The sequence below is a fragment of the Gopherus evgoodei genome, unplaced genomic scaffold (assembly GCF_007399415.2).
Source record: "Gopherus evgoodei ecotype Sinaloan lineage unplaced genomic scaffold, rGopEvg1_v1.p scaffold_37_arrow_ctg1, whole genome shotgun sequence".
Lineage (NCBI taxonomy): Eukaryota > Metazoa > Chordata > Testudines > Testudinidae > Gopherus > Gopherus evgoodei.
The window spans coordinates 1595971-1736404 of NW_022060049.1; the positions used below are offsets into that span (position 1 = coordinate 1595971).

At 53.6% G+C, this 140434-nt stretch overlaps 3 protein-coding genes across 6 annotated transcripts; all 3 read left to right on the forward strand.

Annotated features, from left to right (window-relative positions):
• The first annotated feature begins 15193 nt into the window (after nucleotides 1-15193).
• On the forward strand, nucleotides 15194-19111 carry LOC115642103 (resistin-like). The gene is made up of 4 exons (XM_030545526.1): nucleotides 15194-15257; nucleotides 15646-15783; nucleotides 17631-17708; nucleotides 18850-19111. The coding sequence occupies exons 1-4, from the start codon at nucleotides 15209-15211 to the stop codon at nucleotides 18981-18983; spliced, it is 399 nt and encodes a 132-aa protein (XP_030401386.1). The 5' UTR covers nucleotides 15194-15208; the 3' UTR covers nucleotides 18984-19111.
• A 15179-nt stretch (nucleotides 19112-34290) lies between these two features.
• STXBP2 (syntaxin binding protein 2) lies at nucleotides 34291-78908 on the forward strand. 2 transcript variants are annotated; one of them, XM_030545389.1, is made up of 19 exons: nucleotides 34291-34392; nucleotides 57825-57874; nucleotides 58890-58971; nucleotides 60207-60283; nucleotides 61677-61755; nucleotides 62485-62588; nucleotides 63978-64126; nucleotides 64365-64449; nucleotides 69702-69832; nucleotides 69979-70086; nucleotides 70978-71035; nucleotides 71576-71641; nucleotides 72370-72450; nucleotides 72785-72923; nucleotides 74204-74310; nucleotides 74812-74901; nucleotides 77311-77396; nucleotides 78058-78215; nucleotides 78739-78826. In XM_030545389.1, exons 1-19 carry the CDS (start codon nucleotides 34356-34358, stop codon nucleotides 78816-78818), a joined length of 1767 nt encoding a protein of 588 aa, XP_030401249.1. In that variant the 5' UTR covers nucleotides 34291-34355; the 3' UTR covers nucleotides 78819-78826. The 2 variants fall into 2 exon arrangements, with proteins under 2 accessions (XP_030401249.1, XP_030401247.1); XM_030545387.1 differs by lacking the exon at nucleotides 34291-34392 and adding an exon at nucleotides 56930-57044 and having other exon boundaries at nucleotides 78739-78908.
• A 36103-nt stretch (nucleotides 78909-115011) lies between these two features.
• On the forward strand, nucleotides 115012-138072 carry LOC115642081 (cytochrome P450 4F22-like). 3 transcript variants are annotated; one of them, XM_030545471.1, is made up of 13 exons: nucleotides 115012-115027; nucleotides 118090-118312; nucleotides 119490-119634; nucleotides 126225-126278; nucleotides 128494-128621; nucleotides 129030-129151; nucleotides 131898-132165; nucleotides 132673-132739; nucleotides 133613-133742; nucleotides 134192-134325; nucleotides 134436-134500; nucleotides 135194-135276; nucleotides 135621-138072. In XM_030545471.1, the coding sequence occupies exons 2-13, from the start codon at nucleotides 118091-118093 to the stop codon at nucleotides 135823-135825; spliced, it is 1623 nt and encodes a 540-aa protein (XP_030401331.1). In that variant the 5' UTR covers nucleotides 115012-115027; nucleotide 118090; the 3' UTR covers nucleotides 135826-138072. The 3 variants fall into 3 exon arrangements, with proteins under 3 accessions (XP_030401331.1, XP_030401329.1, XP_030401330.1); XM_030545469.1 differs by lacking the exon at nucleotides 115012-115027 and adding an exon at nucleotides 115664-115739; XM_030545470.1 differs by lacking the exon at nucleotides 115012-115027 and adding an exon at nucleotides 116363-116661.
• The last annotated feature ends 2362 nt before the right edge of the window (nucleotides 138073-140434 follow it).

The window sequence follows — 140434 nt, forward strand, 5'->3', positions numbered from 1 at the left end:
TTGCTGAGGAACACGACAGGATGGAAGTTGTGATCTGTTGCTTCCTGCATGAGCACTGCTCCTATACCACGCTCAGATGCATCTGTGGTTACTAGGAATGGCTTGTTAAAATCCGGGGCCCTGAGTACAGGGTCAGACATGAGTGTTGCCTTAAGTTGGGTAAAGGCCTTTTGACACTCATCAGTCCACTTAACTGCATTTGGCTGGGTCTTTTTGGTCAGGTCGGTCAATGGGGCAGCGATTTGGCTGTAGTGTGGTACAAATCGCCTGTAGTATCCGGCCAAGCCTAAGAAGGATTGGACCTGTTTCTTTGACCTTGGGACAGGCCACTTTTGGATAGCATCCACCTTGGCCTGTAGGGGGTTTATGGTTCCTCGACCCACCTGGTGCCCCAGGTAAGTCACTCTGTTTTGGCCTATTTGACACTTTTTGGCCTTAACAGTTAATCCTGCCTGCCTGATGCGCTCAAAGACCTTTTCCAGGTGTAGTAGGTGTTCGGGCCAGGAGTCTGAAAAAATGGCCACATCATCGAGGTAGGCAACTGCAAATTCTCCCAGTCCAGCTAGTTGACCGTCTACCAGCCTCTGGAAGGTGGCGGGTGCATTTCGAAGGCCGAAAGGAAGGACATTGAATTCATACACCCCCGCATGGGTGACGAATGCTGACATCTCCTTGGCAGGTTCATCTAGCGGTACTTGCCAGTACCCCTTGGTTAAGTCTATTGTAGAGATGAACTGGGCACGTCCCAACTTCTCCAATAGCTCATCAGTGCGTGGCATTGGATAGTTGTCCGGACGAGTTACCGCATTTAGCTTACGGTAGTCCACGCAAAAGCGTATTTCCCCATCTGGTTTGGGTACCAGAACCACTGGAGATGCCCATGCACTGGTAGATGGGCGGATTATACCCATCTGTAGCATGTTCTGGATCTCCCGTTCTATAGCAGCTTGGGCATGAGGAGACACCCGGTAGGGTGGGGTTCTGATTGGGTGAGCATTACCTGTATCAATGGAGTGGTATGCCCGTTCAGTCCGTCCTGGGGTGGCTGAGAACAATGGGGCGAAGCTAGTGCACAGGTCCTTGATTTGTTGCCGCTGCAGACGTTCCAGGGTGGTTGAGAGGTTCACCTCTTCCACGCCACCGTCTTTTTTCCCGTCGTAGTAGACACCGTCAGGCCACTCAGCATCATCTCCCTGGACTGTAAACTGACAAACCTGTAAGTCTCTGGAATAGAAAGGCTTGAGAGAATTAACATGGTACACTTTAGGCTTTAGTGAGGAATTGGGAAATGCTATGAGGTAGTTCACAGCTCCCAGGCGCTCTTCGACCGTGAATGGCCCTTCCCATGATGCTTCCATCTTATGGGCCTATTGCGCCTTTAAGACCATAACCTGGTCTCCTACCTTGAAGGAACGTTCTCTGGCATGTCTGTCATACCAGGCCTTTTGCTCTTCTTGAGCATCCTTTAGGTTCTCTCTAGCAAGGGCTAAAGAGCGTTGGAGGGTGCTTTGTAGATTGCTTACAAAGTCCAGAATGTTAGTTCCTGGAGAAGGCGTAAACCCCTCCCATTGCTGCTTCACCAACTGTAATGGCCCCTTAACCTCGTGACCATACACAAGTTCAAATGGTGAAAACCCTAAACTGGGATGTGGTACAGCCCTGTAGGCAAACAGCAACTGCTGCAACACTAGATCCCAATTACTGGAGAATTCGTTGATGAATTTTCGTATCATGGCCCCCAAAGTTCCATTGAACCTTTCCACCAGGCCATTGGTTTGATGGTGGTACGGGGTGGCAACCAAGTGGTTCACCCCATGAGTTTCCCACAGTTTTTCCATGGTCCCTGCCAGGAAATTAGACCCTGAATCTGTAAGGATGTCGGAGGGCCAACCTACCCTGGCAAAGATGTCTGTTAGGGCCAGGCACACAGTGTTAGCCCTGGTGTTGCCTAGAGCTACTGCTTCTGGCCATCGGGTAGCAAAGTCCACTAAAGTCAGTACGTACTGCTTTCCTCTGGGCGTCTTTTTCGGGAAAGGGCCCAGAATATCCACAGCTACTCGCTGAAATGGGACCTCAGTTATGGGGAGTGGCTGGAGAGGGGCCTTGACCTGGTCTTGAGGCTTTCCCACTCTTTGGCATACCTCACAAGACCGGACATACTTGGCAACATCCTTGCCCATCCCCTCCCAGTGGAAGGACTTCCCCAACCGGTCCTTGGTTCTGTTCACCCCAGCATGGCCACTTGGATGATCATGGGCTAAGCTTAAGAGCTTCCCCAGGTACTTAGTTGGAACCACCAACTGTTTTTGCGGCTGCCATTCTTCCCGGTGTCCACCAGAAAGAATTTCCTTGTATAAAAGTCCTTGGTCTATAACAAACCGGGATCGATTAGAAGAGCTGAGAGGCGGTGGGGCGCTCCGTGCTGCCGCCCAAGCTTTCTGAAGGCTGTCATCTGCTTCCTGCTCAGTCTGGAACTGTTCCCTTGAGGCTGGGGTCACCAGTTCTTTCTCAGACTGTGGACTTGGGCTTGGTCCCTCTGGAAGCGATGTAGGTGATGGGGTTGTTTCCGTTGCTGGTGAACCACTCTCCGCTGGTGCACCTGAGGGTATTTCAGGCTCTGGCTGAGCCTTTTGGGTATGGCTGTTTGTTGTTTCTGCCAGTTTTGGCTCGCTGGCGCCCACTGGCGTTGAGTTTGAAGATGTGGTTGCACTTGCTGGTGCTGGTTGCTGTTCCAGTTCCGGGCCTGGGACTGGAGATGCTGTGGCTGTTTCAGTGGTAGGCATGGAATCCGGGTCCACTACCTCTGTCTGGGTCTCTGGTAACACAGACAGGGCCTCTGTGGACGGCTCAGGAACAGGAATGGATCTGGAAGCTTGCCTGGTTTGGCTACGGGTAACCATTCCCACTCTCTTGGCCCGCCTCACCTGGTTGGCCAAGTCTTCCCCCAGTAGCATGGGGATAGGATAATTGTCATATACGGCAAAAGTCCACATTCCTGACCAGCCTTTGTACTGGACAGGCAGTTGAGCAGTAGGCAAGTCTACAGCTTGTGACATGAAGGGGTAAATTGTAACTTTGGCCTTTGGGTTGATGAATTTGGGGTCAACGAAGGATTGGTGGATAGCTGACACTTGTGCCCCCGTGTCTCTCCATGCCGTAACCTTCTTTCCGCCCACTCTCAAATTTTCCCTTCGCTCCAAGGGTATTTGAGAGGCATCCGGGCCTGGGGATCTTTGGGGTGATGGTGGTGTAATGAATTGCACTCGCATGGTGTTCTTGGGACAGTTGGCCTTGATATGTCCCAGTTCATTACACTTAAAGCATCTTCCATCTGATGGGTCACTGGGCCGAGGTGAGTTACTGGAGACTGGTGAGGTTGAAGGGTAGGGTATGTGTGGCTTTACTTGGGTGGTATGTGGGGTCTTTGGCTGTCCTCGGTTGTAGGGTGTATGACCTGTGTGCCCCCTGTGGTAATCGTTCCCCTTGACAGTAGCTTTCTTGCTTTCTGCCAGTTCCATCCATTTGGCTCCAATCTCCCCCGCCTCAGCGATATCTTTGGGATTTTTATCTTGTATGTACCGTGTGATGTCTTCAGGAACACCGTCCAAGAACTGCTCCATTTGTATGAGGAGGTTCAGTTCTTCCAAGGTTTGAATGTTGTTTCCTGTTAGCCAGGCCTCATAGTTTTTTGCAATGTAGTAGGCGTGTTTGGGAAATGACACCTCTGGTTTCCACTTTTGGGTTCTGAAACGCCGACGGGCATGATCTGGGGTTATCCCCATCCTGTATCTGGCCTTGGTTTGAAAAAGTTTATAGTCATTCATTTGCCGCTTAGGCATTTCAGCTGCCACCTCTGCTAAAGGTCCACTGAGGTGTGGCCTTAATTCTACCATGTACTGGTCTTCGGGGATGCTGTACCCAAGACAGGCTCTTTCAAAATTTTCCAAGAAGGCCTCGGTGTCATCACCTGCCTTGTAGGTGGGAAATTTCCTGTGCTGTGGAGCAATAACTGGCGCCGGGTTGTTAGGGTTGGCTGGCACATGCAGCCCAGCTTTTGCCAAGTCCAGTTCATGTTTTCTCTGTTTTTCCTTCTCTTCATTTTCTTTTTCCATTTGTTTTTGTTGTTTTTCCATTTCTTTTTGGTGTTTTTCCATGTCTCGGCAGTGGGCCGCCTCATCTTCTGCTTGTTTCCTTCGGTAGGCCACCTCTTCTTCTTCTAGTTTTCTTTTGTGTGCTACCTCTTGGGCTGCCTGTTCTCTTTGGAAGGCTGCCAGTTTCATGTTTTCTTCCTTTTCTTTTATCTCCATCTCTTTTTGTTTTATTTCTAGTTCCTGTTTGTGTTTTTCCATCTCTCGCCTGTGTTCAGCTTCTTTGAATTGGTCTTCGGCCTCCATTTTTGTCCTGGTAGACATGGTTCCTGTTTTCTTGTGTTGGGGTGCCCTCCGGTGTTTATCTTCTGAACTGCAGGCTCTGTTCCCTCCTGGAGTCTGCCTAGCAACAGTGCTTTTTTCCCTTTCTCTCTCTAGCTAATGTTCAATGAAGGGAAACCAGAAAAACCACTTTATTTGCATGCATATAAGTGCTGGTACTTGCCTCCTAATGGGAGGGCTATTGCATGACAAAAGACCCTCAACAGTCTCTTAATGGCTTCTCGCTTAACATGCAAACCACAAACTGCTAGAGAGAGCAGAAAAAAAAATTCTCTCTGGTTCCCTTTTAAAACCAAACTGTTTCTCTCTGCTAAAAAGCCCTTAGCAGAGAAAAGAAAAATATAATATTCCTACTGGCTTCTGGATTCTGTCTAGATCCCACCGCTGCTACACCATGTCATAACCTTAGTCCCAGATCTGGACCTTAGCGTCCAAAATATGGGGGTTAGCATGAAAACCTCCAAGCTTAGTCACCAGCTTGGACCTGGTACCTGCTGCCACCACCCAAAAAATTAGAGTGTTTTGGGGCACTCTGGTCCCTCTGAAAAACCTTCCCTGGGGACCCCAAGACCCAAATCCCTTGAGTCTCACAACAAAGGGAAATAATCCTTTTTCCCTTCCCCCCTCCAGGTGCTCCTGGAGAGATACACAGACACAAGCTCTGTGAATCCAACCAGAGTGACTCCCCCTCTCCGTTTCCAATCCTGGAACAAAAGCACTTTCCTTTTCACCCAGAGGAAATGCAAAATCAGGCTAGCAATCAAACACACAGATCTCCCCTTGATTTCTTCCTCCCACCAATTCCCTGGTGAGTACAGACTTAATTTCCCTGAAGTAAAGAAAACTCCAACAGGTCTTAAAAGAAAGCTTTATATAAAAAAGAAAGAAAAATACATACAAATGTTCTCTCTGTATAAGATGATACAACACAGGGCTAATTGCTTAAAAGAATATTGAATAAACAGCCTTATTCAAAAAGAAGACAAATCAAAGCACTCCAGCACTTATATTCATGCAAATACCAAAGAAAAGAAACCATATAACTTACTATCTGATCTCTTTGTCCTTACACTTAGAAACAAAAGATTAGAAAACAGAACTACTTCTCCAAAGCTCAGAGACAGCAGGCAGACAGACAAAAGACTCAGACACACAATTCCCTCCACCCAAAGTTGAAAAAATCCGGTTTCCTGATTGGTTCTCTGGTCAGGTGTTTCAGGTGAAAGAGACATTAACCCTTAGCTATCTGTTTATGACAGCTGTAACTTTCAATCTAAGGCTAGGTGGTGGTCTCTCTGGTCTATATGAATCTGAGTACCCTGTAAAGCATTTTCCATCCTGATTTTACAGAGATAATGTTTACCTTTTCTTTCTTTAATTAAAAGCTTTCTTTTTAAGAATCTGATTTTCCTTGTTTTAAAATCCAAGGGGATTGAGTCTGAACTCACTAGGGATTAGTGGGAGGGGGGAATTGGGGGGATGGCTAATTCCTCCTTGTTTTAAGATCCAAGGAGTTTAAATTTGTGTTCACCAGGAAATTGGTGAAGCCTCTCAGGGCAGCCCAGGGAGTGGGAAGTTGCGGGACTGGGGGACAGAGTGTGCCAGACACTGAATTTCTGGCTGGTGGCAGCATACCAGATCTAAGCTAGTAATTAAGCTTAGAAGTGTTCATGCAGGTCCCCACTTTTGTACTCTAAAGTTCAAAGTGGGGGAAAAACCTTGACACTAGCCCTTTGCAATGCCCCCATTATCATCCTGCCTGCCTCCCCACCAACACACTGCTCCCAGTCTCCTGCTCCAAATCCTTCCTCCCTTTCCCCTATTTGCTGCCATTACATTCCTCCACCCCTCGGTATCCCTTCCAGCCCCCCACATTCTCCTCCCACATCCCCTGCCCCCTTGGGCCTTCCTGTCCCCCCTCTGACCCTCACCCCCTTCCGTTCCTGCTGCTCACCCTCCTGGTGCCCACGGCCACACAGGGGCTCAGTGCATAATTGACAATGCGGTCGATCTGAAGGTGCAGGCAGCGATTAGTTCCATAGGTAACTAACCCAGGGGCACCTCCCCCAGAGATGGGGGCTCACACCTAGAGGCGGCCAGGGGATGGGACTGTGCAGCAAAAGGCGAAGCTCCAGCAGTCTCTGCTCTGAGCCCCAGACTGGGCGAGGGAGCTGGCTTTGCAATTCGTCTTGTGCTGGGAGCCAGTCCCTCTCACTGCCTGTGTCATATCTCACCAATGCACAGCTAAGCAGTGAGCCTGGGCAGGATGGTGTTGTTAGAGGTGTTGTCAGAGGCTACCGGTGTGGTGCTCTGCTCTCTCCTTGTTGGTATCACTCGGCTGCGTGCATGTGTTCCTTCTGTGTGCTGCCCCAGCTCTGCAGATAGCTGACACAGCAGACCCGAAGAGAACCCCCAATAACCACAGAGTCTAGTAAGGTACGAAGGCACGTCAGCCAGGTTTATTGCTGTATGGACACAATTGCAGTTCCCTCTAGATTGTTACTCTACCGGGCATACTACAAGAAAGTGTCCCCGGTCAATGGACTCGGCTCAGTTAGTTGCGGGACTTTCTACTGCCCCTCGGCCGGACAAAGACACCGCCCCAAGGATGCATTCTTATACACAGGTACAAACAAGTTACACATCACTCCTGACATATTGAGGTACAACCCTTCTACGTAGCAAGGTACAACCCCTCTACGTAGTAAGGTTCCACCTCTCACCTTGTACATGTTGGTTTGAACAAAACAATTCCATCCATCATATTACCCTTTTGCCTCTGTCATTGGGATGGGTCAGTCTGTTCCTTGTTATCTGTGTGGAATGTGGAAGTATGTGAATGTTCTGATCTCTAGTGTCCAGTACCTTTTAGGTACGTATCTTATTGCAGCTTCAGCCCTTTCCTTGCCAGCTTCTGGGAGCAGGGCCTGCCTCTGGCTCACAGCTTCACTTTGCTTTATGTTAGCAAAGTCTTGACCATTACTTTAGTTCAGGCCTCAGGCCTTATACTGGGCCTTTATCAGGGCCTTCACTTACTACATTCCCCCACTTTTTGTCTTTTTATGGGGACGATGTTTACCCATCGTCCCGGAAAAGCATAATGCATGGACTAAGGATAACCCAGTGGGCTAAACACTGTTATGTGATTATCTTATTTTACCATCCATACACTCATGCCCCATCTGTCTGTTTAGTCTGCACATTCTCTCGTACGACTGAGAGACAGATTGTATTATCCAATTATTTTTTAGTCCCTTATGGTGGGCCTGGGAATGTTAGGCCCGGGACCATGACTGAGGAATGTAATATTATGATTGATTCTTAGAGGCACTTCCAAATAATTAATATATATGAATTATATGGATATGGCATATATTTGTAGTGTGTATGGGCATATATGTATAGTATGTATGTGTACATATTACACCAACTTATATCCAAGTGTAACCATGTTTTTCCAGGCTGCTGGTGTACTCTGGCCCTTTTACTTTGGTGGCACAGATAGAAACACACTTCCATTAGGGCAATTCCAGTGACCACCAGTCTCATCATTAGTAGTAGGCTAAGTGTTTTAAAATACTGGGATAGGGATTGTGATAGTGTGTCCCACAGTGCTATGTATATGAGAAGTAAAACAGAAATTTGGAGTAGTGACACTACCACTGAGGCCTTTATATATAAATATATTGTAATTAGTTACTACATAGTACTGTCCATTCATGTTATAGGTTACCCTTGCTGCTGGTCGTCACCCTTGGGTAAGCTTTACTGGGCAGGAAACAGAAGTGTGTAGCTTCTCTGTTCCATTGGTTGAACTGTTTTGTGATACATCAGTAGTTGATGTAGATCCAGTTGTTTCTTATGGATGCTGTCTTCCAGATAACCTACTGAACAGACAGTAACCAATTTATCAAATATTGCTGTGTCAGGATTTAATATTGGTACCCAGACACTGAACAAGATTGTTTTGAATAACATGTGCCTCAGCTAGGATGCAGTGTCACTGACCCAAATTATGACTGGTACTAACAGGCAATTTGTTTACCCAATTTGTAGTTACTATGTAACTTAATTTCTTTACCAATTTGTTTCTTCCTTGCCTTCATGGTGTTTGCTGCCATTCGTTTGTTGATTTTTACCTGTGGGTTGGTTAAACAGTTTAGCAAGGTTATACACATTGTACATATTGTACAGCAATAATACAATACAGCAATAATACAGCAGTACAATGACAATACAGTAGTACAGCAAGAATATAGTTATTTTTACACAGTAACCAAGTTGAAATTAAATGACAGTTTTTCTGGTCCAGCTAGTGGTTTTTGTCTGATTGTTAACTTAATTGTCCATATATGGTAGATAGAAGTGTATTTGAACAGTCTCTTATTTATAAAGCATTTTTCTTTTCTTGATGCTTGGAGGTTTCTTCACTGTATACAGTTATTATCTGGTGTCTTCAGGGTGTGATATTTTCTGGCATCTTTGGTATGTGGGATGCAACTTAAACAACTTTTGTTAGTTAACATAGTAAAGTTTTGTTTGTTTGTTTGTTTGTTTTCAGTAACCCAAACTTAATACACAGTTTTAACTTAGTTTGTTTACAATGTAATAAGAACAATGTAATAGGGGACCGAGCCTTTTATAACATAAGCTATACTTTTGCAATTGTTGTATAGACATTCATTTTCATTTGAGGTGCATTACTAATATTTAATACTAAATGTAATGCTTAACAGCTACAATAAATGCTCACAATCTTCCATGAGAAGGTGTATTGCTTTCCCTTGCTGAACACTTTGTTTTTAGTAACATAACTTCAACAAGCTTTTTAGAGTTAGAGTTAATTCGCTTGTGATACCAAATTTACTCTTGTTAACTGTTTAGAAGCACAAACTTTAACAACCATTGCTCCCCATTAACATAACATAACAAAAGAAAAGCATATAAAATTAAATTAACTATAAAATTAAACCAAAATAAATTTTAAATACAGATACATGCAAATACTTTGAGGGTATTTGAGGGTATACTTTCAAAATGCTTTGCCATGTTTGGGAGCCAAAGGTGGAAACTTGTTGAAAATGTGAGAACCTGTTGAAATTGTTTGGTTAGCTTTATGCATAAATTGTTATTTTAAAACATATTGGCTATGACATTCTTATAACTATAGCCCAAACAAGAAACTGACATGTTGTTAATATTATTTTTACCTTAATGTTGAGGTTTCCCTTCACGTTTTTTCTTTGAATAACAATTAAAAAAAAAAATAAAAACCAAAACTGTGATTGCTAAAAGAAATTTTTTTTGTTTGCAATTGCATTATTTGTTGAGGCAGAAATATATGTACATATATTTGTAACTGAAACCTTTTTGAACTTTACACAAAAAATTGATGTTAATAATACTATGATTATATCCCAATCATGATTTTAAAATAGTGTGGTATCACATTTTATATATATATATTTTTAAAAGGGTATAAAATTGACTTTTGTTGCAACAATAACAAAATTTTTTTTTTTTTAAATAGTCACGTGACACACACAACATAGACACAAGACACACACACATGACATACAGGACAAACTTACAATTAAAAACAAATGGCGCCAGAATTCTATTCATAACTATACAAAATAACACCACCAAAAATAAAAGTAAAAAGGGTTAAACATTTGAATAAACAAGTTATTACCTTATTTAAAACTTGTAGCATGAATTTGATAAAAATATATTAATATTTGCCAAATATATTGTATTAATTTGGTAACAAGGAATTTTGCATTACTTTATATTTAACATTATTTTAAAACTCTGCTGTATGGAATAAGAAAAGCCCATGTTTCAAATATTACTTAGTGGTTAGGATTAGAAGCAGAGAGTGCGCTTCTGTTGCTTGGCAACCATATCTTCAAGAAAGTTAGGAATAATTCCAGCTGTTGCATTCCTGAAGGGTTAAAATAATTAATTTACTGGATTTAAAGTTTTTACCATATTTTCTTTTTGTTTCTTGTTTTGTTCTGTTTTGAATTGCTTTATCTTTTGGAGGTTTCTGTAAAAACTATAACTTTTCTCTTTTAAAACAAAGAGAAAAAGTAGAAGTGAGGAGAGGCGGGGGAAGAAGTGGGGTGGGTGAAGAGCAGCCTAGATAGGTAGCAAGACCTGAGCCAAGAAAGATTAACTTTATCAAGGCATTTAAAAATACAGACAGCAGCAGCAAGTTTAGCAAACTGAGAAAACATATAAAAGACAAAACTTAACTGGTATGTAAAAATATTTGAGAAAGAAGGTTCTATTTTCAGATATGAGCGCGGAGTGTGGTTCCATGGGTTAAAGCAATTGGGAACCTGCACAGTTGGGGATTGCGCACCTGTTTTTTATCCTGGCTCTGAGAGGAGATTGTGGGTAGTTACCTGCTCTTGTAAAACCTGAATTTGTTCCCCCAGTGTCCGTTACTTTTGTATGCATGCCAAATGGATAGTGGGAGTGCCCTTTTTTGCTGCAGTTAACTGTTTCTGGGCAGCTCCATGTGTTAATGCATCAATTCTAGGTGTTAACCCGCTTAATTTTAGTTTTTTACTTTGAAATTCTTTTTTACTCACTCCCTTGCGATCGAGTCGCCGCTCCTGTCTCCTAATGTGCTCTGTGAACTGTTCCATTTTTTCCTTCATTTGATTTACCAATTCAGTGAGAGTATTGTTTGCTACTCTTTCCTTCTGTGCACTTACTTGTCCTGTTCTGACAGGCACCAGTCTAGGTTCCGGTTTAAGTTTAACTGGAATCCGGCTTTTATCATAAGGTGATGGTTGCAATGCAGTGGACCCAGTTTCATGTTTTAATTTTACTAGGACCACCTCTTTCCGCTTCTGTCCCCATTCTTCAGGCACAGGGTAGCTACCTGAAGCCTGCCGTTTACCACCAATATTTATAACAGGGCAACGACACATGTATTTTTGGTAGGTTTTTTACAGTTGTTTTCTGTGTTTTACTCTGTTCCTGTACTGGTTGTCTTTGGGCTGCTTGCTACCCTGCAAGGAAGGTAGGAACATTCCAGGGCTGTGTAGCTTCTTTTGATTCTTTTAACTGTTTCTTTGTTACTGTTACTTGCCCTGCTTTTTCCATTACTTGTTTGGCCAGCATGCCAGCATGCTGTTTCAGCCATCTCACTGCCATAGACAGTAGTTGCAGAATTTTTGCTTTTTTACTTTTATTACTATTTCTTAGAGCCTGAGCTCTACATATGCCAGTCCATGTTTCCCCTCTCTCTTTTTTAAATACATATGGACCCCCCTTACTGGCAATCCAGGGGGTCAAGGAGTTATCAAACTCCGTGGGGATCAAAAGGGAGGGGATCAGGGGGTTCCCTAGCACGAGGTTTTCTGCCATGTTAGATTGCGATTCTTACAGCGGACAGCTTGCTTACTCACCAGATCAGCGGTTGAGGTCACCAGTGTTGTCAGATGTGTGTTGTCAGAGGCTACCGGTGTGGTGCTCTGCTCTCTCCTTGTTGGTATCACTCGGCTGCGTGCGTGTGTTCCTTCTGTGTGCTGCCCCAGCTCTGCAGATAGCTGACACAGCAGACCCGAAGAGAACCCCCAATGACCACAGAGTCTAGTAAGGTACGAAGGCACGTCGGCCAGGTTTATTGCCCTATGGACACAATTGCAGTTTCCTTGTTATCTGTGTGGAATGTGCAAGTATGTGAATGTTCTGATCTCTAGTGTTCAGTACCTTTTAGGTACGTATCTTCTTGCAGCATCAGCCCTTTCCTTGCCAGCTTCTGTGAACAGGGCCTGCCTCTGGCTCACAGCTTCACTTTGCTTTATGTTAGCAAAGTCTTGACCATTACTTTAGTTCAGGCCTCAGGCCTTATACTGGGCCTTTATCAGGGCCTTCACTTACTACAGATGGTGCAGTGGTTAGAGCATCAGTTTGTGAGTTCAGTCCTTGAGGGGGCCATTTAGGGAACTGGGGTAAAAATCTGTCTGGGGATTGGTCCTGCTTTGAGCAGGGGGCTGGACTAGATGACCTCCTGATTCTATGACCTAAGTGGGGCAGTGCAGGGAGTTGAGAGCCCAGTCTTGCAGCTCTCTTCTGGGCACCCAGCTGTTATAGAATCATAGAATATCAGAGTTGGAAGAGACCTTAGGAGGTCATCTAGTCCAACCCCCTGCTTAAAACACGACCAATTCCCTAACAAAATCATCTCAGCCAGGGCTTTGTCAAGCCAGGCCTTAAAAACCTCTAAGGATGGAGATTCCACCACCTCTCTAGGTAACCCATTAGAGTGCTTCACCACCCTCCGAATGAAATAGTGTTTCCTAATATCCAACCTAGACCTCCCCCACTGCAACCTGAGACCATTGCTCCTTGTTCTGTCATCTGCCAGCACTGAGAACAGTCTAGATCCATCCTCTTTGAAACCCCCTTTCAGGTAGTTGAAAGCAGCTATCAAATCCCCCCTCATTCTTCTCTTCTGCAGACTAAACAATCCCAGTTCCCTCAGCCTCTCCTCATAAGTCATGTGCTCCAGCCCCCTTATCATTTTTGTTGCCCCCCTGGACTTTTTCCAATTTTTCTACGTCCTTCTTCTAGTGTGGGGCCCAAAACTGGACACGGTACTCCAGATAAGGCCTCACCAATGTCGAATAGATGGGAATGATCACCTCCCTCGATTTGCTGGCAATGCCCCTACTTATACAGCCCAAAATGCCATTAACCTGCTTGGCAACAAGGACACACTGTTGACTCATATTCAGCTTCTCGTCCACTGTAACCCCTAGGTCCTTTTCTGCAGAACTGCTGCCTAGCCATTCCGTCCCTAGTCTGTAAGAGATCTGGGTTCTGTTCCTTGTTCTGACACTGCCCTGGCAGGTAACCTTATGCCAGTCACTTCTCCTTTCCTTGCCTCAGTTTCCCCTCAAGTCCTTTGTCGCTTTAGACTGCGAGCTCTCTGGGGCAGGGACTGTCTCTCCTGTGTCTGCACACAGGCCAGTACAGGGTGTTAGACCATGCGAGCTCAGGCTAGTGGCTTCTGTGTGCCAGTGGCCCAGCGCTACCTGGGTATGGCTGTGATTTGTGCAGTGGTACATAGAGGTTTCTGTCACCCCAGGGCTGGGAGCTCAGGTCTGTGGCTGATGGCTCTTGCTCCCATGCTCAGGGTCGTGCTGACCCCAGGTTTGGGGCTATTCAGGACGATTCCCACAGGTACCTTGGGGTGTTTTTACTTCTGCAGTGTGGAGCTTGAATCACCTGCTAGAAGCAGCTGGGCATCTCCCCTAATCAATTCCCTGCCTTGCAGGGGCCTCAGCTGTTGGCAGCACCTCGATCTCTCCTGTTTTCCACACCAGTTGAGTTACCTGAGGGCTGAAATGCTTTTGTCTAATAGGAGTCACTGGGCTCAGCATTAGGGACACAGGGGTGACGTGCAGTGTCCTGTGCTACACACACTGGATGCTCTGATGGTGCCTCCTGGCTTAAGCTCTGTGAGACAGGGCTCACACTAGCAACCAGAGAGAGGTTAGAAAGCTGGGCTCTGATTGCGTGTCTGCCCTCCCTGCCCAGCCCCATGCTGGACTAAGAATCCTGCTGGTGCATTTTCAACCCATCTCTGGTACTTGCCTCTATACTGTAGCCAGATGGGCTAGAGCAGCTGTGTAGCCACGGCAGCTCGGGAGGTGGGGTGGGCTGGCCATGCAGAGTATGATCCGGTCTCAGTCCCAGAGTACATGCATGTGGCAGCTGGCCCAGCCCGCCCTGCACCACCAAGGGTACACTGCTATTTTCACTTCGCTAGCTCCAGCAAAGTTAATTACACCTCCAGCTGCAGCGCAGCCCACCCCTTAGTCCCCAGTCTGCAGGTAGCTGGTGCCAAACCCAGAGTGGCCCTGCCTTCCAGCAACCACTTTACAATACCCCGGAAATTCCCACAGAGGGGGAGCCCCAGGGCTGTCCAGCCCATCAGAGCCAAAGCCTATGCTGGTGTAACGCCTCCAATGTAATGGAGTTACACCAGGGGGGAATTTGGCACTGGCAATGAACAGCTGGGAAGGCGTTGAGCAAACAGGGAAGTTACAAGAGAAACATTCTGTCCTAGGAACAGCCCTGGGGTTGCCCCACACTTCAGGGAAGGGGGAGTCAGCTGTCAAGCAGCCAATGGGATGGAAGATTTTGCCACCTCTGCTCCAGCTGGCTCCTATTTAAAGGGACAGCTTGTGAACTGGGAGCAGCATCTTGAAAGATTGTGCCAGAAGGTGAGTTTGAACCATTGGTTCAGGTGGGATTCTCCAGAGCCTGGGGCAGGTTTTTGGGCACGGCTCCTGTGTGTGCCCAGTTCCCTCGGGCCTTGGTCATAGTCAGGGTGGCAGTGGGGTAACTTGCAATGGCTTTCGAAACTGATGGTGTTAATCTGGTTCCAGGCACAGTGGGGACGCTCTGAATCCAATGTGAGCAGAGCTCTTCTCCATGTAGCAAGGGATTGTCTTGGGATAAAGTTTTGTAAAGCAGCTAAAGGATTTAGGAACCAATGTTCCATTTTGTGACTTAGGTGCCTATGTGTGTCATTAAGTGCCTAAATGCCTTTGGTATCTGGCCTCTAGGAGCCTCGTCTCATTGAAAGTCAATGGGAGTTAGAATCCTAAATCATGGGAAAATGTTACCTTTAAACTAAATCAATAGAAATCTGGTTTTAATCCCATAAGGACTGGTCTAAACCCAGTTTTGCACCTATTTAAGGATACTTATTAACTAAAAAACTCTTTTGCTATAAATGCTTTCATATGTTTCTAGCTGCATCCGCTCCAGGGGGCCCCGGTGCGAATCAGATCGGTCTGTAACCTGATCCACACCAGACGTCTGTCAGTTCCATTCCACCCCTCCCCAATAACACCTCCATTACCATTCTGCCTGCCTCCCCACCCACCCACCACTCCCAGTCTCCTCCTCCAAATCCTTCCTCCCTTTCCCCTATTTGCTGCCATTACATTTCCTCACCCCTCCGTATCCCTTCCAGCCCCCTACATTCTCCTCCCCACATCCCCTGCCCCCTTGGCCCTGCCTGTCCCCGCTCTGACCCTCACCACCTTCCCTGGCACTGTGGCTTTCCATCATGCCTGTGCCCCACTCCGCTGCCTTGTGTGCACCTCGGCGCCTGCCACCAGTTCCAGAGGGCGCCTGTTCTGGGGTCTCACACATTGGCCGGGTCTCTCCCCTGCAGGTAGCTCAGCACCCAGCGGGATGAAGGCTGCTGTGTTCCTGCTGCTCACCCTCCTGGTGCCCGCGTACCACACAGGGGCTCAGTGCATCATTGACAATGCGGTTGATCTGAAGGTGCAGGCAGCGATTAGTTCCACAGGTAACTAACCCAGGGTCACCACCCCCAGAGATGGGGACTCCCAGCTAGGGGAGGCCACGGGATTGGGACTGTGCAGCAAAAGGCGAAGCTCCGGCAGTCTCTGCTCTGATCCCCAGACTGGGCGAGGGAGCTGGTTTTGCACTTCGTCATGTGCTGGGAGCAGCCAAAACTGTGGTTTCCTCCCAAACAACAAATTGTGTTGTACCTGTCTCCTCCTCCTCCCCGTCATGCATCATCTGACCCCTGCACCCTCTCTAGTGTATTCTTACTGCAAACACTTGGGTGTCAGGTGCAGTAGGTGTCTGTGGTGTTTGGCAGCAGCCGAGTGGGAGTTACATGTCTTGCAGGGTGTCTCGGAGCAAGGGACTTTTGTAGATCTAGGCTGGAGAAGCTAAGTGACTTACCCAGAATCACACAGGGAGTCTGTGGCAGAGCAGGGGCACCATCCTGCCCAGGTGCACTGCTCAGCTGTGTATTAGTGAGACACGACACAAGCAGCGTCAGTGACTGGTTCAATCTTCTACTGCTTTTTAAACCAAGATTAATGGGGTCAACTAAACCGCTGAGTGGAATTTCCTGGAAAAAACACATTATCGTACCCCACACTGTGGCTCTCTATCGCTCTCTAGTGGTTGAGTCCCATAGTGTCTGATACTGCCTCTGAGTAGATAGGCCTGGGACTTTGACTTAGCCAGAGACTCCGGGAGTCCCAGGTTTGATTCCTGCTCCTGCCAATTCACATAGAGCCGTTCTCTCACTGCCCAACCCAGCTCTGCTCCCAGCCTGCCCCGTTCAGTGTGTAAATGGGCCGAGGGGGGAGCTGGAACCCTTAGGACTTCCTGCCAGATCTCAGCTTCAGTTCAGCCCTGAGAACAGCACAGAGCCAACATTTGTGTTAGTTCTATTGCCGTGGCTGCACTCTGGGCCCTATTGTGCCAGGTGCTGCACAGGCCATGGTGAGACGCTCCCTGCCCCAAAGAGTTGCCAAGAGATGGATCATCATCCCCATTGCACAGAGAGAAACTGAAGCCCACAGGGACTAAATGATTCACCCACGGTCACACAGGGAGTCAATGGCAGAGGCAGGAATTAAACCCACATCTCCTGCAGCCCAGTCCAGTGCCTTAGCCACAGACCCACTGGATTGGTCAGTCACCCCATTGGAGCATCTGGAGATGGCATCCATGAGATGCCATCTGCACAACTAGCACCACCTCACCCCAGGGGCTGAATGGGGCTGGTTGGGGTCTCTCAGGGCTGGTTCTACCCATCTTTCTCAGGCTGCTGCTCACCCGGACATGGGTGAACTCAGCAGGGCTGGAACAATTTGTATTGTGGGGGAGCTGAGAGCCACTGAACTAAACTGTAAACCCTGTATATGATGGAATCCTCTTCAAGTGGGGGTGTGTAGTAGTGTCCCCAGTTCCAGCACCTAAGAGTGTATTGGCTGGGGGAAGCAGCCAGGAATTACTTCTGCTCCCTCCACCCCTGTCCTTTGTTCACAGCCCAGGGGGTCTTGTTGGATGCCCAGCGGCTTCCACCAGGTAACACTCTTCTGCGGGGCTGTGGGCAATTGGCATCAAACATGAGACTTCCAGATCTCAGGCCAGGAGTCTCTATTGCCTGAGGCTCAGCTACAGCACCCAGCTCCAGGCACAGCGACTGTATGTAGCTCAGCCACCACTCGGGGGAGCCAGAGAGGCACATGAAGTGAGGCTGGGTGGGTTACACCTGCCCAGGTAACAGCTGGGGCAGAGGCAGCTTCTCTCCACCTGAGCCTGGGGGAAGGGGGAAGCCTTTCTGCACCCAGGGTCCTGCTGCCTACAACTCTGCCTCTTGCCTTGCAGTGTCCTCCACCCTGGCCAAAGCCAAGCTACTCTGCCAGGATGTCTCTGCACGTGGGGCACTTGTCTCCTGCCCAGCAGGTGAGAGCACTTTCCCGAGTGCCCCGCAGACCCAAGGAGGGAGGGGCCACTGAGGCACAGAACCCACCCCCTCTGCAATTCTGGATGGGTGCGGAGCTGGGGCAGTGATGCACCACCAGCCTGCCTGGGGCCCCCCTGCCCATGTGCTGCCCAATGCCGGGAGCAATGGCATTCAAAGTTTGTTGTTTGACCGCAAGAGAGACAGGCAACACCAGCAAGGTTTGATTAAAAGCTTTTTATTGACAAGTGCACGCATTAATAGAGAGCAGCTTGTTTTCAGAGAGAACCAGCCCCCCCTTTACATTTTAGTATAAGCCTATATAGACAGTTTTATTGCGTTATAAATTATTTACTGGAGCAACCCACCCCCTTTTTTTAACAACTAGAAACTAGACACCTTTAGTATACATGCATGCCTAAAGTTAGAAATGTAGGGGAGTTAAAAACAAACAAAGAACAAAACCAGGGAGTGAAAACAAGGAGGCTGGGAAACTAGGGCTTTTATTAGTTTTTTGAAGGAGCTGCCCGAACACAGCACATTTGGTACTATGCCAGGAATGCAGCTTTTTTTTAATTTTACTTTTTTTTAGCGCTTGTGAGACATGCTGCTGCTTTTTAGTGTTTTTTACTTAAAAATTACCCACAAACCTTTGTTAGCCTAACTTTGGTCAGGTTGGCATACCTGGTTTTGTCTGCTATATTTTTATTCAGACCTAACAATACCGCTCCCGGGTCCCTGGGGGTACTGGATGCTGCAGAGCTGGGACAAGTGTGGGCCCCTGGATCAGACCCCTGGGATGTCTCACTGGCCTCCCTTGCTTGTAGGGAGGGATAGCTCAGTGGTTAGAGCATTAGCCTGGTAAATCAAGAGTTATGAGTTCAAACCTTCAGTGGGCCTGGGGCAAAATCAGTACTTGGTCCTGCTAGTGAAGGCAGACAGCTGGGCTCCTTAGCCGTTTGGGGTCCCTTCCAGCTCTATGAAATAGGCATATCTCTATATCTTTTATTTTTTTCGGAAGTGGTCTCCCTGCAAGGGAGCCACAGGGCCATGCCCTGGGTGCTGAGGAGGAAGAGAGAGCAAGGCTCCTTCGTGCCCCCCATGGTCCCATCCTGCCACAACACCTCCCCCATCTCCCCACAGGGTACAAGCCCACGGCCTGCGCCTGCGGAATGGCTTGCGGCTCCTGGGACATTCGCTCCGACTCCACCTGCCACTGCCAGTGCGGAGGCATCGACTGGACGGCCGCGCGCTGCTGCAAGATAGGGCTGGAGTGATGCCAAGACCCAGCCTGGGGCACCGGAGAGCCCCACCTGGCCTGCTGCCCCCTCACCGTGGGCCCTGGCACAGAACCATGGTGTGCCCTTTGTGCCCAGCGCAATGAATAAACTTGGATCTGAGTCTATTGATGCTTCTCTGGCTCTGTTCTTCCCCTGCCCTCCCATACTCTGGTACCTAGGGCCAGAGCATGGGCCGGGGGCACAACTCTGCCTCACTCTCCTATTTCCCCCCATAGACGCCTCTGTCCCAAATCCGATTGGGCTGCCCTTGCTGGCAGCTCACCAGATCCCTACAGGGGGTTCTGACACTGAACCCCACAAGTGCTCTGAGCTTATTGGGATCTCAACAGGTTGCAGCGCTGGTGTCTGCCGTGGCCTCTGAGGCACATTTCCAGGGTATTGACTTTGTTACCCCTTCACAGAAACAGAGCCCCACGGCCCACCTGCCATAGGCCCTAGGCCCAGCACCGGCCCCCCAAGTAGCCCCCCAGCTTAGACTCCCCCTTCTCCCAGAACTCCCCCTAAAGGCAGGGCTGGCTCCAGGCTCCAGCTGACCAAGCACATGCTTGGGGCGGAGCAGCGCTCATTTCTTTTTTGGTTTTTTCTTTTTTTGGTTCGGCGGGGTGGTGCTGGATTGTTTTTTTGTTTGTTTTTATTTCAGCTGGGCAGTGCTCGGAGGGGACGGGGGCTTTGGGCAGCACGGTGCTCGGGGGACAGAGGCTTCGGGCGGCATGGTGCTTGGGGGGGCAGGGGTTTCGGTGACGCTCAGGAGGGGTGGGGGGTTTGGCAGTGGGGCGTTTGGGAGTTTCGGCGGTGCGGCGCTAAGGGGGGGCAGGGGTTTTTACATTGGAGGCGTTACACCAGCAGAGGCTTTGGCTCTGAGGGGCTGGACAGCCCTGGGGCCCCCCTCTGTGGGAATTTCACTCCGGCCCCAGAGGCTCAGTCGCAGAGGCATTGAGGATACATGGCCTATGCCTAACGAAGAGCCTGCAGGACCCCTTGGGGGACTGGCCCACTGCAGGGATTCCTTTGAGGGACTGTTTAAAAGCTGGGGCATAGCACAGATCCTATGCACCAGTGACATATCCTCACCCAGAGCTGGGAATGGAACCCAAGACTCCTGGCTCCCAGCCTGCTGCTCTAACACAACAGATACAGATCCTCTTCCAGAACCAGTGATGGAACCCAGGACTCCTGGCTCCCTCCACCTTAAACCTCAACCCCACCCAGGAGTCCTGCACTGACCACCAGCCTCTCCAGCGTCCTTGGCACAGGGGAAATCCCAGGAGCAGAAGCCAGCCGGGACTGACACAATAAGCAGATCCCCCTAAACCCAGGCCTCCCTTCCTGAGAGAAGTGGGTGCAGGCAGGGGAAGCTCCTGCCTGGAGCTGGATAGGGGGAGGATTGGTTCTCCAGGGCCCCCCTTCAATAGTGCTGAATTCACAGATTTCATTGACACTGACTGGGGTCCTGCTGGGTGCGCGGAGGCTGAACACGCCCAGCCCCTCTCAGCATTGCACAATCCTTCCATTGACGCCAGCCTTAGGGCAGCCACTCACCCAGGCCCGCTCCCTCAGCAAACAGACTTCACCCACATCGGAGCAGCCACAGATTGCTTGGTGTAGACATGGCACCATTTCTGCCAAGGGCCTGGGGTCAACCAGCCAGGGAACCTTTTTGAAACTGACACATGCCAGCCTCCCCCCCCCCCGAACCTGTGAAACTGAACACTTCCCCTGGGCCCCCCCTAGCCAGCAAATGTTCCTCACCCACAGCACTGAATCCATGTGAAAAACTCTGAAAACTTCATTAAGGGGACCAGGCAAAGAGCTCCCACCCAGGAAACTCAGCAACCACAAATCATCTTGATACATGCACTCCTCCTCCTCCCCTCCTCTGCTCTGTGGACCGTGGAGGGTCTTGGCTCTCTCACAATTTGCCCCATACAAAGTATGTCTACAACTAATGATTAACCACCCACTCCTGCGGTGCCTTTGGCAGTGCCCTTCCCTGTGGGGACCCAGGGCAATGGAGGGGTTGGATGCGGGGCTGTGGGAGGCAGCAAGGATCAGGGGCGGTGCGGGTGGGTAATAAACTCCACTGTCTCATGGCCAGAGCCAGGGCCTGGTATCTGCTGCCATGTGGCCAGGACCGGGGGGTCTCAGTGCATGGGACATGGCCAGAGCCCGGAGCTGGATGCTGGAGCCCAGGAGTGTGTGACTGGAGTCAGGAGTCAGCACCTGCCTCTGCGTGGTTGGACTTGCTGCTATACAGACAGGATCAGGCGTCAGCATCCGGATCCAGCTCCCACCACTGCGTAGTCAGAGCCTGGGAACAGAGCCGTGGGTTGGCGACTGCTGCCGTGCAGCTGGGGCAGGGGATCATTACCAGGGGCTGGGGCTGAATGGCTGCAGCCAGGAGCCAGTGCCTGCCACCGCAAGGCCAAAACTGGGGGCCAGAGGCTGATTGAAGCTCAGCGGCTGGAGCTGGGGTTCAGCACCTGCTGCCCTGTGGCCAGAGCAAGGGGTTGGCGCCAAAGCCCCGTGCTTGGAGCCCGCTGCCGTGCAGCTGAGGCTGGAGGCAGGGGTGGCCCTAGACGAGCTGCCAGCAATCGGCGCCCTAGGAGAACCATGCAATCGGAGCCCCCAACCCCAAACCCTAAGGGCAGATCTAGGCTGAGGTTTTTGGTAAACTGGGAAACATTTTGCCCCTTTTTCCTTTCAGCATTTTTTAAGCATTTTTTTTGACAGAACTTAATTATTCGGTTTGTCCGTCTGTCCAACCAATGTTTCTGAGATCAGATAAAATAGAGACACAAAATTTTCAGAATAGATTTGTACACAAGAGCTAGATGATATTTCAGTCTGATTTCAAATAAAATGCATTTAAAATGTTAATTATAATGTTTATGATTACCAATCCAAAATCATCCATTACGCTGTCTGGCTTTAACTGCCATTTCCACCACATTCAATATAGAAAGAAATAAGGAAAAATACTCTGTGCTCTTAAAACATGACTTTTCTTGCTTAAGTTTCGAAAACTCAGTCACTAGTTCTTTTAGATCCAGTTTTCCAGCTATTTTATGCTCTATTGACATTGTGGCAAGTCCAACGAGTCTCTCTTGCACCATTGTTGAACTCAGATATGTTTTTATCAATTTTAACTTTGAGAAGCTACATTCCCCACGAGCTAAGGAAACTGGCAAAGTTAAAAGAATGCGTACAGCTATAAAAATGTTTCGAAAACTGTCTGTGAGTTTATTTTCACAAACAAACTTCAGTACTTTTTCAGGAGTGGAATGTTTCTTAAATTGTCTTGAAAAATCCTGAAGCTCACTACACAAATCTGTAGCATCAATGTCTTTTGAATTTTTATGAGTCAATGCTGACTCCAGTTTTATACAAAATTCTCTTATCTGTTTTGCTGTTTTCTTTTGCAAGCTGTGGATGTCATATAGAAAGCCAAATACTGACTCTAGCTGCTGCATCAGTTGAAATCTTTCATTAACCGAGTGAATAGCGGTATCAAGGACTGCAAAGTAGAAATTCGCTTTGAACTTTTGTTTTGGGTTCTGAATGGATGTGTCTTGTCCTTCATATGAAAACTGCTGTTTCTTTTGCTGAATACGAACTGGCTCTGGTTCAAATTCTGTCGGAAAGTCTATTTCTTCAGCAAGCTCGAGAGAATCTACCAGTGTTCTTTCGAACCCTTCATCATTTCTGAATTCCTCCAGAATAATTTTAGTTTTCTGCAGTTTTTGAATAGCAGAATGTATGTTCAAGTTCTTTTCCTGAAGCTGCTTAGTAGTGAGATTAATCTTGAAAAGGATATTATACCACAAAATGAGTGAAGTCACAAATTTGAACTTGGAATGGCCATTTGCAAGAGCTTCTGCATCTGAATGTGCCGTATTGCCAGATGATCCAGTAAAGATAGTATCATCAGAAATTTCAATCAAGGCATCAAAGAGGCTTCAAAGCATCAATGTGACTCGCCCATCTTGTCTGACTAAGTGGTTTCACAGTTAGAGAATTCACATGTCGAGTCAGAATCTCCCAACAGTGTGTTGAGCCTGAGAAAAACACCTAAACACTGTTGCACCAAGTCAAAGAAACTGCTTGCCTCCAAACAGCATCTCGCAGCATCATTGACAACCAAATACAGAGAGTGCTCACTGCAAGGAATGACTAAGGCTCTAGGATTGATTTCCATCATTCTCCTTTGCACACCGTTGTCTTTACCCTTCATATTACTCCCATTATCACAGCCTTGGCCACGTAAGTTTTCAACAGATAATGACATTGTTTCAAGCTCTTGTAGCATAGTTTCAGTCATAAATGCTCCAGTCGTCTCCTTCAGTGGTATGAAAACCAAAAAAAGTTCCTTTCTGAGCACTTCAACGTTATCCTCATCTGCAGATTTTTCCATATCCACAAAACAAATGATCATCGTCATTTGTTCAACATGATTCACATCTGGTGTATAGTCCAGTATTATTGAAAAGTGTTTTGTGGAAAGGGCAGCTTCTACAAATTTCTTTTTAATGGCATTTGCTAGGATTTGAATCAGTTAATCCTGCATATGTTTTCCTAAATAATGAACCTGTGTTTCATGATTAGTTATTTTATGTAGATGCTCCTTCATGACTGGATCAAACAAATAAACATACTTTATTTTAAAAAGTTTCCATTACCTGGACTGTATAATTTTTCATTTCTACCGTGGCCACGGAATGCTAAATTTTGCCCATTGAGAACTCTCACCAGAGCAATCAGATGCTCTAATATTTGTTGCCAATATTCTTCTTTTTCCTTGATCACACGTAAATTTTCTTTGATAGTTTTTTCTTTTTTCAATTGTAATTCAAGTTCTTTCCAATTTTGAAAGCATTCCAAATGTTCTATACTTATTAATGGGGAAGAAATTCATCAAAACTAGTTACAACATTCAGTGCTGAAGGACTTCGTGTTTTGCTTTTGCTGCAGGTTGTTTAGAACTCAAGCAATTGGTACATCACTTACAGAAAATGGTTCAAAGTACTGGAAAACCGTATCTTCGATTCTCTTTTCACATGAAAGGAGTTTCCTCTTGTAATGCTGAGCAGAGAATTTTCTTTTATTTCCATCCTTAGGGAAGGGAAATTCATGAACTTGTTTGGGTCCATATTCCATGAGAATTTGCCGCACACTGCCAGCACATCTGGGCTATGAAGCAGGGTCCCCATAATGTAACTTGTTTGTAACGTCCTCATCCTTTCTTCTTTCTACTTCATTTACTTCAGTTTCTGCATGTCTCTCTGAAGGTGAAGCAATGGCATTCACACCACTCCTGAGTCCCTGGGCGCACTGGATGCTGTGAGCTGGGACCAGTGTGGGCCCCTGGGCCAGACCCCAGGGATGTCTCACTGACCTCCCTCGCTTGGGTAGTGGCCTGGCTGCAAAGAAGCACCTACAGGGAAAAATTAGCGGGTGCTCTGCACCCACCAGCAGCCAAGCTCCTGCCCCCTGGTCCCACCTCCTTCTCCTCCCCCCCCGAGCATGCCGCGTCTCCGCCTACCTCCCAGCGCTGCCCACCGCCCCACCACCTAACAGCTGTTTGGCAGTGCTTTGGACTTTCTGGGAGGGAGGGGGAGAAGCGGGGACGCAGCACATTCAGGGGAGGAGGCGAAGTGGTGAGGACCTGGGGGAACGGGGTAGAATGGGGGCGGGGACTTTGGGGAAGGGGGCGGAATGGGGGCAGGGCAAGGGTGGGAAGGGGTGGGAAGAAGCAGGGAAGGGGCGGGTCCGGGGGCAGGATGGAGCACCCATCGGGCAAAGGGGAAGTCGGCGCCTATGCCCTCATCTTGAACTAATATACCTTCATCTTGATGTTCCAAACTGCTTCCATGCGGATGTGAGCTAACCTCCTCTCCAAGTAAAAGTCCTTCATCTGGATGCTGTGAACTGCTTCCATCTTTATTTGGATTGAAGAGAAGATATTTCAGGAAGGATCTCTGCTGTTTTGCTTGGTCCTTTTCCTTCTCAGCCTTTCGTTTACGATACTCAGCGCCTGAGGGTTTTCTTTTTCCTCTTTCTGCCATGGGGCATTTGAATGTTATGTACTGTGCTCCCGACTGCAAGCATTACAGCATTAAGGATGGCTGGCACACCCACCACATGGCTGGTGATTTAAACCACATTGCAGCCATCCCAACACGTCTTTTCATTGCTTAAAGTTTCAATAATTAGTAAAATACACTCACTTGCCTATTAAAACAGTTAGTTACAGCATTTACATGGAAACAAAATGACCTTTTTCAATGTTATAACCCGACAACGGTTGTTTGGAAAGTAATCCCCTTCCTCACGGTTACCCGCTTGGAGTGTGACATCATCACTTTTGTAGTCTATTAAGCGTTAACGCTGTTACTTTTCTTTTATGGACCTTATTATTACATGTGAACCAGTTATAACAAAGAAAAGTTCATAATTATACAGCCCGATAATAACACTAAGGTTTAGTAACACTTAAAGATACACCTCTACCCCGATATAACACGACCCGATATAACATGCATTCAGATATAACGCAGTAAAGCAGTGCTCAGGGGGAGTGGGGGGGTGGGGCTGCACACTTCGGTGCATAAAAGCAAATTCGATATAACTCGGTTTCACCTATAATGTGATAAGATTTTTTGGCTCCCGAGGACAGCATTATATCGAGGTAGAGGTGTACTCACATTTTGGATTTATAATGCTGAAAAATGTTATTCTTTATTCTTTGGCACCAAGAAACACAATTTTCTACAGTATTCACTCAATTCTTAACCATCTACCTGCAACGTGTGTTAAAACGACCATTTGACATGTATCAACTCGCGATATCTCTGCTCTACATGAATTTCTGGCTATGCGACCTTGATGTATATTCAGGTTAGATGTCACTAGCATTCCAGCTCTTGCCGCTGGTGGATATGTTCATTGTGGCTGAGTTATTGCTTATGAAAATTGCGGAGTGGGTCATCTTGACCCTACGTCGCAAATTGAAAAAAATCACTAAAATATTATTTTTGCAGTAAATAAAATATTTGACATATTAATAAATTCTCAGAAATGAAGAGAAATGAATTATAATTCATATTCCCTCCATAAGCGCACAGGAATTGAAATAATGGCATTGCTGTTATTTTATTTGTATTTTTTTCATATTTTACTTTTTTTCCTTTTATTTTTTTTTAATTTGATTTCTTCCCTTGAATTTGGTGCCACATTTAACTTGGCACCCTAAGCATCTGCCTAGTTCGCCTGCATGGCCGGAGCCGGGGGGAGGGTTCAGTACCTGCTGCCTCGCAGTCGGAGTCCGGGGCCCCATTGCCAGGTCCCTGAAGTTCCGCCACTGGAGTTTGCCACCCAATCCCCCCCCTCAACCCCCTATCGTGGGTTAAGAACTGACCTTGCTCCTGCAGCATTGTGCCCCACCTCTCTCCAGAGGCAGTGCAGGGTAGCACATCCAGGAACAAGAGGAAAAACGAAGCAAGTCCAAGGCTTGGCCCCCAACTCCCATCACTGCCTAGGAGGCTGTCATTGCTGCACAAAAAGTCCCTGGTTTTTGAGAAACGTTGCCCTAGAGTACAAGACAGAATATACTGCTCTGTTCCTGTCAATGTGGGGCTATGTATGCTGTTTTGTTATTGTAGGGTCACACAGGAGTGCTGGGGCCTGCATATGCTTGTTATTATAAGGTTGCTCAGTAGAGCAGAGAGCTGAATACGCTGGTTTGTTATTGCAGGGTTGCTCCTGAGTGCAAGGGGCTGCACGTAGGTTTGTTATTGTAGGGTTGTTGGAACTTTGCAGCATGGTCTGACAGCAGCTTAGCAGGGGGGCTGAAGGAGCTCAAGGTTTAATTGAGCAGAGTCTGGCATAGCTTGTGCTGTTGGGAGACAAATCATTGGCTTCTCCAGCCAGGGCAGCCCCGGTGCCCACAGAATGACCCTCTGCCCAGCAGGGACAGCAGCCGCCTGTCAAGCTATGAGGGCCCCTGAATCTGCTCAACCCCCACCCCACCCCAGGGCTTTGGCGTAGGGGGGGAGGGTACTTGAGTCACAGCCCTCTGCCAAGCAAAGGCAGCCTCGTCTCCTGCTCTAGAGAGACGTCCTCTAGGCAGAGGTGCTGGAGCTAGGGGTGCTGGGGGTGCAGCAGCACCCCCTGGCTGAAGTGTTTTTCATTCTATGTGGGGTTTACAGTCTGGTTCAATGGCTCTCAGCACCCCCACCCACGATACAAACAGTCCAGCAGCCCTGCCTCTAGGGGAAAAGGTGCGCTCAGCCCCTGTGGCCCATTCAGCCTCTCGCTGCTCTGCGGGGGCTGTCACCGAGGGGCCCAGATACAGCCTGAGGCAACAGTGGGTTTGTGATATGGATGCTAGGATGGGACCCCACCCCCGAAGTCTGGGGCCTTGTAGGCTTTCCCATCTGCCACTTGATTTCAGGAGCGTCAGTAGGGGATAAAACCCAGAGTCTGAGCTATTCTGACTGTAGCCAGCAGGGAACAGCATAGCCCCCTGCTTCCTCATGACCATAGGACCACTGGCAAGATTTCGAATGGCACCTAACTTTGGGTGTCCACCTGGGCCTGCATTTCAGATGTGCTCCCAGCGGGGCTCGTGGGCACTTAGAGTGTGTCTACACTGCAGTTACATGCCCACGGCTGGCCTGGGCCAGCTGACTCCAGCTTATAGGGCTCGAGCTGAGCAGCTGTTTACTTGCAGTGCAGACGTTCTGGCTTGGATTGGAGCCTGAGCTGTGGGACCCTCCCACCTCGCAGGGTCCTAGAGCCGAAGCTCCAGTCTGAGCCCAAAGGCTACACCACAGTTAAACAGCCCCTTAGCCCGAGCACTGGGAGCTGGAGTTAGCTGGCCCGGGCCAGCCATGGGTGTGTAATTGAAAATCAGCCCCCAGCCATCTCTGGCTGGGCACCAAAACCTGAAGCATCCAGTGTTGGCCATTTACTCCCTATTGAATCCCTGGACTGAACTCCCAGGGTGAGGCCGCCTTGCCTGGCCTGTGTTTGGCTCTAGGCTGCATCCTGCATCTACTGGGAGCCTGGCAGGTCCCCTAGGTTTGATGTATCCTGAGGGCAGCACATAGCTCTGGGAAGGCTCAGTAATTGAATGAATCTGTTCAATTACACGGATCTGCTTCTAGCCAGGCCAGCATGAGGTGGTTGGTTGTGTTTTGCTTGGGTCTGTAAAACAAAACTAAATAAAGTGGCTGGTGGAAGCAGTGCAATGAACATTTAATAAGAAACCGTGGCAGAGCTAACAGCAGGCTGGGGATAACCGCCCCCCTCAGCAGCCATTAGGTGTAGGTGTGGTGCCTTTTCAAGCGCAATAGGTATAACTGAAGATGGAACCACCAATGAGCCTCCTGGTTCCACCACTGCTCAAAATGTAGCTCCGCTGATGCTAAGAATCCGGAGTCTATTGAGGAGGAACATGGGACAGACAGCACCCTTGCTTGGAGAACCCATGCTTTGCAAAACGAGACATGGACTTTCATTCACCCTGCACTGAATTGCAGCCACTTCTGGGGTGGAGCTCAGTAGCTGCATAACAACACACAGCAACACTGCACAGAGATTGCCTGCCCAGCACTGAAATGCAGACATCTCTGGATGGAGCACAGCTGATATGTAACAGCACTTAACAACACTATATGGGGATCACTCACCCAGCACTGAAACGATGCCACCTCTGGGGTAGGAAAGCAGCAGCTGCCGAACAGCCCCAGAGCGACACTACTCACAGTTTAAGCAGGGTGTGGAGAAGACTCTCACTTCCATTCGAAAGCTCTGGGGAAGTTTACAGAAACAGAACATGCTGTTAACCTGAGCTGAACAGCAGCCAGGATACAATAGATTGGGACTGCACTGCGGGTAACCAGACAACAGCTCTGCCATGAGGGATTTGCTCTGATTGATGGAGGGAGGGATGGGGCAGGGAGCCAGTCAAGCCTGGGGAACAAATTCCTTCTCCAGGAGGCTTTGCTCCAGGATCTTGGACCCCAGGCTCTATGGCCATTAATTACTGCACCACCCAGCCGGAAGGGAAGGGCTAGGGCAGGTCTCTGCGCTCCACATGTCCCATGCAGAGAAGGCAGAATGAAACATGTCACAAAATGACTGAATTGCATAGCCTGGACTAGAACCCAGGAATCCTAACTGCTAGCTCTCTGCTCTGACCATTACACCCCACTCTGCTTGCAGTCAGGATTGAACCGCAGAGTCCTGATTCCTAGACCCCTCCACCCTGTTTCTCTAACCCACTGGTTCTCAACCAGGGATACATGTGCCCCTGAGGGTACACAAAGGTCTTCCAGGGGGTATATCAACAGGCTACATAAAAAGCATTAGCAAAGTCAGTACAAACTAAAATTTCATACAATGACTTGTTTATACTGCTCTATATACCATACACTGAAATGTAAGTACAATACGTATATTCCAATTGATTTATTTTATAATTATATAGTTAAAATGAGAGAAAGCATTTGTCAGTAACACTGTGCTGGGACACTTTTGTATTTTGTAAGTAAGTAGTTTTTAAATTAGATGAAACTTGGGTATGCAAGACAAATCGGACTCCTAAAAGGGGCACAGTAGCCTGGAAGTTTGAGAGCCACATCTCTAACCCACTAGACTGCCCACTGCTCCCACGGCTCCGGATAGAACCCAGGAGTCCTGACACTCAGCCCCCTGCTCTAACCATTAGACCCACTCAGTGGCGAATTAATGATTTTGTCGCCCCTAGGCCCTGAAATAATTGTTGCCCTGCCCACCTCTGACCCTGCCCCAACTCCAGCCTTTCCCCACCCCCATTCCAACCCCTTCCCCAAAGTCCTGCCCCAACTCCATCTCCTCCCTGCCCCTATTGGATCCCTTCCCCAAATCCCCACCCCATCCCCACCTCTTCCCCCAGTGCGCCACGTTCCCCGCCTCCCGCCTCCCTCCCTTCCCCACGAAACAGCTGTTTTTCGGCTCAAGCGCTGGGAGGAAGGGGAGAGAAACAGGACGTGGCGGCACACTCACAGAGGAGGCGAGCTGGAGCAGGGGAGCTTCTCCGTGGGTGCTCAAATTTGCTGCCCCTTCAAATTTGCTGCCCTAGGCCTAGGCCTTCTTGGCCTAGGCGGTAATACACCGCTGGACCCACTCCTTTCCTAAAGCTGGTGACAGAACCCAGGAATCCAGACCTACAGCCCTGTATGTTGTGTGGATAATAGTGACATGACATGCAGCGTGCAGCTTTGCTTGGCTCAAGAGGCCTTAACAGAGTAATTTTGTAGCCATTGGGTGCCCTCTGGTAGCTGGAGGTAGTTCAGTGGGACTGAGACATACAGTCCGTGCTGTGATCTCCAGGGCTGATGAAGGCCCTTACTCAGGCAGAGCTCGCTTAGGACAGCTGGACAGCCAGCCCCAAGGGTGCGCCCTGTGCCTGAGGAAGGTGAGCTGAGGAAGGGATTGGATGCCTGCAGGGAGATGTGACCAGGAGTTAATGGAGCTGAGAGTGACCTTAGCTCCAGCAGCATCCCCTCTCCTGCTGCCAATGAGCAGCAGCAAGGGGCAAGTCTAAAGACTGTGGATCAAACATAGGCCCTTCAGCACCAGAGACCCAGGCCTCTCTCTTGAGCCAAAGGAGGAGATCCCTTGGCTGGAAATCAGTAGCAGGTTGTTATCCTTAAATTGTCCACTAGGGGGACACATGCACCAAGCCAGAACAGACTTTGGCCAGCCCAGGGTAGAGGTCCATGTAGGATGTGCCCCAATCAGGGCTGGCTCCAGGCACCAGCGAAGGAAGCAGGGGCTTGGGGGGGCCAATGGAAAGGGGCAGCACGTCCGGGCCTCAGGCGGTAATTCGACGGCAGGTCCCTCAGTCCCTCTCTTCCTCTTTGAGCTGCCACCTAAGTGCCTCCGAAGAGGAAGAGAGGGAGCGAAGGACTCGCCACCGAATTGCTGCCAAAGGATAAAGCAGTGCGACTGAGCTGCCACTGAAGTGCCACCAATAAGCTTTATCTTTTTTTTGCTTTGCTGCTTGGGGCGGCAAAAAAGCTGGAGCTGGCCCTGGCCCCAGTCCCCGTAGAGTTGCATCAACTGCTGCCATATAAGTGCCAGCTCCCAGCAGGGATGAAAGTAACTTACAGGACTTAGCGGTACTGCCAGATTCCTGAGGGGGGCATGGCCACATCCAGAAGAGGCATGGCCTCAAGCAAAAGAGGCGGTGCCTCTCAAGATTTAAAGGCCCTGAGGCACCAGCTGTGGCTGGGAGCCCCAGGGCCTTTAAATCAACCAGGGTTCCCAGCTGGAGGTAGCTGGGAGCCCCCCGGGGCTCAGGGGCAAATTAAAGGGCCCCAGGCTCCAGCCGCCATGGGGAACCCCAAGCTTTGCCAGGCTGGGGTCAGGATTTAAAGGGCCCAGAGCTCCTGCAGCTGCTAGGAGCCCCGAGCCCTTTAAATCCTGGCCCCAGCCCGGCCACCAAAGTGCGGCCGAGATTTAAAGGGCTCTGGGCTACCCGCAGCGGCGGGGAGCTCTGAGCCCTTTAAAACCTGGCCCGGCGGGAGGGATTTAAAGGGCTCTGGGCTGCCCGCTGTGGCGGGGAGCCCCGAGCCCTTTAAATCCGGCCTCAGCTTGGCCACCAGAGCCATGGGCGGGATTTAAAGCACCCTGGGCTGCCCGCAGCCGTGGGGAGCTCTGAGCCCTTTAAATCCTGCCCCAGCACTGGGCAGTGCATTGCTAGTGCCCGTTGCAGCTGTTCACCAGGCTATTGGAGAGGGAGGGAAGGGTGAGGACGAGCCCCCCACCAGGGGAAGGGCCGGGGTGGCTGGAGGGGCCTGGCTGGCGAAGCCCAGGTGCCTGGAGCCTCATTACAGGAGGTTGCACCCAGGGTGTCTTTCTGTAGACTGGGCCATGCACCCGCCGGGCCCTGAGCCCCCACTCCAGAAATCACAGCACCAGGAAAGGCTGATGGGAGTGGATCTGAGCAGAATCCACAGAGCTCTGATCAGAGAGAGGGGAGCAAGGGCCCTGGCTTGGGGGCTGGAGTTGGAGGGTGAGCAGCCCGAGGGTAGGGAGCTAGTTGGAATTGGGGATGAGGGGCCTGGCGGTGGCAGTGGGGGTTGGCTGGAAAGGTGGGGGGAGAGACCTGGGTAGGGTCTGCTAGTTAGAGTTATGGAGGCGAGGGGCCCAGGAAGGGGGCAAGGGGCCCAGAGAGGGTGCGAGGGGAGGCTGGCTGGAGGTGGGGGGCCAGAGGCCCAGCTGAGGGAGTGGGAAAGCTGGTTGGAGGTAGGGGGCAAATGGCCTGGCAGGGGGAGAGGAGGCTGGGTGGAGGTGTGGGGTAAGGGGGCCAGCTGAAGGGAGAAGACTGGTTGGAGTGGGGTGAGGGGTCTGGCTGAGGGGGAGCTGGGTGGAAGTGGCGGGCAAGGGGCCTGGTTGAAGGGGGCTGGGTGGAGGTGGGGGGTGAGGAGCCTCGCTGATGGGGGGAGGCTGGATGGAGGTAAGGGGCCTGACTGGCGGGGGGGGGCTGGGTGGAGGTTGGGGGGTGAGGAGCCTGGTTGTTGGGGGGAGGCTGGATGAAGGTGGGTAAGGGGCCTTACGTGGGGCAGGGGGAGAGCTGGGTGGAGATTGGGGGGGTGAGGAGCCTGGCTGATAGGGGGAGGCTGGATGGAGGTGGGCAAGAGGCCTGACGGGGGGGCTGGGGGCCAGGTGCCCCAACCCAGTTCTCGCTTAACCTTGCCTGAGGCCACCTCCCGCATGACCAGGTGGGGGTTCAGTGGGGACCTGCATTGCCAGGACCAGCCCTCACAGTACCAGGAGTGCAGGGGGGCTGCAGCATTCAACCACCCCCAGCCTCACAGACACTGACCTGCCAGCACCCCAGGTGCTTTATACTAAAATCAGTCACTGGTGGCGCTGGGCCCCTCCATCAGTGACACTGGGGGGGCCTCCAGCAGTGTCACAGGGCGGGGCCTGGGCTCCTCCATCAGTGACACTGGTGGGGCAGCGGACCCCTCCATCAGTGACACTGGGGGGGCTGGGCTCCTCCATCAGTGACACTGGGGGGGGCTGGGCTCCTCATCAGTGACATTATGGGGGAGCGGGGCCCCTCCATCAGTGACACCGGGGGGGGCTGGGCTCCTCCATCAGTGACACTGGGGGGACAGCGGACCCTTCCATCAGTGACACTGGGGGGGCTGGGCTCCTCCATCAGTGACACTGGGGGGACAGCGGACCCCTCCATCAGTGACACTGGGGGGCCTGGGCTCCTCCATCAGTGACACTGGGGGGACAGCGGACCCTTCCATCAGTGACACTGGGGGGGCTGGGCTCCTCCATCAGTGACACTGGGGGGACAGCGGACCCCTCCATCACTGACACTGGGGGGGCTGGGCTCCTCATCAGTGACATTATGGGGGAGCGGGGCCCCTCCATCAGTGACACCGGGGGGGCTGGGCTCCTCCATCAGTGACACTGGGGGGACAGCAGACCCCTCCATCAGTGACACGGGGGGGAGCCCTCCAGCAGTGTCACGGGGGGGCCTGGGCTCCTCCATCAGTGACACTGGGGGGGGCAGCGGACCCCTCCATCAGTGACACTGGGGGGGCAGCGGACTCCTCCATCAGTGTCACCGGGGGGGGTCTGGGCTCCTCCATCAGTGACATTATGGGGGAGCGGAGCCCCTCCATCAGTGACACCGGGGGGGCTGGGCTCCTCCATCAGTGACACTGGGGGGACAGCGGACCCCTCCATCAGTGACACGGGGGGGAGCCCTCCAGCAGTGTCACGGGGGGGCCTGGGCTCCTCCATCAGTTATACTGGGGGGGCAGCGGACCCCTCCATCAGTGACATTGGGGGGGGCAGCGGACTCCTCCATCAGTGTCACCGGGGGGGGTCTGGGCTCCTCCATCAGTGACATTATGGGGGAGCGGAGCCCCTCCATCAGTGTCACGGGCGGGCGGCGGGCCCCTCCAACAGTGTCACTGGGGGGGGGTCTGGGCTCCTCATCAGTGACACTACGGGGGGGCGGGGCCCCTCAATCAGCGTCGCTGGGTCCACCGCCCAGCGTCACAGACACGCCCCAGAGCACGGCAGGGAGAGGCCGGGGCGCGCACAAGGGCAGGAGCAGAGCAGGCGCACAGCCACGAACCCTGACTCCAGCGCCGCCCCGCGCTCTGCTGAGTCCCACCTCCCCTCACAGGGCCCGAGGGGGCGTGGCCACGGGCTCGGTGGGAGGGGCTCAGGGGGTGTGACGCCGCACTCGGTGGGCGGGGCGATCTCCTTGCCCCCGCCCCGCGCTCAGACCCGGAAGCGGCCGCGGTCCCGGGGCAGCAGGAGGCGGAGATGGCCCCGTCCGGGCTGAAGGCGGTGGTGGGCGAGAGTGAGTGCGGGGCCGGGGGTCCGAGCCCGGTCGGATGTGGGGGCAGGGCCCAGTTGGGGGGTCTGAGCCCTGGGGGGGCGGGGCGCTCCTGGGGGTGTCGCGCCCTCGGGGGGTTAGGAGTCAGTCGGAGCAGAGAGTCCCCCCCACCTGCCTGTCACGCACCAGGAGGGGGAGGAGGGTGTCTGCTCCACCCCCAAGGGCCGCCCCCTCCCATAGGAGCTGCACCTTGGGCTGCGGGGGCGGCGGCTGTTTCCATCGGGGTGACTCCAGTCCTCACAACTCCCCGGCACCCCAGCTGCATCTCTGCCCCGTCACCCAGCCTGGCTGCTCAGCCTCTGACCGAGGGAAGGGGGGCACTCCCTAGTGACCGATGCTGCCTGATGCCCTGTGTGTGTGAGGGCCCCCGGGGCCGTTTGTGGTTCCCCCCACCTCTGCACCCCAAAGGATGATCAGGCAACCCCCAGTGACATCCAGCCAAGTATTGGGTGAAAGCCGCCCCAGCGCAAAGCTGAGTTGCCCCAGATCCTTGAGCAGTGCCCACGCTTTGCGTCCTTGCTCCTGGAGGGACACTTCCTGGTTTAGAGCTCACTTTAAGTCAGCTTCTTAAACTCTCTGGCCTGTTCCAGGTCAGGTCAAGCTGCTGAGCTGAAGGGATCTCAGCAATAGCTAGTCAGGATCCAGGGACTGAAATCTGCTTCTGTGCACTGTTGGGTTCTTTGGTCCAGGCCTCTGTGTCTTAGATTGATGGCTGGCCCCCGTTGCTGTGGTATCTGGGCATCTCACACCCTTTAGTGTATTAGCCTCACCATCCCCCGGCTATTATCTCCTTTGTGCAGCGGGGCAATTGAGAGACTCAGCAACTTGCCCAGGCTCACACAGGGAGTCTGTAGCAGAGCATGGAATTGAATCCATGGTGTCTCAGATCCGAAGCTTGCACCCTCAAATCCTCACCGCTGGGCCATCCTTCTTCTCTTGCAGCTGCCTCAGTCCTGTCGGCTCTGTGTGGATGTTAAATGTCCTGCTGTGCTTTGTGAGGTTTTGTCCTGGTGTGCTGCGTGAAGGTCGTTGTGCTGAGCCCCAGAAGTTGCTGCATTTTACATAGTTCATAAAGAAATATAGCTATGTTTATAGTTATTATTAAAGTCTCAGTCACACCAGGCCAAGAGGCAAGAGATTAGGCAAGCGAGCCCTAGGCTCTGAGTTTTGCGTTGCTCAAGGCCACACACAGGCAGCCACTAAACTCTGTGCTAGTTTCCCCATCACTGAAGGGGAGGTGACAATTACCCTTTCAGGTGGTGGTAGAGATTTAATCCCCTGCTGCTTCAGTCTGTAGCATTTTCCACATGCAGGACACTTTACAAGTGCTGGTTGTTGTTGCTTTCACCACCACTTTCCAGTGCCTGTCCGTGATGGATCAGCCAGGTGTGGTATCCTGGATGTTACATCGATGGGAAACAGGAGGGATAAGGATCTGTCCTCCTTATGTCATCTCCTTACGCTCCTCTGCAAACTGTGTCCTGCTTGGGTTTGGACTGGGGAAGCTCCCCAGGGCTCAAGACACAGGTAGAGGGAGACATCTGGTTCTTTTTGCAGGTTTTGATCCTGTTTAAAGCACCACATGGAGGGAAAGAGGAGAAACTGTTAAGAAGTTATAGACTAGCACTGATCCCATAGTCAATCATACAACAGATGCCTGGACAACTCATTTGTTCATCTAACACTCCTGTGAGGGAGGTGGATAGAGATTAGAGCTAGGCTGGGTAGGCTAGGCAGAGAAACCACTGGGTGATGTTAGGATTTGTGTGATATTGGACGCTGTGTGAGGCCAGGACTGTCTCTTTTGTTCTGTGTGTCCAGCATCTAGCACAGTGGGAGCCTGAGCCAGCTCTGGGGCTCCTGGGCTAGGTGCTACTGCAATGCATATAGTAGGTACATCAGGCAAGGGAGCTCTTCTGGAGAGCTGAGTCTGACATAGCTGTGCAGGCCTCTTTCCAAACTTTCCTCTGTAAAGACCCAGTAAGATCAATGCCTGATGCTCCAGTTAAATAGCCATCTGGGCAATGCTTGAAAGCAGAACATTGCTGTCTTGCATGCTTTATCACTGGCATCAAATCCAGCGGCCTCTCCTTGCTTCTCAGTAGAGACGGAATAGCTGAGCAGCTGAGATTATGGGCCCTACATTGAGGTAGAGAGGTGTCATGTCACTAAGGCCTTGTCTGTGTTTGGGATTGAGTTCAGCAGCCAGGAGCCGTGTAGTAGTCCTGGTATAAATCCCACAAATGAGGAGGAAAGCTGTAATTTGGACTGCTTGAGATGCAAGTATAGCACAGTTTGCTCCCATGCAAGTTTTCTTGGCTATTTTTGTCTGTTACACCCTTTCCCCTTCACCAGCTGTCTTGTCTCCTTAGACTGTCAGCTCTCTGGAGCAGGGACTGGCTACTCCTCTGTCTGTATAGGGCCTAGCACAACAACAGTTCGTGGCTGGTCCTCAGGCACTACAGTACCTATGATCCCTAGCTCTCATCTAGTTCTTTTCATAAGTAGAGTGCAAAGCGCTTTGCAGAGGAGGTCAGTATCATTATTTGCCTGTTACTGATGGGGAAACTGAGGCACAGAAAGGGGACATGACCTGCCCAGGGTCACCCAGCAGGCTAGTGACAGAGACAGGAATAGAATCTGTCTCCTGAGTCCCATTCTGTGCTTTCTCCCCTTGACCACACAGCCTACACTTGATCTTTGCACCCGTTGCTAGTCACCAGTGGCTGAATCCCAAGGATAAACCAGGCCTAAAATTTGATCTTCCCGAAATATCGCACAGAGCATTTACTGAAACCCCCCCCCCACCAGTTGAAATAAGCAAAGAGTAAATGATGGAATGCCATGTGGGCTTCAACTGTAAGGTCTCCCTAATGTTGATCTTGTGCAGTGTAACAATTAAGCATGGTGCAATTTGCTTCTTGTTTGTAATCAGTTAAGGAGAAATGGGTCATGCTTTGTTTTAGGAATCCATTTTGAAAGGGTTATAAATAAGATATTTGAATGAATGGGTAACCAGTTACAGAGTCTACTAGATGGGTAACAGCTTTCACTGGGGCGCTTAGCCATCTGATAACACATGCTACTCATGTCTAACGTGCTTATAACTTTTGTTAACCTGTTGTACTTAGAACCTTAAAATCCAGGCTACCTGAAAGGGGATTATTTGCAGTTAGCTGTTATGTCCTTCTTGGTTGTGCTCTAACTACTTTACTGTAGAAGAAAGAAGGGCTTAGTCAGAAGCATTAACATTAAATATATCAGTGACTTTGGCTGCTAAGAGAAGCAGAATTCAGCTGGAGAAAAATGAGGAAGCAGCAGACAAGGTAGTCCACATAGCTTAGGTTCCTGAATAAAAAGAATGGGCTCTAACTTTACATTCTCTCTGTTGGGGAAGGCTCGGCAGTTCTTGGAGAGCCGGGGGAAAATAGCTTTTGTTTTTTCAGTTCTTTGTTTCCTTTTGGAAAATTGTATAACTTCCAAACACTGCTGTGTTTGCTTTCAGCAGCTGTTATCAGAACCAGATTGCAAAGGGAAGGAGGGGAATGGAGGGAGAGTTTGGAGAGAATGTTCCATCCAGTCCTGTGGTTGGGTTCGACATAGCCCGGCCTGTCCTTCAGTAGTATGGGGTTGTGATGCAGGGTGTGATCGGCGCTTCCAGGCCTAGGATTGGCTGACTGTGCTATCACACTAGGCTCATCCTTTCCCGCTGCAGAGAAGAGCACCAGGGATGGAAGATAGTTTGGGATGAACTTACACATGGCTCGAGACTGCAGAACTGGAAGTGCTCAGCCTGGCAAGGTGATGAGTTAGAGGAATCTGGAGGGAGATGGGTTTGCAAAACTAAATCCCCAGCCAGGACAGGGTCAGGTGTGTGGCCTGTTTCCATTCAATGGCACTGAGATCACAGTATATCAAAGGCATCAGTGCTGTCCGATCCCTACTGACGTACCAGATCCACCTTGTTATGCTGAGAATAAAGGAGGCACGAATGGCAGGTAGATACAGAACCAATGAAAAATGATGCTCCTGTGGCTGGCAAGCTGGAAGCCTGTGGGATTCCTAGCAGCGCTAGAGCCTGGAGTGGGGAGCCCAGGCTGGGTATCTGCACAGGGAAGAACATTTGTAGCCAGACACTGACAGAGGACGATGTGACTTCACTTAACAAGATGTCAGCAGACTGGTGCCGGAGTTCCCCTTGTCCGCACAGTAAAGCATTGCACCCTTGGCCAGGCACAGCACAGCCTGATGCACTTCCCTCTGCTGGAGCTGGGAGACCCCAGGGGCTTGGGTTCTGTTGTGGGCTGGAAGGTTCGAGGATTGGCACGAGTCAGACGCCAGGCTAGTTCTAGACTGACTTTGAATTCAGTACAAGGCAGCCTCAGGGAGAGGAGAGAGTAATCCTGCGCAGTTCAAACCTCGCTGCAATAGGGAAGTACTAATGCCTTTGTCTGAGTCACGGGTAAGGCCCCATCTGGAGCACTGTGTCCAGTTCCAGTCATCTGTGTTCCAGGGAGACGAATTCCAGCTGGAGCAGGTGCAGAGAAGGGTGACTAGGACGCTCAAAGGAGTAGAGGATACTGAAGGAGCCTGGCTTGTTTAGCTTTGCACAGTGCAGGCAGAGGGGGATCCCTCTCAAAATACACTGGGGGAGATGGATGCCAGGGACAGGCAGAGCTAGTGAAGCTGATGGACCATGTTGGCCCAAGAACTAATGGGCATAAACTGGCTAGGAGTAAACCGGCTGAGCTTCCACCAGGCCCTGGAGAGGCCAGGCTGCAGCCTGCTCCATCTAACATGGAGGCAGCCCATTACTCCAGCTATCTGGTGGCAGCAGCACAACCCCAACTTCACCAGGTGCCACAACCCCCCAGCAACTAGATGCCATGGCTCCACAGCATACTGCTGCCTTTCTGCAGGGTGGCAGGCAGAGATACCTGAACTTCCCTCAGCCCAGACTGTAGCACTGTAATCACCGCATGCTACTCCCAGGCTGCCTTTCCCTGGAGCTGTTGGAGCTGGAGACAGAGCCTGACCGGCAGCATCTGAGCTTAGATCAAATCCTGTGTCATGACACAATACAAACAGACCAGACCCGGCTCCTCCAAGCCCTGAGCCTGGATGGAAAGGGCTCTTCAGACTGTCACTCAGCTCCCCTTCTCTTTGCGAGAGCCACTGTGAGCAAACTCAGCAGAACCCCGGAAAGGTTCCCCCTTTGTGAATTACACAGGAACATCAGAGAGGCAGGAGCCACCTGGCTCCATGAGTCCAGTCCCAGCTATTGCAGGCTGCCCTATCATACAATCCTCTTCAGAAACTGATCATGCTCCATCTCCAAGCTAGCTAGGTTCTCTCTCCCCATTGCACCTATTGGGAGGCTGTTCAAGCCATCAGAACCTTAAAAAAATGGGAAAGCTCCTGGCAAGGATAACTTGAATGCAGAATTGTTCAAAGTAAATCCTAAATTAGTAGCATCTCTCCTGGCCTCTCTATTTACATCCGTCTGGGAAAGGGAAAATGTGCCAGATGAGTCGACCAATGGGGTTATAGTGGAGATATCAAAGAAAGGAATCACAGAAGATCAGGGTTGGAAGGGACCTCAGGAGGTCATCTAGTCCAACCCCCTGCTCAAAGCAGGACCAACCCCAACTAAATCATCCCAGCCAGGGCTTTGTCAAGCCAGGTCTTAAAAACCTCTAAGGATGGAGATTCCACCATCTCCCTAGGTAAACCATTCCAGTTCTTCATCACCCTCCTAGTGAAATAGTCTTTCCTAATATCCAGCCTAGACCTCCCCCACTGCAACTTGAGACCATTGCTCCTTGTTCTGTCATCTGCCAGCACTGAGAACAGCTGAGCTCCATCCTCTTTGGAACCCCCCTTCAGGTAGCTGAAGGCTGCTATCAAATCTTCCCTCACTCTTTTCTTCTGCAGACTAAATAACCCCAGTTCCCTCAGCCTCTCCTCGTAAGTCATGTGCCCCAGCCCCCTAATCATTTTTGTTGCCCTGCACTGGATTCTCTCCAATTTGTCCACATCCCTTTTGTAGTGGGGGGACCAAAACTGGACATAATACTCCAGATGAGGCTTCACCAGTGCTAAATAGAGGGGAATAATCACTTCCCTCTATCTGCTGGCATTGCTCCTACTAATACAGCCCAATATGCCGTTGGTCTTCTTGGCAACAAAGGCATACTGTTGACTCATATCCAGCTTCTCATCCACTGTAATCCCCAGGTCCTTTTCTGCAGAACTGCTGCTTAGCCAGTCGGTCCCCAGCCTGTAGCAGTGCATGGGATTTTTTCTTCCTAAGTGCAGGACTATACACGTTTCCTTGTTGAACCTCATCAGATTTTTTTTTTCTTTCCCCCAATCCTCCAATTTGTTTAGGTCACTCTGGACCCTATTCCTATCCTCCAGCATATGTACCTCTCCCCCTGAGCCTAGTGTAATCTGTGAACTTGCTGAGGGTGCAATTCATCCCATCATCCAGATAATTAATAAAGATGTTGAACAAAACCGGCCCCAGGACTGACCCCTGGGGCATGCCGCTTGATACCGGCTGCCAACTAGACATTGAGCCGTTGATCACTACCTGTTGAGCCCGACAATCTAGCCAGCTTTCTGTCCATCGTATAGTCCATCCAATCCATACTTCTTTAAATTGCTGGCAAGAATACAGTGGGTGACCATACAAAAAGCTTTGATAAAGTCAAGATATATCACATCTAACGCTTTCCCCATATCCACAGAGCCAGTTATCTCATTATACTCTCAGTGATTTGTAATAACTGTCATGGTATCACACTTTTATCTGTGCCAAGCAAAGTGTTGTATAAGATCATAGTCCAGTGTATATCAGAGGCAGTTGATCGTGTTCTCAGAAAAGAGCAAGCTGGTTTTTGGAAAGGGTGTGGATGTACAGACCAGATCTTCACTGTGTGAAACAAAATAGAACAGTATTTAGAATGGCAACAGCAACTCTACATAAATTTCATAGACTTCAAAAAGACTTTTGATAGCATTCCCAGGACCAGCCTGTGATGAGTTCAGTCACAGAGATCCCTTTGGGACTGTCACCTGATGTGCTGAAATTACCTTTCAGCCTGTTTTCCGTGTCAGCTTGGAAGTCCAGAACCCTGCCTTGTTGAGCCAGACACGCTAGCCTGCTGCAACACAGACTCAGGTCTGGGCCACGCCCCCAAAGCTGAAGATTTTAACTAAAAACAGCTCAGCAGGTTACCTGTCTCCAGCACCCAGACACTCAGCTCTCAGTGGGATCCAAACCCCAAATAAATCCATTTTACTCTGTATAAAGTGTATACAAAGTAAATTTGTAAATTGTTCGCCCTCTGTAACACTGATAGAGAGATGCACAGCTGTTTGCTCCCCCAAGTATTAATCACTTACTCTGGGTTTATTAATAAATAAAAGTGATTTTATTAAGTATAAGAAGTAGGATTTAAGTGGTTTCAGTAATAACAGCCAGAACTAAGTAAGTCATAAAGCAAAATAAAACAAAACACACAACTCAGCCTAATACATTAAGAAACTGAATACAGGTCATATCTCACCCTCAGAGATGTTCCAATAAGCTTCTTTCCCAGACTAGACTCCTTCCTAGTCTTGGCCCAGTCCTTTCCCCTGTTACAGTCTTTGATAGATCCAGCAGACATCTCAGGTGGTAAGCAGGGGTTTTCTCATGACTGGCACCCCCTTTGTCCTGCTCCACCCCCTTTTTATTACTTTGGCACAAGCCAGGAATCTTTTGTCTGTGCTTGTCCCCAGCACCACCTCATCAGTTCTAAAAGTACAAGGATTAAGATGGATTCTGGTAGCATGTGACATGGTTACATGTCACTGTAAGACCCCTAGTTTCCATTCTTCCTGGGTTGGTCCACGAGTACACAGGAAGGTTTGCTGGTAAATAAACCATTTACAATCAATTGTCCTAGTCAATGGGAGCCATCAAGATTCTAAACCACCATTAATGACCCACACTTTTTGCATAATTACAATAGGACCTCAGAGTTTTACTGCATATTTTTAGCTTCAGATACAAGAATGATACATGCATACAAATAGAAACAATCTATTCAGTAGGTTATAACCTTTATGATACCTTAGAAGAGACCTTTTGCACAAACCATGTTCCAGTTACATCATGTTCATGAGCATATTTCCATAAAACATGGAGTGCAATGTCACACAGCCTATTGCGCATTCTGTGGGCATATGGAATTCCTTTCTATATAATTGTCATCAAAAGCTTCTATTTCAACTTTACATGCAGTGTTGATCACAGCGACCTCAGTTTTAAAGTCAAAACAGGAGTATGTCAGGGGTGTGTCATTGCCATCGACTGGGTAGTGCGATGTACAACAGAAGACATGCCAAGAGGCATTAAATGGACACTCATCTCATCCCTTAAAGACCTGGACTTCGCAGATGATGTCGCTCTCCTATCATATACCCACCACTATATACAAGAAAAAACAATTCTACTCAACACGTTCAGCCAGCAAATTGGACTGAAAATCAATCACAATAGGACAGATATCCTGACCTTTAATATTGCCTCACCATCACCAGTATGGATAGAGGATTATATTCTCACCAGTCATAGAAGAATTCACATACTTGGGCAGCACCATCAGCCAGGATGGTGGAACAAGCCAAGACATATGAACAAAATCAATAAAGCCAGGACCACCTTCAGGAGCTAAAATACAGTCTGGCAATCGTCAAAATACAACACCAACACCAAACTCAAGATTTATCAGAGCTGCATACTTTCAACACTACTTTATAGTGCAAAATCATAGAATATCAGAGTTGGAAGGGACCTCAAGAGGTCATCTAGTCCACCCCCCTACTCAAAATGCTGGGGAATGAGGAAGTATGACATGTCCAAACTGTGTTCATTCCATACAACCTGCTTCAGAAAAATCCTCTGTATCTTTTGTCCCAAAACAATCTCAAACCAAGATCTGGTGACACAGTGCAGCCGAGAGGATCTGAGCACCATCACTGCCAGGAGGTGTTGGAGATTGATCGATCATGTGCTTCGGATGGAAACTGATTCCATCACCAGAGTAGCAATAAGATGGACATCTGAATGCAAGCGAAAATGACGTCACCCGAAAACAACATGGCAAAGCGCTGTGGAAGCTGAGCTGAAAAATCTGGGGCACAGCTGGGGAACCATTGAAAGACTTGCCAGAAACAGACAGGAGTGTAAAGGAGCTTGGTCACTGTCCTAAATGCCAGAGGCATAATAGGAACATGATGATGATAACATGCTACTAGCATGATGCCGTGGCAGGAGTCCAGTGCTATGTGTGCAGAAACAGCACATTGCAGAGCAAGAGGGGGCAAGTTCTTTCTTTCTGTCTGCAGCTAGCCTTGGTGTGGGCGCTCTGGGAATGCCACAGACAGTTTTCTGGGACCCAGGTGCAAGGGGGCTCTTGGCAAACTGCCAGAGGAGAGCTAACCAAATGACACTGATGGAACTTCCTCAGGGGCTGGTCCCAGACTGGGGAACTGCCTGGCACTTGAACTAGGGACTATCCCAAACCTCCCTACCTTGTGCTCCAAGTGCCAGGCACCATCCTCCGATTGGTCTTCTCCAATATAAACAGAGCAGAACCCTACGAAAACAAACCCCTCCTTGGTACATCTAGTTCTCCCCTGGGGAGGGAGGGAGAGAATGAACCACGCGTGACAGTTGTTAGTCATAGCTCATGCGGTGCTGTGGTAATGAGGGTGGGATAAGAGCCTGAATAGAACAAAGGCGCGTGAGGTGGAGCTGGCCTGTGGTATCACTAAGGGCTGATGCTGCTGGCTGTTCACCGGCTCGTTCCCTAGGACAAAGCTGGGGAGATCATTATGTACCTTGCAGTCAGAATGAGAACTGAGAAGGGCCTGCTCAAAGGACAAAGGCAGCTGCGCTCCAGCAGCCGGAAGAGAGCTATTAGATTGGGCTAGTTACTGGAGGTGGATATTGTTCAATTATATCTGTTGTGGTGCAGGCGGATGCAGGGGGGAGGGGATTGCAGTGCCTACCAGCCCCCTGTGTACAACATTCTGAGCTGCTAGTGAGGGAGGGAGAAACAAGGGACAGTTCTGGGTTTCATTCCGCCAAGCTGCCTAGTGTTTCGGATGGGTACCTTTGTAAACTCCCGTTCCCCTGGCCCTGCTTTGATGGGAACCCCGGATAGCGTCATTAGTGGGAGGGTGAGGCCCAGAGACAGTGCCCTAGAGGGAAGCCCAGCCCCACTGCTGGCCTGGAAGAGGGAAGATGCTAGGATTTATGTGGAAGCCTGGCAGATCAGCGGCTGATACGTTTGAGGATCCAGTCTCCTGCTCCACAGCCGTTGGGAGGTAGAGGGAATGTTCAGAGGGCTCTGCTGCATCTGTCCTCCCCTGGAAACAGCCCTGGGTGCAGGGGTGTGAAACTGACTGGGTCTGTGATGGTCTCCCTGATTCCCACAGGCTGCCTAATAGCAGCGGTGAAATTGGAATCCATCTGCAGTGTAGCAAATCCCTGAGCAGCTGTGGAGGTGTTAAGAGCTGTCTCTGCAGACTCAGGAAGATGGCACTGCCTCAGGATCAGTGTTTGGAATGGGACGTCTTTATCACTGTGAGAGCACAACCTGCAAGGCTACAGAAATTCATGGCTCAGGTCCCAGGTTTTCTAGGGAAAGTGTCCCCTCCCCTGCTGGAGAAACAGTGGTTTCAGGCTCTGCCTTAGGCATTGATCAGGCCCTGACTGTGATAGTAGAGACCAGTATCATTATCCCTATTTTACAAAGGGTGGAAACTGAGGCACAGAGAGGGGATGCACAAGGTCACCCACCAGGCCAACAGAGGAGCTGGGACTAGAACCTGGATCTCCCAAGTCCTACTCAAGTGCTGTATCCACCAGGTCACACTGGTAATTTCCTGAACATGTCCCGCTGGAGAGGGTGCTAGTGTAGGTTGGCCACTGACATTTCACCACAGTGCTGCACAGACCTGCCCTGAGCAGGAGAAATGCAGCTGCTGGCTACATTCATGAACTCTCGCTATCAGTGCTGCCATTAGGATGCCTTCAGATCAGCAGGGCAGGCAGAGCCTGCATCACGCAGCTCACAGGAGCCCTGTGACCTAATGCTCCCGTCCCATCTCCAGAGCAATCGTGCCTTGGCAAGGTTGGTGTGGGGGATGCGTATAGAAGGGCAGCAGTTCAGGGATGCTGATAGCTCCAGGGAAGAAGGGTGCAGAACGTTTCAGTTCAGCAAGTCTCTCACGTAAACAACTCTTGGATTTAGAAATGATGTGCCAGCTGCGTGCCGAGCCAGCTGCCTATGCTCCTTTAACTCGCCTTCCGGGAGTGGAGCAAAGCTATTGAGATCAGAGGACAGCTGCTCTCCTGAGTGCTGCCAAGGGACCCAAGCCTTGGCTTCCCTTCCCGCAGAGCCTGGCCAGCCTGGTGATTAAGGCTGGAGCTGAGAGAACGGTTCTCTGGACTTCAAGCAACAGGCTGTTAATTTTTCCCCCATTATTGATGTGGCCCATAAGGACGATGTGGGCTCGTCGCCTGCCTGCTCACTTGGCGCGGGGGACCCTCTTGCACACACTGCTCGGTTGATTTCCCAGAAGGCCCCATGAAGGGACGAAGATGGCTGCTTTAGAGATGATGAAGGTACAAGTCGAACTTGAGCCCCTGACCAGGACAAGGGCAAGTTGTTCCTCCCATTAGAGCTGCTCACTGGAGCCAGCCTGTGCTAGCACGAGGAGACGCTGTCCTTGATAACTCTGCCTGCATTAATTGCTGGGTCCATCCTGTGTTCCAGCCAAGTGATGCTCAGAACATCTGGGTTTATTTTTGGCTATGCTACCACCCTGCCCTGTGACCCTGGGCAAGTCCCTTCCTTGCTTGGCACCTTAGTTTCCTCTCCTGCCCTTTGGCTGTTGGGACTGTGAACTCTTTGGGGCGGCGCTGTCTCATTGTGTGTAGGTAGGGCACCTAGTGCAGCTGGACCCTCCAATTGAAGTGGGGCCTTGGAGGCTACCGTAAAACTGGTAATAGCTGCCTGGTAGGAGACGCTCTGTAGTTGATCCTGCCCACGCTGTGAGGGCAGAGGGGTTCCTGTGTAGAACGACCCTAGTCAGATATGATAACGAGGATTCCCTCGTCATGAGCTGCGTGATGCTGCTTCACTCTCGCCCCCGCCTGACACATGTTGTTGTTTGTAAAGGCCACAGGATAGCAGAAGAGTCCCTGGCAGGTGCCATAGGGCCAGCACATGGTTGCTCCCTAGGCACATGTGCAGGGCTTGGTCCCATAACCGACGTGCAGGTCCCATTTCCATCTCGGCCTCGGGCAGCGACAGCCAGTGTGTTTGATCCCAGTGCGATGGGGGCCATGTAAACACCTGAGAGAGAGCTGGGACTAGAACAGAATCCAGGAGTCCGGACTCCCAGGCTGGTGCTCATCCCTCTGGGGGCTGCTTTGCGGCCTGCTGGATCTGAGTGGGAAGTTCTGGATCTGATGCGAACCTTGTTCCTCTTCCTGATTGGCTATTTCCTCCTGCTGCTTTGTCTCCTTAGCATTTTCCTGTCACCCCGGAGCATTCTGTGAGCTGGGCTGTGCAGAGCCTGTCATTCCATCTGCTAGGAGATGAGTTTGCTGGGGCTCAGACCACCCCACAGTGGAGAGGGGGTCACGTGGCATGTTCTGTTCTCATCCCTGCAGTATTTCAGCGCCTCCCAGTTGTTCACTAAGCTCCATGACTAACCTCTGTCTCATGAGGTTCATTCTTTCATCCTCTCCCTCTGGGGAGAATTGTGTGTGCTGTGGAGAGGTTTGCTTTGTTGTTTAACTGTCTGCACTGCTCTGTGTTTATATCAGAGAAAGCCAGTTGGAGAAGAGCACCTGACACTTGGAGGTTTGGGGAAATGGGGAGGTTTGGGATGGTCTTTAGCTCATGTGGCAGGTAGTTCCACTGTCTGGAACTGGCCCCTAGGGAAGCCCTGTCTCTTGCACAGCTTCACCCTCATGGCAGAAAATGCCCTGGGGCCTGACAAGCAGAGCTGTCGACCATGGTCCCTCTCTGTTAGGCATCCTGAGCTGAGGCTATGGAGCACCTTGGAGAAAAGGACTGAGCCCGGGACCTCGACTCGATTAACCCCACAGCTGGTTGCTATGCTGGCGTTCTCAGCAGAGAGGCCATGAGTGAGTGGGCTACGAAAGCGAACTCTGCTCCCCTGCCAGATCCAGGCTGGGCCACAGCAGGGCGCTGTGTGCAAGTGCGTACGCGTGTTCCCTTGTCGCTGCCCATGTCATATGTGTGCTGTGGGGAGATGGAGACCTCGGTCTCAGCACTGTCCGCAGAGCCCCTTTCGCCAGCGCTAGTGCCCACGACACGCCCCCTCCCCCCCCAGAGCCACCCAGCTCACTCGGTGCCACCCAGCAGTGGATCCAGGCAGCTCCAAGAGCTGCCTGTTCTCCAGAAGCGGCAGCAGTTTGGCTTGTTGACACTACACTTGTGCCCAGGGCACCGGAAGCATGGTTCCCCCCCAGCTCTGGGCGAATGAGTTAGCAATACGAGTCTCTCCACATGCCACGGGAGTCCCCTGGGCTGGACGTGCCACTCTCGGCTGCTTGGTGTTCCAGTGCTGGCTCGTGGCAGCTTGCCACATGGCGCTCTGCTAGGAGATGGCAGGGTTATGGTCATTGTTCGGTGAATCGCACCTGTCTGCAGCACCTGCCATCTCCCAGGGTGCCACGGTGCATCAGAGCCTCCATGCATCCCAGCCTCGCTGAAATGCAGCCACCTCTCGGGTGGAGAGCAACAGCCAGTGCAGTGCAAGGAGGGGAACTTGCTACCGGTACTGCTGCATAGGCGCCCATACCATGGGTGCCCCAGGGCTCGAGCACCCATGCAAAAAAATACAGTGGGAACTCGGCACCCACCAGCCACAGCTGCTCAGCAGCACTGCCAATCAGCTATTTGGTGATTGAGGAAGAGGCCGGAGGGAGGGCAGGGGTCTTGGGGAAGGGTAGGGTGGGAAGAGGTGGGGCATTGGAGGAGGGGCCAAATGGAGACGGGGCCTATGGTACTCTGGGACTTCCGGTGTCCACGCAGAATGGACAGGGCGTTAGGATCTAATCCAGGAGATGCTGTCGGTGGCGAGAAACTCTGTGTCCATAACTGTGACATTCCTGACTGCGAATCAGGATGTTGGTTACAAATCTTCAAAATGCCACAAGTGATTTAGGAACCTAAATCCCATGGGTGGAGGCTCCTAAATGACTTGGGCTCTGTGGTCACTAAGTGCTTTTAAGCTGTGTGCCCCTTCTGGTCATGCTGTTCTCTGTGAGCTGGAGGCCCGGCTGGCCCAGGGCAGTGGGATGGGAGTCAGAGAGCTGTGGAGAGGAGTCTGAACCCTGGCAGTGCCTGGGAGCTTTCCCTGCCCATGCCTCTTGGCTGGCCTGGGGGAATGCATTAGCGGGTGCAGTTCAATGGCTCTCAGACAGGCACCTGCATCAGGAACAGCCTCTGGTTAGCAGCCCAGTTGGGATCCGGTCTGCTCTTGACCTGAATGCCCCTCGAAGGGAGGGTGGAGGTATCGCAGCTGGGTGGGCTGAGGGCATTGGCTATGCTACACCTGCTTAGTGGATAGCAGCCTCCAGGGCTGGCACTCCACGACCTTCCACTGCAACTGATCGAGGCTACAGAAAGTGGATTCACTGTGCCGGCTCCGTGGTATTGAGAAGGGCAGGTTGGCCATGAGTCCAGACAGAGGATCTGGGCCACCCCTTAGCCTCCCTCTGGATGTCACAGCCCAGGGGCGTCCACTCCAGCTGTGAGTGGTCAGCGAGAGATCCAGGGGGGTTAGGCTAGATGATGGGGACGTGCTTTGGTGAGGCTGAGGCACCAGATTCTCGGCAGCAGGCACAGGTCTAGGTGAGCCAAAGCCCGGTGAGCCAGGGTGTTCCTGGCAGATGATGGGGCCACTGGAAGGAGCAGTGGGGCTGGTTTCTAATCTCCTGGCCCAGTCCTGTGCCAAGGCCATTAATGCATTAGCAGCTTCATTCTTCTGTACACAGCATCTGCGCAGCATGACATGTGTTCTGGCCTTGGCACCAGCACTTGGCATGCCCCGAGTGCCAGGTGTTCCAGGGCCTCGCCGAGAATGAACCCGTTCAGCCGACAGCCTCAGGGTGACACTCTAGAGACCAGCAACAGTGTGCTGTCCCAAAATCTCTCCTTCCTGCACGGCCATACTGCGCAGCTAGCTGGCGGCTGCTCTTCTCCCCAGAGGTGGCCGCATTTTAACCATGCAGAGAGTGTACTCTGGGATCTTAGTGGCTATAGTCAGGGACGTGGAGGAATAGCAAATGATTGTGTGTATTCAAGGGCTTCTCTCACAAGCATGGGGGCCAAAGGGAATTAGAAGCTGAGCTCTCTGCATTGTGGTGGAGACTTCCAGCAGGGTGGTCATTACCTAGAGCTTGTGGTTAAGTCCCTGTTTTCATGTGTCCCCTCCGGGCTATGATGAGGATTATGCCAGTCCCGTGCCCATCTTGAGGAGGGTCTGAGAGCACATCTGCTTTTAGTGGGCGATGGGGGCCTGGCTGGCTCGGAGGGGCAGGACTGGCCAGCAATCACTCAATCTAGGCTAATAGTTATTAGTGAGTTCTGTCTTCCCACTGACAGCACCATCTCTTGGGAGCTCCCTGGAGATTTGGGGAGCATGGTATGTGTTGAGGGGGGTCAGCAAATGATCTCAGTGGGTGCCTGAGTATAGCCAGAATGGTTACATTGCATCGGTGTGTGACCTCAGTGAGTCCTCGCCCATCCCCTGCCTGAGTTTCCCTGTCTGGAAAAATGGGTTGTACCTCCTTCGCAGGGGCTGAGTGAGACATTCTCAGAGCGAACCCCCCTGCACTGCTCTCCACTCTTGTGCTGAGGGATTCAGGCTGAGCTGAAAACACAGGGAAGGGAATGGGCCCCATTGGTCTCTGGCTCCTGCTAGGTAGCATCAGGGTTCTGGGAAGTCCATCTGGATCCCACAGGAGCACTGAGCATGGCCCCAGTTATCCTGGGTGTGTGTGTGGGTGGGCGGGGGGAAGGGCAGGGAGAGGCTCTCCATCCAGGAGCCTGTCCATGGAGCATGCAACTGCTGGCCCCTCTCCTCTGCCTAGTGGTGCTGCCCCCTGCCATTGGTCTGGGTCTGTTCTGTGACCTTTCTCCCATCACCTCAGTGCTAAAGCAACCAGTTGCTGATCGGCAAGAGGCTGACGTGCCTGGGCTTACAGGGCTGATCCATCTGCCCCCTCCCTGGGCCCTTCCCCAGAGGCCTAGCATGGTTGCAGAGCCAGGGGGCAGCTTGTTAGATCTTAGCTTCACATGACTCTGGAAACCATGGCCATAGGCAGTTGCTCTGCTGCCTTTATCTCTGCTCTGCCCGGCCGCAAGTTGCCCCTGCGCAGGAAGTGACTTGCCAATAGAAATGTGGGTTGTGCTGCAAAAATCATTTGTTCCCTGGATAGATGCAGTTCTATAGCCACAGCCCCCAGGCCAGCCCTGCGAGCGCTGGTGGCTCCAACGCTGAGGCTGCCTCTGCTGTGTGCCTGCTTGAATATTAAGGAGAGCAAACCCGGTCTGCTCATGTCCTCAAGCGGGACAGGCCGGAAGCCCAGGCCAGGAGTGGCTGCTGCTCCTTGGGGGCTTACTCTTGATCAGCTTGGCCTCCGTCGCCTTGTGCGTGCTGGACTCTGAGGTGTTAGCTGCTATGTGTTAGTCCTTGTCTTCTGACAACACCCTGACCTGCTGTGAGGGCTGCGTTACTTCAGAAGCCCAGGCCACTGCTGAATCTCCAGCCCAGGCTGCAGTGGACAGGGCCTGGGGCTAAATCCAGACCTGGGGCTTAAAAGACCCTTGGAAAGTGGATTCAGTTCTGATGTTCCATGGTTGCCCCCAGAACTGGGACAGAGCAAAAGTGGCCCACAGCTCAGGACGGCCAGTGGTGCTAATAACCCTTCGCTCTTCTCTTAGCTTCTCCTCAGTAAATCTCACCGTTAGGAGGGCCTGACACGTGACTTTTGAATACTTGGAGTGGGCCATACTGTCCTGGTTCAAGAGGGGTCTCTGAACAGGAATAGCAGGGGCTGCAGGTCAGGAGTGAGGGGCACTGCCGGAGCTGGGAGTTGGGGGGAGCCCAGGGCGGGGTAGCGGGGCCTACGGACAGGAGTGAGGGGCACTGGCAGAGTTGGGAATGGGGGGGAGCCCAGGCCTGGGGTAGCAGGGGGCTGTGGACAGGAGTGAGAGGCACTGGCAGAGCCGGGAGTGGGTGAGAGCCCAGGGCTGGGGTAGCAGGAGACTGCGGACAGGAGTGAGGGGCACTGGCAGAGCTGGGAATGGGGGGGAGCCCAGGGCTGAAGTAGCAGGGGGCTGCGGACAGGAGTGAGGGGCACTGGCGGAGCTGAGAGTGGGGCGGGGGGGGGCGGAAGCCCAGGACTGGAGTAGCAGGGGCTCCAGTCTGTAGTGAGGGGCACAAGCACAGCTGGTGGGGGCAGCCCAGGGCTGGCATGGGGGGCCGTAGCTGCAGTTCAGGGTCGAAATGCCTGAGCAGAATTGTGTGAAGAACGCAAGTTTCTTCTCTGCCTTCCCCATGTCTGGATCCAGACTGTGCTGCCAGCCCCTTACTTTGCACTAGAGCCCCACGTGCCCCGGTGAGCAAGGCGCCTGTTTGCCACAGGTGTAAAGGAACTGCAGGAAAGCAGCAGGGAGGCCAGTGCGTCCTGGTGCAGAATAGCCCTTGTACCTCATTAGGGCCGAGCAGCCAAGTCTTGATGGGCTAGAGGTGGGGTAGGGAGAGACATGGCTTGAGTTACAAGGAAACATAGTGCGTTGGGCAGTGCGCTCATGCACACCCGCTACCAGGAGTGAGAGCACAGGTCAGGGTCTCGGGGCTATTGGGTCCTATTCCCAGCTTTGCCATGAACTCACTATCTAACTTTGGGGAAAGGACTTTTGCTCCCCAGGCCTCAGTTTCCTCACTCTACAATGGGGATAATGCTCACCACCGGGGGGGCTGAGGCTCACTCTGTTAACACTTGCGTAGCCCTTGGCCGTGTTACTCCATCTGTACCTATGTCCTGACACCTTCCTTCATTGGGGCGGCTCCTTCTGGGATGGGATGACCTCCGTGTCACAGCTCGAGCAGCAAGGCCCCAAATGGGGAGCTTGCAGGGTGGTTTAGCTATGGCAAACCAAGGCCAGGGCTCCATGTCTTTCCCCCGCCCCCCACCTCCAGTCGTGGAGGGAGCTGGGGTCCTCCTCCGGGGCTCCTTCGCCTCTGATGTCCTGCAGGGTCTCTGTCTGCAGCCTGATCTCCCAGGGTCGGGACCCTGCAATAGGGCCCTCACTGCAGCTTCTGGCTGCTCCGTGATGACTTGGGCTGTGGGCACTGGGCCACATGGCTAGAGCTCCAGATGTTTCAGCTTTTTTGGCAATGCACCATGTTGTGGACGAACACTTACTGCAGCCCCGTTTGAAGCACTTGGGCTGGAAGATCTCCCCCGCGTGGCAGCAATTGGAGAAGCGCAGTGTAGGTGCGACGGGCACCAAGCTCTTACTGCCACGTTGGTCCTGCCCCACTCAGAGCAACCTCCATGCCATGGCATTAGATGCGCCAAGAGCCCAGTGGAATTACCCTCACTTGCTTTTGTCCCCTGAATGTTGGCAGAGGTGCCCCCTGCTTTCTGAGCTGCCCTTCCCCCACCCTGCTGCTCCAATGTCACTAGCTGGCTCCGTTCTTCCAGGGATGTGATTTGAACGTGCTGCTGCTGGTTGCTTAGCCCGGCCTGCCCCTTCTCCAGTGTCTGGCCTCCGCCGTGCCCCCAGCACTGTGGCCATAGCCTTTCAGACTGATCAGACCGGGTTTTGGAGGCTTTCTCACAACCCCCACTAACATGGGCACGTGTGCTGGAGGCTGAGCTGACTGTGGTGTTTACGCTGATTCAGGAATTCTTTAAAGCCCCAGCATCTATGGGCTTCTCTGCACATTCCACCCCAGGGCAGCTGTGCCACGGTACCCCTGTAGTGAAGACGCTTCTGTCAGCGTGGTTAAGCCACATCCATGAGAGGCGGTAGCTATACTGACGGGAAAAGCCTTCCCGCCAACATAGCACTATCTACACCAGAGGCTAGGTCAGTCTAGCTGTGTCACTCGGGGGGGCAGGATGTGTGGATTTTTCACACTCTTGAGGGACGTAGTTATTCCAATATATGGTTGTAGTATAGACCTGGCCTAATGAACCTGTCCTGCACAAGTGAAAGGCGGTGATCTATACAGCCAGCCCCGCCTGTGGAGCGGTCCCGCTGAGGAGCAAGGAGGTGGATTTTACCCCAGTATATGACATCAGAGCGCGAGACTGGCACGCTGCATCCAGCTCTAGGGTGCACATTTTAAAAAGACCTTGGGCAGCTTGGAGACGGTGCAGGGAGGAGCCACAGAAATGATCCAAGAGCTGGAGCAAAGGCCAGCCGGGGAGAGGCCTAGAGCTCAGCCTCCATAGCGCCTTAGGGAGGAGAAGAGACTTGATTTCAGTGTCTGAGTCCTTTCCAGGGGAGAACAATCCTGGGTGCCAATGAGCTCTTCAGTGTAGCAGGGAAGGCAGAGCAAGAACCACTGGCTGGAAGTTAAAGCCAGACCAGATCAGATCGGAAATAAGGCACCGATTTTGCAGTGGGAGGGTGATTGATGCCCCCCGGCGAGGGGTGGATTCGCCATCTCCGAGGGTTTCAGAGCCAGCCTTTGCGGAAGAGGCTTTAGCCAAACGCAGGTAATTGGCTAAGTGCAGGGAGACGTTCTCTGGCCTGTCGAACAGGACGTCGGCCTGGATGATGTGATGGTCCCATCTGGCCTTACACTCAATCCCATCGGTCTGTCGTCTTTTCACTGCCAGTTGTTGCATTTTCAACATCACAAATCTGGATTAGCTGCGGGCAGGGAAGGAAGGTGGATTATTTGGTTTCATTCCCAGCAATTGAGTTAATTCAGTTTTAGGTCCAGATTTGGAAGGACTTGTTCAATGACACTGGCTAAAGACGCTTGTTCTAAGTGGCATGTGGCTGCGTCGCGTTGGAGAGCTTTTGGTTTGGCTGTGGGGAAAGTTTAGCAGCTTGTCAGAGTTTGGAGGCAGTGTGGTGTAGGAGTCAGGACTCCCGGGTTCTACCCTTGCCTCTGGGAGGGGAGCTGGGAATCAAGACTGTGGGAGAGGAGCATTCTCTAGTGCAGCAATTCTCAGACTATGGGGCAGGTTTCCCAACGGAGGCACAGGAATGTGTCATGGGAGGTGTGAGCTGTGTGCTTTTCAAGAGCACTGGCTATCTGCCCCGGTGGCAGGGGCTCATGCACAAGAGCTGTCCACTCCCGGGAGGCAGGAGCAAAGGAGCCAGCCACCCACCCAGGCTCGGGCTTTCCGTCCCCTTGTCTCAATCCGTCTCTGGGGTGGTGGTGGATCTCCAGCTGTCAGCCCCAGGATGGCAGCAGCAGTGCAGAAGTAAGGGTGGCGTTGGGGTGCTAAATCTGCTGTGAAAGGTGATATTGATGAATATCATTTTTTCACATTGCTGTTCTTATTTCTGTGCAGCTGCTGCTCTCTGCTCTGCCTTCAGAGTGGGGGGTGGTATATGTACTTGGGGGGGGGTGGGGGCGTGAACAGCTGCAGACACAGAGAGGAGGCCCCATGAAATGCATGTGGTTAGGGCAGAGGTGAGGGCTGGTAGTCAGGACTCCTGGGTCATATCCCAGGCTCTGTCACTGCCATACTGACTACTCAACCAGCAGCCTTAGGGACTGCAGGTAACACCAATATCAGCTGATGTGGTACTCAGCTGTTACCACTCTGTGCCTCGGTCTACCTACCTTGAAAATGGGATCACCCATCTCACTGGGCAGCTGAGCGCTTCAGTTGTGAGGTACAGATAGCCTTTGAAAATCCCCTGAGGAGCACATGGTCACTGTCCTGGCACCCTGTCCAGTCAGGGACATAGTCCAGTCCAAGCGAGGATGCAGTGTTAATTACCGAAGAGCTATAAAGCTGTTCTCTGCGCCACTCTCCTCCGGCACTCCCGATGTGATTTGCCTGTATGTTATATCTCCTCCATTCACGTCTCTAGGCTGTGAGCCCGTCAGGGCAGGGCTTGGCTCCAATCCGTGTCTGCACAGCACCCTGCCAGCTCATCATAGGGACTTCTACAGCCCCTGTTACTGCAGTGGTTGTGTGCTGAGGCATGGCCAGGCTTTTATACCCATTGCACAGAGACCGATGGCAGACTAGAAATGGAACCTGGGTCTCCCATGTCCCGAGCTCTTGTCACTCACCACAGGGCCAGCCTTCTCCGATGGGCGGCTGTCTGCAGAACCAACATGCCCTTTGCTGAAACTAGGCCATTGTAAGTGCCTTTTGCTCAAACCCTCTACTGCCCCAGAAAGGCAGCCTGAGCTCCTGTTCCAGAGATGTCTCGTCTGCCTCGAACCTGGCGCTGGCTGCTCTGCTGTACTCCATTGTGTGCTGTGCACATGATCCTGCAGGAAAAAGGTGCTTCCAGTGCTGGGACCCTCTGGGAAATGACCCTGGTGGCTGCAGAACCTCCACTTGGCTTGTACGTGGAAGCTCTTTGGAGCTGGGGCGGTCTTTGTATTCTGTATTTGTACAGCGCCTGGCGCAAGGGGGCCTGGTCTGACTGGGGCTCCTAGGCTGTACCATGACACCCCTAGCAAATAATGTACAGCACCAAGCACAGAGGGGCCCTGGGCCATGACTTGGGGTCCTAGATAGGATTATAAAGCTGGATAAGGAAGCTGCTGAAGGGTCTGACTAGTAGGATAGGATCTTTCCTGTACAGAGCTAAATGGCTACAAAGATAAAATAGCAGCAGGAAAGTTAAGAGCAACAAGCAGGAGGAGAGCAACGAGATGCAGGGTGCTGAGCCAGGCAGCAGCAGCTGCAGGGAAGGAGGCTCTTGTCTTGTGTCTGCTAGGAAGGGAATAGAGAGACATAAGGGTGTCTTTGACTTGGCTTTTGAACTCCCAAGGGGCCCCAGCAGGGCCTGGAGAGGCTGCTCGCTGTGAGCTGGAGCAGAGGAGACCAGCGCTTTTGTAGAGTCTCAGATCTTGGGGATGCTCTAGCTGTGGTTGGAAGTAGAGCAACTCAGATAGCACCGCGCCTTGTTGATCATGTGATGAGAAGACTCTGCCCCATGCCCTGGCAAGGAGAGGGGTGGGAACAGGTTTGTAGGAACAGGTTTGTGCTGTCAGGTGCCTAGCGAAACTGACACATGCTTGGAGCGGCCCCAGATTCTCCTGCCCCAGCCCCGTCAGTCTGTCTGGCATCCCTCATGTTGTCCTCCAGCAGGCCCAGGCAGGGAGTTACGGCTCCTGATTCTGCAGCTGGGCCTGTGTTTCTTGCTTCACCTGATTCAGGTGCGGAGAGACTCTCAACCCCAAGTAAAGGATGGAACCAGCTGGTGAATGCAGTTCAGCCTGCCTGGGGGATGGTCAGTGTGATGGCCCCAGCTGCTTTGGAAAGGAGTCTAGCTTGGCTTTGACATCAGGTTAGAACTTAGGAAGGGGGTTTTGCCGAAAAGAATGGCCTTAGGGGCTGTAGGTGACACTACTTTCAACTGACCACTACTCGCCCTGAACCATGCCCTACGGGACCAGCCAGAATCCGGTGCTTCATAGGGGAAAAACAAACGGCTATATTACAATAGTGCACAGGAGCACCAGTCATGGGCCAGGACCCCATTGTGCTGGGTGCTGTACATTATTTATTAGGTGTATTATGATAGCACCCAGGAGTGCCAGTCATGGATCAGGGTACCATTGTGCTGGGTACAACAAAAAGATGGTGCTTGGCCCAAAGAGCTGACTATCTAATTGCTTAGCTTGGCTGTGTCAGGTGCCCAGGAGACAGGCCGGCAGTTCCCTGAGCGGGGCATGCCTTGAAGGGGTTCTATGTGCAGGACTCAGGAGTCAAAGTCTTTGTCATGTTGTCGTCCCCCACACACAGTAGAGGGTCCCTGGATCCCCTCCAGTCAAGAGGTGCTGGACAGAATTGGTTCTCTTGCTGCACGGGGCCAGATCCTTAGTTCAGCTGCACTCATATCCAGCCTGGCAGAAAGGAAGAGGGATCAGACCTGTGGCCCATCTAGCCTTCCAGCCCGCCACAATCGCTGGCTGGGGGCTGTGCTCGGAGCACATCGCTAGCTGGCCTGAAAGCAGCCTCTGAGCCACTTCCCCGAGGGGTCCTTCCACCAGCCAGTGGGTCCTGGCTCAGGGCACAGCCATCCTGTCCAAGCCCCACCACTAATCCCTGTCTCTTTCCCTCACAGAGATCCTCAGCGGTGTCATTCGCAGCGTGAAGAAGGAAGGAGAATGGAAGGTAAGCAGGCTGGGCCTGCTGCCCTGGTGTCCCCCTGGGGATATGCTGTATCCCTATATTGTGCTCCTGCCCCTCCACCCTCTTGGGATCCATTAGGAACCTGAGGTTTTCCAGGCTGGATCAGATCCCTGCTCTATCTAGCCCATCGTCCGTCCCCAGCTAGGCTTGGCTATGTCTGCCTTCCCGCTGCGCTGGATCAGATCCAGCTTGTCCAGCCAGCCCCATATCTCCCCACGCACGCACCGGATCAGACCACTGGGCCCAGTGAGCCAGCCTGGGTGGGAGGAGGAACAGGAGAGCGCCAAGCATGGGGGCAGTATGCACCATTGGGCAGGCAGGTTATTGAGCCCCCGGCATGGACTGGGCTGGGGTGTGTGGAGAAGTGGGCTAGGCCGGTGTGGCAGAGGCAGCACAGGGGACTAGCTTTCCCAGTGGCTGGATCTGGTGCAGCGGGATGCTGGGCTGCACAGAGCAATAGGTTCATTCGGCATGGCAGGAAGGCAGTGGAGATGTTGGGCCGATGGCCTACAGGGCTTTCCCAGGAGAACACGGAGACTCCCCTTGTTCCATTTCTCTGTGCCCTGCTCCTGGTTCTGTCTGAGGGCTGAGGAGTGGGTATCTGGTGGGTCAGAGCAGGGCACTGGGAGCTATGACTCCTGGGTACTGTCCCTGCCTCTTGCGCTCACCCTGTCACCTGGGCGAAGAGACTGATCTCCTCCAGTCTAGGAGGGTAGAACCATTCCGAATGGCCGGGTGTTCCAGGTTTTTCTCCTTCTCCTACCAGCCACTCTGCTCGGAGCCACTCTCCCTGTAGCTCCTCACGCAGTCCTTAGCACGGTCAGCTCAGCCAAGTGCAGGCTTGGTAACAGCCCTGCCACTCTGCTGTGGAAGGGCTAGGCCGGGAGCCGTCGGCTCTGCTGTTAGCAGTCGCTCGGCTCCCTTGGCTGTGCCGTGGATGATGGTGGTGGGTGGCTGGGTTCAGGGCAGTGACTAGTTTCCCCTCTCGCTACCCCAGGTGCTGATTATGGACCACCCCAGCACGCGCATCCTCTCGTCGTGCTGCAAGATGTCTGACATCCTGGCCGAAGGCATCACGAGTGAGTGGCCTTGGATGGCATCCCTCCCTCCTGTCTACTCCCAGGACTCTGCCCCCCACCCGCCAGGGCTCTCCTCCCCCTCAGATACACCTCACAGTTGGGGAGTTGACTTGTCTATGTTCACCTTTGCATCTAGTTTCCCGCCTTGCAGCCCCCTAGACGCCCTCCTTGCTATTGGTACCTTCCCAGCCAGGTCTAGTTCCCTTAGCCCGGCGCTTTCAGCCCCTGGAACCTCTTCACCTCTTTTCTCAGACTCCCGTTAACTCCTCGCTGCTCCTCCCCCACGCTGCGGGCAGGGTCCTGGCTGGGGAGGGGGAATGCTGGCTCCCTGCTCCAGGGTGGAGGAGCCCTGGGTTGAGGGGCACAGAGCTGAGCCAGGACTCTAGCGGGGTGCCCCCAGCACAGTACAGAGGGATGTTCCCTCCCTGCTCTGTACTGTGGCAGCATCGCAGCCCACGGCCCCACATCAAAGCAGCTGCTGCATTGTAGCCTGTTGACCCCCCCAGCCAGAGCTGATATAAAGATACTTTGCGCCCTAAGCAAAACCTCCACCTTGCATCCCTCACCTCCCCCCAGAGCATTGATTGTAAACTTTCAAAAATGAAGACTGCATAATATGGCATTGTTCATTAGAATTAATACAAGTTCGACTTGAAAATTTATTAATTACATTATTTAGTCTACATATTTAATGAACATAAATGAATAACGTGACAGGGTGTGGGGCTGGCTGGCTTTGGGCAAGAGGGTGCGGCAGGAGTTGGCTGGAGACATGGGGTGCGGGGCTGGCTGTGGCGCAGCTGGGCTGGGTCTCTGCACTTGCCCCCAGCGGTGAGTGCAGGCCCTGCCCTGCTGCAGAGCTCGGGAGTGGGGGCAGGGTGGAGCAGAGCAGGGGCGGGGGCCCTGGGGAAGAGCCAGAGCAACAGGGAGCAGCGCAGCGCCCCCGGCGGCTGGAGGAGGAATGACATCACTTCCCGGATGGCTGGAGCTGATCAAAGCCATAGCTCCAAGTGAACATCCCAGACATTATGGGCACCGCTTTTTGGCGTCCTCAAATCTTGGCGCCCTACGTGGCTGCCCAGTTTGCATAATGGTTGCACCGGCCCTGCCCCCAGCCTGCTACCAGCGAACTTCTCTGTGCTCCTTGGCTTTCCCTCCCTCCCATCCTGGTGGAGAGCAGCTGGGGCGGGTGGCTAGGGCACATTGACCCGTGCTCAATGTCTGCTCTCTCCTAGTCGTGGAAGATATTAATAAGCGCCGGGAGCCAATCCCCAGCCTGGAGGCCATCTACCTGCTTAGCCCTGTGGAGAAGGTAGGAGCTTGGGCCTGGGGCAGCTGGATGGGGAGCAGGGGAGACCCTGGGGCAGCTCCTAGTGCTGCCTGGAGGTGGCGCTGTCCGAGGGCATGCGCAGCACAGTGTCAGGATGGGAATGGGGCCAGTAGGGGCTCCCCAAGAGGCTGCTTCCCTGGAGCTGGGCTTCGTGTTCTTTGCCACATGAGGCACAGACTGTCCCCCAGACCTCTCCACAGTGTAGTCCCCTGGGGGCTGGATGAGAAAGTGCAACTGGCGGAGGAGGCATCCTCAGCTAGGCTGACCAGACAGCAAGTGTGAAAAATCGAGACAGGTGTTGCGGGGTAATAAGAGCCTATAGAAGAAGAAGAACCACCCAAATATCGGGACTATCCCTATAAAATCGGGACATCTGGTCACCCTAACCTCAACTGAGACTCAAAGCGAAGGAGAATCGCTGAGGCAGAGGCTCAGGTAGAGGGGCTGCGGGGGAGGAGGCTCTTGCGTTTGCAGCCCAGAGGCAAGTGGAGGGAGACCAGGGGCAGGGGGCGTTGGTAGAGCAAAGGGGAGCAGGGTGAAGCCCAGTGCCCACGTAGGCTGCCTGCAGAGAGGGGACTGTAAGAGAGGACTGTGAGCCGGGACCTGGGGCTCGGGACAGGGCAGCCAGGTCCTCACAGCTGCTTTGAAGTACCTGAAAGGGGGTTCCAAAAAGGATGGATCTAGACTGTTCTCAGTGGTGGCAGATGACAGAACAAGGAGCATTGATCTCAAGTTGCAGTGGGGGAGGTTTAGGTTGGATATTAGGAAACACTATTTCACTAGGAGGGTGGTGAAGCACTGGAATGGGTTACCTAGGGAGGTGATGGAATCTCCTTCCTTAGAGGTTTTTAAGGTCAGGTTTGACAAAGCCCTAGCTGGGATGATCTAGTTGGGGATTGGTCCTACTTTGAGCAGGGGGTTGGGACTAGATGACCTCCTGAGGTCCCTTCCAACCCTGATTTTCTATGATTCTGTCACAATGGCCTGTCATGGAGTCTGAACAGCTTCTGAACACCCTGCCTGGCTAGCTGGCACCCGGTGAGGGAGCGGACCCTGATGGCGGCTGCCTGGGACGGCTGTTCCCTGGACACTACTCAGAGCCCACTTAGTACAGCTTAGGCCAGGCCCCATCTGTGGCCGGGCACGGACACTTGTGTGCCAGCAAGAGACATGACTTGGCCCTGAGGATGTCCTGGACATGGGCACTTGCTCCAGCAGGGAGGGAGCCCAGAGCCACGTGGGTGAAAACCAGCCCACCTCCCGATGGCATCATGCTGGGCTCTGAGTCCCCAGGGGCTGGGCATGGGCTGGGCCCTTCGGGCTGCAGGGAAGGGCCTCAGCTGGTGCTGACAATCCCCCTCTCCCCATTTTGCAGTCGGTGCAGGCTCTGATCAGTGACTTCCGGGGCACCCCCACTTTCACCTACAAGGCGGCTCACGTCTTCTTCATGGACAGTGAGTATCGGGGTGCGGGGAATCCCCCAGCTGGGAGCCTGGCCAGCGGCACACTGGGGCCTGGGGGTGGCATGGGGGCTCTCTCTGCTGACAGGCCAGTGCACAACACCCCGATTACGCTCTGCCCTCCTGCAAGGGGATGCAGCCCCAGCAGGCCAGACAAAACGACCCCACCTTTCCCTTCTCCCCCACGGACCTGCCTCCAGCCAGCACGACTCTCAGACACATGCAGCGTGCGCCTAGAGAGGCGGCCTCTGGCTACCATTCCCAGCATGTATTGCTCCATCAGTCCCAACTGGAGTGGGGGAATGGGACACCACCAGAATACCCAGTGTGTCAGGGTCACATCAGCTTTTCCCCATTACAGCGGCAGGGGAAGCCCAAGTCTTCATTCCTTTTTGTGCATCATCTGGACTTGTACACTCCGGTCACTTCCCCCTGCGGGGGGGCTGAGCACACGGTGTGAGACGGGACTGCATAGGAGAGATTGTGTCCCCCTCCCTCGCTGCTGATGTTGCAGAAGGCAAAAACCCAGCATGACTCTGGTTTGGGGCAGCTGGACTCATCGTTGACTCCTGTGTGGCCCTGCTGGCTTGCCCAGGTTCCCCACAGGTGTGCAGCACTACTCCCCTGCTGTGCCCATCCTGGCCCTGTCTGTGGGGGCTGGCGCTGTGCTGGGGGTCTTGAGCCCTGTGCCTGTCACCCCAACCCACTGCCTTTGCCTTGCAGCCTGTCCTGAGCCTCTTTTCAACGAGCTGAGCAAGTCACGGATCACCAAGGCCATCAAAACCCTCAAGGAGATCAACGTGGCCTTCCTGCCCTACGAGAGCCAGGTGAGGTGTGGCCGGGCTTGGAGGGAATGGGGCTGGGGGGCGGGCAGGCAGCGAAGTACGACATCCCACCCTTAGTGTTCCATGTGGCTCAGGGGGAACTTTTCCCCTCTAGGGCCCTGGGTTTGATGCCAGCACAAGGAAACAGGGACTAGTCAGCTGCTTACACCCTGTGAGAAGTGGAATCACTGGCTTAGATGTCTGGGCAAGGAGGTCCCTGCCTCCCTGTCTTTACCAGCTCTTACTGATGGTTTATACTAGGCCTGCAAGACAGCCTGATACTCCACACGCCTGCCCTTTGCCCAACTACCCCATCCCCTCCTTGTGTCATCAGTGGATTCCCCCCCTCACGCCCGTGAGGGGAGGGCTGTGTTGTCAGCCCCAAATGTATTGGGGAAACCGAGGCACAGAGTCATGAGCCTGGTCTACACATAAAAGCTTTGTTGATATGGGTTTGTTACAGGGACATGAGAGAAAAAAATCCCCCCTGTAACTGATGCTGCTGTGGTGACAGAGCCCCTAGGTAGATGCCGGTATGCTGGCAAAGCAGTCCTTTCGCCACTGTGGCTTATTTTGCCTGGGGTACCGGTGCCAGCTGTGCCAAGAGAAACTCTGGCTGGTATAAGCTGAGTGTCCGTCAGGAGGCTTTACTGGTTCACCTGTCCTGATGCGCCAGCAAACCCTTCATGCGCCGATATTGTTTTATTGGTGTCCAAGCACATTTGCCCCAATGGCTCGTTCTGTTTGGCCAGTGAAATAAGCGACAGCGGCAGGCGCACGTTGATGCCGAGTTTGCCCGTGGCTACACTGGGGCTTTCCCCAGACTAGAAGCATGGCCAAGCCCCCTCCCCCAACATTGACTTCTCCAGGGCAGAGACACACCCCTGAGGGCACCGGGGAGTCTGTAGCCAAGTAAGGACCTGAACCTGGGGAGTCTTTGTCTCAGGCTGGTGCATGAATCTCTGGGCTGCTGTCTCTCTACCACAACAGGAGTGGCTCTGGCAAAGGGACCTCTCCCTCACTAGGGGCTTGCTACAGCTCTGCCTGGCTGGCCTGGTCCAACAGCACATCTTAGGAGCGCAATATGGAGCACAGCTGGCCTGGTTGCCAGCAGTTGGCACCAACCCAGTCTTGGCCACTAAGCAAGTGAGAGGGAATTCTGACGGGAGATGGCATGCCTGGCAGGGCTAACACCATGGGGAGCAGGGTCAGAGCTGTGCCATCGTTCGGGGGCAGTCAGGCCAGGAGGAGCATATCTAGAGTGAAGACTCCTTTCCGCTGCCCATGGTCCCTCCCTTGCAGCCCAGGGGCTGGAGATTACAGGGGGAAGTTAGCTTGAGTATGTGGGGAATGCGAGGCACCAGGGTCTGATCTCTGCCCCCCATCCCCCAGGTATATTCCCTGGACAGGCCACAGAGCTTCCACAACTGCTTCAGCCACTACCGCTCCTTGGACAAGAACAAGCAGCTGGAGATGCTGGCAGAGCAGATTGCCACATTGTGTGAAACCCTGAAGGAGTATCCAGCCATCCGCTACAGGAAGTGAGTGTGCCTGAGGGCAGGGGTACCCAGCCACCCCTATAGGAAGTGAATGTGCCCGAGGGCAAGGGTACCCAGCCAACCCTATAGGAAGTGAGTGTGCCATGGGGAAGTACCTGGCCATCCTCTACAGGAAGTGTTGTGCCCAAAGAGAGACGGGTACCTGGTCACCACCTACAGAAAGTGCATGTACCCCTGCGGGAGGAGCTGTTTCTGACCAACAGGATTGTCTTTGCTGCAGGGATCATGAAGATAACTTCCACCTGGCGCATGCTGTGCTGGCCAAACTCAACGCATTCAAGGCAGACAACCCGAGCATGGGAGAGGTGAGTGAGTTGTGCCGGCCACGCCCTCGCCATGGAACAGAGCTGGAGTGGGGAGGGGGGACCACATGAGAAGTAGAAGGAAGATGGAGTGATTTCGAACCTGGTGGGGGAAGGGGTGGGGTCTAGACCTCCTTGGAGTTCCTAGCGAGGGGAACAGGGTGGCGATCTAGAACCTCCTTGGAGATCCTGAGGGGTTGGCAGAACAATAGTATTCCCTGTGTGGGGACTAATGGCCTCGGCCCTTCTCTAACGCTGGCCATGGGCAGATCTCAAAGTGCCCTACAAAAGCCAATGTCCTTTTCCCCTCTGTACAGAAGGGGAAACTGAGGCACCGACTGGGGAAGTGTGTGCCCAGCACAATTTCTCTCTGTTTCTAAACAGCGCAGTTGGGTCACAAAACTAAGCGTCGCACACAGAGCCTCTTCCACACCTGGACACTCCTGTCTGTGTGCTCCTACATCCATCCCCATGGTATCGGAACCTCACTAGTGAATTCAGCCTCCCAGGGGAGGCAGGGTGGCCTGTGTTACAGATGGGGAACCTAAGACATGCAGGGAGTCTGTCAGAGCAGGAATAGAACCCACCTCTCCCGAGCCTTAGCCACAAGTCAGCCCTGGCCTGTGGGCTTCCCCCAGCTTTTGCCGTCCCCGTCCCACCCCCAGCAGAGGGGAGCTGCAAACCCACCCTGCCCTGTATTCTTGCCCAGGAAACCCAGTGGCTCCTGTCCCTCTAGGAGAAGCAAAGTGATGTAAAATCCAAGGCCTTCCCAGATCTCTCCCTTCTGCTCTTGCTTCCAGCCTTTGCCGAGCTGCTGGGAGACTGTGTACCTGTGACCAACTGGGAATGTTTGTGATATATTTTATGAAGCTGATGTGTGCCTCAGTTTCTCCTATATGCTTCATGGCTTCTCAGGCAGGGGGCTGGGATGGAAGGACTCTCAGGGAAGGTAATAATCATGGGGGGGAGGGGGAGGCGGGGGAGGAGTGTCACTTCCCTGTCTTGGTGAAATGAAGAGAATCAGACCCAGATCAGCCTGGGAGCCAGAAAGACCGTGCCGGCTCCAACGGCTCCTGGCTGGACGCTCCCAGCAGGGAATCGGAGCAGGGCCCCCAGCTCGAGAACACAGAGTTGGGAAGGTTTGAGCTGGGGGATAAGTGAGGGAAGCTGGGAGCTCTCGCCTGAGAACTGACTAAGGTCAGACCGAGGCCTGGTCTACACGAGGCAATTGGGTCGGTGTAACTGCGTCGCTCGGGGGCGTGAGAAAGGCGGTATCACTGAAGCAGCGCAGCTGCAATGGTTTACATGTAGACAGGCCCTGAGCGAGAGACCCGGAGCCTGAAAACAGGTTTCGCTGCAGCTTGGCCGTGCTCTGGGCTGACCAGAACAGCCTCTTGCTTTAACCTTCAGTGGGCTGGGCTGCCAGGGCTGGGGTCCAGGTGCCTAAGGAACTCAACTGTTCTGACAACACTGGGTGAGTGGTCCTGTCACCCGGGCTGAGGGGCATTGGTCCCTGCAGAGTGGATGGGTCTGTACCAGGGTCTGTCTCAACTGGACTCGCTGGGCAGGGCTCATAGGGTGAAGCCCCGCAGTTCAGTCTCAGGAGATGGGGAGGCCATGCGGCCTGTCCTGGAGGAAGAGAGAGACCTATTGGGGTCTGGCACAGCAAAGGGCTTCCTCCCAGAGACTTCCCCAGCTAGGGGCCTGGCACCGACCCTGTGGATTCATGAGCGTCTTTCCCATCCACCGAGGCAGTGTGGCCTAGTGGATAGAGCCCTGGACTGCGACGAGAGACTTGGGTTCTATTCCCAGCCAGGTGATCTTGGGCATGTCACCTCCCCTTTCGTTGTACTTAAAGTACTGTACAGGATCTTTTCAGGGGGAATAAGGCAAAACGCCACGTTTATTAGCAATACATGTATTAATTAACACTGATCATATGCATATGATCTCTGTCTGTCTGTTACACTTACACACACATACTCTGTCTTGTTGTTGTTACCAATTAGTTGCTCCCCCTAACTGCACTGGCCAGGTGAGTTAGATGGGGGAGGGGGTGGAGCCGGGCTTCTGCCAGTCTGGATCGATGCTCCCATGTTGACAAGAGGAGACCCAGGGTCCTCTGCAAGACACCTCACCTTTATAGCAGCTTCCCTCTTATGCAAATCTGTACAAGATTCAAAATCTGTGGCCTTGGCTACACTGGCACTTTACAGCATTGCAACTTTCGCGCTCAGGGGTGTGAAGAAACACCCCCCTGAGCTCTACAAGGTACAGCGCTGTAAAGCCTCAGTGTAATCAGTGCCGCAGCGCTGGGAGCGCGGCTCCCAGCGCTGCAAGTTACACCCGTAGAGGATGTGGTTTACGTGCAGCACTGGGAGAGCTCTCTCCCAGCGCTGGCGCTCCGACCACACTCACACTTCAAAGCGTTGCCGCGGCAGCGCTCCCACAGCAGTGCTTTGAAATTTCAAGTGTAGCCATACCCTATGTCTGTGTCCCTTGGTCCTTTGTCCTGCTTTCTTCTGGGTGTTGTCTCAATGCTGCAAAGAGGGTGTTTCCAAAAGAAGGTGCTGGCTTCTAACCCCCAAGGCCATCAATATGTCTGCTCTCCTTTAAGGAGCCCACTTGACAGGTTTTATTGTCCTTGGGTCTGGCTTCCATCCCCTCTCCAAGGGTTGCAGCCCTATGGAGGTGCTGCCCTCCACACCTTGCTCATTCACCCCTCGTTCATTCAACAGGGCAATTGATTAAGGGAGTGGAAGAGAAGATCTTATTTTAATAGCAAAAAGAAATTTTTCTTCCGCTTTAACTATCCTTAGGGGCTATAACATTATACCAAGGCTTAACAAAGTTTTCTATAAGCTTTTCTACATAGGGATCTGATACAAAGTTCCTATATCAAAAGACCTGATACAAAGTTGTATGAAAATAGCTTAATGCAGGGTTATACGAAGAGGCATAATACAAAATCATATGAAAGTTATGTGAAGATTTATACAGAGATTTATCTACACTTTTTGTGCCTCGGTTTCCCCATCTGTAAAATGGGGATAATGATACTGGTCTCGGGCAAGGGGGCCCCATCTGGGATAGCTGGCTGCCATGGCACAGATGCTCTGTAACTCACAGCTGGCAGCACCGACCTGCTTCCAGAGGGGAGCCTGTCTGCCCAAACCATCTACACGGGGAAGAGAGTGACAGCATTCTTGTTAACCACCGGAGCTACTTGCTGCAGCAGAGCTGGTTCCAGCCTGCAGCCCCCATCTGATCTGTGCTATTCTCAGGAGCTGAGAGTGGCACTTGGGAGGGCGAAGTCCTGCTCCGTGCCCACCCTGCTGCTGTTACTCCTATGAGTCCCCCCCAGGGATATTCCTGAGGCTCTTGCCAAGCCTCCATGTCTCAGGTGTAAGCACTATGCCCATGTTACCTGGGGGAAACTGAGGCATGGAGCAGCATGCCAGAAGTAGGTGGCAGAGGCAGGAATAGGAGCCAGGAGTCCTGACTGCCTAGCCGCCTTCAATAGAATCCAGACAGCACCCCATCACAAGGCCAGGAGCGCTGACTCAAGGCCCTGCTCCATGCAGCACAATCCCGGCTGGCCAGTCCAGTGTGCCCCCGCCTTGCCAGCTGGCACAGAACCCCAGGGTCTCTTGTAGCATGGCCTCTAGCAGTCAGGTCTCCAAAGCCACCCAGCCCCTGGTGACAGCGCCCTGGGGCCTTGTCTGGGCCCTCTTGCCTTGATGTTTCCCAGCTGCCAGACCTGAGGGGTAGCTGGACCAGGCAGTGCTGTGGCACCCACCAGTGCACTAACCACCCCTCTGCTCTGGGCAGGGTGGGGTGACCCGGTGGTTACACCAGCCCCCATCTGCACTCAGGGATCCCTCCAGCAAAGTCCAACTGGCAAAAGTGTGAGCAGAGTCCGGGGTGGGGGGGAGAGGAGGGACTGGGCATAGCAACCCACCCAGGCTGGTAGAGCTGGAAAGGAAGGATGGCCCAAGGGGTTGGGTGCCAGCCTGGGAGCTGTGAGCCCTGGGTTCATGTCCCTGCTCTGCCACAAACTCCCTGTGTGACCTTGGGTGTCACTCAGCCTCTCTGGGCCTCCATCCCCCTCTGCAATGGGGTGACAGCGCTGCCCAGCCCTACATGCATGGGGGGGGGGGAGGCGGGATGCAGCAGTGATAGTGAGGTGCCCTGATGCTACAGTGATGGGTGCCAAATACTCCCCCAGGAGAGGTGCTCCCTTGTCAGCCTCAGCGCATTTACCCAGAGGCTGTGGAGACCTGCCAGGCAAGTGGGTGGTGGCTGGTCCAACTTTCTGCTCTGGCTGAAAATCGGGCCAGGTACTGAGGTGGGACAGTTAGGGATGCGTCAGGGGCTGTACGTCCCCGCCCCCTCTCCCCTGACTGTCTGTGCTACCCAGCGAAGAGCAGACGCAGGCACAGCCCCTTGCCGAGGTGCTCCTGGGTGGGCTTGGGTTCCACTGGGGCTGCTGGAGCTGGTTTCAGAGCCGTCTGCCATGCGAGTGCAGGGTTGGTCTCATAGCGCCACCTGCTGCCCAAAGAGGGCAGTGCCTGCTGATCAGGCAGGGAGTGGGCGCTGGGCCAGGGCCGCCCCCCCCCCCCCAATGGTGTGGGTCTGAGATGCTGACCGTTTGAGTGGTCTCTGTCCAACTGGATGCTGGGAGGCCACCCAGGCTGGGAGTGGGGAGCTGGAGCCTCACATGGGGTCGCAGCTCAGATGCAAGGTAGGGCATTGGGATAACGTCCCATTGTCTCGCTCTGGGACCTTGTATCAAAGAGTCTTTGGTGTTAGTTAACGATAGACTAGCCAGGGTCTTCTGGTGTAGTGTGTATCACACCCTTCTCCCTCCACCTCCGCAGCATATGGGGCAGGGGGCAGTTGGGGGGCTGCCTTGCAAGGGGCATGCTCCAGTTGGTGGAGAGGCATGAGCAGAGAGCATGCTTGGGGGAGGAGGGCATTGCTGTTTGCACGAGTAGGTGGCCCGTCCCTGAAGGGCACGTTGCAGCGCAGCTGGGTGGGGAGCTCTCCCTGCCGGTTAGGGCGGGACCCCAGGGCACATCCCAGCGAGCTTGAGGGGTGTCTCTTGGCTTCCCCCTGGGTTTGGGGGCTGGGCTCAGAGAGGCCGGGTGGTGAAGTTTCAGGCCACCAGGGCCCATTGGATTGTGCTGTGTGAGCCAGGCCAGGACCCCTCTGTCGGAGCAGGGGGTGATGGGTCTCTCTCTCCTTTGCCACAGGGCCCCGACAAAGCCCGGTCTCAGCTGCTGATTGTGGACCGGAGCTTCGACCTGGTGTCCCCACTGCTGCATGAGCTCACCTTCCAGGCCATGGCCTACGACCTGCTCAGCATCGAGAACGACACCTACAAGTAGGGCCTGGCTGCCAGCAGGGGGCGCCCCGCACTCCTCCTCAGGCGGGCTAGGGGAGGTGGGACCGAGGCACCTGCACTGCTCTGCAGCCCCCACACTCGGGGGAGGGGTGCTGCAGACTGACCCCATCTCTCCACCCTCGCAGGTACGAGACGACGGGCATCAGCGACTCGCGGGAGAAAGTGGCACTGCTGGACGAAGACGATGAACTCTGGGTGCAGCTGCGCCACATGCACATTGCTGATGTCTCCAAGTGAGCGCTCTCAGCTCCGCCCCCTGATGTGCCCCTCTGTGCCCTGCCCACTCCCCTGTACACACCCCTCCATTCCCCACCCAGGGCTAGAACCCACCTCCTTCCCCCAACCAACACTCTGTGCCCTGTCTAGTGCCGGGACCCGCTACCTCCCTTCCCCCTTGGACGCACCTCCCCCACCCAGTGCCAGGACCCTCCACTCCGTTGACACACCCATCCCCTCTTCCAGTGCCAGGACTTCCCACGTCCTCCCCTTCACACACACCCCTCCCTACCCTGGGGCCCCCTCAGACACACCCCTTCCCTTCCCTTCCCACCCAGTGCTGGAACCCCACGCCCCCTTGGATACACTCCTCTCCCACCCAGTGCAGGGACACCCCCCCGCAACACACCCCTCTCCTGCTCACTGCCAGGAATCCCCCTCCCACCCAGTGCTGGGGCCGGTCCCTCAGACATGCTCCTCTGTCAGTGCTAAGACCCCCTGGACCCAGCCCCTCTCCCTAAAGGACCCCTGAGAGCTCCCTTCTAGAACCACTGTCTGCATCTCCTCTCAGGGATCCCCCTGGACACTGGCTTCCCCTGATCCCAGGATCTCCCCATGCACCTCACAGCCCCCTTGAGTGAGTCCCTCACTGACTTGCTGCTGGGCCTGCTGCTGCCCCAGACCACCCCCCCCCCCCCCCCCAGCAGGACGCCAGGAGCCCTCGGGTGCACTGAACTCTCTGCCTTGGGGTAACTTGGGAAGAAACCCCCACCCTCCCTGTCTGAGGCTCTCAAGGCAGAGAACCCTGGTGCCTGTGGGGCGGGGGCTCTGTCCCATCACATAGGACAGGGCACCCCCTACCTCCAAGGCTGTACCTGGCTCCGGCCTGACCCCTCTCCCTGCTGCAGGAAGGTGACGGAGCTGCTGCGCACTTTCTGTGAGAGCAAGAGGCTGACCACGGACAAGGTGCGGCAGGGACTGTGGGGGAGCGATTGGGGAATCCAGCCCAGAGACGTGGGGGGGCCCATCCCACAGCCACTGATGGGGAGAGGAGGCTGCCCTACTACTCTAGGAGGGGTTGACGGGGGCTTGGGGCTGTCCCATTGCTCCCAGGATTTGCCTGTGAAGGGCTAGGAGGTGTATGTGGAGCCCCCTGCCCCCCAGCCAGAGCTCTGGAGCTCCCGTTGGTGGGGGAGGGCAGAGGCCCATGGGGTGGGATCAGACAGCAGGATCAGGGCTGTGCAGGGAGCCAACGCTGGCATCTCCCTGGCCTGCTGCTGCTTTATACCCCGGGGGGCACTCGGGTTGGGAGGCTGCCAGCTAGTTCCAGCTGGCCTGGGAAGAGCAGGTCTAATGCAAGCCGCAGCCACACATGGCCTGAGTGACCCGCCCTGGCTCTGGCACACATGGCTGGGCTGCTGCGCCTGTCCCTGGGTGAGGCTTCTGCCCTGCAGGGGGCTCCATGCACTCGCGGGGGGCCAGGATCTCACCACCGCCTCCCTTCAGGCCAACATCAAGGACCTCTCCCAGATCCTGAAGAAGATGCCCCAGTACCAGAAAGAGCTGAACAAGGTAACGGGGCTGGGGCTGTTAGTGGGTGGGGGGCAGGGCATTCAGTGGGGCTGATGGGGCAAGGTGCTCTTTGGGGCTGGTGAGGGACAGTAGGGACTCTCTGGGGGGCAGGGCACACTGGGGAGCTTTGTCCAGGGCTAGGCAGGAGCCCTGCCCCAGTGATGGGACTGCCTTACTGCCTGATGAGAGCTGCTGACCTGTCCCGTCAGGCAGAGCCATTTCCCCTCCAGGTGCTGTGTGGCACCATGGGCAGCAGCCTGCCCATCAGTGCCCAGAGCTGCCCCGTTAGCCCCAGCAATGGCAACACTTGGGTAACGCCCATGCCTTGCTGCTGCAGCTCTCAGGAGAGGGCCTTGGTAGGCTTCCAAACCAGCCCATTGGAGCCACTCCTGGTGCCACTGGGCCATGTGCCAACAGAAAGCTCCTGGCCACTGGCACAGGTATCCCGACACTGGCTGATCTCCAAGCCCCCAACCTCATGGTGACTAACAGAGAAGCCGTGGGCTGGTTTGGAAGCTGCTCCCTCCTCTTGATCCTCCCCTCCAGCTGCCCTGCTCCACCCCAGAGGTGGCTGCACATCAGTGCTGGGCAAAACAATCCCTATATACTCTCCTTATACAGCCGGTTGGGGCGGCCCCTGTGGCCGAGGTGCCCTCCTTGGGGGTGCAGGTGCTCTGGACCAGCTGGTGATGCAGTAAACTCCCCCATGCCCCGGTCTCTCCCCGCAGTACTCCACACACCTGAACCTGGCTGAGCACTGCATGCGGCACTTCAAAGGGACGGTGGAGAAGCTGTGCAGCGTGGAGCAGGTGGGTCTGTGGGCAGAGCCTGGCTGAGAGGCAGAGTCTGGCTTATGGACTCAGCCCAGAGAGAGGGGTCTCAGACCTGCAGGCTCGCTGGAGCCAGGGTCAGCCCCCACATGCAGCACAGGGGGTGCAGAAAGGAGACATGGGGCTTGTGTTACTCCCTGGGGGCCCATTGCTTACCATAGGGGGAGCCGACTCCAGGGAGGAGGGGGCCCTGGCACAGAGGGTAGGCGAGCTGTGGGTTGTGGAGCCATCGCGTCTCCCATCCTGCTGCGAGAGCGGGAGGAAGCGGAGTGGCCTGACCTGGGCCTTGTGTGTGTGCCCCCTTACCCCCCAGGACCTGGCCATGGGGACGGACGTGGACGGGGAGAAGATCAAGGACCCCATGAAGATCATCGTGCCCGTCCTGCTGGACCCTAGCGTGCAGGCCTACGACAAGATCCGCATCATCCTGCTCTACATCTTCCTGAAGAACGGTAATGCCACAGGCCTGCAGGGGACAGCACTGGGGGGCCTGCTCCTGCAGGAGGCACCCCTGGAGGCAGGTCCCAGGCCTGTAGGGCGGGGGGGGGATAGCACTGCTCAGACAAGCCCCCCAGCCATGCAGGGCGCCTCCCAGCCAACCGCTTCCCGGGGCCTGTGTCCATCCAGGCTCTACGGCCCTGTCCCCTCTGCCCACCTCTCGGTGCCTGTGAGCCAACCAGTGTGCCGCGCCCACACTCTGCACTGCCCCCTGGGGTTGGACCTGGCAGCCTTTGCTCCCCGCTGTTGCCTTTCCAGCAGTGTCTGCCCTCCATGCTCCCCGCAGCCTATTCTCTGCAGGGAGGGGGGAAGAAGACACAAGCCACGAGCAGCCCCCCCCGGCCTGTTCTCTGCAGAGAGGGGGAGGTGGAAACACACACCCGGACTGGCCCTCCAGCCCATTCCCTGCAGGGAGGGGGAACATCCCTCCCTTTCTGCAGGATGTTCAGACGCCATGTTCTGCCTCTGAGCCCCCTGCGACCAGTTCTCTGCCCACCCCTTGTGTCCTCCCTGGACCAGCTCCCTGCTTCTTGCTGCATCCAGCCCCTTCCCCCAGTTCACCAGGGCCTGGGGCACCTCCCTGACCCTGACATTGGCACAGTCCCTCTTCCCCCATCGGTTCCTGTCCCATGCTGGCTCAGTGGGGCAGGGCCCTGCTCCGGGGCCCTTCCTGTAACCCTGCTCAGGCACTGCCTCTGCGCCCATTGCCCAGGCCAGGTGCCCTCATGTGGCTCCTCTGGCTGCCCAGTTTCCTGGCCAGGGGGCGTGTGGAATTGCCAGGCCTCCCCCTCTGCACTGAGCAGCAGTAAATGGTTTCCAGGTTTGCCCTCCCTCCAGCTCAAGTCCTCACAGCCTTAAAGAGCCAGGCCTCGGCTCTGACACTGCACCGGACTGGCCGCAGGAGGGGGAGCCCAGATCAGGGGGAGGGGGGCTGCCACTGCACTGCCAGGGGGAGCTAGAGAGACCCCTGTCCCCAGCGCCCAAGAGAACCTGTGGAGGGAGGAGCCGCAAGGACCTAAATTCAATCATTAACTACGTGGGATCCAGTGGGCTAGAGCGGATGGTTCTGGGAGCCAGGACTCCTGGGTTCTACCCCCAGCTCTGAGAGGGGTGGGAAGAGCAGGATCTCAGGATTTGATTGGGGAACTAGGACTCCTGGGGCTACACACTGAATGTGCCTGGGCTGTGGGTGCATCCTAGAGGTGCTAGTGCTGACCTGTCTCTCCCCATGCAGGTGTGGGCGAGGAGAACCTCACCAAGCTGATCCAGCACGCCAACATCCAGCAGCAGAGCAACATCATCCACAACATGCAGCTCCTGGGCACCTCCCTCACGCCTGGTGTAAGGGACTAGGGCCAGGGGCCAGCAGCTGTACCCATGCCAGGGGGCAGATCTGTGCTGCACAGGGGAGCCCAGGCCATCGTGGGGGTGCCCCCTATGGCAGTGACCTACTCCCAACACAGAGGTGGCCTCCGCCCCTGTACAGTGGTGACACCCTCCTCATATGGGGGTGAGCCCCCCAGATACTCCTCATCTGGGGTGACCTCTTCTGCTCCTCAGATCACCAGGGGGCTGGAGCTGGTGACTACTGCACGGGGTGGCCCAGGCCAGCCTGAGTGTCCTGTGATGAAGGGAAGGAGGCGGCCTCTGTGTCTCCTATCAGTCTCTCTCCCTTCTCCTCTCTCTCTTCTTGCTCAGTGATCCATTCTGTTCTTTTCTCTGCCTCTCCCCTGCCAGCCCGGCTGGAGCGACTCAGGTAGGCCGCGCTCTCCCTGTCTGCCCTCGTTTCCACCCCGCACTCCCTGCCTGCTGCCTCTCACCCCCTCTTCCTTCCTCCTCCAGAGCGGGCAGCTGCGACCCGAGAGGAAGGTGCGGCTGGAGTCCACCTACCAGCTTTCCCGCTGGACTCCCAGGCTCAAGGACGTCATGGAGGTACCTGGCCGTCTGCTTCCTGGCCTTGGGGGTGGGGGTCACACCTGGCAGGCCGGGCCCATGGGGTAGGGGTCGGTTTGGGGGTCAGCATGTGTAGAGTCCTGCAATCTGTTTCTGCAGATAGTGGATTGGCTGTGGATACAACCGTGCAGGGCTCTAGTCCCTAGCAGCGCCTGGCCTGTGGCATCCAGCTGAGGCAGCCCGGGGGCACAGCATGCTCAGGCCAGTGGCTGGGCAACAGGTCAGAGTCGGGGCTGTCCGGCACCCACTCGCCTCACCACGCTGCTTCCTGTCCAGCAGCTCGAGCAGCACTAGCGTCCTCACCAGCTCCTGGGCAGCAGGATTTGGGATTGGGGAGGGCAGGGCCCCAGCGCCCCACCCCTCCACCCCACTGTGATGCAACATGCTCAGCTGCTGCCATGTGTCGTTGCTGCTCATGACCCCCCAGGAGCAGCACGTGATCAGACACCCCTTCCCCCAACCCCCACCACGCTGCCCCTTCCCCTCGAGACCCTGCTCTCATACTGCCCCTTACCCATAGTCCCCATCCTCGCACTGCCTCTTCCCTGCAAGTCCCCTTCCCCCCACCCTTGCTAGCCCTTGTGAAGGCTTGCTGCTGAGGGTAGGGTGACCAGACAGCAAATGTGAAAAACTGAGATGGGGATGGGGGGTGATAGGAGCCTATATAAGAGAGAGACCCAAAAATTGGGACAGTCCCTATAAAATCAGGGCACCTGGTCACCCTACCTGAGGGTGAGGATGTGGATACAGGTAAAAGACAGCTAGCGAATCACACATCCACGTATCCTTAGAGGGCTCTAGCCGTGAGAGGGACTTATCAGAGTTCTCTCCTGCTGCTATCCTTTGGGGCCTTAAATCATAGGCACGAGTGCAGAGGAGTTGTCTTGCTCAATGCTGAGATGCTGCCACCTCTGGGGTGGGGCACGGACAGTTTATACAGGGGTCCCTCACCGGGGCTGAATTCTTCCTGAGAAGTGGCAGGCAGCTGTTAACAGCCACACAGCAGCACTGCCCGGGAGTCTAGGGCAGGTGTTCAGTGTGTGGGGCTGGAAGTGCAGGGGATCTAGGCAGCACACTGTCATCGCTGGCATCAATTTGACTGGAGCACCAGGGTCATCACCAATGGCCACCAAGGTCCTTGGCCTAACCTCCAGTGAGGAGCAGCTGTGTGACATTCATCTGAAGGACGAACTCCTGCTGCACAGTACTGGTCACTGACTGTCCAGGGAGAGCGCTCCTTGCAGAGCCTCCCCACTCTCTGCTGTACAGCGCCCCCTAGCGCTGCACTGGGGCCAGCACTGACTGGCAAGGGAGAGCGCCCCCTGCAGAGCCCCCCCTTTCCCTGCAGTACAGCACCCCCTAGTGCCGCACTGGGGCCAGCACTGACTGCCAGGGGAGAGCGCCCCCTGCTGAGCACCTCTGCCCACTCCCTGCAGTATAGCGCCCCCTAGCGCCACACCGGGGTCATTGAGCACCCTCTGCTGACTCACCAGCACCCCCCCGAGGCTTTTCCTTAGAGGTCTCCCATCCAAGCACTGCGTGGGCCCAAACCTGCTTAGCCTGTGAGAGGTGACATGGTCACTTCTTCCCCCCTAACCTTGCTGGGGCCTGAGCCCCTCATTGTCCTAACCTGTGGGGCGCTTCTCGAGGTGGCGGGAGGGAGGGAGGGAGGGAGGGAGAAGGAAAACTTGGTTGCCTTCAACCTACTGGCTTGGGGCTCCTCCAGGATGACACACACCCTGCCCCCACGTCCCCCTCCCAGCAGATCACAGGCAAGGGGCTCCAGCGCTGTGATGGTTCCTACGGTGGGATTTTGGGGCAGGCAGTTGCGGTAGCCTCAATCCCCTGCCTAATCCAATCAGGACCCCCCCTCTACGCCAGCCACAGCTCGGCAGGCCTTAAGCTTCCCTGTACAAGTCAACGCAGCGGATTAACATAAAAGCCCCTATTATGTGGCATTCGGATGTATCATAGCCTGGGCCCCCTGCGTGACTGGAACACACCTCCTGGGGCAAGAGGCAGGGCCTGGATCTGCCCGCAGCAGGGAGGGGGCACTGAGGGAAGTTCCCTGCCTCCCCCCCCCCCCCCCAAGTGCGGGGCCCTGGATCCAGCTGCAGGAGGTCTCTGCCCTCCTCAAAACAGTGGATGAGTGGGGAGTTCACAGCAGGCCACTGAGCAGCTGATGGGGATGGGTGGAGATGGGGGGGTATCACGGGAGGGGTCAGCATGCTCTTTGCTGGCTCCCACTCTTGAAAGGGGGCCCCAGGCTGCTCCCTTCAGGGACTATCAATCATTCAGTGAGGAGCTGTCCAGTGGGGCCCAGCCTGGCCCTCAGGTCTGAAGTGTCTGCTGCTGGGCCCCTGCTGACCTGTTCCCCACCGCCCCCAGGACACCATTGAGGACAAATTGGACAAGAAGCTGTGGCCCTTCGTGTCGGACCCGGTCCCTGCCACCAGCTCCCAGGCTGTTGTCAGGTAAGGCTGAGCCTGGCTGGGCTGTGGGGGGCAGAGCCCTGACATCCCCCCCCCAGGGTGTAGGAGCATCTGTGCCTGGGAATGCATGACCAGGACCCTGTCCTCTACAGGGGAGGGGGTGCCTAAGACCCTGGAGCCCTGGACCCCTCTCACCATGTCTCCCGCCCCCCAGCAGTCCCTCAACACACCAGGGCCCAGGATGGAGGGAAGGGACTGGCCGGGCTGTAGACAGCACCCCCAGCCCAAGGCAGGTGCCACCCTCCCCTACTCCCTCTTGCCTGCTTTGGGGCTCCTGTCCCACTGCCTTGGGTAGGGCCTGCCCCCCCAGCCTCCTCCAGGCCCTGCTCTTCCATCTGGCATTCCCTCAACAAGCCCTTGGGATCCACACTGCCCCTCTCTCCCCTAGTGCCTGCTTCATGCAGTGCCCACCCTTCCGCCTGGCATTCCCTCAGCGAGCCCCTGGTATCCACACTACCTCTCTCTCCCCCCAGCGCCCACTTTGGGCAGTGCCCACCCCTCCGCCTGGCATTCCCTCAGCGAGCCCCTGGTATTAACAGTGCCCCTATCTCCCCCCAGCCCCCACTCTGGGCAGTGCCCACCCCTCTGCCTGGCAGTCCCTTAGTGAGCCCTTGGTATCCACATAGCCCTTCTCTCCCCACAGCGCCCGCTTCGGGCATTGGCACAAGAACAAGCCAGCGGCTGAGTACCGGACAGGCCCGCGCCTCATCATCTACGTGCTGGGTGGGGTGTCCATGTCTGAGATGCGCTGTGCCTACGAAGTGACCCAGGCCACCGAGGGCAAGTGGGAGGTGGTGATCGGTGAGTGGGGCGAGTCCTGGGGAGAGAGGCAGCTGGAATGCCCGGGTCAGGGACAGTCAGGACCCCCTGGGAGGGCGCAGCACCCACAGGGCAACCATGCCACCCTGTCCTCACGCACCCGGGGGACTGGGAAGAGATGTGCTTGCCCCATATGGCCTGTATCTAGCCACCTGATCTCCTGGCCCCTGGCTCCCCAGGCCCCTCCTTGCCCAGGGACCATGTGTGGGGGGCTTCCAGTCAGACACCCCCAATAACACCCATAGGGATATGGCTTACCCTCTGCACACACCTCTCTGAGATCCAAGGGTGAGGAACGCTGTCAGTGCATGGATTCTTGCCTGGATGTGCAGGGTACAGCAGCACAAGGGATGCCGTGCCAGGACATGGGGGTTGGGTGGCAGGAGACAGCCCTTCTCCCCCCACACTAGAGCAGGGTCCAGCTGCAAGGATGGGGGACATAGTGATGCCAGCCTCATGCCCACCCCACTGTGCCCACCGCTGCCAACAGGTCTCTCCTCCACAGGTTCCAGTCACATCCTGACCCCCAAGGGCTTCCTGGATGACGTCCAAGCCCTCGACCAGGCAGCCCCTGTGGAGGCCTAGAAGCAGCCCCCCCCCCCAGAGACTCTGCCCCCCACAGCTCGCTGCCTCCAGCTCCACCTGCTCTTCTCAACAAGGCACCTTCCTTCCATACTCCTGGCAGTAGTGTTGGTTCTTGAGTAGAGGGAAAGGGACCCCTAGGCTGCTTGGCTGTTAGGCCAGGGGGCAGGCCAGGCTCCCTCCCTGTGGCACAGGGTCCTAGGGCTGCCACCCTCTGTGCCCTGTGGCCACCCTGCCCTTGGGGCAGGGGAGAGGGAGAGAGTCAGGCTCTGTTATCTACCAGCCTCAGCCATTCCTATCTACCCTGCTTGGGACCTAAATAACAGCCCCTCTCACAGTTGTGAGCAGTGGGGGTCGCACAGAGGCTGCTATCAGCATCTGGCTTTGGGGGGAATGTAATCCAGCCGCTGAGCCCCAGGCTGTGTCTGTCCAGTCTGCAAAAGGTTAAAGAGAACCCCCCCTTCTGCCCCCATATCATGCCCCTTCACCCAGCCCTGGCTCCCTGCAACCCTCCCACCACAGCCTGGCACCCTGGCCTCTCAGCCCCGTCCCCCTTGGGGACCTGGTCTCCAGAAGGTGGGAGGGGCCATAGGAGGAGTTGCAGCCAGCTGGGGCCATCACCTGGAGAGGGGCTACCATGGACACCTCAGTAACTGGGGGTGGTGTCAGGACTGCATAGGAGGCACGTCCAGGGTGCTGGTCAGCAGTGGGGCAGAGCCGGGCTGCACCTACAGCCCCGCAAGATGCAGTCTGGGCTCGCTGCTCTGTTGGGCTTGGATCAAATGCCCCTGCCCAATGGCAGACACCTCCCCCGTGCCTTTCCATGGGTATCAGAGCCACCCCCTGAGCACCTGGAGCCCCAACTCCATCTGGGACACCCAGCTCCATCCCCCTTGGCTCTGATCAAGCCCTGAGCCAAGCCTCACCTCCTGCATCCCACGGGCCCTAGAGGTCCCTTCCCTCTTGCCCGCCAGCAGGGCTGTGCTGGGGCAAGCGCTGGCAGGAGTGACCCCAGGTAAAAGTGGTGACCTCATTTACCAGGAGTGATCTCCCAGGGCGGTAAAGAGGGGTGTGAGGGGGTGGGTATTTTCCCTGCTGGCCCTGCCCCCAGCTACTGGCCTGCTGGGCATGTGCCTGGGCCAATAAAGTGCGATGCCAAAGGCTGGCCGAGGTCTCAGGTGAGGGAAGGGAGGGGACAGGGCAGAGTGTATGGCTGAGGGCCTGGGGGGCCCTGAGATCTTCTCAGCTTCCTGCTCAGATCCTGCTGCAGGTTCCAGGCATCCTGGCTCTGAGTCACCTAGCCAGCGCTGGCCTCCCCCCAAGGAGGGTCGGGTAGTGGCTGCTCCTTTCACTGTTGGAAACAGGGCCTGAGGGCAGCTCTGCTCTGGCCTGCGGCTGCCTCCTCCTGGTGCAGTGCTGGGTCACCCAGCCATGCCCCAGAATCTACACAGTTCCCCGTGTCCCACTGCCCCTACTCCCTCGTTCTGCCTCACTGGTCCGTGTGCCAGAGGGAGCCCCAGGAGTCCCCCCAAGCCAGCTATAGGGTCCCCATCAAGTGTGGGGTTGGGGCAGGCACTGAGCGAGCACCAGGGCCCAGCCCTCAGGCTGGAGTCTAACCTCACTCCCACAGGGAACTGTACCCACCGAGCCCACTGACTCCCATCCCCTGCTCTAACCACTAGCCCCTGCTCCCCACTAGGGTGACCAGATGTCCCGATATTATCGGAACAGTCCCAATTTTAACACATTTGTCTCACGTCCTGATCGCACATTGCTCGGGACACCCTTTGTCCCAATATCAGGGACCGCTCACCATGAGTCACTGCCAAAGTACCGGGACTGGTGTGGGGGTGCTTCCTGGGGCAGCTCACGGTGGCGCGCCCGCCTGCCAGCAGGAGCCTGCCCTGCTGGCGGCCCCTAGGCACAGAGACAAAGGGCGTCTCTGCATGCTGCACCGGTTCCCTCCTGCCCAATCAGAGCTGTAGGGGTGGGGCTTGCAAGTGCTGGCAGCAGGCAGAGAGCCCTCTGCTCCCCCTACCCCACCCGACCGGACCCGACCCGACCCTAGGAGCCAGAGGGACCTGCAAGATGCTTCCCGGGAACCGCCCCAGGTAAGCACCCCTGGGACTCCCCACCTTGCCCCCCGGCAGGTCCCTCTGGCTCTTACAGTCGGGGCCCCATGCACAGTGCAGAGAGCCAGAGAGCGCCGTCCCAGGCTCCCGCCATCCTGGGAAACACAGTGAGCAGGCGCGGCTGTGAGCTGGGGGAGAAGCCTGCCCCAAAGGGGCGGTGCAGCACCACTGTTGGAGTCGCCACCTCCTGGCTCCAGGTGGCTGGAGAGGGGCCCAGCACTGCCCCGCCCCGCAGACCGCATAGCTCCGCTCCCCACTCACCATACGGATGGCTCCCTGCGGTGCACGGGCTCCGTTCAGGACTGGGTGCTGCGCATGCCAGCGGGCTAAATAGCAACCCAGCCCCCGCCACGCCACCCCCACACAGCCAGCCCGCCTGCGCTGCTGCCCGCCAGGAGGCGTGAGCCAGCGAGGGTGTTTGGCTGGGGATGGCAGCCTGCAGCGGCCGGAGGTGGGGAGGGCACCGAGGGGTCCGCGGCAGAGAGCAGGGGCTTGTGGTGCCTCGATGTGGGGCAGTTTCCTGTGTGCCCCCCAACTATCTTCCGCAGCAGGGGTGGGGATGGTTATAAAGCCAACCGGGAGAGTCAGTGGCCACTTGGGGTGAGTCTGCCCTGCAGTTTAAGTGCAGAGTTGGTGGGACTTGAGTCAGCTGAGCTGTGTTAAGGAGCCCTGGGCTCAGGGTGACCAAAGGTCCCAATATTAGAGACTTTGTCTTATATAGACAATTATTTCCCTGCCTCGGCCCCCCCCCCAAAAAAAAAGTGTCCCAATTTTTTACACTTGCTATCTGGTCATCCTACTCCCCACTTAGATCTGGGACAGAACACCTGCCTCCTTGCTCCCCCTCTAAGGTCTGGCCTTAGCCCCAACCCCCACCTCCTCCATCCTCCTGTGCCTACAGCTGCGCCAGGGTCCCACCACCCTGGCTGCTGCTGGCCCTCAGCATTTGGGGCCCTGGTCCTGCGCTGGCACCTGCATTGTGTGAGCAGCTGCTGTAGGCTCGTCCCACCAGCCAGGCCAGGCCTCCCCTCTGGCACCCTCTAGCCTGTGCCAGCACCTGGGGGTGCAGTGGCAGTTTCTCCAGCTCCTCCCCCCATTGGAGGATGAAAGGAGACAAGGTTCATCCATCAACAGGGGGTTGGAATGAGCTGCCAGTGGGGTCCTACCATGATACACCTAATAAACGATCAAGACCACACTGGGCCAGTTTGCCATGGAGATACAGATTCTGACCCGAACAGCCCTGGAGGATCCGATTTCCCATCTCACCCCATCTTTTCCCCCAGCTGATGTTTTGAAATTCCCACCATTTGCTTGGGTCATTTCTCTACCTGGGCTGAAGAGAAACTCCCTACCCACACCCACGCATCTGCAGTGGTTTTCTTTCCTGCCCTGTTGCTTCAGTTGGCAGATGTGATAGCAGAGCCACTGGCCATTATCTTTGAAAATTCACGGTGATCGAGGCAGGTCCCGGATGACTGGAAAAAGGCTAATGTAGTGCCCATCTTTGTAATACACCTAAGAAATAATACTAAATGCTAATGGGACTGGATTGGCCCAGGTCCTGGGGCTGACTGTTCAGAAGAGTATGGTGCGTAGCGTCAGGGAGGTGGCAGGGTGGGGATTCAGGAGGGTGTCCAGCAGCAGAAGAGTCTCTAGGAAATAGCCAAGGAATGCCCTTAGGACTTGTTTCCACTGGAGTTGGGCCCAAGCCACAATTCTGGATCCAAAGCACTCCCAGTGTTACAATTTTGTCACAAGTCTCGTGCTGTTTGATATTAAAGTACCAGCCCCAGGAATCATGGGATTACAGGACAATCTTGGCTTTCATCTTTTTTTAAAAAAAGCTTGTTTCTGCCCTCCCACAGAAAAGCTGGAAAATGTGACCCGGCAAGGCTCAGAATCCAGAAAGTAAAGAAACAGAATCCAATGCACATGATTTTTTTTTGTTATGACTTTTCAGCCAATCTCCTGATTTTGCAGGGGCTGGACTCGTAATTTTTCAAGTTTTGGGGCTGGTGATTCTGTTAAGGAGGCAAGACTTTTGCTAGGAAATACGTGGCTTTTTTATTGCCACTGCATCTAGCCTGGCTGAAGTCATGAGCCATTGATAACTGATTTGCAATGGGTTGTTAGGAAGGTGGAGTTGTGTTGGGGGTCTGGAGGGGCTACCGTGAACAGGGAGACTCCAGGAAATGTTGATAAAGTTCTCACCAGAGATGGGCCCAATTAATGAAGCCCAGATCCAAGAGACAAACTGCGCAGAGCTAGGGGAGTGGTTCAACCTTCCACTGCTGCCCCAGGACAGGATGTGGGGAATGGAGTGGAGACACAGACTGGGAATTTGGGGAGTAGACTCTGCACTAGGTACCACGATGTCTCCTGGGAATTGTAGTTCAGGTGCTCCATGCCTTCACTCTAGTCTAGGGACCCTTCCCGAGACATCATCCAATCTAAGTAAATGTATGAGCCACCAAGGAATGAAATGAGCCACATTTCCCAAGGAAAATCTTTTCTCTTTAATGAGGATTTTTTCCCCAATGACTGGTTGGCCAGCAGTTAAATGAGGGGTTGGTGAAGAGAGGTTATAAAGGGAGCAGATCTCATCAGCCACACTGCTGAGAATTCCCATTACCTCCGCAGAGATGCAGCAAAGCAGATGTGCAATAGATGAGTCCCGGTTGGGGGGTGAAATGCACGGTGAGGCCTGGAAGCAGCTGGGCTAGCAGGGAGCTTTTGTTGACTGAGCGCTGGCATGGGAACGCGAGCATGAGCTACGGGCCCAGATCCTCAAAGGGAATTAGGTACCTCACTCCCGTTGGAATCCCTGGGAGTTAGGAGCCTCTGAGAATCTGGCCCTTAGGAGTCAAAGCCTCTTGGAAAGTCAGGGGGACTTGCTGATTTTCAGAGACTTGGGTTCCTAAGAAGAGCTGGAGGAAATTTTTCATTCAAAATAGTTTTTCAGAGAAAAATGTGGATTTGGCACCACAAACATTCCTCAGATTCATGTTGATGTCTATGAATTGTTTCAGTTGGGAAAAAAAAGCCTCCAAAAGAAATGGAAAGAATTTGACATTTTGGTTCCAAACTAGTTTTTGCTTTGAAAGTCTCTCTAATTTAATGTGAAAAAAATCAAAAATATTAAAACATGCTTGAAATAAAAACAAATCAAATGAAATAAGGGTTTTTTTTACTTTCAATTCACTGAAATTTTCAAAAAAGTGATTTTCCAACTGAGCCCAACACAATTTTATAAAAACTTTTTGCATTACCTACGAAACTGGAAAATTCCATTTTGGGTTCAACCTGAAACTATCCCCCCACCCCTGGTTTTGGGATTGGCAGCGAACTGAGAAACCCACTATTCAACAGCCTACTCTTAAGTGACTTAAGTGCTTTTGAAAATGTTACCTGTAGGCACTTGAAAATCCCACCCCTGGGTATTAGAAAAATATACAGGGGGCCAATTCTACTCGCTCCGTCTGTCCAACCTGTCTGAGAGCATCAGTTTGTTCCAACGCGCACGCTGGTGATAGCTGCACGCCTGCTTCAACCCACCCAGGGTAGATCCGAGTGAAGCCACGCTAGATTCACACCTCAGATCGGAACGTGGGAGGCTCTTTGTGTCTCTATTGGACAGTGATGCCAAGAGAGAGGACTGGAGCCTTTCGTTTCTACAGCAGGTGACCACTTCAAAGCTAATGTGGGCTTGTTCCAGCCAAGGGTTGTTACCCACCCGGTGGCTGCTAGGTGGGAATGCACAGGAAGGTCTTGGCTTAGCTCCCTGCAAGCCACACAAACACTATCTGGCAGAGAGGCCAAGGGCTGAGTGGGCTGTGGAGAAGGGGGGACCCACAGCGCATGGTCCCCAGTCCAGCACTCAGGCAGGCTGCTCCCCCTTAGAGCTCCTCAGGAGCTTGGAGCCTTGGTCGTCGAGGCTGGAAATGAGACAAAAACATCCCTGCTCAGCCAGGCCCAGTGAGTGGGGGCCAGTTCTCCATCCCCTCCCATGGTAATCAAGCTCCCCTCCACCTGAGCCCTCTTATCGCCCCTCCTCTTGCCACCTAGTGCCTCTGTCCTTTAGACCGGCCCAGATCCCTCCGTGTGGGGGATTGGGAAGGGCCCATCATAGCGAATTCATCCACAAGAGGGGCCTGGCCCGTGACAGGGGCTCTGAGCAGCTGGTGAGCAGGGATGGGGGCAGATGAAGGGCTCCACCCCTGTACAGAGGCGGGTGCTTAGGATCTGTGAGAAGCGAAGTTACCTTGGCCAGCAGTGCTGAGCATGGCGAATCTCACCCATTCCTCACAGAGGACTATTGTGCTATGTTCCTGCACAGCTGGGCAGTGACTGGAGAAGGAGCTGTGGGGCAGGATACCTGGGGCCTATTCCCACCTCTGCCATTGATCCTGGGAGGATCAATTCAATTGCCCTGTGCCTCAGTTTCCCTGCTTGCTAAGGATTAGTCTTTTGGGGCTGAACTAAACTCTGGTATTGTTGCCATCTGCCCAAGCCCCGCATCAGGTTTGTGGAGCCCTTAGGAGCCCCTGGAAACATCCCCCCCCATCTCCTGCTGCCTGCCTGGGCTACACCACCCTCTGCTAGCCCTGCCTGTGCTCTGCGCCCACCCTCAGCGTCCAGCTGGGGAGCAGACTCTTGTCCAGTCTGGGTGGCTGGGAAATGGCACCTGAGAGGCAGTTTGCACGGGGAGGATGTGCTATGATGGGGCAGGTTCTGCAGCTGTAGGGTGATGGGATAGGGGGTAAGACTCCTGGCCCTAGAGACCCTCAACCCCCATCCTGGAAGCACCCACCTGCCCCCGATTCGACCCTCCTACCAAGGTGCAGCCCAGTGGCCGGGAGGGGCGAGAGCCAGGAAACACCTCCTTAGCTGTTCTTACCTGCCTCCGCTGCCTTCTGTTTTGCCAATGCCTTTCCTAGCTGTACCTGGGCTTCTTTCACCTCCTTAGACACTGAAGACACAAGGAAGAGGCATCTGATCCCAGCACAGCAAGGAGATTTCTGTATGAGCCCCGCCCCCAATCACTTCCATCTACTTAGAGTGTCAGCTCTTTGGGTCAGGGACCCTCTTGGTATTCCGTTTGTACAGTGCCTAGCACAGCAGGGTCCTGGGTCATGAGTGGGACTCCCAGACATTACTTAATACATAATGTACAGCAACCAGCGTAATGGGGTCCTGGGCCACCCTGGGGTCTGAGTCACTACTGTAATGCACCTAATAATGTACAGCGCCCAGCACAGCTAGGTCATGGTCCATGGCTGGAGCTTCTAGGCACTACTGTCATTCAAATTGCAAGGATTCCTAGCCCCACAGTCCCCAGCTATGAACACTGGCCACAGAATGGGGGCAGGGCATTCCATGGAAAATTTCAATGAAAATGATGAGAGGGGGAAATCATATCTGCTAAAATTTCACAAATTTTTCAGAAAATCTACAACTTTTGGTTTTCAGCAGCTGAAATGTTGCAGCTGAAAACTACCCAAAAATGTACAACAAACTTCAGTTTTGGCCAAAAAAGTGTTTTTTTTTTTTTTTTAATGAAAAATCAGAAATCTTTGCAGGAGGCAGACACATTCTGCAAAAATGACTTTAGTCAAAAGCCCAATTTTCTGTTAGAAAAAAGTGTTGATGGAAAACTTGCCCCTGGCCCTACCCACTACACCACATGCTGGGGCTACCTGGGCATAACTCTCCTGGCCTTGTGCTCACAGAACCTCCCTTCTCCCCACAGGAGGTTATGGAGAATGCCCATTAGCTGTGCCCCGGGCCCACTCCATCGCTGAGATGCTTTATTGTCAATGCGCAAGCCCCTGGACTCCATAACTGCTCCTTAGAGGCTGTGTGAGAGGGATGATGCTCCAGCCTCTTGTGCTGTCTATTGACCTAGAAATACTGGTTCTGCAGTCAAGACAGGAACCAAACATACCTTGGTTTATCCTGTGGGAAAGGGATGTGTTTATCCTCTTTAATTCCCCAGTTATCTTCTGGTCTTAAAGCAACAATAACAAAATGTTAAACAGGTGTCATTTTGATTTCAGCTTTACAATTTCCTTGATCAGTGTGGACATTTGCCACAGAGGAGTGGGGAGAGTTGATGATTGTCTGGTAGGAAGGCTCTCTATGCACGCATACATATGCATCGGCATCCACATACATCTATTCGTCCGTCCATTGGCATATATACACTTTCATCCATCAGCATATAGACACGTCCATCAACACATCTTCCATCCTTCAGCATACATACACATCCATCCAACTTCCATCCTCCATTTGCATACACATCCCTAGCTGGGATGATTTAGTTGGGGTTGGTCCTGCTTTGAGCAGGGGGTTAGACTAGATGACCTCTTGAGGTCTCTTCCAACCCTAATCTGTTATGATTCTATGATCTTTCCGTCCATCAGTTTATATGCTTCTCTATCCATCCATCCATCCGTGTACATACTCAGCCTTTCCATCTACCACCTATCAACATACATTCACGTCCATCCATCAGCATCCATACACATCCATCCATCGGCGTTCATATGCATCCATCCATCCTCCATCCATTGGAATACATTCTCCTGTATCTGTTCACTCATCAGCATAAATACTCATCCTTCTGTCTATCCGCCCATCGACATACATACACAACTCCTTCTGTCCATCGGTATTAGAACATATATTTAGCCATCACAGTGCATGTACTCATTTATTCCAAAACAGAAAACAATTCTGTAAAATACCATGTAAGGGTCACTAAGTGACATTAATGTACTGACCTCTCATTCGGTTCACAAAACCCAAGCACCTCCAAGCAAGGACACAATCTATCTAGCACAACCCACATAAGAAACACAAACACACCAGTCATATCCAGTGCAGAGAGACACGGTTTCATTTTAATACAAGAGCCATAACTGATCTGTGGATTGTTTGTTTGAATGTCTGATTCTGGTATTATCAATTAATATCTTTAGCCATTATTTTGGAAAGTACTTTGAATTGTGATGTCTTCAGAAATATGGAGAACAGATAGTTTAACAGGCTATTCCTCAATAAAGCCGGGGAAGCGGCACTATTGAGGGGGGTAGAGCACAGGCTTCGGGAGACCTGGAATCTATTCCTGGCTCTGCCACTGACTTGCTGGGTGACCTTGGGCAAGTCACTTCCCCTTTCTGTGCCTCAGTTTTCCCATTCTTTGCCTATTTATAAGCTCTTTGGGACAGGGCCTGGCACAAGAGGACCCTGATCTCACCTGGGGTCTTTGGAAAACCCCAATAATCTGTATGTTTCTATCTCGGAAGCTCTCGCATTCTGTTGAACTGCTGGGATCACATGCAGGCAGACTTGAGTCCTAATCCAGAGCCCAACGATATCAATGGACAGAATCCCATGGATCAGGGCCTCAGCAGAGAGGGGTCTTTGAGCTATATGTGGGAGGAAGGGGCTTTCCTCCCACCCTAACCATCTGTGTTAAAACTGCCACCTGCACCTCATCTCTGTAGCTCCAGAATCCTGTCCCAAGGGGTCTCGTACTTTCCCCCTGATTTTTACACTCTGATTCACAGATTTCACTCTCTGATTCACAGGAGCATATATACCTAGCATCCCAATAGGTGTTTGTCCACCCTGTTCTTAAAAACCTCCAATGACATGGATTCCACAACTCTCTAAGTCATCTGTTCCAGAGCTTAACTAATATCCAGCCTAAATCTCCCTTGCTGCAAACTGCACCAGTTCCTTGAAGGCTGAAACATGGAGAACAACTGATTCCTGTCCTCATTGCAACAACCTGCTACAGATCCATAAACTGTCATCAGGTGTGTCCCCCGCCCTCCAGCCCCACCAGCCTTCTCTTCCCTAGGCTAAATATGCGCAATTCTTCCAACCTCTCCTCAGAGGCAGGTTTTCTAATCCCCGATCAATTATGTTGCTTTCTTCTGGACTCTCCAATTTGTTCACATCTTTCTTAAGGTGCAGCACATACAATTGGACACAGGGCTCCAGCTGAGGTTTCCCCAGAGCTGGGTGCAGCAGAACAATTAGCTCCTGTGTGTTTCACATACAATACTCCAGAATGACATTTGCCTTTTTCACAACAGCATCACATTGTTGACTCATTGAATTTGTGGTAGCTCCTTTACAGCTGGCTGTGCTGTGGAAGCTCCTCCCCACAGATCCCTAGTGACCTCTTAACTTTCTCTCTGATAAGCTAAACAGATGGTGTCTCACTCTCAGACCTCGAATGGTCATAGAATCTGGTGTCTTCTCTGAATCTTTCACAAGTGATCTCCCACCCGCTTGGTGCCCAGGGCTTGCTGGGGGCAGACTCACCGTTCACAACTGTGAGTGAGAGGAGAACAATCCACATGAGAAAGCAAATGGCCATCAGGAAGTACAGCATCAACATGTGTTTCTGCTCCCGGGTTCTCCCTTTAGCCAGCTGCGGGGTGGAGGGAGCTGTAGGGGCTGGAAAACAGCTGTTGTTACATTTGAGAAGGTTCTAATAGATGTGCCGTATGCAGTGGGGGGATTAACGTGTCAACCCATAGGGCCTGTGCCCAAGGGCCCGGCCAATTTGAGGGCCCCCGCAGGAGCACTGGAACCTGTGTAGAAGTGTGGGGAGGCCACAGGTGCGGGAATTGTGGCCCTGCCCCCTGCTCCTCCTCTTCCCCTCAGTGCCCTGCCCCCTGGTCAGGCTGGAAGCCAGAGCCAGGCCATGATAAGAGCCTGGACTGCTGGAGGGAGCCCTGGACCCTCCACCTGCCTGGGTGGGCAAGGTGCCACAGAGCAGCCCCCAGCCCATGTCTCTGCCCCTTGGGGTGCATCACCCAGGGCAGGTGGAGGCTCTGGGGCTCCCCACATGGCCCAGGCTCCCTGGGCAGCTCTTACCATGGCCCCGCTCTGGCCTCCGGCCTGGCCAGGGTGTAGGGCCATGTGGCAAGGAGCAGCTAAGGCCCACCTCAGCCCCCACCACCACAAAGAGGCTGATGCTTCTAGGAAGTGGTTTTAATCCCTGAGAGCTGGAAATGGTCTTTATTCCAGCATCTCTCCTAGCCGATTTCGAAAGAACGCTGTGTTTGCCCCAGTGTTGGTACTGCCTGCAGCTAGCTGGGCTGGTGTAACTGACAGCAGCTGTCTCTGAGCCCAGGGACCAGCCCCTCACAACTTTCCAGGTAGATGTCTCCCACAGCAAGACCCTTGCACAGCCTCTCCCACTGGTACAGACAAGCCCTGTGGGATGGAGAAGGCAGGGGGATTGTTGCTTGGCTAAGGTGTCCTTCCCTCCTCCCAACCCCCATGAACAGACATCCCATTTTACCGCTTACGCCCCCTTACCCCAGCGTCTTGGCCATATGTCCACTGGAGTAATTCATCCTTCCACCTGGATACAGGATTCTTCTTCATTTCCTATCCTGAACTGCTGTTAAACAGCTGTCTTGCTCCCACCTCAGAAGTGGGGGCATTTCAGCTCTATGTGAGTGATCCCCATGCAGCACCACTGTGAAGCTTTTAAACAGCTGCTACATCCTACGCCAGAAGTGGCTGCATTACAGCAGGGGACAACTGATCCCTTTCTGCCTAAGCAGTAGAAAGCATTTTTGAGACCCTTCACCTAGCATTAGAATGCAGCCACTTCTGGGGCTGTGGGTGCTAGTGCCATGTTGTTCTGACTTACCTGGGTATGAGGGAGGCATTTCTGCTGAAGCCTGGGGATTCTTCTCGTCAGTCATCACGGATATATTTTCGTAATCAGGCATTTCATCATCAGAAAACTCCGCTGCTGCAAAACCGACAGGGTTTTCAAACTGGAACAAACTCAGCCTTTGGCTACTTTAAGAGCTGTCATTAGCAACATTGAAAATTGAACATTTTTCCATATAAACGTGTGTGTAATTTTATTTGGTCCATTACAAAATGGACTTCTTTTTTTTTTTTTTTTCAAAAAAAAATTTCAATTTTCATCCAAAAGTTGTGGAAAAAATAAAAAATGCTTTGGGGTTTTAGGTTCATTGGAAATATTTATTTTCTGAAGAACCTCAAAATATTAGAAAAAATGTGATGAAAGAAATCAATGTTTTTGCTGAAATTTTTCTACATTGTAAAAAAAAATCCTGATTTGATCTAGTCACTAGCTGCCGGGTGTCTCTGTTCCATGGCTGCCCTCCACTGGCAGAAACCGCTGCCCTTTGTGGCCTCTGTACTTCCCTGTAACACTGGTTCCAATCTGCTCAGCTATGGGGCTAGGTACTATAGTATGGCCTTTCCGGACTGTACTATGATCAGCCCCCTCGGGGGGTTGAAAATAAATCTTATAAGAACGGCTGTACCAAAGGTCCATCTAGCCCAGTATCTGTCTTCTGTCAGTGGCCAATGCCAGGTGCCCCAGAGGGAGTGAACCTAACAGGCAATGATCAAGTGATCTCTCTCCTGCCATCCATCTCCATCCTCTGACGAACAGAGGCTAGGGACACCATTCCTTACCTATCCTGGCTAACAGCCATTAATGGACTTAACCACCATGAATTTATCCAGTTTCCTTTTAAACCCTGTTATAGTCCCAGCCTTCACAACCTCCTCAGGTAATGAGTTCCACAAGTTGACTGTGCGCTGCGTGAAGAAGAACTTCCTTTTACTTGTTTTAAACCTGCTGCCCATTAATTTCATTTAGTGACCCCTAGTTCTTGTATTATGGAAATAAGTAAATAACTTTTCCTTATCCACTTTCTCCACATCACTCATGATTTTATAGACCTCTGTCATATCCTCCCCTTAGTCTCCACTTTTCCAAGCTGAAGAGTCCTAGCCTCTTTAATCTTTCCTCATATGGGACCCTCTCCAAACCCCTAATCATTTTAGTTGCCATTTTCTGAACCTTTTCTACTATCAGCATATCTTTTTTGAGGTGAGGAGACCACATCTGTACACAGTATTCGAGATGTGGGCGTACCATGGATTTATATAAGGGTAATAATATATTCTCAGTCTTATTCTCTATCCCCTTTTTAATGATTCCTAACATCCTGTTTGCTTTATTGACCACCTCTGCCCACTGCATGGACATCTTCAGAGAACTATCCATGATGACTCCAAGATCTTTATCCTGACTCGTTGTAGCTAAATTAGCCCCCATCATATTGTATGTATAGTGGGGTTATTTTTTCCAATGTGCATTACTTTACATTTATTCACATTAAATTTCATTTGTCATTTTGTTGCCCAATCACTTAGTTTTGTGAGATCTTTTTGAAGTTCTTCACAATCTGCTTTGGTCTTAACTATCTTGAGTAGTTTAGTGTCATCTGCAAACTTTGCCACCTCACTGTTTACCCCTTTCTCCAACTCATTTATGAACAAATTGAATAGGATTGGTCCTAGGACTGACCCTTGGGGAACACCACTAGTTACCCCTCTCCATTCTGAGAATTTACCATTAATTCCTACCCTTTGTTCCCTGTCTTTGCTCAAATCAGCCACCCCAAATCCTTCTAGTGATCCCAGTTTGGCTGCGGTTCTGCTCTGTGGAGCTGCCGAGGTCAGAGGTTCCCATGCTGTGGCCCGTGGACAGCTCGCTGGCAGTCTGAGGACAGCTGCCTCCTCTTTCACATCAGCTGAGGTGGCCACAGGGCTATTATTGAGGATGGGGTGCTCTCAGGAAAGGCTCCAAGCTATCGGAACTCGCTGCTTGGATGCTGCATGGGTCTGAGTTGGTGACTGGTGTTGGCTTTTACCTCCATGTCCTGCTGATTTGGGACTGGTTCTTTTCATCCTCCTGCCTGGGGACCTCTCCACAGCCATGTGGTTCACATATATGTCGTTCATTTCCATGGCCCCGTCCCACGACTACATTCGACCATTCCGTGAGCTGTCTCTCCAACTCTGATCCCAATCACGCAACAAAGCATCTTATTTCAACAACGGGCCCTGTTGTGTAATCACAGATGGTGTCACAGCCAGGCGGAGCCAATGAGGCTGCATTTCTGAGAAGCTGCTGCTGGGCCCAAGAGCAAAGGACTATCACAGCTTCTCCTTACTATGCTGATCCTGGGAGACCAGGTGCCTGGGGGCTGCTGTTCAGCAGCACCCCCTCCAGCTATGAAGCAACAGGGCAGGAGAGAAACACTGCAGATGTGTGGGTGTGGGAAGGGAGGTTCTCTCCAGCCCAGGCAGAGAAATGACCCAAGCAAAGGGTGGGAATTTCAAGACATTACCTGGGGGAAAGGTTGGAGTGAGATGGGAAATCAGATCCTCTGGGGCGCTTTGGATCAGAATCTGTATCTCCATGGCAAACTGGCCTAGTGTGGTCTCGATTGTTTATTAGCTGTATCATGGTCATGCTGGAGCCCAAGTCATGGACTAGAACCCTGCTGTATTAGGCGCAGTACATTATTTATTAGGTGTATTATTTGAGTGCCTAGGTGCCAATGGATCAAGGACCCCCTTGTGCTGGGTGCTGCACAAACATAGACCAAGGAGGTAACTCCTGCCCTATCCCTGGAACCCCATCCCCAGGTCCTGTCCTGTCCTCCGAGCACCTCCTTGGATAAGGAGCACCCTGGGGCAAGGACTCAGGCCTGCTTCCCTCCTCACTCACACCGGAGTCAATCAGAAGTGACTTCAGTGCAGTCAACAAATGAAACCTGGGTGCAAGCAGTGCTAGTCCCTAGCACTCATACAGCGCTTTCCATGATATCTCAAAGCACTTCAGAAAGGCGGTTGGTATCATTGTCCCCATTTTACAGATGGAGAAACTGAGGCACAGAAGGAGACGTGACTTTCCTATTGGCAGAACCAGAACTCGAACCCAGCTCTTCGAGTCCCAGTGCAGTGCTCTAGGCTCTAGGCCACACTTCCTCTCCATCAGGTGGCAGCCTTATGACTGGGACACAGCAGAACAGCAAACCCAGGCATGACTGTGCTTCGGGTGCAGTCCTGATCCAGATGGAATCCTTCGGTCCCAGCCTTGTGCCTCACAAACCCTATAAATCGCTCTCCGTGGTCTCAGTGTGTCTGCTTGTCCTGGTGTCAGGACAGTTCTGCCTGTGGGAGAAGCAGGCCACATTGTGGCATGGACTGGTGGAGTTGCCCTGTGGGTAGGACATAGGACTCCTATGATCTATTCCTCATTCGTGACATGGGAAGCAGGTTCATCCATCAGTAGTGCATTGGAATGAGCTGCCAGGTTTATGTCACCACTGTCCTCTGCTGGAGGGAAGCAGAGCTGGTGACTATGGGTCATATACTCCATACTGTTAACAAGGATTCTCCGTTAGCTGTGGTGGTAGGACTAGCCTGGACTTATCAGCTCTATGCTCACTGCCCCCTGCCCCCAGCAAGTTCCAGCCCAGGTGTGCACATGCTGAATAGCAGCATGGTGCTACCTGGCCCTAGGAAATCCCATCCCTGATTGGCTGGAGCTCTGACATCACTTCCTGAAAAATTCCTGGTAGGCAGTGGGGATTCCAAGTTTAGTGTCGATCCCCTTGTGCCTAGCCCCAAGGCAGAGCCTCGTGTCCTGCTTTTGGTGCCATATGAGGCTCTGACTTCCCCTGGGTGAGGATTCCAGCTCCCCATGCAGGTCAGCTGTTCCCCCAAGCCCTGTTACTATTTGGGAGCAGCTTAGAGGAGCCAGGGCCAATTGCGCCATAGGCTGAGTGTGGTGCAAGGGCCCCAAGAAATCACACAGCACAGTTACACAATGAGCTGTGTACTGAGCAAGGGAAGTGACATGGGGGTGGGGGGTGTTGGTGTCACTAAGTAAAAATCTCCTGGCTAAAGGCCCATGTTAGGGGCTAGGTGAACCAAAGTACCTCCATGTTAAAGGCCTTAATGTTAGCCTCACTAAACTTGTGTGACCTAGTGTAACCTAATGTACTAATAGCTGCAAAAATGTAGTATTAGCAGTTAGCTTTTAATTGTAACAGCCAGTTCTCTGCTATAACACATTGAAGCTAGGCTAGAGCACGCTCAAGGTCGTTTTAAGATACTGTATACATGTCTCAGCAGCGAAGAGGGGGAAGAAAGGGGGGGGAGACAAAAGACTGACTGAGAAAGGATACGGCAGCTGGATGGGAAAGTACAGGGGAGTAAAAGATCAGCTAGTCAGCATCAGAAAAGAAATACAAGAAGAAGGGTATAAATATTCCTGCCCTGCCTGCATGCTGTGTGCAGGATTTGAGATTGTATTCTCCCTTGCACCTTATTTGAGCTCAAATAAACTTGGTTGTTTGCTTCTCCACCCTGGTGTGTTTATTGGAACCGGGCACACTGGGCCACGAACTGCTGTTGCTTGGCCTCTGGCACTTTGTGTGTCGGCCACAGTTCTTGGCGTCCCTGGATGGGCTAGAGGCCTTGCCCGGATCCCTCCTGTGGTTGACGGATTGCAGCGACAACCGTATGCCAGCGCGCACCAGTGACTTCATCGGGGGCCTTGGCGGAGACGCGATCTGGCTGACCTCGGAGGGCACAACGGTGCAACGCGCTCGAGTAGTGGAGAAGCAGTTGCAGGCAATGGTGTGGAACTGGTCCCTTGGATAAGGCAGGAACAGTCCAGTTGTCTGGACTCTCTCTGTTAGGACCTGGGGATGCCCAGCGTCTATCTGCGACATGGGGCAAGGACAGAGCAAGGTGGGGAATGCACGGTGTACGCCCCTAGAATGCATTCTAGAAAATTGGAAGGTGTTTGGATTGGATCCATTAACCGAGAATATGTTACAAAGGTTTTGTACAGTAGACTGGCCTCAGTACCAGTTGGAGGGTCATGAGAGGTGGCCACCTGAAGGATCAGTAAATTACAGTACAATCCTTCAATTACTTTTGTTTTGCCAGCGAACAGGTAAATGTATGCGAACATATGTATGCAGAGTGTTTATGATGTTAAGAAATAGGTCAGATCTGTTGCTAAGGTGCAATGTAACCCCGACTGTAAGGTATAATGCAACCTTGACAGGATCGGTAGTAACTAATGTTAGTTTCCCGAACCCCTCCCCTGTTGTAATGGCAGAGCCGGTGTCCCTTTGGCTAGAATACTCCCACCATATGGAGAAAAGGTGCCCTCAGCCCTGGAGATTCCTCCCCCAGTGGGAGTCTATCCGTTGCTTACCGAGGCCCAGATATCCCACCAAGCAGCGCAGGACCGTGTGGCAGAAACTCTGCAAGTGTACAACCATGTTCCTTTTGATCCCATGGCCCTAGCAGCCTTTAAAGCACAGGCTGGAGAACTCTCCACAAACCCAAGTCATTTATCTCAGTCTTTGAGGGATGCCTAGTGAGTCACAAGCCCGACTGGGATGATTGTCAGGTCCTTTTAAGAACTTTACTTTCTGAGGTTGAGCGGAACCAGGTACTGGCAAAAGCTAGGGAGGAGGCAGAGTGAAGACATGAGGCAGACCAGGAACATGTCTCCAAATCAAAAGATCAAGTTCCCTTTAGAAACCCCGAGTGGGACGCTAATAATCCGCAGGATTTTGCCCGCCTAGCCGCTTATAAGGATTTGCTCTTACATGATCTCCGGCACTCGGTGGTTAGACACAATAACTGGGCCAAGCCCTATGAAATTGTGCAGGAGCCAAAGGAAACCCCAGTTGCCTTTTTACAGCGCATTCGAGACACTATTCGGCGGAATACTAGTGCAGACCCGATGATCAGGCAACTGAAGCAATGATAAAGGGCATTTTTCTCAGCCGTGCAGCTTTTGATAATAAAAGGAAATTGCAGAAAAAGGAGGATTTAATGGGCATGACTATGGCACAGATTTTGGAAATTGAAAATAAGGCTTATAGCCTTAGAGAGAGAGAAAAAGCAAGTGAAAATGATGGTAGCGGCAGTGCAGGCCGACACTAGAAGAGGTGAAAGAGGAAGGGGAATAAGGGGCCGTGGACATGGATGTCCTGGCTCACAAGAAAGATGTCTGGGTCACAATCAGTGTGCTATTTGTCTGCAGGAGGGACACTGGAGAAATGAATGCCCCGAAAGGAAAGGTACCCGAATGATGGTGGCAGAGGATAATGAATAGGGGTGTCAGGGGAAATGGACCATCCCGCCCCCGGAGCCCCGAGTAAAAATGTGGGTGGGAAATTCAGAAATAGACTTTTTAGTAGACTCTGGAGCAGCACGAACTGCTGTAAACCAGCCCCTCCAGCTGCCGGTGGCAGATTCCCTTACTGTGGTGGATGCCACAGGCAAAGGAACCAAGTGTCCAGTATATGCCCCAGCAGAATGTGCTTTGGGAAACAGAACTATATCTCACAAGCTGGTTTAACTCCCCGATTGCCCAACGCCCTTGCTAGGGCGAGACCTACTTTGTCACTTAAGTGCCACCCTGCATTTTACTCAAGATGAAATAACCCTTACCTTACCACCTGAGAATGCATGGATAATGACCCTTGCAGCTGAACCCTCAGCCATGCAAGCCCCAGAGTGGAGCCAGTGGGAAGATCAGATATACCCCCTGGTACGGGCATCAGGGATCCCGGGAAAAGCCACACACCAAACCCCTGTTAAAATTCAGCTCTTGCCAGGAAAAGGCCCGGTGCAAATCAAACAGTACCCAATCAAGAGGGAAGCCAGAGAGGGGTTACAGGGAACTATAGACTGATTCCTACAATATGGTGTACTTCGAGAATGCCAGTCAGCTTGGAACACTCCTATCTTGCCTGTGCAAAAGCCTGATGGCACGTACCGGCTGGTACAGGATCTTAGGGCAGTTAATGAACGGGTTAAAACTTTGCACCCCCTCGTCCCAAACCCATATACCTTGTTGGTCTCAGTGGGGGGGCAGTATACCCATTTTTCAGTTTTGGATTTAAAGGATGCTTTCTTCACAATTCCGGTTGATACACCATCTCAGGAGATTTTCTCCGAGTGGGAGGACCAACGGAGGGTTAAAAAGCAGCTTTGCTGGACTATGTTGGCCCAGGGATTTAAAAACTCCCCCAACATTTTTGGCCAGGCCCTGGCTAGGGACTTGGAGGAATGGAATAATGAGGACAAGGTCCTCCTTCTGTAATATGTCGATGACTTGCTAATTGCAGCTGTGGGTCTGACCCCTTGCCTCAAAGCCACCGCAAGCCTCCTGAGCTTTGTTGGACTCCGAGGATACAGAGTAGCACAAAATAAGGCTCAGATTGCCCTCCCAGAAGCAGGGCCGTCCTTAGGCATAGGCAGAATAGGCAGCGGCGTAGGGCCTCATTTTCCCTGGGGGCACCAGCTGCAGGCAGCCCAGACAGTGTAGAAGCAGGGCTGCTGGGTCCTAGAGAGAGCCCAATGCAAGCACAGTCTGAGGAATGGGACTGGCTGCTGGGGTCTCTGGGAAGGGGAGGGGGTGGGAGTTGGGAAAGGAGCTCACCTCTGAGTGTGACTCTCCCCCCCCCCCCCCCCGGCTGAGGTCAGGTGAGGCTGTGGCTCTGGAACCAGTATCCTTTGTTGTCTCCCATAACATCCATTCTTCTCCCCCTTGTCCCACGGAGCACCCCCTCCTTTCTCCCTCCTCCCCAGGAGCACCCCTCTCTCTCTCCTCCCTCCCCTCCCTCAGGGCTAGGTTGGGTGAGGTGCTGGGGGGAGGGGTTAGGAGGCAGCTGGCTGCCTGCCTGCTGAGGAATGAAAGTGAAAGTAACTCACTTCCTCGGCAGGCAGCCAGAATTGGAATGTCACACAGGGCTTGGCTGGGGTTAATCAGATGTGTGACAAATCAGGACTTGGGGTGGGGTGAGCAGATATCCCTATTTTATAGGGACAGTCCCAATTTTGGGGTCTTTTTCTTATATAGGCTCCTTTTACCCCCTCTCCCCCTGCCCCCACTGCCTGTCCTGATTTTTCACACTTGCTGTCTGGTCACTCTAGGTGGGGGTAATTGGTGCCTATATAAGACAAAGCCCCAAATATCAGGACTCACCCTATAAAGTCAGGACATCTGGATCTGGCCACCCTAGCTGGGAAGCGCCTCTCCCCGGGCTGGCAGCTCCCAGCGATCCATCTCATCCGGGGGGAGCTGCACAGGGCAAGATGAGCTGTTGTGGCTCCATGGGTGACCTGTCTGAGATCAGATGCTGTGCCAACTTCACCATGGTCCGTAAGGCTGGTGGTGGTGCCCATTGGTGTGTGATTGCACCTGAGGGTTTGCTGCTTCTGTTGCCACTCTGCACCGCAAGAGGTGGATTTTGGGGTCTAATGCAGCTGTTGGACCAGCAGGCTGGGGGGTGAGCCAAGCATGAAAGCAGTACTGTGTTGCCATTTAGATTGTCATTTAACAACTTTGTTTGCCAAAAATTCTTGCTAACAATCCTGAATCCAATTTCAATATTTTTTTTTAAATCAATATCTTAGCCAAAAAAAGAAAATTAAGTTGTTGACAATTATTAGTGACAGGTTTGGTTAAAGACAGGGAGTGGGCCAGTTTTCATCAGAGAAACAAAAAATGTTGACTGACTTTCATATAGCCTGTTACTCCTGATAAGAGCCATCCAACAACTGTAATATGCTCATCTCCTTACTAGTGTATAAAGCAGGGGTCGGCAACCTATGGCACACGTGTCAAAAGTGGCAGGTGAGCTGATTTTTGATGGTATGCAGCAGCAGGCTGAGCGGCTCAGCCCATCTCTGCTCTGGGGTTCCGGCTGCTGCCCTATTGCCAGCTGGGATACCAGCCATCGGCCCCACTCAGCACCTGCTGCTGGCCTGGGGACCCCCAAGGAACCCCAGGCTGGCAGTGGACTGAGCAGACCAGCTGAACCACTCAACCTGCTGTCAGCCTGGGGTTCCATTCACTCAGCCGGCAGCTGGCTGAGTGGGCTGGTGGTGGGCTGAGCAGGGCCGGTGGAGGGTTGAGTGGCTCAGTCTGCTGCCAGTCTGGGGTGCCAGCAGCACTCAGCCTACTGCTACTCCGGGGTTCCGGCTGCCGGCCCCTTGCCATTCAGGAGCTCAGCCGCCAGCCCCACTCTGCCTCCTGCCAGCCTGGGTGAGCAGAATCCCAGGCTGGTAGCGGGCTGAGGGGGGGTTGGCGGCCGGGATCCTGGCTGGCAGGAGTTGGTGGTCAGAACCCCAGACAAGCAGCGGGCTGAGCAGGGCCTGGGATCCTTGTCTAGGGTTCCAGCCACCAGCCCGCTGCCAGTTTGGGGTTTCATTTACTCAGCTGGCAGTGGCCTGAGCAGGACCGGTGGCCAAGACCTCAGATAATAACAATAGTTTATTTATATAATATAGACATAGAGAGAAACCTTCTTGTGACGAACTGGGAATGTTCTTGATGTTTCCTCTGAATACTGTGTTGGTGCCTCAGTGTCCCCTATGCAGTTCTTAAGTATCTAGGTGGTGGGATAAGGGCGTGTGATTGCTGAAGAGCAAAGGGACAGTGCACCTAAATGCCTGGCACTCTGTCTCCTAGCAACTGATGGCCTAGGCCCCTTCTCTGCAAAGGTGCCAGCTGAAGGTGTTGGAGACAAAGGGATCAGGTGACCTCCTGGCCCGGGAAAGGGGTTGAGGAGAGTGGAGGGGCTGGGAGGGGTTGTTAGTCTGGAGCTGGCTGGGGTCGAGGAGTGAAGTGCAGACGTGGGGGGTCTGGTTCACTGCCCCCCAGATTGGACCCAGCCGAGGGGTCTGGTTCGCTGTATCTACAAGCTCTGTTTTAGACCTGTTCCTGTAATCGAATAAACCTCTGTTTTACTGGCTGGCTAAGAGTCACATCTGACTGCAAAGTGGGGGTGCAGGACCCGGTGGCTTCCCCAGGACCCCACTGAGGCGGGCTCGCTGTGGGAAGCGCACGGAGGGGCAGAGGATGCTGAATGCTCCAAGGAGAGACCCAGGAGGTGAGCTTCTTGCCCTGAACAAGTCTGCTCCAAGGGACAGGAGGCTCCCCAAAGTCCTGACTGGCTTTGTGGGGAGCAGTTCCAGAGCATCGCCCAGTGACTCCGTGACACTTCTACAAACATTAAAATGTATTACTGGCACGAGAAACCTTAAATTACAGTGAACTTGGCACACCACTTCTGAAAGGTTGCCGACCCCTGGTATAAAGTGACCATATGTTGTACTAAGATTCTCCTGCTTTTTTTTTTCCCCTGTGAGTCAGTATAACTTTTGCCAGCCCAGAAGTTGGGCAGCCAATGTTTTACGTTTTCATAATGTTTTCTCCAACTTTCATAAAGTAAATACATAGTTAATATGAGTTTAAAAGGCCAGGGACACTTCTTTGTGAAGAATCTGTACAGCAGATCATTCCCATAGACGATCCAGAAAATAAATTTGAGGTTGAATTTTTTAATGTTGTGATGGATAAAGCAATATCTGCTGTTGATGAAAGGTTTAATACCTTGCAAGTACACCTTGAACAGTTTGGATTTTTGTATGACATAACTAAATTCAACGAAATAGGAAAACAAAGAGCAACTAATGACAAAGTGCAAGAACCTAGAGAGCCTCCTGAAGCACGGTGATAGTTTTGATTTAAATGGACTTGAACTGTACGAAGCATTGAGTACACTGTCATCAATGTTGCCACATGCAAAATTGGTGATGGACATTGTGCAGTTTATTCATACCCGCAAACTTGTTGACATATATCCTAATGTGTATATTGCCACTTGTATTCTACTGACAATTCCTGTAACAGTAGCATCAGGAGAATGGAATTTCTCAAAACTAAAGCTCATTAAAAACTATCTCCGCTCTACCATGAGTCAGGAACGCTTAACTGGTCTTGCTATTCTTGCAATCGAACAAGACACAGCTTTGTCTTTGTCATATGATGACATTATTACTGATTTTGCAGCCAAAAAAGCCAGAAAGATTGCTTTTAATTAAAAACAAATCTTTGTTTCAATACCTTTTCATATAAATTTCCAATAAAATTTTGATAAATTAAAAAAAAATTTGCATCATTCTGTCATATCAGAATTTTTTCTATAGTGCTGCTTCTTTAGTGCTAGTCCATCAGCATTACAGTGTGCTTCATTAAGTTAAACTGGTTTTAATAATGTGAATGTGGCAAGTTTTCCAATACAGTAAGCTTATGTTTGTGTTGCTAAGAGCAGATCAGGCACAGGGGCACCAGTTTAATAATCTCGCCTAGGGCACCATAAATCCTAAGGCCGGCCCTGCCCAGAAGTACGGTACCTGGGGTTCCACATCAGGCAGGGGGAGCGCCAGCTTTCTAACGAAAGAAAAGAAGCTATATGCCAAGTTCCTATGCCAAGCAATCGTAAACGGCTCAGGGCATTTCTGGGAATGGTGGGCTTTTGCAGAATATGGATCCCAGAATTTGGATTGTGGGCTAAACCATTGTATGAATGTGTCAAGGGAACAGATCACGACCCTTTTCACTGGACACCAGAAGCTGACAGGGCATTTAAGATCTTAAAAAGAAAATTGATGGAAGCCCCAGCCCTGGGTTTACCCGACCTTTCAAAGCCATTTCAATTGTATGTACATGAACGAAAAGGAGTGGCTCTGGGCATGCTTACCCAGCTATTAGGCACCTGGAAACGTCCCGTAGCCTATTTTTCTAAACAACTAGATCAAGTTGCAAAGTGATGGCCAGCATATTTAAGGGCGGTTGCAGCTACTGCTCTGGTGTTAGAGGAAGCTGAGAAGCTGACGCTGGGGGGGGGGGGGGGTTGTACAAGTTTATATACCCCATCTGGTTAGGGCCTTGCTGGACACCAAGGGTGGTCTTTGGCTCACTCAGGCTCGAGTAGCTCGGTGTCAAGCTAAACTTCTGGAAAACCCTGAAGTTACCCTGCAGCCCTGCCCTTCCCTTAACCCAGCTACCTTGTTGCCTGAAACAGAGGAACAGGAACATGACTGTTTAAATGTAATAGATGCCCAGTATTCCAGTCGTCCAGACTTAAAAGATCAGCCACTTCCAAATGCAGATTATGAATGGTATACTGATGGCAGCAGTGCTGTTATTAATTGACAAAGGAGGGCGGGTTATGCTGTTGCAACTCTCCACAAGACAGTGGAAGCAGAAAGTCTGCCTGCCGGGACATCAGCCCAGCTGGCTCAATTAATAGCTTTTAACTCGTGCACTTGAACTGTCAAAAGGGAAAAGAGTTAACATTTTCACTGATTCCAGATATGCCTTTGGAGTGTTACACGCTCATGCAGGTCTGTGGAAGCAGAGGGGGATGCTGACAGCTCAAGGCTCTCCGGTCAAGCATGGACCCCATATTCTCCGGCTCCTGGAAGCAGTACAGCTCCCAGCAGAGATAGCTGTGATACACTGCAAGGCACACCAAAAGGAAGACCGAGACATAACCAGGGGCAACGCTTGAGCAGACAGGGAAGCCAAGCGTGCTGCCACCTTAAATTTACTGACAACTGAAAACACCCACATGCATGCCCTCATTCCTTCAGTGGGGGAGCTTGCAACTCCTCAGTATTCCTGTGAGGAAAAGCAGCTGGCTGACAAGCTCGGTCTCCCGGAAAAGGAGGGGTGGCTCCATTCCACAGAGGGAAAGATCCTCCTGGCCAAAGAGCCTGATCCAACCGGTGCTGCGGAGATTACATCAAACTACTCATGCTGGCAGGGAGGCCCTTACCCTGCTAATGGATAAATATTTCCTGACCTCTGGACTTCGACCACTGGCCTCACAGGTGCAGGCTGAATGCTTAGTCTGCCAAAAGAACAACCCTCGACCAGGATTTTCAGTACCACCAGCCAATCTGGAACCCACCCCAGGTCAGGGGCTGGTGTGGCAAATAGATTTTACTGAACTTCCCCGGACCCAAGGATTTAAATACCTCCTTGTCGTGGTGGACCGGTTTAGTGGATGGCCCGAAGCCTACCCATGCCGCAACTGCACAGCAAAACAGTAGCCCTTAAATTTGTAAAAGAAATCATTCCTCCCTTTGGGCTCCCCCAGTGGATGGAATCAGACAACGGAACGCACTTCACATCAAAAATCATTCAGCATATAGCAGAGGCCCTACAGATTCCTTGGAAGCTGCACACCCCATGGCGACCGCAAGCCAGTGGTGTGGTGGAGCGTACAAATCAGACCCTTAAAAGACACCTCTCAAAGATTTGCCACGAGGCTTCTCTACGATGGCCTGACGCCTTGCCCCTTGCCTTGCTTCGTATCAGGGTTCTCCCTAAGGGTAGATTAGGACTTAGTCCCTTCGAAATTGTATTTGGAAGGGCATGGCCTATGAGTGGTACCCCGGTTCTGGCAGGGGAGTGGGAAGTAGGATGTGGGTTTTTATCACAGTACATGTGCTCTTTGTCTGCTGTTCTTTTTTCTCTTCACAAGTATACCAAAGATCTACAACTGTCTCCATTGGATGCTCCTGTCCACTCCTTGCAGCCAGGCAACTCCGTGCTCGTGCGTACCTGGAAGGACGAACTCCTGCAGGAACGGTAGAAGGGACCATACACAGTCTTGCTGGTTTCCCACACGGCAGCCAAGGTTGAGGGACACAAGACCTGGATTCATCACTCCCGTCTGAAGAAAGTACCAGCTCCAGCATCAACGGACAAGTGGACTGTGCAGCCTGTCAGTGATCCTAATGATACTGATCTTGGACTAAAACTGCTATTTAAACGACATAAGGACAAACCCTAATTCTTTTCAGTCTCTTAGGCCCTATATGGGTGGAAGCCCTCCTGTAGAGTCTCACATTACCCCTATTAGTTGGCCATACTACTGCCCTCATCAAGATCGGTGGGTGGTACATGTTTTTGTATACAGCGGCCCCAATCAAAGGGTTCACGGGTTCTTATCACCCTCCTCTCCTCCTGTGCCATTTGATTCTGTTTGGGCACAGGTCCGTAGACAGCCCCAACATCATTTCCATCCTCATTGGCATTAAGTGTTAAATGCAGTGTTTTCCTTTTGGGTGCCCTAATTCCCTTCCCCAAGAGTACCCTCACAGTTGGTTGTATTTGTCCTCTCAGGAATGGCCCTGCCTGGTAATATGGGTCCTTTTGTTTTTCATATGCCTTTTAGTTGTTCTTCTTATTCTTTGGGGTTTTGGCGACCTAGGATTTTAGGCCCTCTATGGCTCCTTTGGGCCATATTCCTCCCTGTTGGGATGGCCCAACTACATGCCGGTTGGGGTTCCAACCCTCCTAAGGATTTTACTGTTAACACCTTTGAAGCCCTAAAGATTGCTTTTGCCCATGAGTTTAATTTTTCCAATTGTTGGATTTGTGTCCAGATCCCACATCATGCTGCTGGGTTACCCTGAAGAGTTGTTCCCCAAAATTGGTCAGACTTCTGTCAAAGGTGGATGGTAACCACATACAGCACCTCTACTAATGCAGGTTTACGAAGTAATTGTACCAAAGAGGCCCCTTATGGTTTATACAATGGTTCTTGGATTCCTTATTATAATAGTACACTTAAGCCCCAGCCAATTCGGTTGCGCTCTCCACCTGCTGGTCTCATATGCTTTCAGCAATCCAGTACAAGTAACCATACTTGGTTTGCAGGAAGTAGTACATGTAGGTTCTATATTGGTCCTGGTATAAGTTTCACTGTCCCTTTAGTAACTGCCACTTGTCAACAGACAGGCAGTGCAACTTTCTCTCTCTCTATAAATGATACTTTACGAAACCAGAAAGGGAACAATGGAAAGGCTAGCTATGGTGAATCATTCTGGGTCTGTGGTAACAGTGCCTATAAATGGCTTCCTCTTGGCTGGTATGGAAGTTGTTATCTGGGCTATCTTGCTCCTCCTCTCCGTGTCCTGGCCCAGGACCCCTCAGGTCGCCCCAGGTATCAGCGAACTCTATATGCCACCGTTGAACCTATCAGTCAGGGAGATAGGTTTGGAATGATATTCCTTCCATCATATGGAGTGGGACGACTAGCCCAACTTTATCAAAAGCTTTCTATGTTCCTCACCCAGTTTGCCAATAACACCCTGGCCATAGAAAAAAGCATCAGTTCTGAGCTTTATCAGCTCCGCCTGCTGGCCCTACAAAATCGTCAAGCTCTAGATTATGTTCTGGCTTCATAGGGCAGAGTATGTGCCCTTATTGGAAAAGAATGCTGTACATATGTCCCAGACAATGCAGAGGATATCAATAAGCACATTTTATCCGCCGAGCAGGCTTTTAACCAGTGGAAGGCCCTGGAACAGGCTCCCTCGCTATTTGATACTGTCTTTAGTTGGCTGCCCAATCTTGGATGGGTGGGAACAGGGCTAATTCGCCTCCTGCTCACGGGTGCGGTATTGTGCATTGTTGCTCTTCTTTTGCTTACTTGCTGTAAAGCATTTATTCATAGAATTTGTACCTCTTGTTCTCAAGAAACCCCTATGTACCCCCTCATGGACGACCCCAAAATTATTATGCTTAATAACATGCTAGCCACTGAATATGAGAAAACTCAGCCAAAAGTTTGTTGAGTGTTCTCAAAGGAGAGAGTTGTTGGTGTCACTAAGTAAAAATCTCCTGGCTAAAGGCCCATGTTAGGGGCTAGGTGAACCAAAGTACCTCCATGTTAAAGGCCTTAATGTTAGCCTCACTAAACTTGTGTGACCTAGTGTAACCTAATGTACTAATAGCTGCAAAAATGTAGTATTAGCAGTTAGCTTTTAATTGTAACAGCCAGTTCTCTGCTATAACACATTGAAGCTAGGCTAGAGCACGCTCAAGGTCGTTTTAAGATACTGTATACATGTCTCAGCAGCGAAGAGGGGGGAGAAAGGGGGGGGAGACAAAAGACTGACTGAGAAAGGATACGGCAGCTGGATGGGAAAGTACAGGGGAGTAAAAGATCAGCTAGTCAGCATCAGAAAAGAAATACAAGAAGAAGGGTATAAATATTCCTGCCCTGCCTGTGTGCTGTGTGCAGGATCTGAGATTATTTCTCCCTGGCACCTTATTTGAGCTCAAATAAATTTGGTTGTTTGCTTCTCCACCCTGGTGTGTTTATTGGCGGTTAAGCACTCTAGGCAACGAACCACTGTTGCTTGCCTCTGGCACCGCTGTGTCTGCAATAGGGGAACCAGCAGCACTAGTTGTGTTTGTGTTTCTGAGTGCCACCCCTCACCCAACTCGCCCCCTTGCTCCCCAGCTCCCACCTGACCCATCTCTCGTCTCCCACAATCCCCCAGGCCTGTGCTCCCCTGCCTGCCTCTTGGATGTGCAGTTCCCATGCAGCATGCCTCCCCAAGAGTAACCAGGACCAGTCTCACAATATTATCATCATATTGCGCTATTCTCACCAGGCCAGTGACACCGGGGTCACTAACATTCTCCTGAGTGAAGAACAGGCACAAAGTCACATAAGTTTTACCCCCTTTCAAAATGGCTCCCGCCTCCCATTGCTCTAAACTGGACTGAAGCCACAGCTGCCCTCAGTTAAGAACATAACGGCCAGGCTCGGTCAGCCCAATGGTCCGTCCAGCCCAGTATCCTATCTCCTGACAGTGGCCGGTGCCAGAGGTTTCAGAGAGAAGGAACAGAACAGGGCAATTAAAGGGTGATTCATCCCCTGTCATCCAGTCCCAGCTTCTGGCAGTCGGAGGTTTAGCGACAAGCAGAGTATGGGGCTGGGTCCCTGATCAACTTGGCTAATAGCCATTAATGAACCTATCCTCCAGGAACTTATCACATTCTTTTTCAAACCCAGTTTTACTTTTGGCCTTCACAACGTTCCCTGGCAATGAGTTCCCCAGCAACTGTGCGTGGTGTGAAGAAGTACTGCCTTAGGTTTGTTTTAAACCTGCTGCCTGGTAATTTCACCAGGTGACTCCTGCTTCTTGTGTTATGAGAAGGCGTAAATAACACTTCCTTAGTCACTTTCTCCACACCAGACATGATTTTGTAGACCTCTATCACATCGCCCTTAATTGGCTCTTTTCCAAGCTGAAAAGTCCTCATCTTTTTAATCTTCCCTCATATGGAAGCTGTTCCATTCCTCTAATCATTTTTGTTCCCCTTCTCTGCATATTTCCCAATTCTAATAGATCTTTTCTGACATGGGGTGACCAGAACTCTATGCAGTATTCAAGGTGTGGGTGTTCCCTGGATTTATATAGTGCCATTGTGATATCTTCTGTCTTATTATCTATCCCTTTCCTAATGACTCCTAAAATGCTGTTAGCTTTTTTGACTGCAACCATTTCCACACGGCCTTGGCAGGAAGCAGCTCTGCATCCCCAGTCTCCCTCTCTACACTTCACCCCTCCTTTCCCCAGAGGCTTCCTCCCTGCCCCATAGATTCCTTTGCCCCCTCATGGTCACCTACCCCTGGCACTGCCCCTTACTGGAAAGTCCTATAGAACTGAGCAGCACATCAGCATTTTTCTGTAGCATTTTTTTTCTTTTTGCACCATCCTGTAGAATTTAAACAGATGCCTGTTGTAGACTTTTACAGTATGCTTCTAAAAACCCCAGTAGAAGGCATTTCAATCTATTCAAATCTACAGGTTAGAGATAATGGGATTTCTCTAGGTCTCTAGGAAATTTCTGTAGTTTTGTATTGGTTGAACCTCTATAGGATTTCCAATTTTCCCATAAGGGGTGGCTTAGCTTGGAATATGGGAGCTGAAAAGCTGGCATCGTGGTTTCTCTGTGCACCTTTGAAGGGACAATGGAATCAGATGTCAGAATATCTGCCCTTGGACCTTTCATATCAGTGGGTCCCAGAGTGTTCTCCCTGGGTTCTATTCTGCCATCCTCACTCAAGCAAAATCCTTATGGCAAGGCAGGAATTCTCGACTGGTGTCGAGGGTGGGGACATGACCACCCTGCCTTTCTGGTACTGCTCACTGGGAGGGGGCCTGGTCAGCTTCAGATGAGAGGGTGGGAACTCCTGACTTGGATCGGATTGAAATCCACTGGGCTGGGCCTCGGAAGGGTGGGTTCACCTCCCAGCCCTGCCACAGATTTGCTGTGGGCAAGTCACTTTCTTTGTGCCTCAGTTTCTCCATCTGTAAAACATTCCTATCCCACAGGGGGGAGGGGTAGTGTACAGCTGTGCCGCCTGAGGTAAGAACCTGCCGGAGCTCGCACCACTCACCCCCTCCCACTGCTCTGGCCCCAGCCCTCAGGTCCCTCCTGGAGAATGCACCCCAACCCCCTGACCCAGGTCAGAATCCCCTCCCACACCCTAACGCCTTCCATCAGCCCTGAGCTTCCTCCTACACCCCAAACCCCTCATCTCCGGCTCCACCTCAGAGCCTGCACCCACAGCTGGAGCCCTCATCCCCTCCCACACCCCAACCCCCTGCCCCCCAGCCTGGTAAAAGTGAGTGAGGGTGGAGGAGAGCGAGCAACAGAGGGAGAGGGGATGGAGTGAGTGGGATATGGGGCCTCTGAGAAGGGGCAGGCAGGGGTAGGGCCTCAGGGAAGTGGCAGGGCAGGGGGCGGGGCAAAGGTGTTCAGTTTTGTGAGATTAGAAAGTTGGCAACCCTACAGGTAATGAGCCCCCACCTCCACGTGGGTCAACTGGGTCTGCAGTGACCTCCCCACTCAGCATTTCTGTTCTGTGCTAGCTCAGTTCTCACACAGCATTTAAGTGACAGCCTCAGAGGCTGACGGCTTCTGTCCCCAGAACAGCTCCAGCCTGGGCAGCATCAAGGTCCCCCCTCTCTTCCCTCTCTCCTTCCCCAACCCACCCCTGGGTCTCGCTTTCACCCCTCTTGTGCCTCTTCAGTCCTGGGTACAGGAGCCCGTTGGTGACAGGAGCAGCTCTCTCCCATCCTCTCTGGCTGCCCTCAGTGCCCCCTATATGGGGGTGGCAGGGGAGAGGATGCACTGCAGTCTTCTTCCCTGCCCTGGAGATACTGGCAGGGGCTGTTGGGAATGAGGGCGGGAGACAGAGAACTTGGGCTCTCAGGATTTGGTTTATGGCCTATCAGCACTTGGAACCACGCTGTCCCCTCCTCCTGCCCCCATGCTAGGAGCTGCTGGCCATGGCTGCCCCTCACACCCACAGCCACCTGCTCTCCCTTCCCCCCTCTATGCACCCCCTAGGCTGAGAGTGGGGCTGGCGGCTGCTCCCCAGAGCCTGCTGCAACCCCTGCTGGCTCTGAGCGTCCGTCACTATGTCCACTGCCAGCTGTGCCCGGGTCAGTCTCTGAGTCCCATTAATATAATTGCAGCCATCCCCTCTTGATAGCAGGGTCCCAGCTGAGCCCATTGCCATGGAAATGAGCTCCGGGCTGCTACTCTTATCCTTGCCTGCACCTGCTTTTCATCCTGGATGCACATCGGGGATGTGTTTCACGTTTTTCTTTTGATGACTGTAAGGAGATACCAACTAGGCCCAGCTAACAGGCTGTGCAGCTCTGTGGCTGGAAGGACAAAGGGTTCACTCACTGATTGCGCCACGCTGCACGCGCGACATACACGGCCCCTATAATATGGGCAACTCGTTGCTCTGAAGTCTAAAAGGTTCCATTAAGATCATCTTGGTCGACCCTCTGCACAGCATCGCACAGGCCCTGTCAAGCCAGCATCCAGCCCAACAACTTCTGGCCAAGCTAGAGCAGGTCTTTTACAAAGAGCCATCTAGTCTTGATTGATTGAAAGAATCCACAGACATCATTGACAGCCTGCTGATCTTTCAGCACCGAAGTGATCCATGTCAATGGAGAGCAGTCATACCACCTCAGATTCATGGACAATATTGTGTCGATTGCCGAAAACAGTAACAAATACAGAAAATACTGCGAGGACTCAACACAAAAAACCAGCCATTCTGCGGCTCTTCCACCCAGGGGCCATTAAACCCGTCCTGCTGGAGTCAGATAGTGAGCGTGGCCCCAGCGCCAGGAGTTTGTGTGTCCGTCCGTCCATCCATCTGTCCTGGGGCTCAGCAGGGGGTTGGATTCCCAGCAGGCACCTGGAGCTATCTGTGTTGTGTGTGCTGCACCCGGCATGATGGGGACATGGGCTCAGTGGTGAGAGGGCAGCTGCTCCCTAGAAAAGCCCCTGGTCAGGAGGACCAGCCGTCCACCACGGGGCTGAGGTGGAAGCTACCTGGCTGTCGGGGCTGGGGTACGGCTCAGGTCTTGGGCTGAGCTCGGCTTGGTATGTGACTGCCCACTGGGCTGCTTGTCTGGCTGGGGGCTGCCAACCCAGGGTTCTTAGTGAGTTCCCCTGGCCCCAGAGGAGTTAGGGCAGAGGCTGTAGCCAGCCCCTAGCATCCTGAGAGGAGCACGTCCCGCTGGTTGAACAAAGGTTCATTGCAGTCCTGGCGGCATCCCTGGCTGCTGGGGCTGGTGATAGGCGAGTGGGGTCAGCCCAGTGGGTCTGATAGTATCCAGCCAGCTCAGGGACCACCCTCCATCGCTATCCTTCATCTGCTCAGTCCACGGTCCCAAAGGGGTGAGGCAGGACTGTGGGGTAAAGGGGAGAATGAGGGAGGGGTGCAGGGGAGAAACAGGTCAGGGGGACTCATAAGGACCAAATGGCCCATGTTCTTGTGGGGGCCTGTAGGGAAAAGCAGATTGTGGGGCTGATACTGTTGTGGGGATGTGTGGCCATGAATCTAGTGGGATGTTGGGGCAGGAGAGAAATCTGGAGAATGTTGCAGAGATGGGGTGGTCCTGGGCTAGTGGGGTGGGGAACAGTTTCTGCCCCTATTTTTTCTGGCTGACCCAGGGAGAGGAGCAGCTGTGGCCAGCTCAGTCTGAGGGAGCTGGGCCTGCTGAGCTGCCTTCGCCTGTCCCCAGTGCCGCCCACCCATGCGCTGTCCACTCGCACAGCCCTGTGAGGCGGGGAGTCACTGAGAGGGTAGGGAACACCTGCAGCATCATGCAGCGAGTCCATGGAAGAGACAGGAATAGAACCCAGGAGTCCTGGCTTCCAGCCCCCTCCAGACCCTGCTGTAGCCACAGGATCGCACCCCGCTCCTAGAGTGGGGGATTACAACTCATAAATAGAGAGGTTTGAAGATGCCAAGCTCTGTATTGTGAAGGCCCCACGTGACTGCCGAGCTCCCATGGTCCGTGGGTCACAGGCACTGACCCAGGTGCAGTGTCTGTCATTCCACAGGCCCGGCCCAGGCTGCGGATACTGCTTGCGCCCTGTGTCCTGCCTGTCCGGTGATTCACTTGGAGCAGAGCCTGCTCTGTGTGAGGGGCCTGGTGGCTCAGCGCCTGGTCCCTCTCGTGTGGCTACTTCACCCTGTTCACTGAGCCTGTCCTGCTGCCCCAGCAGCTACCCTCCTGGCTGCTAGGGAGGAGCCTGGAGCAGGATGTCCTGATACCAGTAGCCCTGCACTCCTTACCTGTGTCCTGGTCCGTGTATGTGTGTGTGAGCTCTGGCACTGTGGTGTGCCCCATTACTGCCCCCCGTGCCGTGTATGTCTTAGCACTAGCGCCAGGGTCTGCCCCATTATGGCCCCCAGTGCTGTGTGTGTGTCTCAGCACTAACTCCCAGGCCTGCCCCGTCTCTGGTCTCCCCCACAGCTGCCATCGCTCCCAAGGACTACATGCTCTACGGCTTCCTGAAGCCCTGGCTGGGTGAGTGCGCTTTCTTCTGGGCTTGGATCTGTTATGCTCGGTGTCATGGGGCCCGGACCCTAGGGGATGGGCTTGTGGGGAAAGGAGGGTATGACATTCCCATCTGGTGCTGTCTGGACCAGTGATCTGCTAGGTCACTCCAATCCTTGACTCTGGGAGCCAGCCTTACCCTGCTCTGCTGTGAGAACCCCCACTCCGGGGCTGTTCACACACAGCCTCTGGCATGTAACTGCTCCCTGGACTATGTAACTTTATAACACTAGCCAGTATCTCCGGTCCCAGACACAACCCCAGGAACCTCTGTCTTGCCGTGTCCAGTTATGGCCGCTGGAGGCTGCAAGTTTATATGAGTTTGTCAATTTAACAAAGAAATTGATATGTACCAGGCTTGTTATCCCCAGGAGAGTCGCTGTCATATTTCAAACCAAACACACTGCTTCAGGTAGAATAAACAAACAGATTTATTAACTACAAAGATCGATTTTAAGTGATTATAAGCCAAAGCATCAGCAAAACACATTCTAAGATGATCTTAACACTTTCAGTGCCCTTACAAACTTTTTTAGGGTACGTCTACACTACGGGATTATTGCGATTTTACATAAACTGGTTTTATAAAACAGATTGTATAAAGTCGAGTGCACGCGGCCACACTAAGCACATTAATTCGGCGGTGTGCATCCATGGTCCTAGGCTAGCGTCAATTTCCGGAGCATTGCACTGTGGGTAGCTATTCCATAGCTATCCCATAGTTCCCACAGTCTCCCCCGCCCCTTAGAATACTGGGTTGAGAGCCCAGTGGCTGATGGGGCAAAAATCATTGTCGCGGGTGGTTCTGGGTAAGTGTCATCACTCATTCCTTTCTCCAGGAAAGCAACGGCAGACAATCATTTCGCGCCCTTTTTCCCTGGATTGCCCTGGCAGACGCTATAGCATGGCAACCATGGAGCCCATTCACCTTTTTTTCACTATCACCGTATGTGTACTGGACGCCGCTGACAGAGGCAATACTGCAGTGCTACACAGCAGCATTCATTTGCTTTTGCAGGATAGCAGAGATGGTTATCAGTTGTTTTGTACTGTCTGCTGCTATTGTAAATTGGCAATCAGATGATGGTTATCTGTTGTTCTGTACCATCTGCTGCTACTATGGGTGCCCCTAGCTGAGGTTGTCTAGGGGTACAAAGGCAAAAATGGGAATGATTCCCCAAGTCAATCACTCCTGCTGTTCATGGGGGTGCCCCTGCAACAACCCCACCTGTTGCTTCCCTCCTCCCCAACCTTCCTGGGCTACCGTGGCAGTGTCCCCCACATTTGTGTCATAAAGTTATAAAGAATGCAGAAATAAGAAATAGTGACTTGTTAGTGAGATAAAATGGGGGGAGGCAGCCTCAAGTTGCTATGATAGTCCAGACAGTACAGAATCTTTTCTTTACACAGAAAAGGGAGGGGGCTGATCGAAGCTCAGCCCCCACTTGTTATGATGAGGACAGTTACCAGCTGTTCTGTACCATCTACTGGGAATGACTGGGAGTGATTCCTATTTTTACCCAGGCACCGCCAGCTGACCTCACCTGAGGCTAGCCAGGAGCACTCACAGGATGATGAGGACAGCTATCAGTCCTTTTGTACAGTACCATCTGGCACCGGGGAGGGGAGGGGAGAGGATGCTGCTATTAATTGCCGCAGCACTGCGTCTACCAGCAGCATGCAGTAGACATAGGGTGACAGGTTACAGGCAAACTCCCTCTATTAGCCGCTCTGCTGTTCCCCACTCAGCTGATTTGCAGCTGACTGCCTTTTTATAACAGTCAGGCCCACTCAAGGCCCACCTGGAACAAAGCACTCCCAATTCACACTTTTCAAACAATCAAGCACACAGTCAAACTGACAAACTGTCCCCACAACAGACACTCAGATACTCACCAACACAGGGAGTCCCTTCCCCCAACCCGCTCAGGTTCAGATTCACACATGGGAAGCTGTCCTAAATAGCCTTTCCCTTGTGTCATAGGTAGGGGTGAAAAGCCCTTCCCCACACTGGGTGGTCTAATGGTCTCTTCTGGCCTTAAATTCTCTGACTCTCACTATACAGCCCTGGTGGAGATGATGCACAGGTAGTTTTTATCTTCATGTAACTTGCTGAGATCAGCACTAGACCCCCCCATACACACACTTAAGGTTGAGCTCACCTCGCTACATGTCTCCTCTAGGGTTGTACTTGATCAGCGTTATGCCCCTGTAAAAACACACCTGGTTTTGAAGTGAAGCCATAGCCCCTAGAGGTTGCTGTGTCGGCTGCTGCCCCAAAGCTCCAGAGCTGCTCCTTTGGCTCCCAAAGAGATTCACATTTGTATGGGCTGAGGCCCAGGGTCACTCACTGCTAGTGACCAGTGAGCACCGTTGTTAATATGGAGTTATGACTCTGTTCCAAGCTAGTTTTTTTATTCTGTACCATAATTGGTGTCAGTTTGCTAGTAGAGATAAATTAGTGAAAGATTAACAGTGTGTTAACTTCCTGCCTGTTTAATTTTGAATTAGGTCTCAGAGCAACCTGGATTACTGTTTGTTACACACCCTAACTTCGCCTTCAGACACAAACACAACAGAGCAATCCCAAGCTGTGGGCGTCAGATGTTCATGGAGTGCAAGGTAGGGGTTTAGCAGGTTAGCGGGCTTTTTCTGAAAATGACACTGTTCTGGACGGGATTCCCGGGGTGTGTGTTTGGGTCTGTGCAGTGACTCCGTGTGATGGGCCCAGGTTCATCCAGTGCAGAGCCAATTCGTGCTGGCGGGGGGGGGACGGGGGGGGGACGGGAGGCTGAGCTTTTCCCTCCCACTCCCTGGCAGCTGCAGAGGCTCTGATCATCAGGCTGGGCTCCCTGCCCCCTCGCCAGAGGAACAGGGGCCCCTGGGTGGCACCAGCACAGCGCGGCAGCCTCCGGAGTCGCTATGGGCAGAGCTGGGGTGGGAGCAGCTGCACAGGTGCCCCCGGATGGAACCGGGCAGACACGTCAGCTGCAGATGCAAGAGCAGAGGTGGCTCCCGGACCTTGCGGGCTGGAGGGTGAGCTGCGGCCCCTACTCTCTGGAGCTGGTGGCCGGGCTCTGCCGGTGCTGGAGCCAAGCGATGGTCCCGGGCTGCGGCCGCTCCCAGCCACACCTCGACCCGAGCGGACCCCAGTGCGGGGTGATCGTATCCCAGCCTGGAGCCCAGCACCCGCCGAGCCGAGCCGAGCCGAGCCCCCTCTCTGGCCCAGGGCCTGGCCCCGCCTCCCCTCCTGGCCCAGGGCCCCGCCCCGCCTGGCTATAAAGGCCGCTGCTCGAGTTTGGGCTGTGAGTTTTGGTGTCCGTGTCTGGTTTGGGTGAGTGAAGCTTCTGGTTCGTCCCCTACCCGGGCAGGGCTCTGCATGGCCCAGCTCGGGGGTGGCACCGGGGCTTCCCCTGAACAGGGGTCCTGGCGGAAGCGAATGCCCCGATGTCCCTGCACGGCCGGGAGGGCTATTGGCTGAGCGGGAGGGCTGTTGGCTGGGGGGGGAGTGGGGGTGCCCCGTTACTGTTGATGGTGGGGGGCCCAGTGTAAGCGCTCTAGTGGTATGCAGTGGGATTCAGGGCAGGTGCTCCAGAGACACAGGAGTTTTGGTTTCTAGAGTGACTCTGGATGCCAGGTTAAGGAGTCTCTGTCCTAGCAGCTGGAGACTGACTCTAGCAGGGAGCTGCTCCTCAGGTTACAGCCCACTGGGATGCAAGCTTGGGAAGTCCCTCCTTGGCAGCACCAGACTTGTTAGGCTTTAGCACCCAACCAGGACCAGCTCTAGGCACCAGCAAAGCAAGCAACTGCTTGGGGTGGCACATTTCCAAGGGTGTCATTCTGGCCAGCCTTTTTCTTTGGGGCACTTGCACGCTCAGAGCTGTGCCACTTAGATGGGGTGAGGGTGTTGTGCCCCTGGCCCAAGCTGGAAGGGAAAGCCCAGCCCCAGGATGCTGAGCTGCCAGGGCCCAGCCACTACCTGGGGAGGAGAGGGTGAGTCGAGCCGGACGCCTCAGCTGTGCACTGGCTGCTGCTTTGTCTTGTGCCACCCCTTATATTGGGGCTCCTCTGTGTGGCCGGGTGGGGGAGGGGGTAAAGCCCTGTGGGTGCTGGGAGAAGGTGACATCACTCTCTCAGCTTCCAGCGCTGTCTGCAAGCCCCAGCATCGCCTGAGCTTGGGTTGGCAGACAACCTAGAGCCAGCCCTGGACCCAAGGGAAAGGCTGCTGCAACTGGTGTCCAGGGAGCTCCAGGCAGGTAAGGAAGCCAGGGCCTGGGAAAGACCAGTTGCTGCACCTGAGTCGCTTTGGGGAAGGCAGGCAGGGAGTGGCTGTTGTGTCCCCCCCTCCCCCCGCCCCGAGAGCCCAGCACCAGCTGTTATGGGGGGAGGGGGGCAGGAGCTGGAGGCACTGGGAGTAAAAACTCAGAGCCAGCTGCATGCATGACGGTCTCAGAGAGTCTCTGGCTGTGAGGGAACCACACTGAGCCTCCAGGCAGCTGGGGCAAGGTCCAGCTCTGTGCAGCAGCCCTGAGCTGGAGTGTGCAGGGGGGAAGGGCAGGAAAGGAGCCAGCTGTGCCCAGAAGGTGTGGGACAGGAGCTGAGCCCTGAGGGCTACAGCCAGCTATGTGCGGGGGGGGGCGGGGGGAGCAGGAGCAGGAGCCAGCTGTGCAGCAGAGGTGAGCCGGGAAAAGGGGCTGTGGGCACTGCGGAGGGCAGGTGTGAGCACTGGCCCCTCTGCAGCATGGCAAGGGTCGAGGGAGCTGGTGCCCTGCTGCCAAGTACCCTGCCCACCCATGGAAGCTCTGTGGCAGTTTTACAGACCCCAGGCCTGTGCCTTAGGGAAGAGTCAGGTGGCTGCAGTGGATATAAAACCCTGGCAGGAATCTGGGATGGGGGGAGAGTGGGATATGAGACCCCCACACACACACATTGCTTCTGGGGAGCAGGAAGGGCTATTGGCTGTGTGGGGGATCCAACCTACCCCTTTCCCACTGCAGCTTGAGATCATTGCTCCTTGTTCTGTCATCTGCCACCACTGAGAACAGCCTCTTTGGAACCCCCCTTCAGGTAGTTGAAGGCTGCTATCAAATCCCCCCCTCACTCTTCTGTTCTGCAGACTAAACAAGTTCCCCCAGCCTCTCCTCATGAGTCATATGCCCCAGACCCCTGATCACTTTTATTGCCCTCTGCTGGATTATCTCCAATTTGTCCACATCCTTTCTGTAGTGGAGGGCGCAAAACTGGACACAATACTTCAGATGAGGCCTCACCAGTGCCGAATAGCCGGGAATAATCATTTCCCTCGATTTGCTGGCAATGCTCCTGCTAATGCAGCCCAATATGCTGTTAGCCTTCTTGGCAACAAGGGCACACTGCTGACTTGTATCCAGCTTCTCGTCCACTGTAACCCCTAGGTCCTTTTCTGCAGAACTGCTGCTTAGCCAGTAGGTCCCCCTCCTGTAGCAGCGCATGGGATTCTTCCTTCCTAAGTGCAGGACTCTGCACTTGTCCTGGTTGAACCTCATTAGATTTCTTTTGGACCAATCCTCCAATTTGTCTAGGTCACTCTGGACCCTATCCTTACCCTCCAGCATATCTACCTCTCAGTAGCTCAGTAACATACAGCTTGTCACAAAGGGACCCAGTGGCAGTTCTCCCTGGTAATGCCCTGTCTCTCCCTGCAGGATGCTGCCGTTCACGGACTGGGTGCTGGAGCTGCTGAGTCTGGAGCAGACCCCCGTCCATGCTTACACCATCTCTGCCCTGCTCCTTGCCCTACTGGCCCTGTTCTTTCGCACCCTCCTGCAGCTCGGGAACTCCTGGCACCGCTACTATGTGAACTGCCAGCGGCTGCGCTGCTTTCCAGAGCCCCCGCGTCGCAACTGGCTGCTGGGACACTTGGGAATGGTAGGTGTCATGTCACATGGGGGTGGGGAGGGGGTGAGTGTCTTTTCTTCCCTCTTACTCCTTGCCTCCACTGAGTCATGGCTTGATCCCTGCTGAGAGGAGCCACCCTTGCCCACCCCAAGGGAGGGGCTGGTGGAATACCCCCTGAGAGGGCTGGGGGTAGGTGACTGCTGGTTCAGGCCTCTCCCTCCATCCCAGGTGAAGAGTTTTGGGTCCTAGCCAGTGCATGGCCTGGAAGGTCGCTCAGGGAGTCGTGCCCATCCATTAGACACGTGGGAATGGGGCTGGGACCAAGCAGGGGTAGGAGACAAGGGTCCTGGGACAGCTCCACCAGGTTCTCAGCATACGCCCTGTCTGGCACCAGAGTGCGCAGCGTCTGAACTTAGTCAAATGTCCTGACCCAATGAGGAAGCTGGTGTCAGAGGCATCGGTCACACTGCTGTTCCCATCCTGCTGTGGATCGGGCCCTTCCTATGGCTGCTGGCTCTGATGCACCACTGAGACAGCAGGCTCCTGGGCACCATCTCTGGCACTGAATGGGGCGGGAGTGGTGGGGCAGCCGGGGCTCTGGCCCACATGCAGAGTGGGGGTGGGTGAATGGCCCCCTACCCACCCAGTGGCCTGCTCTCAAATGCCGCATTCTCCAGGCAGGGCCCAAGGCTGAGTGTGGGATGTGCCCTGGTGGGTGACTCTGGACTCCGGTGCCCAGACACTTGCCCAGTGGCAGGGGGCTCTAAGGGAACCAATCCATAGAAGCCTCTCTGCTCACGACTGCCCCTGCCATGCTCCCTGGCCCAGCCCTGTGCCACCCCTGCCAGCCAGCTGCACCCCAGTGGCTCTGCCTGCATTGGTGGTGAGTGGCTGCTGAGCCTGTTCGATCGCCTTTGCTGTGGAGCAGGGAGGGTTATAAAGCCCTTGGCGGGATGGCCCCACTTGGTGTAGCTGGCTATGCCCTTGCCACAATCACCATGTGCCGTGACATCAGGCATCGGCCGTGCTCAGGAGGTGAGAGTCTTGACAGATAACACTTGGGGCGGCACTGCACGTGGCAGTGGGGAGATCCCTGCCTCTGATCAGAGGATCTGATTCTGCCCCGTCTGGTGTGCACTGACTTGCTCTGGACTCCAGGAGGGACCCAGTCCTACCCTATATTAACTCTGCCCTGTCTCTCCTGCAGTTCATACCTGGTGAGGAGGGGCTGAGCTTGGTGTCCCAAACAGTGGCTACATTCTCCCAGGCCTTTGTGATATGGATGGGGCCCTTCCTACCAGTCCTGTCCCTGGTGCACCCTGATTACCTCAAGCCGATCACAACAGCCTCAGGTATGCTGGCTCCTGTGGGGGGGGAGGGGGTTTGAGACTCTGAGGGTATGTCTGCACTGCATATAGACACCCGTGGCTGGCCTGTGTCAGCTGGCTCAGGCTGTGAGGCTGTGTCAGGCTTCCTTCTCCACTCTGAAGTTTAGGGTACAGATGTGGGGACCCATATGAAAGGCCCCCTAAGCTTATTTACCAGCTTAGGTTAACAGTAAGCTGCCACCACCAAGCATGTTTCAAATCTTAGGGGAGAGCCACTTGGGAAATAGTTGGGGAAAGGCAGAGTTCCAAGTCCCTAACCCTCCTCCTTTCCTGGGCAGATGTGAGACTAATTCCTCCCCTCCCTCAGTCCTTACACCCCTGTTCCTGGATAGGCTTGACAGTATACCCTCACCAATTAGTCCTAGTGAACACAGATCCAAAACCCTTGGATCTTAAAACAATGAAAAATCATTTAGGTTCTTAAAAAGAATTTTATTAAAGAAAAGGTAAAGTTAATCTCTGTAAAATTGGGATGGAAATAACTTTACAGGGTAATCAAACTCAGAGCCCAGAGGAACCCCCTCTAACCTTAGGTTTAGAGTTACAGCAAACAGAGGTAAACCCTTTAGCAAAAGGAACATTTACAGGTTGAGAAAACAAAGATGAAAACTAACACGTCTTGCCTGGCTGTTACTTACAAGTTTGAAATATGAGAGACTGGTTCAGAAAGATCTGGAGAACATGAACTGATAGTCCCAAGAGTGAACACCACCAAAACAAAGAGCACAAACAAAAGCCTTTTCCCCCCCCCCTTGCCCCCAAGATTTGAAAGTATCATGTCCCCTTATTGGTCCTTTAGGTCAGATGTCAGCCAGGTTATCTGAGCTTCTTAACCTTTACAGGTAAAAGGATTTTGGTGCCTCTGGCCAGGAGGGATTTTATAGAATTGTACACAGGAGGGTTGTTACCCTTCCCTTTATAGTTATGACAGGCCTTTACACTGCAGTGTAGATATTTTGGTTGGGGCTCGAGCCTGGCCTCTGGGACCTCCCCCCCTGCTCCATGGGGTCCCAGAACTTAGGCTCAGGGCTGTAAAACTGCAGTATAGACATTTGTGATCAGGCTGGAGCCTGAGTCAGCTGACGTGGGCAGGTCACAGGTGTCTAATTGCAGTGTAGATGCAACCTGTGGGGCCAGAGATGGGAAAGACTACCTGGGCCCCTCTAACCTGTCCCTGGGGAACCTATGCAGGACTGGCCTCAGCAGTGTGTTCTCCAGGGACCTGGCCAGGCTGTTGTGACCATCCCAAGGGACAGGGCTCCCAGTCAGTCTCTTATCCCCAGTGTGACATCATGCCGGTATGAAGGTTGTCCTGATCTTCCCCAGGGTAGGGCTGGGAGCCAGCCACCTGGGGCCCTGCAGAGCAGCCCAACCAGAGCTCTGGGGAAGGCACCAGAGGGGACAATACGCCTGGGGCGCTAATGAGCCTCTCCCAGCAATAGTTCCTCAGTCTGCACTGTCCAGCCTGGATCTCGCTCTGCTCCAGGTCAACCCCCCACCCCCACTCCTGTGGGTTGTAACCCTCATGTTCTCATACATAATCAGTGCAGGCTCCTTGGCTCAACTGACACTCCTTCCCGGGTGAACCAATCCTTCCCTGCCACCTTGGCTGCTCTCCTCTGGGTTCTGCACTATGGGGGCCCAGCAGCCTCTTCTGGCCTTGGCTGCTGGGATTGGATTACTGTAGAGAGGGTTCCAGGGGGCCCAGAGCTGAATACAGGGTGGGTCAGGCCAGGAGGGACCGTTCTGCTCCTCTAATCTGACTGCCCGTGTCACACAAGCCAGAGACCCTCCCCAGAGCTCCCTGCAGCCAGCCCCGAGCTCCTGGCTGGAGGGAGCATTACAAAGGGACAGCCCATCTCAAGTTGTTCCCAGGGCTCATTCCCCTCCCTGTTAAACACTTGGACGGCGTTACCAGTCTGAGTTTGTTCCTGCTGGATCTCACTCAGCTGCTGTCTGCTGGATGGCAGAGCCCTCTGCTGCCAGGCGTCCCTGCCCAGGGAGGGGCTGGTAGCTGGTGTCTAGGCACCTCTTTTCCTGCTCTTAAAGAAATTAAATCCATTGGGCTCCGATAGCCTTCCCCAGAGAGGCAGATTTTCCAGAGCTTGAGTTGTTCTGGTGGTTCCTCCCAGACTCCTCCCCTGCTCTCACTGTGCTATTGGAGGTGGGGGGCACTGTGGAGGGAAAAGCTATTGCCTCCCTGCTTCATTGTGGGACAGCTCTGCCCAGGTAGCCCCAGGAAGCTTTAGTCTGTCTCGAGGGGCCATGCTACATTGGAAAACCCATCGGACCCGGGCTGGGCTCTGCAGAATCCCCTTCCTCCAAGGCAGTTCTGGATCCCCCCCAGAGAATGGGCTGCCTTAGTTCAGTTTCTCCAGCTCCCTACTGCTCTTGCTGCAGACCAGTGTCTGCACCAGCTCACCCTGGGCGAAGGCAGTCAATGTACTCTGTGCAGGGAGGCAGGGGAATAAAATGAAGCTAGGTAGCTGTGGGGGCCAAGTGTTCATGGTGGGGTCTTCCTTGGGCCCTGGTATGGGCCGATTCCTGGTTGGCTCTTGAGAGATTGTGTCATTTGCTGCTTTGAGGAGTCCAGCCCAGCCAATTCCTGCTACCCTCTGGATGCAGGGGCACCCAGAAGCTACCTGCTGCCATAAGGGATGGGCCTGAGTCCAGTGATGCCCCATGGAGGGACGGGAGAAGGTGTGCAGGAGCAGGCAGAGCGCCTCCACGGGCTGCAGACTGTGAGCTTCCTGACAGCTACTGCTCCACCTTTAGAAGTGAGGAGATGGTGCCCCTGTGGCAAACCCCCCACTGCACCTGGTGCTGCCAGGGAGCCATGGACAAGCCCTCACCCCACCAGAGCCACTGAGCACTAGCAGTTCCTCTCCTGGGCACAGGGAGCACAGACTGGCTGTCTCCTGCATGGAGAGCCAATGGTTCATAGCCGGGACTGAGGCTCTCAGCTCCATCAGCACTGTGCCCGGGCTCCTGGGAACAGCAGGAGGAGGGACCCGGCCATGCAGGGCAGACCTAAGGCAGCACCCGGCAGGAGCTGCTACACCACAAAGGCCCCTCCAGCCTGGGCAGGGTGATGGCTCAGACACTCTGGGCAGCAGGGCCAAGGGCACTGCCTGGCTGAACTGCTTGGGGGCAGCAAGCAGAGCCACCTCCCCACTGGGGACCTGTGTCATCATTGGTCTTGCAGGAGCAGCTGGGGCCCCATAAGGAGGACATGGAAACACTCCAGAGGCAGGATAGTGATGGCCAGCAATGATCAGTGACGTGGGGAGCCTGTCCTGGCCCTGTCCCCTCCCTGCCACCCATGGAGAGTGGCCCCTGCTAGGGCTGGTTGCCCAGTGCTCTGGTGTGTCTCGTAGTGCCAATCATCCGGGTGCCGAGAGGAGTCACTGGGTGTAGCAGAGGGTGAGGGTTCGCTGCAGCTCTGCACCCCTAGCACTGCCCTGGTGAGCGAGTTACTGGGGCTGTGCGCTGCAGGGGGACGTGCAATAAGTAGAAGCCAGACTCCGAAGGAGTCCAGTCCCTGGCCTGGTTGGTGCTGTCTGGCCTGGGGGCTCCTGCTCCATCCTCTCCTACCCCCTTGCAGAGGTGACATCTCTGTTCCACTTAATGTACTGCTACCACTCTTTCCAATTAGCTCTGTTCCAAGTGGTGCCTGGGCCTGCTGGGCCAAGGGCACGTGGAGCTAAGCGGGGGCCTGTTTGCTCATCCCTGAACTGCTGCCCATTCCAGCGGCTAGGGCCTGTGCCCAGGGACCCAGTTCCATCTGCTGAAACTTTGTAAACAATCCCTGTTGCTGATGTACAGGACCGGCGCTAGGGGTTTGAGCGCCCTAAGCGGACAGCAATTTCACTGCCCCGCTCACTGGTCCCACGGCTCCGGTGGAGCTGCCGCAGTCGTGCCTGCGGAGGGTCCGTTGATCCGTGGCTCCCGTGGAGCTGCCGCAGTCGTGCCTGCAGGAGGTCCACCGGAGCCCCACGAGGAGCCGACCATCCACAGGCACGACTGCGGCAGCTCCACGGGAGCTGCGGACCAACGGACCCTCTGCAGGCACCACTGGGGCAGCTCCACCAGAGCCGCCTGCCGCCCCCTCCGGCAAAATGCCACCCATCAATTATTCTGGCGCCCTAGGCTGCCTAAATGGTAGCACCGGCCCTGCTGATGCAGCAGCAGGAACAGAGTCCAGCTCCCTTCCCCAGTGCCAGGCTGGCTTGGCAGGATGCAGATGGGGGAGGTCTGGCTTTAGTGCTCCAAGCCAGTGGTTGGGTCTGAGCGGAGAGAGTTGCTCCCTGGAGCAGAGCTGTATGTCACTGTGCCAGGACAGGGGTGTTTCAGGGCTCAGGAGCCCCCAGTCCAGTGGGGCTGCTTGGCACTCAATCTCCTGCTCAGCTCAGCTGGATGGCAGAGAAGTGCACGGCAGGGGTGCAGTGCCGGGGCTGTTTGAATGCATGTAGCTAGTTCTTGCCAGGGCTGAGGGCTCATGCCCCCGGGTTCAGCTCTGCACAGAGAACAGCTGGGAGCCTGTGTTTGTGATAAGACAGGGAGCCCAAGTGGGCCCTGTCCAACCTACTGCCAGGTTAGAGCAGTTTCCCCTCCCTCATTAGAAATGAAGCTGGGGGCACTCTGAGAACAGCCAGCAGTGCGTCTGTATGGGGAGCTGAGTGGGCTAAGTCAGGCGCTGGGCCCAGCATGTCGCCCTGGCCGGAGTCCCGGCTGGCCCATGGCTCCTCGTTGTAGGGTCAGAACACGGAGGAAGGGATGCAGTGCGTTGATGAGCTCGTCGGGCGCTATGGCCACTCCTGCCTTTGGTGGTTTGGCCCCTGGCTTCCCATTCTGCGGCTCTTCCACCCAGAGGCAGTTAAACCCGTGCTGCTGGAGTCAGGTAGTGAGGGTGGCCCCAGCGCCAGGAGTTTGTGTGTCCGTCCGTCCAACTGTCCTGGAGCTCAGCAGGGGTTGGATTCCCAGCAGGCGCCTGGAACTATCTGTTGTGTGTGCTGCTCCCTAGAAAAGCCCCCGGCCAGGAGGACTGGCTGCTGAGACCAGCCTTCCTCCACAGGGCTGAGGAGGAAGCTGCCTGGCTCTCAGAGCTGGGGAACAGCTCAGGTCTCAGGCTGAGCTCGGCTCGGCACATGGCTGCTGCCAACCCAGGGTCCTTAGTGAGTTCCCCTGGCCCCAGAGGGGTTGGAACAGAGGCTGTAGCCAGCCGTTAGCGTCCTGAGAGGAGCACATCCCCCTGGCTGCAGCCCAGCTGATGCTGCCATCAGCCTCTGGGACAGTGACCCATGGGAACAAAGGTTCCTTGCAGCCCTGCCGGCATCCCTGGCTGCTGGGGCTGGTTATAGGTGAGTAGGGGCAGCTCAGTGGGTCTGATAACATCTAGCCAGCTCAGGGACACACACACACCTGCCCTTCATCAGCTCAGTCCATGATCCTGAAGGGGGTGCAGCAGGGCTGTGGGGTGAAGGGAACAATCAGGGAGGTGATGCAGGGGAGAAACAGGTCAGGATGTCTCATAAGGACTAAATGGCCAATGTTCTTGCGGGGGGGGCAGAGAGTGTGGGGCAGATACCGTTGTGGGAGTGTATGACCGTGAGACTAGTGGGATGTCAGGGGAAATCTGGAGAATGGTGCAGAGAGTGGGTGGAAGAGATGGGAATAGAACTCAGGAGTCCTGGCTCCTAGTCCTCTTCAGACCCTGCTATGGCCACAGGATCCCCACCCTGCTCCCAGAGCCAGGGATTACAACTAATAAATAGGGAGCTTTGAAGATGCCAAGCTCTGTACTGTGAAGGCCCCATGTGTCTGCCGAGCTCCCGCGGTCTGTGACTGCCCAAGTAGCATGTCTGTCGCTCTGCAAGCCTGGCCCAGGCTGCAGATGCTGCTTGTGGCCGATGTCCTGCCTGCCCGGTGACTCGCTCGGAACAGAGCCTGCTCTGCGTGAGGGGCCTGGTGGCTCAGCACCTGATCCCTCTCGTGTGGTTCCTTCACCCTGTTCACTGAGCCTGTCCTGCTGCCCCAGCAGCCGCTCTTCTGGCTGCTAGGGAGGAGCCTGGAGCAGGGTGTCCAGCAGGGCTCTGCCTTGTCTGACGGGGGCTCCTTTCACAGGGGGATGCTCCAACGCTCCTTAGGAAACAGCCAGTGGAGCAGGCAGGTGCTGGACAGACCCACGTTCCTGTGGCTGCCCGTTTCTAGACTAATAGGTCCTGCAGCTCCAGCCGGGGCTCTGATACCAGTAGCCCTGCACTCCTTCCCTGTGTCCTGGTCCGTGTATGTGTGTGTGAGCGCTGGCACCGGGGTGCACCTCAATACCGCCCCCCATTCTGTGTGTCTGAGCGATAACGCTGGGGTGTGCCCAATTACAGCCCCCCGTGCCGTGTGTATCTGAGTGCTAGCACCAGGGTCTGCCCCATTACCACCCTCCTTGCCATGTGTGTCTGAGCGCGAGTGCTGGGGTGAACCCCATTACTGCCCCCTGTGCCGTGTGGGTGTCTCAGTACTAACTCCCGGGCCTGCTCCATCTCTGGTCTCCCCCACAGCTGCCATTGCGCCCAAGGACTACATGTTCTACGGCTTCCTGAAGCCCTGGCTGGGTGAGTGCACTTTCTTCTGGGCTTGGATCTTGTGCTTGGTGTCATGGGGCCCAGACCTCAGGGGACGGGCTTGTGGGGAAAGGAGGGTGTGATGTTCCCCTCTGGTGTTATCTAGACCAGTGATCTGCTAGGTCACTGCAATCCTTGACTCTGGGAGCCAGCCTTACCCTGCTCTGCTGTGAGAACCCCCACTCCTGGGCTGTTCACGCCTCTGGCATGTAAATGCTCCTTGGACAGTGCAACCGAATGACACTAACCAATATCTCCGGTCCCAGATACAACCTCAGGAACCTTTTTCTTGTAGTGTCTAGTTATGCCCACTGGAGTCTGCATGTTTATATAAGTTCGTCAGTGTAACAAAGAAATTGATGTGTACCGGGCTTGTTATCCCAAGGAGAGTTTATGACACACTTCAAACCAAGTTGGAGGGGAGGGAGGGATGCTCAGTGGTTTGAACATTGCCTGCTAAACCCAGGGTTGTGAGTTCAATTCTGGAGGGGGCCACTTAGAGATCTGGGGCAAAAATCAGTACTTGGTCCTGCTAGTGAAGGCAGGGGTCTGGATTCCATGACCTTTCAAGGTCCCTTCCAGTTCTGGGAGATAGGTATATCTCCTATTATTATTACCAAACACACTGCTTCAGGTAGAATAAACAAATATTTATTAGCTACAAAGATTGATTATAATCACTTAAAATGTAAGCATAACAAGTTGGATTTGGTCCAATGAAATAAAAGCAAAACACATTCTAAGCTGATCTTAGCACTTTCAGTGCCCTTTCAAATTTAGATGCTCCTCACCACAGGCTGGCTGGTTGCTCTTCAGCCAGGCTCTCTCCTTTGAGCAACGCTTCAGTCACTTGGTGGTGGTATTTGTAGATGAAGGTGGATGAGAGAGGAAGAGTCTGGCAAACATCTCTCCCTTTTATCATGTTCTTTCTTCCCTCTTGGCTATGCTCCCCGCCCCCCTTGGGGTCAGGTGAGCATTACCTCATCGTGGTCCCTGACTAACCAAGGGAAGGGGGGTGACTTACCAAAGTTCCCTCACCAAAGGCTCTTGAGCAAAGTCAGCTGTCATGGGATAAGAGGGAAGGTCCTTTCTGGATCAGTAACTGGTTAAAAGATAGGAAACTAAGGGTAGGAATAAATGGTCAGTTTTCAGAATGGAGAGAGGTAAATAATGGTGCCCCCCAGGGGTCTGTCCTGGGACCAGTGCTATTCAACATATTCATAAATGATCTGGAAAAGAGGGTAAACAGGTGACAAAATTTGCAGATGGTACAAAACTGCTCAGGATAAACCCAAAGCAAACTACAAAGAGTTTCCAAAGGATCTTTCCAAACTGGGTGACTGGGCAACAAAATGGCAGATGAAATTCACTGCTGATAAATGCCAAGTAACGCACATTGGGAAACATAATCCCAACTACGCGTACAATGGATGAGGCCTAAATTAGCTGTTACCACACAAGAAAGATCTTGGCATCATTGTGGATAGTTCTCTGAAAACATCCACTCAATGTGCAGCGTCTGCCAAAGAAGTAAACAGAATGTTGGGAACCGTTAGAAAAGGAATAAATAATAAGACAGAAAATATCCTATTGTCTCTGTATAAATCCATGGTACACCCACATCCTGAGTGCTGCATGAAGGTGTGGTTGCCCCATCTCAAAAAAGATATATTGGAATTGGGGTTTGGAACAGTTTCCGTATGAGGAAAGATTAAAAAGACTGGGAGTTTTCAGCTTGGAAAAGAGGTGACTAAGGGGGTATGGCCACTGTCAGCAGACAGGACACGGGGCTGGATGGAGCATTGGGCTGACCGAGCCTGTCTGTCCTTATGTCGGTGTGGAGCTGGAGCTACTCATGCCATAGGTGTGAGCACCAGCACATGGGTGTGCACAGGATCACGCACAGACCTTGACATGTGCACACACCTCTCTGCACAGCCCACCACGCATCTGCACATACACATGCACCTGCATGTTCATGCCCACATGTGTCCCCAAAACCACACATATTTCACTCACACCCCCACCCACGTTCCATGCACGCATTGCACACACGTGCACACTCTTGTGGCTGCCTAACATGCACCAGGGAGGTTGGTTCTCATTGAGCACCCCAGTTGGCTGTGACCTGGGGGCTGCTGGGGGCCTGGGCTATAGGATCTCTGCCATGGCTACCAGGCTCTGAGCTGAGTGCCTGTCATCTCAGGGGACGGTTTGCTGCTGAGCAATGGTGCAAAATGGGTGCGACACCGGCGCATGCTGACGCCAGCCTTCCACTTCGACATCCTGAAGCCCTACGTGAAGATCTTCAACCAGAGCACTAACATCATGCATGTGAGTACCTCCCCTCCCCCCACAGCACCAAATCCATGCCTGTGCCTCTGGCCTCTCCCATGGCACATGCTGCCCTGGCATCCTGCTACCCACAGCCTGCCCGTGACTCTGCCCTCCTCCTGTGGCATGTGCTGCACCATCACTACACTGTGCCCCTGGCCCTGCACCCCCTCCTCACTCCAGGGCATATACTGCACCGATACCCTACCCGCCTGCCTGCCTGCTGCTCTTGCACCTGTCCCAACCATATGCCCAGCCCTGTCACTGCACCAGTCCACTAACCTACTCCCGTCTGCTTGCCTGTCTCTGACGCTGGCCCACCTGCACTGCGTGGGCACTGGGCTCTGCTGTGCTGTCCCTGCAGGCAGCTGCTCGGGTACGGGTCTCATGGGCACTGTTCTCCCACAGACCAAGTGGCGCAGGCTGGTGGCATCAGGCTCCGCCTCCCTGGACACGTTTGAACAGGTCAGCCTAATGACACTGGACAGTCTGCAGAAATGCGTCTTCAGCTACAACAGCAACTGCCAGGAGTGAGTGACACGGGGGCAGCTGCCCCAGCAGGGCCCTGTACTGACCCGAGAGTGGGAGCCCCCTCATTGAGGGAGGTCAGAGTTGGGAAAATGGGCTGCAGAGTCCCTCCCTTCCTGGCCTGGCTCCAGCGAGCCCGTCCGGATTCATGGAATGGGTCCCTGAACTGTATGGGTGTTACTGCCAGCCTGAGCAGGAGCAGAGGGGCCTTCCAGGGAAGGTGAATCTGGAGGTGTTGGGGTGGGGGGGGTGTTTCTGTAGTGGCTGCACCAGGCTTTGGTCAGCACTGGGGGTGGAGCTCCTCAGCTCAGGGGGCAGAGGCTGGTGCTTGGTGCTTCCACTCGCTGGTCTGTCTGCGAATGCCTGTGGGGTCGGCCTGGCTGTGCTCAGGGCTGGCTCTACTGTTTTTGCGTCCAAGCAGCGCGCAAAATTGCCGCCACGGACGGCGGGGGTAGTCCGTGTGCCATTAGGGCAGCACCCGTGTTTCTGCAGTGGCGGCAATTCGTCAGCAGCTTCTGTCTTCCGTTGGAAGACGGAAGACAGAAGACAGAAGCTGCGCTGCAGCAGACAGCTGAACATAGAAGCTGCTGCCTAATTGCCGCCGCCACGGAAACGTGCGTGCTACCCTAACGGCACACAGACTGCCCCAGCCATCCACGGCGGCAATTTGGCACGCTGCTTGGGGGCAAAAACACACAGACTGCTGCCCCTTGCAGATTGCCGCCCCAAGCACCTGCTTGGGATGCTGCTGCCAGGAGCCGGCCCTGGCTGTGCTGTGCTTTTCTTGGGGGATGATCCTGCTGTCACATCTCGCTGCCAGGAAGCTCCTCACCTCAGTCTCGTCACCTCAGAACCCTCCTGCCCCCAGTTTATACATGTACTGCAGGGCCCTTGTCTGCAGTTTGTACCTGATTTACTGCACCGGTGCATGCTGGCTCTCTGCCATAGGACACTGCCAGCTGGCTGCGAGACCTGCCGGTGCAGGTGGGTCCCGGGCTGGCGGAGGGATGTGCTGGGAGCCCAGCATTTCTGCCCACAGTGTGCAAGTTCAGAGCAGACCCCATTGCCAGAAACAGGACTGAGGGCTGGTCTGAAGCCACCTGGCAGCGACAGGGAAAGTGGCTGGTTTCCTGGCAGGCAGGGAGTCAGTTCCCATTTCTACCGCAGTGAGGTGACCCATGACCCTGGGGAGCCCGGTCTGGACTTCCTCACACCATCAGCCTGCTCTGGGGAGGAGTCCGAGATCGGCTCCCGCCAAACCCACGTCCGTTCTGTCCAGCTGATGGGGAGGGGCACTTCTCCATCCTTGCCAGCCCCAGCTGTGCTCTGAACCCCACCCATCCCCTGCAGGCACTCACTGACCAACCACTCCCCAATGCCCTGCTGCCATTGCTGCCCTATGGGGATGAGGGCCCCCTGACACCCCAGAGTCCATGGTGCACACAGGGAACAGGCTGTGTTAGCCTGGAGGCTCCTTGGAGCTTGCCTGGGCCATGCAGCCCCCACACTCACCATGTCTGAGACTATTTATGGTCCCTGTGACTGGGGTCCCAGGGAAGCCAGCTGAGGTCACTCCATTAAGGTGACCTGCAACGAATGGGCAGGCAAACCCCCAGCTGGTGGATATTCCAATACTTGGATTTACCAAGTCAGTGCAAAACAGCTTCTGTTATACCTCACTGGTTACTCAGAAGTCAACAACACAGTTCCCTTAAAGCAGCCCTGCCTCAGGGCTCCACCTAGACACCCAAGTCAGATATGATGAGGATCAATGAAAATCTTATTTATCATATAAAACAAAAGGTTCTACCAATCCCAAAGGATCGGACACGTTGCCTCCCAGGTTAATGAATATTCCAGATCTTACCCAAATCCACGTTTACAGCCGATTCTTATTAATTAAATTAAAATTTATTAACATAGAAAAGAGAGAGAGAATTGGTTAAAAGAACAGTATACGTACAGACATGAGTATAATTCTTGAAGTTCAGATTTATAGCTTTGTAGATGCAAAGAGTTCTTTCAGAAATAGTCTATAGGTTATAGTCTAACGTGAATATTCAAGGAGGTCCTGTCAGAACTAGGATCTCAGTCCTTGTGACTTAGGTTTCCCCTACATGAAGCCTCAAGCAGATTTGAGATAAACAGGCTCAGAACCCAAGGGTCTGTTATACAACTTCTGGCCGCCTTGGATAGCTCGGAGTCCCTAGGCCAACAATAGGCAATCAGGGTGACTTTGAAGTGGGTCCATCATCAGTGATTAGCTACACGAATTAACATAAGGCAGTTGCCTGTTTTTCCACCATTCGCAGATGATTGGCTGTACATTTCAAAGAGAAAGGAATACAGTGATATCCTGCATTTATAATTCATTTAAGTGCTAAGATATTCGTTTGATCTCTGAATGAACAGAATACAGCCTAGACAGGGACTGTTTGATTACACTGTTGACCTCTACCAATATATCTGTAAATAGAAAAAAAAACATTTTTAATGGCTGAATTTGAGTCATTTATCCTGCAGGATGCATAACCCTTTCCGGTCATGTGTCACCGTCCCATACTGGCTGAGCCACAGCAGCAGCCAGAGACACCTGAGAGATCCCGTGGCCAGCCTGGAGATCCTGTGACTGGGAGATCACACAATCGCTATGTTGCAAGGCCCAGCCCCCCCGGGATCCCCCAGCTCTGATCAGGGCGCATCCCCCGCCCTGGCCTGTCAGTTACATGCTGAGCTGTTGTGTTGCAGGACGCCCAGTGACTACATCGCGGCCATCCTGGAGCTCAGCTCCCTGGTGGTGCGACGCCAGCACTGCCTGCTCCTGCACTGGGACTTCCTGTACCACCTGACACCCGACGGGCGGCGCTTCCGGCGCGCCTGTGACACTGTGCACCGCTTCACAGCCGACGTGGTGCAGCGGCGCCACCAGGCCCTGGACCGCCTGGGCAGGGAGGCCTGGCTCAAATCCAAGCAGGGCAAGACAGTGGACTTCATAGACATCCTGCTCCTGGCCAAGGTAACATGGTGGGGGCCTGCCCCATGATGGTGGAGGGGAGGTCACTGATGTACTGCTATAGGCCAAGACAGCACAGTGGGAGGCTGTGCCCTAGGGAGCTGGGGGTTCGTTGACATCCAAACAGGGCGTCGCCAGGTGTAAGGTGCTGTGTGATGTCTGTCACACCAGGACTTGCCCCCTAGCCCAACTCTCTGGAGCAGCCCAGCCAGAGCTGCCTCCCCAGCATGCTCAGCGTGGAGCAATATAAACTGCACTTGGCGACATGGGACCAGCACCTCTGGGGAGCTCGAACAGGCTGGGCATGGGAGGGAGGGGAGCCCACCTTGAGGCCTGGGGCTGTGGGGCAGGGCAGGGGCTGCCTCTTTCCTTGGGCTGGGGTGGAGGGGAGATGGCCTAGTTCACTCCACCCCGAGATATCCCATCCTCCCAGGCTCTGAGATGGGGCAGGCGTGGGCCCGGCCCTGTGGGGAGCCAGGTTACCCGTCCAGCAGTGTGTGCTCTGTGCAGGATGAGGACGACCAGGATCTGTCAGAGGAGGACATCGCAGCCGAGGCCGACACCTTCATGTTTGAGGGTGAGAAGCCACCCTGGGGAGGGGATGAGGGGCCCTCCTGCTGACCTCACAGCCTCATATTGGGGGATGGGTGTCACGGAGTGTGGGGGAGTCAGGGCCCTGCACCCCCCACTTCCTGCAATTCACCGTCACTCTCAGCCAGCCAGTAAAACAGAAGGTTTATTAGACCACAGGAACACAATCTCAAGCAGGGCTTGTAGGTAGAACCAGGGCCTCTCAACCAGGTCCCCCTTAGGGGCAAGGATGTTAGACCCCAGACTTGGGGTTCCCTGCCTGTTCCCAGCCAGCCCAAAACTGAAACCAAAAACCCCTCCAGCAGGCTCTCTCCCTGGGCAAAGGTGTCTACTCCCCACCCTCTTCCTGGCTCAGGCTACAGGTTCAGGTACCGTCCTTCACCTAAAGTCATCCCCTGCTCTCCCATCCCCCACGCAGACAGCCCCATTAAAACTAAACGACATTCCCAGGTCAAGCCATCCTGCTCCCTACTGCATCACAATGGGGTCTTAGCAGATGTCATGGCTCTGGTGGGGAGGCCAGGAGAGCTGGATTCAGTCCTTGGCTCTGAGTGACTTGAGTATGCCTTTCAATGAAATGAGGCTAAGACAGATCTGCCCCTGGGCACTGCCAGACAGTTTCAGCAACGGAGGCGGGGCGCTAGAGGAGGCAAATGGTCAGAGTCACCCCACTCACCTCCCATGCACAAGGGGCCTGGAGTTCCCAGCTGGCACTACCAGAAAGTCATGGGGAGCAAGGCCTCAGAAGAGGTGCTGGCAGGAGCTGAGCTGGGCAGGGTCCCTCCAGCCCCGGACTCTCCATGGTCCCTCTCTGCCCCCGGCATGGTGGCTCTCATGCTGCACTGGCGCCTCTCTGCAGGCCACGACACCACAGCCAGTGGCCTCTCCTGGGTGCTGTATAACCTGGCCTGTCACCCCGAGTATCAGAAGCGCTGCCGCGAGGAGATCAAGGACTTAATGCAGGACAAGGAGTCAGAAGAGATTGAATGGTGAGATGGCTGTTCCAACTGCAGTGCTGGCTCTGTCCAGTGCAGTGTGGACCCCCCGCACCACCACTTCCCGGGCCTCTGTGGCCTCCCCCACCCTTTAGTCCCAGCACAGCCCCCGCCCCACCTGTGAGGGCTAGCACAGCTGCTGCCCTCCCCTCCCCGCTGGGGTCCCTTCACATCTGCCAGCCTCACAAACTGGAGGGCTTCCCCTGCAAGATGGGCTTAGGCTGCTCCCCAGAGCCCGAGGGCCCTGCCGCTCCGGATGCTCAAGGGCCCTGCCACTCAGGTGTGCTCGCCCCTTCCCCGCCACTCACGGTGTCATACGTCCCCTCAGTGCCAGCTCCATGCAGATGCGAAACTGTCCCAACCCTGGTGCCTGGCTCATGGGCTCACACTGGGCCCCTCATGCATCCACCTCTGGGGCCAACACTAAGCTCTGCTCTCTGCAGGGAGGACCTGTCCCAGATGCCCTTCTCCACCATGTGCATCAAAGAGAGTCTGCGCCTGCACCCACCTGTCACGGCCGTGTCCCGGCGCTGCACTGAGGACATCAAACTGCCCGACGGACATGTCCTACCCAAAGGTACCAGCCTCCTTCCCTGTCCCCCAGCCAGGGGCATGGCACCAGAGCTGGGCCCATAACCCCTGAGGTGCTCAACCTCTCCCCTCCTTCTTCCTTTTCCTCTCTGGCAGGGAACATCTGTCTGATCAGTATCTACGGGACACATCACAATCCTGCTGTCTGGCCGGAGCCCCAGGTATCACTGGTCACTCTGTTCTACCCTTTGGCTCTACTCCACCCCGCGGCCACGTCCAGCGTGGCACTAGGGGGCGCTGTGCTGAAGGGGCAGGATTAGGGGGCTCAGTAGGTGGCGCTGTTCTCTCGCAGTCACTGCTGACTCAGTGCCTCACATGGCACTAGGGGGCGCTGTGCAGAAGGGGCAGGATTAGGGGGCTCAGTAGGTGGCGCTGTCCTCTCGCAGTCACTGCTGACTCAGTGCCTCACATGGCACTAGAGGGTGCTGTGCTGCAGGGGCGGGATTGGGGGGCTCAGTATGGGGAGCTGTCCCCTCAGTCACTGCTGACTCAGTGCTCCGGCGTGGCACTTGGGGGTGCTGAAACATCAGCAGTCTAGCAGCTTCCTGTTCCCAGCGACCCTCCCCAGAGAGGAAGCTTCCCTCCCACCCCCGAGCTCACCTAGAGGGGAGTGAGGGTCGCACCCCCATTCACACTGGGCAGGGCTGGGTAACTGGGCTCGGCCCAGCTCTGAGTGCTGGGTAGAGGCAGAACCATCCCCGCTGCCAGCGCACGGTCCCAGTGAGCAGCTCAGTCTTGGGGAGCCTGGTGTCCATACTGTACTGGGGGCGAGGGCTGCCTTTGCTCCCTCCTTGGCTCAGGGACCCCAGCCCCCCCCCAGCTCCCCTCACCATGCCCTGTGCTTGCTGCTCCAGGTCTATAACCCACATCGCTTCGACCCAGAGAACTCCAAGAACAAGCCCCCACTGGCCTTCATGCCCTTCTCTGCTGGACCCAGGTAACCTGCCTGCCAAGCTCAGAGCCCCTTGCCACACGAACTGCCCCCTCCTCTCCGCCCCTCCCCCCCGGCTGCCCACCAGCAAGCAGCTCCCTGTTGGCACCCTGACTGCAGTGAAGCATTGTGGGATACACAGGAGTTGGCCTCTGATCAGTGCTGGAGTCAGCTGCTATTGCTGAGGATCAGTCCCTTCTCCCAGAGGGGGTTAGGCTCCCCCTAGTGTCTGTCTGTCCTTGTGGGCAGTGGGTTCTGGGATGTCTGTCCCTGGTGCCCCATCCCTGCTCTCATATAGCGTGTGGCTTCTGGGCGAAGAGCACTGGCTGACACACCTGGCTCTCTCACAGGAACTGCATCGGGCAGAACTTTGCCATGGCAGAGATGAAGGTGGTGCTGGCGCTGACGCTGCTGCGCTTTGCCGTGCGTCTGGATGAGAGCAGACCTGTGCGGCGCAAACCCGAGTTGATCCTGCGCAGTGAGAACGGGCTGTGGCTGCACCTGGAGCCACTGGGGCCCAGCTGTGAGAGCCGCCCCCCCGCACCGCGCTCCTAGGGCCATCCCCTCCCCCCTGCTGCAGGAGATCTAGTCTGCTCCACTCAGCTCAGGGGCCTGCTGAGTGGCAGACCAGGTGGGGATCATGGTGGGGCCAGAGGTTAGCAGACACCTGGGAGTCAGCTCTCTCCTCTTATCTAGACCAGCCCTCTCTACCAAAGGAGGGGCTGTGGCGTCTAGGTGTGGGGCCCCGAAGGTGCTGCAGGCTCCTTTCAGACACCAGCTGCTTAACCCTGTCCCACCTGCCCCTGGGAGTGAGGGTGATAAGTGCCTTTCCCCAGCCCTGCTGGATGTCCACGGCCACCTGGTGACTCAATGTCAGAGCTAGAAATGTAGCCCAGCAGCCTGGCTCCCAGCTCGGCCCACTCACAGCCTAGGCGACCCCTGTGGCCTGCATTCCCTGCCCCTACTGGCCCGCGGCAGGGTGCCCAGCAGTTTGGTCGCTAGCCTAGGATGTGGGAGACCCGTGTTCACTTCCCTGCTCTGCCACACAGGGAGCCTGCAGCATTAGGCAAGTCAGTCTGCCTCTGGCCCTCAACTCCCATCAGTGCAGTGGGGCTAATGGCCCTGCCCAGGGGGGCTGAGGGTAAATGGAGTCAGGGGGTGAAGTGCCACATAATTATGTTGTGCATCTAAGACCACGTAGTCAATAACCCTGAATGCTATGGGCTCGTTAGTGGATCAGCCCCTGTGTTCCTGCCAGCCCCCCCCCCCCCCCCCCGTGTCCTGATGCTGCTGCCTGGAGTTGAGGGTCTGGTCTGTCTCTCACTCCCCTTCCCTGGAGGGTAGGAATCTTCCCTCCCGCCCGCTCCCCCTCTGTCCTGCTCCCCCTACTTCTGTACTCAGCAATCCACCCATCTGGTCTGGGGCAGGAACAGCTGAGAGGCCTGCAGACAGGTGGCTCAGTGCTCTGGCCCATCTTCCTGAGAGGCCCCCAGGAAGCTGGCTGAGAGCTGCTGCTTTGGATGGCTTTGAGGTGGGACAGCAATCCAGGGGGCAGCTGCCTAGTAATTGCAACCTGCTGGCTGCAGTCACCCAGAGGAGTTGGGCCAGGGAACCTGTAAGTGTGTGTGTGTGTGTGTGTGTGTGTCTTTTCTCTCTCTCTCTCTCTCTCTCTCTCTCTCTCTCTCTGTAGTGCCCCAGGGGGCTGGCTGCAGACCCAGCAGGGACCCACTCTGTGCCACAGGGAACTCATGATTCAATGAGACGAACAGTGTTGAGGGCAGGGAGGAGGGGGCTGAATGTGGCCCCTGGGGCGGCTGGACCTGGAACTGGGGGACAGTTGGTTTCATGATATTTCAAAGTTGGTTCCTGAGCACGGTGAAGTCCAAGGCCCCTGCTGCAGGGACGAGGCCATGGGACTTTGGGTTCTGGCCTGGGGGTTTCAAGATCTGGCCCTCAAATCCGGTCACTGAGCTTTGGGTTCTGTCCCCTGTCCACATGGTGACAGGCTCCAGCCCTGGTCTCACTCCTCCCTCCCATCTTTCTGGTCCCCGCTGCCTTCTCAGACTTCAACCACATGCTCCATTCCTTGGCCGCAGAGCTCCGGGGCCCAGGATCTGGCTAAGGGTTTTCTGGCTCTGGTTCCCAGCTGTGAGGCAGTGGGTGCTGGCCCCAGGTTCACCCACCCCCCATTGACCGGGCCCACTCTGCCTCCTCCGGCCCTGGGCTTTGTCCACATGCTCCAATCCCCGGCCACGGGGTTTCAAGCTCAGGCCACAGAATCCAGCTGCGGGGTGTTCAGCTCTCTGGCTCTGGCTCGTGGCCATGCAGTGGCAGGTGCAGGCCCCTAGCTCACCACCCCCCCCTCCATCAACTTTGGCCCCTGCTGCCACTCCTACTCCCCCCATTGCTCCTGGCACCCACTGCCTCCACCAGCTCCCTGTCCGTTCACCCCACTGCCCTGGGGCTCCACTGTCTCCATACCCACCTTTGTCTCCAGGCTTGCCAGGGTTGTGTAAGTGCTGTGAAAAGTGATATTTGTATGTTTGGTAATGTCACTTTTCACAGCAGACCGAGTAGGAAGCTGGGAGGCTGTGAAAAGTGATATTAACATACAAGTGTCACTTTTCACAGCAGCAGATTTACTAGCTCACAAGGCTTAAAAATAACCAATGCAACCAAAAAAGCAAAAGAAACTACAACAAAAAAGACAAGAACATGCAGAGCACCTTGTTTGCATTTCTATTCTGCTTAGGGCCAGTGAAGAATAAAGACAACTGGACTTTATTTTTACTGTTCAGTCTGGAAAAAAAAAACCCAAATCCTCCATAAATAAATGACAGTGCTTTGGACCTGGGTATGTGCATATTTGTTTGTTTTTCCTAATGTTAAGTATTTTAGGAACAAGTGTCAGAGCGCCACCAGCGAGAGTTGTCGGCGCTGGTGCAGGGCCCATGCGGAATGATCGCAGTTAAGAAAATTGGGGGAGATGAAAGAACTGAGTGTTGACCTGTGAGCGACTGGTTCTTGGAACACCAGGGTTGTGCAGAATTGCAGTGAACACCTTTGTGTGGTACTATCTAGCCGAATTCATTTTCTGTGTGGAAAAATGGAGCAGGTTATTATACACCATGAACTGGTTTGCTTCATTACTAATGCATCATGTAAACAGTGACTGGAGTCTTTGTATTCACACATTTGTGCTTGAATGGAGTGGGGTCCCCAGTGTTCCTTGTGCCCAGGCCCTCAATACATTTGAACCCATCTCTGCCTGCTGTGACCCAGAGGCTGGCGTCCAGTCACTGGTAGGGAGACTCTGGGCAGCTGAGTGGGGCGAGGGGCAGCAAAGATCCAGGTCTCTTTGCCCAGTTGTTTGTGTTATACCTCCCCCACCCCCAGCTTCTCTGCCTGCTGGGTGTGACAGAAGCATCCACATGGATAACACCACCTGAAGCAGGGAACCTTGGGCCGGGTTCCCCTGCACACCAGGCCCAGCAGCTCCAGGCATTTGAACCCGGCGGAAAGGCTGATGTTCAAACATCCCAGCGGCTGAAAAATAAAATCAGAATAACAGAACTCCTGGATGTAGCTGCTTCTACACCCTGTAGGCAGCAGCCCAGCTCCAGCTGTGCTGCCTGGGCAAAAGGGCCAGGGGTTAACTCCACGCCCCCCCTCCCCTGTCCATGTGAGCCTACTGGGGGGGGCACTCTGACAGTGGGTTACACAGCTGTTTACTAGATGGCAGCAGGATATTGGGGCTCAGGAGTCTTGGGTTTTGCGTCCCTCTGGGGGAGGAGAGACAGGAGTCACAGCCAGTAGCTGGGTGGCAGGACTCCCGGAGTCTATTTCTGGCTCTAGGAGGGGAGTAGGACCTAATAGATTTTAGTGTGAGAGATTTCAAGGCCAGAAGGAACCACTGTGCTCAGTCAGTCTGCCCTCCTGCAGAGAGATCTGTTAGCCAGAGACCTTCAAGCTTTATTCAAGAAATCTGGATGATGGAGAATCTGCCCTCCCCTCTGAGTCAGCTGTTCTTAGGGTTAAGTCCCCTCCCTGTTAACCATTGTCACCATATTTCCAAACTGACTTTGTCTCACTTTCGCCATTGGTAGCCATAGGTGTTAGCCTGGTAAGGCATAGGCACACGGTAACACAGAAATGCAATGAGCCTACACTTCCGAAGGCCTGGAAGATAATAGCTTACCTAAATTAATTAGAGTGTAAGGCCCAAAAGCCTTAGAGTCAGGGCCGGCTCTAGCTTTTTTGCCACCCCAAGCAAAAAACAAAAGGGTGGCCGGAATGTGCCGCCCCAAGATTGGCTGGAATGTGCCACCCTTTAAAATGTGCCACCCCAGCACGTGCTTCCCCTGCTGGTGCCTAGAGCCAGCCCTGTTTGTACCTCGGTGCGGTGAGAGTCTGGTGTGTCCTCGGGATACACCACCAGTGGTAACCCTAGGGAGGCCACACCTCTTTGCCACAGAGCACTACAAATTTGTGTCAACCTAAATTACGTTAGCATACAGCTATCACAGTTATTACATTGCTTGTGCGTGTGCACACTGCACTCCTTGAGTCAGTGGTGCGTGGCCTCACCAGGAGTGCTTGTATCAATGCAGAGTGCACCGTGAGTAGCTATCCCACTGTGCCACTCACTACCATTCCAGCCCAGAGTGATTAGGGAAGTTTTTGAAATGCCTCATGCGGCTGAAATGAGTTACACTGCGCAAATCCTGCAGGCTCAGGCGCCCCGTGCTCACAATACTCAGGAGAGTAGTGCAGAGCTGTGCATTCTCCATGCTTCTGCCAGAGATGGCAGACAGTGAGAGGAGACACACAGGTTTTGGAAGATTTTGAAAAGAGGTGTGAAATATGGGATGCAGAACACTGCATTATGGGAAGTTGAACACATGTTCCCAGTCACCCCTGTGCGTCCTCATCAATAGCGCTTGTGTCAATTCAGATTGCAGTGCATGTCTGGAGTGGCTCATGACCATGCATGCCTAACTCTGAGCAGACTGCCAATCTCAGGCAGACCCCCAAGCTGGTGGTGTGTGCTACAATTAGATTTCACCAAGCCAGTAACAACTGTGAACTCCTGGATCACTATACAAGCCTTACCATGGAGACACACACAGTTCCTTTAGACTTTCCAGTCTATCCTGCCATTAAG

Bases quoted from the DNA above. Each gene is read 5' to 3' on its own strand.
- LOC115642103 (XM_030545526.1), top strand. From the start codon at position 15,209: ATGTTTCTAGCTGCATCCGCTCCAGGGGGCCCCGGTGCGAATCAGATC. The intron at 15,258-15,645 runs GTCTGTAACCTG...TCTCCCCTGCAG, and splicing joins CCCCGGTGCGAATCAGATCG to GTAGCTCAGCACCCAGCGGG. The intron at 17,709-18,849 runs GTGAGAGCACTT...ATCTCCCCACAG, and splicing joins ACTTGTCTCCTGCCCAGCAG to GGTACAAGCCCACGGCCTGC.
- STXBP2 (XM_030545387.1), top strand. From the start codon at position 56,945: ATGGAACCAGCTGGTGAATGCAGTTCAGCCTGCCTGGGGGATGGTCAG. The intron at 58,972-60,206 runs GTGAGTGGCCTT...GCTCTCTCCTAG, and splicing joins CCTGGCCGAAGGCATCACGA to TCGTGGAAGATATTAATAAG. The intron at 72,451-72,784 runs GTGGGTCTGTGG...CTTACCCCCCAG, and splicing joins AGCTGTGCAGCGTGGAGCAG to GACCTGGCCATGGGGACGGA.
- LOC115642081 (XM_030545471.1), top strand. From the start codon at position 118,091: ATGCTGCCGTTCACGGACTGGGTGCTGGAGCTGCTGAGTCTGGAGCAG. The intron at 119,635-126,224 runs GTATGCTGGCTC...TCTCCCCCACAG, and splicing joins GCCGATCACAACAGCCTCAG to CTGCCATTGCGCCCAAGGAC. The intron at 133,743-134,191 runs GTGAGATGGCTG...TGCTCTCTGCAG, and splicing joins GAGTCAGAAGAGATTGAATG to GGAGGACCTGTCCCAGATGC.